This window comes from Erythrolamprus reginae, chromosome 2 (genome assembly GCF_031021105.1).
Source record: "Erythrolamprus reginae isolate rEryReg1 chromosome 2, rEryReg1.hap1, whole genome shotgun sequence".
Lineage (NCBI taxonomy): Eukaryota > Metazoa > Chordata > Lepidosauria > Squamata > Dipsadidae > Erythrolamprus > Erythrolamprus reginae.
The window spans coordinates 104833503-104960301 of NC_091951.1; the positions used below are offsets into that span (position 1 = coordinate 104833503).

At 39.9% G+C, this 126799-nt stretch overlaps 3 protein-coding genes across 8 annotated transcripts; 1 reads left to right on the forward strand and 2 right to left on the reverse strand.

The window, feature by feature from the left end:
• Nucleotides 1–54322: 54322 nt before the first annotated feature.
• On the reverse strand, nucleotides 54323–66410 carry MRPL22 (mitochondrial ribosomal protein L22). The gene is made up of 7 exons (XM_070739012.1): nucleotides 66305–66410; nucleotides 66177–66222; nucleotides 61565–61694; nucleotides 57804–57869; nucleotides 57102–57179; nucleotides 55280–55349; nucleotides 54323–54611 (listed from the first exon to the last, which is right to left on the reverse strand). The coding sequence occupies exons 1-7, from the start codon at nucleotides 66327–66329 to the stop codon at nucleotides 54400–54402; spliced, it is 627 nt and encodes a 208-aa protein (XP_070595113.1). The 5' UTR covers nucleotides 66330–66410; the 3' UTR covers nucleotides 54323–54399.
• Nucleotides 66377–103631, forward strand: GEMIN5 (gem nuclear organelle associated protein 5). 4 transcript variants are annotated; one of them, XM_070739008.1, is made up of 28 exons: nucleotides 66377–66718; nucleotides 68197–68351; nucleotides 69275–69456; nucleotides 69979–70127; nucleotides 70420–70536; nucleotides 72082–72214; nucleotides 72788–72950; nucleotides 74176–74388; nucleotides 75399–75484; nucleotides 76424–76506; nucleotides 77141–77277; nucleotides 79730–79803; nucleotides 80555–80736; nucleotides 81459–81598; nucleotides 82883–83054; nucleotides 84605–84832; nucleotides 85303–85410; nucleotides 85525–85653; nucleotides 88088–88186; nucleotides 89139–89276; nucleotides 89657–89804; nucleotides 90828–90947; nucleotides 92836–93046; nucleotides 96680–96937; nucleotides 97547–97709; nucleotides 99154–99664; nucleotides 102211–102307; nucleotides 103242–103631. In XM_070739008.1, the coding sequence occupies exons 1-28, from the start codon at nucleotides 66547–66549 to the stop codon at nucleotides 103407–103409; spliced, it is 4536 nt and encodes a 1511-aa protein (XP_070595109.1). In that variant the 5' UTR covers nucleotides 66377–66546; the 3' UTR covers nucleotides 103410–103631. The 4 variants fall into 4 exon arrangements, with proteins under 4 accessions (XP_070595109.1, XP_070595110.1, XP_070595111.1 ...); XM_070739009.1 differs by having other exon boundaries at nucleotides 99157–99664; XM_070739010.1 differs by having other exon boundaries at nucleotides 88091–88186.
• Nucleotides 103632–106132: 2501 nt separating this feature from the next.
• Nucleotides 106133–117656, reverse strand: CNOT8 (CCR4-NOT transcription complex subunit 8). Of its 3 annotated transcripts, none has more exons than XM_070739013.1 (7): nucleotides 117374–117656; nucleotides 111374–111548; nucleotides 109606–109799; nucleotides 109022–109183; nucleotides 108161–108305; nucleotides 107471–107581; nucleotides 106133–107265 (listed from the first exon to the last, which is right to left on the reverse strand). In XM_070739013.1, the coding sequence occupies exons 2-7, from the start codon at nucleotides 111488–111490 to the stop codon at nucleotides 107116–107118; spliced, it is 879 nt and encodes a 292-aa protein (XP_070595114.1). In that variant the 5' UTR covers nucleotides 111491–111548; nucleotides 117374–117656; the 3' UTR covers nucleotides 106133–107115. The 3 variants fall into 3 exon arrangements, with proteins under 3 accessions (XP_070595114.1, XP_070595115.1, XP_070595116.1); XM_070739014.1 differs by lacking the exon at nucleotides 117374–117656 and adding an exon at nucleotides 116866–117319; XM_070739015.1 differs by lacking the exon at nucleotides 111374–111548 and having other exon boundaries at nucleotides 117374–117527.
• Between the last annotated feature and the right edge of the window lie 9143 nt (nucleotides 117657–126799).

The window sequence follows — 126799 nt, forward strand, 5'->3', positions numbered from 1 at the left end:
ATACAGTGATCCCTCGATTTTCGCGATCTTGATCTTCACGAAACGCTATATCGCGATTTTTCTCACCCGATGATGTCACTCTCTTCCTTCCTTTCTCATCTTTCTTTCTCTCTCTCTTTCTCTATCTTGCTTCTTCCTCTCTCACACTCTCTTCCTCCCTCTCTCATCTCTTTCTTTCCTTCTCTCTCTTTCTCTATCTCTCCCCCTCTTGCTGGCGGGCGGCGGGCGGCAAGCGGTGGGCGGGCGAGCGGCGGCATCAGCGAGGAGCCGGGGTTTCCCCTTTGCGTGGGCGGCGGGGAAACCCCGATCTTTGTCTGCTCGCTGCTGCTGCGCTGCCGAGCAGATCAGCTGCTGGGCGGCCGCAGCAGCAGCGAGCAGACGAAGATCGGGGTTTCCCCACCGCCCACGCAAAGGGGAAAGCCCGATTCGGCTCCTCGCTGCTGCCGCCGAGCAGATCAGCTGCTGGGCGGCCGCAGCAGCAGCGAGCAGACGAAGATTGGGGTTTCCCCGCCGCCCACGCAAAGGGGAAAGCCCGATTCGGCTCCTCGCTGCTGCCGCCGAGCAGATCAGCTGCTGGGCGGCCGCAGCAGCAGCGAGCAGACGAAGATCGGGGTTTAACCACCGCCCACACAAACTCCACCATCTGCGCATGCGCGGCCATGGAAAAAGGGCGTGCATGCGCAGATGGTGTTTTTTCTTCCGCAACCCTACATCACGAAAAATCGATTATCGCGAGGGGTCTTGGAACGGAACCCTCGCGATAATCGAGGGATCACTGTACTTCAAAAACCACAAGGAAAAGCAGATGTCATCCATAGTCTTACAAGAAGCATTATGTGATTGATCGTGTTTTGCCACCACAAAAGTAGCCAGAGATACCTTCTACCTTTTTAGATTTCCTCAAGGGATAATATTTGACTCCTGAGAATATCAAGGATAGCCAAGAAAACAAGTGCATCTTCAATCAAATTTATCCAGAGTTTTCACTTGAGACACAAATGACCAGGGTAAAATTATCATATTTGAGGCACACTAGGCAAAAATGAGCTCTCATAAGCTCTTGGAAGAAGTTTTAAATGTTGGGAAAGGTGGAAGGAAACATAAGAAAGGGATGACCATTAAGCAAGCTTGATGGTCTCAGTTACAACAGTGATAAGTGCCCCATTGGAAATCCTGCAACTAAACCCTCATTGTGTATTGGACAAAATAAATAAATAAATAAATAAAATAAAATAAATAAAATAAATGTTGATGCAAAGCACGGATAGCAGACCAGGAATATTTGTTGACTTCAGATTGATCATAGCATAAGTCTTTGTTTTACTGAGTCCTTGTCATGGAGTTTACTATTTAAAATGGTTAGGCTGACCTTAATATGTGGAATGTCATAGCTGCTAATAATTATGATAAACTGTCAGAATTGTAGCAATTATGTATCTTTTCCCTGTTCAGCTGTTATTCCTCTGCCTACTCCTTTCACTATTTTTTTTTGTGATGAATCTTAGATTGTAGGCTCCCCAAGGCAAAAAAAGTATTCTTTGTATGTTTTAAATGGCCCGAGTTTACTGTGTTTTTATTCTGTGCACCAGTCAGATTTTCTCTTCTCATATACATTTTTGAATTATTGTAATAGTAATAATATTCCAAAAATTCATGAGCTGAATCATGTATCAACCTGGAACAAAGATAATCCTGATATTTATATAATGTTTTCAACCATACACACGCCAAACCCAAATGTCCAGTTTCCTCACCATGGCAATAGAGGGTTGCTGATTCCAGATGAAACCAATTTTGGAAATTCTTACCACTACCACCACCACCAACACCACCACCAAAAAAGCAGTGAATCCATGTAGTACAGCTATATACAGATAAGTTCAGTTTGTGTGTATATTGGCAGAAGTGGGTGTTAGACCAAGGAGCAGCACACAAATATTAACTGTATTAAACTAATGATTGAATTTATTTGCCTATATAATAGTCCATTTATAAAATTGACCCTCTGTTTCTTTGTTTGTTTGTTTGTTTGTTTGTTTGTTTGTTTATTTGTATGCCCCCCCGTCTCCGCAAACTCGGGGCGGCTAACAACAGCAATAAAACAGCATATAACAAAATCCAATTAAAAAAACAGTTAAAAACCCATTATATAAAAACCAATCATACATACAGACATACCATGCATAAAATTGTAAAGGCCTAGGGGGAAGTGTATCTCAGTTCCCCCATGCCTGGCGGCAGAGGTGGGTTTTAAGTAGCTTTTGAAAGGCAAGGAGGGTGGGGGCAATTCTAATCTATGGAGCGAGTTGGTTCCAGAGGGCCGGGGCTGCCACAGAGAAGGCTCTTCCTCCAGGTCCCGCCAAGCGACATTGTTTGGTTGATGGGACCCGGAGAAGACCCACTCTGTGGGACCTAACTGGTCACTGGGATTTGTGCAGCAGAAGGCGGTCCCTGAGATAATCTGGTCCGGTGCCATGAAGGGCTTTATAGGTCATAACCAACACTTTGAATTGTGACCAGAAACTGATCGGCAACCAGTGCAGACTGCGGAGTGTTGGTGTAACATGGGCATATTTGGGAAAGCCCATGATTGCTCTCGCAGCTGCATTCTGTACGATCTGAAGTTTCCGAACACTTTTCAAAGGTAGCCCCATATAGAGAGCATTACAGTAGTCGAGCCTCGAGGTGATGAGGGCATGAGTGACTGTGAGCAGTGACCCCCGGTCCAAATAGGGTCGCAACTGGTGCACCAGGCGAACCTGGGCAAATGCCCCCCTCGCCACAGCTGAAAGATGGTTCTCTAATGTGAGCTGTGGATCGAGGAGGACGCCCAAGTTGCAGACCCTCTCTGAGGGGTCAATGATTCTCCCCCCAGGGTAATGGACGGACAGATGGAATTGTCCTTGGGAGGCAAGACCCACAGCCACTCCGTCTTGTCTGGGTTGAGTTTGAGTTTGTTTTAGATTTGCCAAACATTTTTCCCAGATGAGCAAACCACTGCCATACATAGAAACACACACAATGTACATATCCCTTGCAGAAAAAATGAATAGAAAGAGAAAGAGGGGAAATATGGATTAAAGGACATAAGTAGCAAGACAAGGAAGGAAAACATAGAGTGGCCATTTTTACTTAGTTGAAAGAATACACCCTAGCAATGAGTATATTCACTTCACTCACCAGCTTCTAGAAATGACTCAAAGCAAGTGCATAAATCAGATGAGCAGTTAATAAATCTTTCCCAAAAGGTAAAAAGCTAAGAAAAAGAATCTGAACACTGAAAGTATGCTCTGTTCTGTTATTTCAAGTCAGACAATACTGCAGGAGTATAGTAATATCTTCTCACTGGCTTCCTTGCTCATTCTTCATCTAATAATCTTTTGTTTGTTCACTGTTTAAAAACATGTCTGCAGTTAAAGATTGGCATGAACCAGCTAAGAAAGAATAACTAGCCAAATCTCATATTCACTTTTAATTTAAAGAAGATTAATCATTCCCTTTAGGAAAAAAATTCTGTTCATTATCTGATTCTAGGAAGAATCAGATCTTTTATGTTTTTTGTTTATTTATTAAATTTCTATACTACCCATCTCACCCAATAATATTCCAGCGTTTCTAAGAATACATAAAATACACATTTATGCTTATGAAGCTTTAAATAGAAATAATACATGTCAAATGATGTGGTCATATACAATCTACATTTTATTCGCTTTATATTGCTGTATTAAACATAGGTTTTAATTACATTATCATCACAACATGTATACCAGTTTATTAGCAAGTACATCAACATATTTCTTCTCATTTCACAATCACTGTAATTTGTAATAGTAAAATACCATGCAATATAATTCAACACAATATAGAACCAGAGGAGTGGAAAGGCTGGTTTTCAGGCTGATACAGAGCCAAACTGCACGCACAAGGAAATCAAATAAAGCCAACTTTCCTTCCCAAGAGCCACCATTTCATTCCAGTTTGGAACTTTTTCCTTTATTTATTTATATGACCCATATAACTGCTTCTTTCATACAAGTGACTTTGGGAGGATTAAAAGGATTTTGAAGAAACAGAAAAAATGCACAAGGACTAACCCCCAGTGCCAAGGATAAAATGTTAATTTCATTCCAAAATCCCATATTGTTTTTCAGTAGAAAATTAAACAGCATAAACAAATTATAATCTCAGATTTCCACAGTGTATAGTTTGGGCCTCACTGCATGAAATATTGGGAAAGGAAAGTTATCCTGGAGTTATTCAGCCCTTCAGATCAGAAAACAGATTCCACAGGAAAATTAGAACTATACTTTATTGAAATTAGTTTTAATAACAGAATCTTGCAAGCCTGATTGTGCTCTATTCGCCTCACTTTTATATCCCAATGTATATAGTATAATGCAATGCAATGCAATGCAATGCAACATAACATAATACAATACAATGGAATAAAATGCAATATGATGCAATACAATACAATGAACCAGGGAGGAGTTTGCCTGATACTTTTTTCCAAAGATATTAGAAATGAATGTTTCATCCCAATTTGCCTATGCAATAGTTCTTGCCTATTTCTTTCAAGGTCATTTGCATGCTTCTGTATAGATACAAATAAAAACACTGTGAATTCAAAATACCTTTGTTCAAATTTAGCGTTCCACTTTCAAGTGAAACCGTACACTCATCCTGTCTTCATAACTCTAATTCTTCTGGTGCTATCCTTAGTGATGCTTGTCCTGTTATATTTTCTCATCATCAACTGACTCCTGTGAGTTATTTTACAGTCTGTAAAGATGTGCAAGGCATTAATCTGAAGGAATTGCATACTGCCTGCTTTCAAAACAACTTGTGAAATGCCAAGCCTTCTCTAGAGTACAGAAATTGGTGGATCTGACTGGCAACCGTATGACATATTTTCTATTCTTCTATGGATATGGCACAAAAACAGTATTATGATCACCTCATAAGGAAAAAAGGTCTTAGTTATGCACTAAGTAATCTCCAATCACTTCAGGTATAAATTTGACATGGAGTGACCCAAATAGAAACTTTACCACGTACAAAATCCAAAGCAGAGTTAGACATTGACTAATTTAATGGATCTTTAAGTGACTATCCTCCTGGTTGTAAGGTCCATTTGTTTGCACAGCACTTGCCTGGTTGACACAACAAAGCCATTTAAGCATGATATGATAAGGGATTTGTTCTTAAGTGAACTCAATGCAGAAACTGATGCTGTATTAGGGTTAACAATATCTGGCTAGCGAAGGACCTCTTAGTGCTTTCCATGTTTTAAGGGATGATCTCCTTAATCCTAGCCTATCCCCTTAATCACTGCACTGAATACTTCCTTATCTATCTATCTATCTATCTATCCATCCATCCATCCATCCATCCATCCATCATCCACCCACCCACCCACCCACCCACCCACCCACCCACCCATCCATCCGGGTCCTCATTTTACCCACCTCGGAACAATGGAAGTCAACCTTGAGCCGGTGATGAGATTTGAACCACTGACCTACAGATCTACAGTCAGCTTCAGTGGCCTGCAGTACAGCACTCTACCTGCTGCACCACCCCAGCTCTCTCGTTCCAAGGGTGGTATCAGGATGGCTAAATGGATCTGAGTTGAGTGTTCACTGACCAGATGCCTTTCCTAATGCTTACATGGTGTTTGCAGTAGGTATTTTCTCATTTCCCCCTGTAGGGATACAACAGTCACTGCCTAGGATTGAACTTTCAACCTTCCGAGTGGGAGGTGAGCATCTTCATTCTAGGCCACTATGCTGCTCTGTACTGGTTCTCAACAGTGATTGCAGCATATTGATTTAAACTAGAAAACTCTTAAGAAAACTCAAAGTGGGTCTTCCTGCAATTTTTGGTAGTGCTTTATTACAATGAAACGGTGGTAAGTACATTTACAAAACATGTATGTTAACTGAATGTCCATTCATCAAAAATATATGATTGTTTCATTGATTAGATTGTATCTAGTGCTATGATTAGTATTTTCATTCCATTCCTTTGTATTCATTTATACCCTTTATATTATTTAATTGTCTGAGGTAAAATGGCCCTTTTGAACTTGATTTCATTTATTCCTAAAACATTTTATTTGAAAACGCTTCATTTCAAGCCAACTCTGAGAATTTTGATTTTTTTCTTAGGTCGTGCTTCTTAGATTCTATAATTAGTGGCTACATTCTAAAAAGAGATCCAAAGTTCTATTTAAATCAAGCTATTATATAACCAACCAATTTTTTAAAAATATCTCCAACTATTGAAAATATTTTTTGCCTTTCTCCAGCCTATCAATATTTTTCCCCCCAAAGCAACTCCTTCATCTGATATTTTTTTCAATAATCAAATCAGAAATTCTGCTGGACAGAATTGTAATTGCTTTGGCACATTTAGAAGAGCTGATTATCTCTTAAAATAATGTGTCTCCTATATAAAAGTAATTCAACTTTCAATTGTTTTTTAAAAAATAATTAATTCTAGTATATGCTTAGAAAATTTCCCTAGCTACTTTACATTTTTGTAATAAGAAATAATTGGAAACTGAAACCATGTCCAAAATACAAAAAACTGCCAATATAACTGTTTTAAGCTGGAAAAGAAATTTAAAACATAAAAATAAAAACTGAGAACAAAAAACAAAAGATTAAAAGAGACATAATAATTTATACTTCTAGATCTATAATTATTAGATTTCTTACAAACTCCTTACCTATTTGAATAAACTTATTAGAATAATTACATGATAAATTAAGGGGAAATTATTAGAAAAAAAGGGGGGGAATTCATGCTATTAATTGACCTTCCAATTGAATTAGTCAGGGTGTATAAAAAAGTGTAGAGTGGTGAAAAAATGAATTGTATGCACTAAACAAGAAAAGCTAATGAAAAAATAAAATTCAATGGTGAAAAAAATTAAGTTCTACCTTTATTCAAGAAAAACAAAAATATACCATATGTGTATGTGGCACTTTGCTCAATAGTAGTAACTGTGAGAGGGACCTTGGAGTCATACTGGACAAACATTTATATATGAGCCAACAATATGTAGCAGCTGCCAAAAAAACCCCAACACAAGAGCTCTAAGGTCCCTTCCAACTCTGTTATTGTATTCTATCATGTTCCTTGTAGGTCCAAATGTTTAATACAATACAAACACTTAATTATTGAAAACCTGGTGGATATGGACACACTAAGAAAACATTGCTAAAATATGGGAAATTATCTTTAGCCACAGATTGTATTGATAATAAATTGCATTCTGAAAGCATTTATGGATGATAGTCACTGATTTACAGAACAAAATGGTATGAATATAATAAAATATTGAAGATTGTTCTCCAAGAGCTTGTCTCTTGTTGACGAAGCTTTTCAATATTCTCAGGTTTTCTTTGTTTAAGGGAAGAATTTGATGCAAGACTTTTCATCCTCCACTAAATTAAAAGGTTAGAGAATAGAATAGAATAGAATTCTTTATTGGCCAAGTGTGATTGGACACACAAGGAATTTGTATTTGGTGCATATGCTCTCACTTGAGAAAGATTTCTCAAGAATCATAAGGTATAACATTTAATGATTGTTATAGGGTACATAAAGTGTGCTTTTGCCACTTTCCACAGCAAATCTCAGAAACTTCACAGTAAATGGCCAAGGCTTATCTGTGGTATGAAAAGTATATGCTAGAGGATAATCACTTTTCCCAATATATAGCAATATAAAGTAGCAAACAAACAAAATGAAAATTAGACAAACATGGTAAAATCAGATATATTTCAATTAGTATAAAATAGTTATAGATGGAAGATTATACAAGGATAAAATATTCTATCCATAACTCAACACACCCTGCCACCTTACCTTATAATAACATACACAATGGATAACCCAGTCTCACTTTCTAAACTCCCATTCATCACATCTGCTCGTAGCTTTCAATCTCTTTTAAATGCATCTAAAGATCTAGTGGAATTAGAATAGAAAAAGTAGAGCATTCCATTAGCAGTGATCTCTGTCCGGTCATGTACATCAACTTATAAAGAGGAAATGGAAAGAAACAGTTGTCTTGTCAATCACGTTGAATAACATGATCATACCAAAACAGGAGCTGAGACACAAAATGAACAGCTAACTTCAGGACCTTAAATACTAATGATATTAAAAACTAATAATCTTTCACCAAATGTAATAATTCATGTTTTAGGTTGCTAAGGGGGAAAAGGCAGGTTGGCCATTTTCCATGGAGGGAAGGAGATAGCAGCCAGATGTGGGTTGACTCATCTGTCAGCCAAAAGCTTTAGTAGCTCCGCACTCTCTTACTAACCTGCCGGGAAATGCAAATGAGCTACTACACCCAGGAGAGAAGAAGTTAGAAATGGAAGCAGCCGCCTCCTGTTTTTCCTTATTCCACATTGATAGTTTTATTTCACAACCTGGTCTGAACAATACTATGCAGTCTGCCTGCTGTATTTCATTTCATTCCATGGTTATTTCACTTTAGGCTGCTGTGGTATGCCTGCCTCCTTCTCGTGGGAGTTCTACAATTTTCCCCTTTTCATGTAAGTGATGTGGGGGGAAGAGGTAAACTACGAGGAGAAAATATATTAAGAACGAGGGGATGTCAAGGAAGAGAGCTCTTGGAAAAGATCTATCAGTAGAAAACCATTGTCCTTAAAGACCAAATTTACATTTAATCATTTTACACCCTTTGCATAATTAGTGTAAATGGTGTCGTTTGCAGTAAATTTAATGGACTAACCTTTGATTTAACATTAGTCTGTTAAATGGGGTGAATTCCAAATGAAAAACTTGTCCATTGTATCTGAAAGCTGACGAGCCATTATCCAATCCTATTTGCAATCATCAGTCATTTTCATGGGGAGTCTCATTTTTTTTCACATCTGCCACAAAACTCCTGCTGACAAACTCATTCAGGTTTGTCATTTTATTCCATTTTTTAAAAACAGCTAGTGCTCTTTGGGTGTAAAGGATAACAAATAATAAAATGCACAAATATTTGTCAATGTAGTTTTTCCATTTATGGAGGGAAAGGAACAAACTGGATACATGGAGAGAAAAATAATAATAAATCTCTCGTAAAAGATACATGCCATAGATATGAATGGTACAGATAATATCTGCCTCTTCCAAATGTTGGATGAAGTTGTTTTCATTAATTCCTATATCCAAATAGCATCCAAAATTAAATCAGAGTCCAAGGCAAAGTATTCCTCAAAGTTTCAATTTATTAGCAGAGCCATGTTGGCACATCTGGGAGAAACCTGAGTCTGAAATCCCTGAGGTTTCTCCATCCAGTTGAAAGTTCAAGCCCTTGTCCCCACACCCCCATGTCCATCATTTTGACCAATCTTCAACTGCCAACTTGATAGCATCTACCCATCTCCTTCAGTGCAAGTGCAGGAGTGCGAAGACAAAGGGTGACCTTGATTATCTAGAAAGAATTTCTTATGGCTACATACATACAGCCCTCATGCAATTCCCCCTCCCAGAAAGACTATAAAGTGGGGCAGGCCAAAGACCCCAAGTAAAATGGATTCAGCCTGACATCCTATTATATATAAATATTTCACATTGCTAATACAAAGCCTGCTCCATCAGTGGTGGGTTTCAAAAAATTTACTACTGTGGGCCTGGCTTGGTGGGCATGGTGTGGCGGGCATGTTTTGGTGGATGTGACAGGGGAAGGATACTGCAAAATAATCTCCATTGCCACCACACTCCAGGGGAAGGATACTGCAAAATCCCCATTTCCTCCTAATCAGCTGGGACTCGGGAGACAGAGAATAGATGGGGGCGAAGCCAGCCAGAGGTCTACGGAGAGGGACAGCATACAAATCTAATAAATAAATATATCCCATTTCTCTGGGATTGTGGAGACTAAATTTCTGTTACTGGTTCTCCAAACTGTTTAGAACCTGCTGAAACCCACCTCTGTTCTCCATGTGTGCCTTTTGCTAAGGGGAAAAATATGGAATTTCCCTTTCTGCTATTCATACAAATAAAAGTGGAAAATAAGAAATCATTCCAAAGACAAATAATGTAAATATAAAATGCAAATATATATTCCTCTCCCTCACTCCCCCTCTCTCTCCTCTTTCCTCCCTCCTTCCTTCCCTCCCTCTCTCCACCCTTTTCTGATTAGAGTGGCAGCATATCTCCCAGCAAAGCTAAAGAGATAAGTGTTCCTCCAGGACTCTAATCTTAATCATCAATAGTATATACTTCACTGCACCAATGGAACTGTGCACCCCAAATCTCCCCTTACCAGCCCTAGCTAGCAATCAGGTCAACTCATGATTGCTAGCTAGGTTGCCAAAACTTAGTTGCCCTTTCCTCCATTTCTTCCACTCCAGGTCTGGTTCCTTCTAGCCAAACAGCAGCCATGCCAGGACATAAAATCCATATGGACATCCCCATCATATGCCACTCTCTGAGAGGGACCTTGGAGAGCCAAAGTCCAACCTAAGTTGTATCACTGCCCATAGTTTCAGAAATATATTCTCCCAGCTCTTTTAATTACAAAAGAGTTATTAGAAACCTGATAAGATCTCATTTTCTTCCTTAAAAGCTACCTGAGCAATGACCAGTTTTAATAAGTCTGAAAGGTACACTAGAAATACACTAGAAATAACAAAACAGAAGAAGAAACTGCACCATTGAATTGGTTGGACTAAAGATAATGCAGGAAAAATGGCAACGTTTATTAACATTAGATTGTTAGAGTGGGAAATCATTATTGTGGTATATCAAACTATGCATGACCTACAGAATATAAATGGAAAAGTTTCCTTTTTTTCTTAAAAACACTACAACTAGAATTGAGAGAAAGAAAATTAGAAGAGACAAATGAAAAAGAATTTTCCTGCAGCACTTAATGAAGCTGTGGCATTTATTACCACAAGACGTAGTGATGGTTACTAGCTTAGATGGTTCTAAAAGGTGATTGTTCAGGAGGGACAGATCAATTAAAGGACTATTCGTCCTAACTGAAATTTGATGTAATTTCCAGCCTGTCCCCAAACAGTAGGAGAACAGTAATAGTATACCCCTCCACAGAGACATCTTATTTTTCACTATGAGAAACAAAATTTCTGAATTAAAATGAGCTGTGAGTTCATCCCAAAGGGCTATTCTTGTGAGATTGTACATTGGATAACAAAAGTATGAGGAATGATTTGGATCAAGCTCATGATTCACCATGCCACGTCTAAGACAATAGTGCATTGTATTGTTTGGGGTGGGGGGGGGGCAATAGGCTATAATTATATTTTTAAGTATACTACAAAGTTCCTCACTCTGTAGAAATATAGAAAAGAGACGTCAGAAAAAGATCTAGCGTTCTATCAAGACTGCCCTTTTGAGTTGTTGAGGAGTTTTTTGTTGTTGGATGATGGGCATATGTTCATAACAAGCATACTTGAACTCAGTTACTGATGACTGACTCACTATCTCCACTGAAAGTTGGTTCCAAGCTTCCACTACTCTTTCTGTGAAGCAGAGGTGGGTTCCTCCTGGTTCACATTGGTTCTATAGAACTGGTAGCAAAATGCTGGTGACATCACAATGATGTCACAGAACTGGTTTCATGGAACTGGCACTGCACATGCACCGCCATCTTGTGTTCAGCTTTTTTTGGGGGGGGAGATTTTTATGAATTTTTGGCACTGGGCATGCAGACATGCATAAAGTTTGCATGCACGCACAAAGTGTACACATGTGCACCCTTGAGCTATAGCCATACGTGCTGGAGGAAACAAACCAGTGGCGAGGTAAATTAGATTACTTATCCCTGTCACTTTGAGATTATGGTCCTTTGTTCTTGATTTTTGCAATGTGGACATGCTTTTATTTCCTTTTTCAAACAGCCAGGAGAACTTTATCTATATTTTTACTTATGCAGTATTTCTCATCATCTGGAGCAACCTGCTTGCCCCTTTCTTCATTGTGTCGCTTTTTATTTCTAACATAGGACTTGACCCCAAACCAAATATACAACACTACTTGAAATTTTACAAATTCATCCTCTTAAATCGTTAACCGTATGTTTAATCAACAATGTCTTTATATACAATAATTTCCTATAAGCACTGAGGGTTCTTAACTGTGAAATTGCTATAATTACCATCAAAAGTATGCATGAATTATATTAATCACTCTCTTTGCTTTTTCATTTGACTAATTTGTATGAAAGTGTTTCCTACCTTCCCACCATATTTGCTTTCTCTGTATAGCTGTAGCCTTAAGTGTGATGTTTCCTGAAGCACAAATTAAAATTAACAGTGCCATTTATAACCTACAGTGGCATTTCCCCAACCTGATGACATCCAGAAAAGTTGGCCTTTATTCACAGCATGCTCCAACATCTGAAAGGTAATATTTGGACATCCATTTAGAATGCTAAAACAAATGGATTAATAATTTACAGGAAAGCAGGTTAGGGCCATGATGGCAAAACTATGGCTTCTATGTTACAGGTGGCAGGTGGAGCCATATCTGATAGCACACAAGATGTTGCCCTATGTCACTTTCAGTACGCATATGCACACTGGCCAGCTTAATTTTGACCTTCTGGAGACCAGGGGCAGGGGAGGGCGTTTTTCCTGAAACCTGGCCCCAACAAGCCTGCCAGAAGTCGGGAGGCTTCAGTGAGGTCTGAGTGCATGCGTGGGGGTTGGCAGTGCAAGGGGGTTATGCGCAGAATGTGAAAGTGGGAGGGGCATTGCATTATGGACAGGGGAAGGCTACCATTCCCGGCCCTACCCCGGAACAGGCCAGGAGCATGCCCACACACCCCCATGTGTGCATGTACTCATGCCGGTTTCCCCTCCTCCCTGCCCACTGTGCCGCAACAACACCCACCACACCACGGTGCAAGCGGCCCTCCCGGCCCTTATCTTGCTCTGGTGACCTTCTGCAGAGGTTCTGAGACCATGCAGGCCATGCCACCCCAAGCTCCAGCCACATGGCCTGCTCTGTGCTCTCCTGCGCCGCAGGCATCTCTCTCCGCATGTGCAGAAGCAAAAAAATTGGTAATTTTTTACCGGAATTGCTCCAGTTGCATGTGCACGGCCCCTGCACGCCCATCGGCTATGGAACGAGGTTACAAGCTCCGTTTCCGCTGGCGGAATGGCATTTCCAACCGTTCTGGCTGCGGCCCATCACTGATTATGGGTGTGAGCACATGTGTGCTATCGTGCACATACCCTTGTGACACCTGAGCAAAAAAAAGATTTACCATCACTGGATTAGGGTATCCTAGCCCAACCCTAACTCTAGAGAAAAGCTTTTTTGAGATAATATAGTGCATATCTCTATCATTCATAAAGTATACATTTCTGAGTTCTAAATACAGGTAGTCCTTGACTTACAACAGTTCATTTAGTGACTGTTCAAAGTTACAATAGCACTGAAAAAAGTTACTTATGACCATTTTTCACAGTTACAATATTTGCAGCATCCCCAAGATCAAAAGGTGGATGCTTATCAACTACTTCATATTTATGACAGTTCCAGTATCCCAAGGTCATGTGATTACTTTTTGCGACCTTTCGACAAGCAAAGTCAATGGGTTCAGTTAAGAACTGAGTTACTAACTTACCAACAGCGGTGATTCACTTAACAACTGAGCCCAGAAAAGTCGTAAAATGGTACAAAGCTCCCTTAACAAATGTCTCATTGAACAACAGAAATGTTGAGCTCAATTGTGGTCATAAGTCAAGGACTACCTGTATATAAATACCATCCTTTACTAAAGAACTATTCTGTGTAAGAAAGTGCAAGAAAGAAGCACAGGGTCATATAAAGCACACTTTATTTAATATTTTAAAAGAATTAAAAATACCTAGCGCCCCTCAGGGGCATGAGTCATACCTAATCTATAATCAAGTGATAATAAATATATTAAAATGAAGACCACTTACCACTAATGTTTGCTTCTATTACTATCTGTCCTTCTACCATGCAGTTAAACAATTTTAATAATAAATATAAAGCAAAGAATGAACTGCCATTACAAAAGAAAAATATTTTTTTGATTTATTTGTAAATTACACTTAATAAACAAGTTTTGAAAAGAGATCACGGAGGAGAGATGAAAACAAATTGCATTTAGGCTTTTGGAAACAAATAGGAAGGTGGTGTTTTATTCGCAGCAAACTATTTACCGATCTATTTTTCAGTTAAAAGAGTATAAATATTTTTATAAGTCAGGTGGGACAGAGAATCAGGCAAACAGGTACTTATGGTTATTATAAAGCTATTCCAGAGAGATACTTTTATTTATTGTGGCCATTAGGGGTCAACGGGTAAAACAAGTGTGATTTTGTATCTGGTTTTATCCAGCTTCCCATTGCAGTATGAATGGGTGGCTGTTTGAGCCAGCCTTTTTCTTAAACAATGTTGTAATACAAGAAGTCCTAACCCAGTGATGACAAACCTTTTTTTCCCTCAGGTGCTGAAAGTGTGTTTTTGTGCACACTATCACACACGTGCGAGTGCCCACACCCATAATTCAATGTTTGAGGTGGGCAAAAATGGCTTCCCCCGCTCCCCAGAGGCCCTCTGGAGGCTGGAAATGGCCCATTTACTGATTTCCAGTGGACCCAGTGGACCCGTTTTTCGTCCTCCCCAGGCTCCAAAGGCTTTCCTAGAGCCTAGAGAGATCAAAAATGCCCTCCCTTGCCCCCAGAGGTCCTCTGGAAGCCAAAAATGCCTTCCCAGATCCTCTGCATGAGCCAAAAAAATCAGCCAGCCTGAGTGCAAATGTGCGATGGATCTAAGCTAGGGCAACAGCTCACATACCAGCAGATATGGCTATGCATGCCACCTATGGCACTTGTGCCATAGGTTCACCATCACTGTCCAAACCTATCCAGTTCTGACTATATTTCAGCCTTGTGGGATGAGAGGAAATTGGCTGAGGTACAATGGTAGGAGGTCTGTTTCATATGCAGAAGGCCCAGTCTTTGGCAAGAGAAGGACCAGGGAAGACATGATAATAATGTTCCAATATTTGAAGAGCACTACAGAGAGGAAGGGGTCAAGCTATTTTCCAAAGCACCTGAAGGACAGACAAGCAATAATGGATGGAAACTGACCAAGGAGAGATTCAACCTAGAAATAAGGAGAAATTTTCCGACAGTGAGAAACATTAACCAATGGAACAGCTTGACTTCAGAAGTTGTGGGAGCTTCATCACTGCAGGCTTTCAGGAAGAGATTAGACTGCCATTTTTTTGGGTTGGATTAGATGATCTACATCTAATCTGTTAAATTTTCAGATCACCCATAATACTATGGTTAAATTGTAAAAGATCTCTATACATGCACTTGGGAAAATATATCCAGATCTTTCTAAATGATCACAAAAGAACTCTAATATTGACCATCTTACTTAAAACACAGAGCCTTTAACCTACTCAGATGTCAGGGCAGATATGTGTGTATCATGACATTATAATTATGATTATTTGTGTACATTAGGCCAGACTCCGCCTGGCCTGCCTTGACGTGAATTCTGCCTTCCCCCGCCGCAAGCTCCTCGCCCCTCACTCGTCTCTCATGCCAGCTCCCCCCACTGCCTGCGCTACCGCCATTCACTCTGCCACCCATGCTTGTGCCGGTTCCCACCTCACCACCTGAACTACTGCCGCCATTCACCCTGCTGTGTGCCCTCGCACCAACTCTGCCCATGCTCGTGCTGGCTTCCCACCACCACCTGCGCTACTGCCATTCACCCTGCCATGTGCACTCTCACTGGCTTCCCCCGCCACCCACACTCATGCCAGCTACCCTCTCCACTGCCCGCACTACTGCCGTTCACCCTGCCATGCGCACTCGCACCAGCTCTGCCCACGCTTGTGCCAGCTCCCCACCACCACTCATGCTACCACCATTCACCCCGAGAGCGAGAGGCAAACCGCAGCAGCAAGGGCGGCCACTTACCTTATTTCTGTATGTTTCCCGTTTTTTTTCGCTTCTGCGCATGCGCAGAAGTGAAAAAACCTGAAATCTCACACGCACATGTCTTCACGCGAGATTCGGCTTCTGCACATGCCCGTTCCAGTAGGGCCGAGAATGGTGGCCCGCCCCTGTTGATAGGATACAAATAATTTGTAGAAATTAATGAATAGGAACCTTATTTACATTCTTTAATTAAAGTCCATTTGAACCTTGGTGCCCATGTCAGCTAATCTATGTTATTTTATATCCTATTTTATGCTTTAACTTCCCCATGTTGACTCCAGTCATGTTACCTTAGAGATTGAAAAGATTTCTGAACTCTCCAAGGGGTTTAACGGTAGTGGCAGCAGAACAAAAGCATTAAAAAGACACTTATATACAATTAAGGGGGAACCTTATAGAAGAAGAAGCATTGCAATCTTTGCAGAAGTATTGTAATGGTCATTATTTCACTTTTTAAAAAAAGAAAGAAAAAAGAAGGATATAGGCTTGTCAAATATTATCTTGGATGTAAAGAGCACACTTCAAATCAGAGTTTGGGGATTGATTGATTGATTGATTGTTATACTGGTTCATAAAGTCACATTCATGTTGTATTAATAGATGTCCTATTGATCTTCTTGTAGTACAGCTTCCCAAAACCGAATGCCCTATGGAAACAGCAAAGAATGAACTCAATTCTTTAACCACTGATCTATTTTGCTTTAGCTTTCCATACACGGCAGCATGCTAACTGTAGCATTACAGATAGAATGGAAGTTTGCCAACTCCATTTTACTGCTGTGATTGTGAACAGTGCAAGAAGAAGAAATGAGTGCTATTTATAATGATGTCATCATTTCTGAAAGAAAGATGTGTTATTGATGAGAGGATGACCTAGATACAATAACTATGATAGCTATCAAAGCTAAGAAGTTGATACACCAGGAACATGCCTGGTTATTATTTGATTACCAGCATTTCTGGCAAGCCAGAATAAATAAATTTCATTTTAAAGATGCATCTTAATGTTAGATTAAAAAATAGAATATTCTTTTTCTTCCCATATTGTTCCAGTAGGAAATTACTTAGGTTTAAATCAGAATACTTTGTGTCAGTATACTGTTTATTTGGCCAAGGCAATTAGTCAATCAAAAGCATCAAGACAATGAAAAATGAGGAATAAATCCTCAGCTTGAAAAAGAAGCCAGGGACAGTTCAACTTTTACGGTAATTTGTATTTGTACCAATGCACAATTTTTATCATTGTTTTCATTGTTAATTATTAGCAGTAGTCTCTTAGGATTATCATATATGCCTTTAGAAATGTAATAGCTATTTTCAATGACACACAGGTATTTATTAAAGATCTAGTTTCGGCTTTATCTTATCTTGGACTGTGTTGAAAGAAAAATTTCAAGTTAAGTTCCAAGCTGGCAATAAAATGGAGGCAGATTGGAAAGAAAGTTGATTTATTGATGAAGCAGAACAACCAACAGGGACAAAATGGAGTTGAAGTGGATGGGTTTTATACCATCTTTGGGCTTTGTATTTGAGCTTCCTCTTCCTGTGCAAGGACATGTACTTTAATATTCTATTTGGCGGTTGTCATGATTCCTTTGGAGTTATGGCTGGCTCTATAGGTAGAAGGAGAAATACAAATCCTAGGTGTTTCTCTGAGTTAATCATGTATTGCCTAATTCTCTTTGAGCCAGTCTATCTGTATGGATCACCAAATCTGCATTATTAAACAGTGGCCTTCTCAGTTTCTGGTTGTGGCAAGGAGACTGGTGCTGATTTCTTCCTCCCTTTCAATTGCTTTTCCCATTTTTCCTTCAGGGGTAATATCCTATCCTGCCTTTTTAATATCCCCCCAAATATTTCATTCTCTAGGACCGAGTAGTGGGTGCTATAACTGTACCTCTGCTAAAAATGACTCTGCAGTTCACTAAGTATTTCTCAAGAGGGCACAGACACCAAATGAAACTTACATATACACATGTTTGTTTGTTTGTTTGTTTTTGTTTGTTTGTTTGTTTGTTTTGTCAAGTACTTATTTGGTAGTATACAAAGATATAACAATGTTTATATACATGATACTAGTAAGAGAGAAACTAGAACAGGACAGTAGGCACGTGGTGCACATGCACGCCCCTTATGCACATCCCTCTTCTTGGGAATCGGGTGAGGTCAACAGTGGACTTTACCCTTTAGTAAGGCTAAAGTTTTGGAGGTTGTGATGATACTACAGAGTCAGGTAGTGAGTTCCATGTACTAACTACTCGGTTACTAAAGTCGTATTTCCTGCAGTAAAGTTTGAAGTGGTTTACTTTAAGTTTGTATCTATTGTGTGCTCGTGTGTTGTTGTGGTGTCAACATTTCAGAATCAGAATCAGAAATGTCAACATTTCAGAATCAGAAATTTGGCCGTGGTTATTCTTGCTTAATGACTGACTCATGCAGTGACTTTCCAAGTTACTCCAATATTGAAAAGATAACATGACGATCAATGCCTGCATTTGTAAGTTTAGTTAATTTACTTTTTTGATTAGGCCATATCAAAGTGCAGAGTTCCAAACACAAATTATTACTAAAATCTGATAAACACAATTTAAAATAGGATTGGAATAAAATGCAATAATTTAATATATGGAGAAACTAGTAGCTGGATACCCATGCTTCACTACAAAACTGAACTCCTTAGCAAGGAGTAGAATGTCTAAACTTCCAGCCTGCAAGCCAGATGAGTCATGTGCTGGCCACACCCACTAGCAGTTTGAACAGAGTTCTTTTCAGGTGGGGAGGGGCAGTACAACATCTAATTCCTTAGCATCGAAGAGTGTTTGTTAATAATAACATAACTAATAATCTGACGGTCATTTTGAAAAATCTTATTGTAGCAAGCCCCTAGAAGCCAAGAGTAACATACATGCCAAGTTTCAAGTTTGTAGGCTTTACCGTTCTGGAGATTTCATGATGATACGTGAGTAGTATTTGGCTTTTCTGTATATAGATAAAATATGATAAAATTATATGGTCACCACTACAATCTGCATGAAGGCACTTTTTTATTAGTCCAGGATTCAGATCAAGAAATGGGGGGAATGTCATCCTTTGCTCAAAATTCTCCAAGTTAGAAGTTTAAATGATTGCAGATCATTTTCCATCTGTTTTTCGATAGTGGGAAATGGGTAATATTGATGGCATTGAAATGCCCTGAACTGCACCTGGTTCCAGAAATGTAAGAGCAGTGTTTGAGCAGTATAAAAAGAAGAAGAAAAAATTCAAGTTTCTCTCTTATTTATAACTGCACATCTTGCTTCTGGTTCTCTTGGCTACTTTGGAAGTTGTTCTGGTTAGCTCTTCATGTGACTGTGCAGGGACACACATGCAAAGATGCCTGGGATCAGCTTTTGAAGCAACTATGTGAGCAGCGGACAGAATCACACCCACTTTAACAAGTCAAAAGAGGTACTCTTTGTTTCAAAATATTTGTTTTGAAAAATTTGCACAGAGCTGAAAAAGAGACCTTAGTGAAACACTGGTATGTTATCTGTAGGAGGTCAGTGTTCGTATATTATCTTTGTGAAGAGGTGTTTTGGTGGGCATTTTGAGGGTTCCTTTTGTGGGGAGCAATTTGTGATCAAATTTTGCTAGCAGAATATGTGTGTTTATATAGCAATGGCCTTGGCCATTCAATTAAGGGAGTAGAATTGTGAATATATCTTTTGCTTATGTCTCTCTTCTGTAAAATGGGTGTCTCTGGCTGCTGAAATGTGATTTATTTTACATTACAGTGATACCTTGTCTTACAAACTTAATTAGTTCCGGGACGAGGTTCTTAAGGTGAAAGGTTTGTAAGATTAAACAATACTTCCCATAGGAATCAATGGAAAAGCAATTAATGCATGCAAGCCCAAAATTGACCCCTTTTGCCAGCCGAAGCACCCGTTTCTGCACTGCTGGGATTCCCCTGAGGCTCCTCTCCATGGGAAACCCTACCTCCGGACTTCTGTGTTTTTGCGATGCTGCAGAGGAATCCCAGCATCGCAAAAACAAGTGCTTCAAAAAAACCACCAAAGTCCTCGAAACCCCACCTCCGGACCTCTGTGTTTTTGTGATGCTGCAATTTCACTGAGGCTCCCCTTGCTGGGAAACCCCACCTCCGGACTTCCGTTGCCAGTGAAGCGCTCATTTTTGCGATGCTGGGGATTCCCCTGTTGGGATTCCCCTGCAGCATCGCAAAAACACAGAAGTCGGGAGGTGGGGTTTCCCATGGAGGGGAGCTTCAGGGGAATCCCAGCAGCGCAAAAATGGGTGCTTCACTGGCAACGGAAGTCCGGAGTGGGTTTGTAAGGTGAAAATAGTTTGTAAGAAGAGGCAAAAAAATCTTAAACCCCAGGTTTGTATCTCAAAAAGTTTGTATGATGAGGCGTTTGTAAGACGAGGTATCACTGTATTTGGAATTTAAGACCCCAAGTTAGACTCTATTTCTCAACTTTTCTAGCATTTCTATCAAAACAGTGGTTGAATCTATTGACTTTCTATCCAATAGACATTTCAGTTACAATAGTAATTTTTCTAAATGGCAACATTCACATAAAAATGGTTTCTACATCCTCCATATAGACATTTTTTTGTTTTGTTTTGTTTTGTTTTTTAAAAAATTCAATTCCTCCAACTTTAGAAAGTTCAGGATCTTTGTCTACTTTGGTTCAGAAATTAGAAGTGCAAAGGGCTGTCCTGACTTTTGTTTACACAGATTTTCCATCTGCTACTATTTAATGCTGATCTCTGGTTCATTCTTCCTGGAATGGAATGATTATGGAAATCAACTATTAAAACGCCCAAATTCCATCAGCATTTAATTAGGTATGCTAATTGCATTAAGTTCAACCGGAGTTCAATATATCACTCTGCTCAAATGCAGTGTACCTCATTTCAGCCGTCTTCTATGCTTTGCTTCATTTTCAATATAAGATGGTTTTGGCTCACAACACCCCTCAAAATCCACACCAGAGTTGAACACAAGCCTTGCAATGCAATCCCATACTCAATTACTTGAACTTATGCCTCGCTGAACTCAGTGAGAATTTCATATGGCTAAACCTGGGGAGATTGCAATCATCTATATTTTCATCAGACGAAGAACCTGGCTTCAAGATTCAAAAGCATACGTTTGGATTTGCTTGATATGTTCAGTGACAAAAATGCAGAGTATCTGAAAAGCGTTGATTATTCAAGTTTTCAAATTTTGATTTCCGTGTCATTTATAAAGTAGACATTTTTATTAGTTGAAGCCTAAGTCAAGTCTAGGAACAAAAACAACTTAGACCATACCCAAGATTCAAAACAGCCAGGGCAGGGTGGGGAGGGAATTGGCAGTCAAGAAACAGGACAAAGTTGAAGAGACCAGATGTGGAAGCTGGGAAAAGGTTCTGAATATATAAATCCCAAGGAAGCTGTAATTAATATTGGTTCTAATAACCCAACCATTCAAGATATTTATGGAAGAGGATTCCATTAACTCCATTAATAAACCATGGTCTACTCAGGAAAAATTCTTGATTCATTAGTGGGCTTTAAATCCCAAGATGCAGAGTCTTGAAGCTTTATATTTCCACAGCCCTCTATTTATTCATTCATTCATTCATTCATTCACTCACTCACTCACTCACTCACTCACTCACTCACTCACTTACTTACTTACTTACTTTTAAGGTTTTTTTATCCACATTTATATCAATTATAACCTTACAACATATATACCATTAGTTCACCATATAGTATAAAAATACAGGGGGTGGACAAAAAAATCATCAAAATATCTTTTAATATGGTGTTGGTCCACCTTTTGCAGCAAATACAGCCTCAGTTCTCCGAGGTATTGATTCATACAAATTGTGAATTGTTTCCAAAGGAATTTTAGCCCATTCTTCGCACCCGCCAGTTCTTTTAGAGACGATGATGGTGAAAATCGACTTCTTTCTTGAATCTCTAAAATCGACCACAAATACTCAATAATGTTGAGATCTGGTGATTGTGGTGGCCAGATGAGATGCTGAACTTCATTAGAATGTTCCTCATGCCATTCTTTAACAATTCTTGCTCTATGGATTGGTGCATTATCATCTTGAAAGATGGCATCCCTCTCTGGAAACAGTTCTTGAACCATAGGATGAATTTGGTCGGCCAAAATTCCTAAATAGCGATGGCTGTTAATTCTTCCATGAAGGGAAATCATTGGCCCGGCGGATTTCCAAGAAATAGCACCCGAGATCATCACTGAATCCCCACCAGGTTTGACGGTTGGGAGAAGGCAGTCTGGATGAAATGATTCTTTTGGCTGTCTCCAAATGTAAACAAGGCTGGAGGTCGGGAAAAGGATAAACAATGATTCGTCAGAGAAAATCACATTTTGCCACTGCTTGAGGGACCATTTCTGGTGGTTTCTACACCACTCTAAACGCTTTGAAACATTTGTCTTTGAGAGCAGAGGTTTTCTAATTGCAGCTCTTCTGAGGAACCCAGATTTGTGAAGCTCCCTTCGAAAAGTTTTTGTGGAAACTGTATTCTGTACATGTCTATTGAGATCTGAAATGATTTTAGGAGCTGCAGTCTTGCGATCCACTCTAACAATTTGCTTTAGAGTCTGATGGTCTCTCTCAGACATCTTTGACTTTTGACCAGACTTGTGCTTGGCTGAGGACATTTTTCCTTCTCTTTCAAAAGCAGTCGTTATTTTGAGACATTACCTCTTGAAACGCCAAACATTCAGGCACTTTCTGTTACACTAGCACCTGCCATTCGAGCACCAACAATTTGGCCTCTTTCAAAGTCTGAGAGGTCTGCCATTTCTAGAAGGTTATAACCAATTTCCTTAAATTTCTATTAAAAAAAAGGGTAATTTAAAAAAACATATCAAATAACAGAATTTTTTTAAAAAATATTAAAATATGTCAAGTTTTGATTGATTTGAACATGTTCAAACATTATAATGCCAAAAAGTCAAGTGTTTCCATAATCGGTCACCACTGGGAGGTATGCGGCAGAAGGCAGTCTCGTAAGTAGTCAGTCTCTAAGCCATGTAGGGCTTTATAAGTGATAACCAACACTTTAAGTTGCATTCAGGGACCGATTGAAAGCCAGTGCAGCTGGCATTATTGGTATACGGAGTCTACGGAGAGGGGCGCATACAAATCTAATAAATAAATTAAATTAAATTAAATTAAAAAATAAATTAATAATAATAATAATAATAATAATAATAATAATAATGAGAAAAAGAAAGTATGGATCATCAACATCGCAATCCCAGGGGACAGCAGAATTGAGGAGAAGCAGCTAGAGAAATTAGTGAAATACGAAGATCTAAAAATCGAGCTGCAACGACTCTGGCATAAGCCAGTGAAAGTGGTCCCAGTGGTACTTGGCACGCTGGGCACAGTGGCAAAGGATCTCAGCGGACATTTGAAAACCATTGGAATTGACAAAATCTCCATCTGTCAATTGCAAAAGGCCGCTTTACTGGGATTGACAAACATAATTCGACGCTACATCACACAGTCCTAGGTGCTTGGTGATCTCGTTTTCTGTGTTGTATTGACATAATAGTAATAATAATAATAATAATAATAATAATAATAATAATAATAATAATGTGGGTATACATAGGCATACTCACAACAGCTTACGCAACTGCATTCTGGATTAATTGTAGTCTCTGAATGCTTTTTAAGGGTAGCCCCATGTAGAGCATGTTACAGTAATCAAGCCGTGAGGTGATAAGAACATGAGCGACTGTAAGAAGAGACTCCTGATCCAAATAGAGGGGCAACTGGTGCATGAGACAAATCTGTGCAAAAGTCCCCCTGGCCACAGCCAAAAGATGATGTTCCAATTTCCCCTGCAGATCTAGGAGGACACCCAGATTGTGGACCTGTTCTGAGGGGGTTAATGTTTCCCCCCCCTTTCTCCTCCTCTCCTCCTCCTCCTTCTCTCTCAATCTACTTCCCCTCTTCCCTTCTATGTTCTCCCCTGAGTGATATAATTGTATTTTATCAAGTATTAACTAGGACAGATTGATAGTTTCTATATTTCTTCTTAACCTCATATTTAAATTTCTACAAATAAATTCTTATTTTAGATATTTCTTTAATACTGCCTCTTAACTAGTTATGTCATCTGAATTAACCAAATTGTTTCCCGTTCTTTCTGTTTCTTTTATCCTTGATTACATAGTCGCTATAATATTCCCCCTCTAACCAAATATAAAATTTCCCACACACTTTATAATAATTTGAATCTTCCTTATCTTTAATTCTCATTGTTAATCTATTCATTTCTGCACAGTCCATTATTTTCTTCAAAACTTCTTCCATCGGTGTCATGTTTAATTTCCATTTTTGGGTATATGCTATCCAAGCATCTGTCACCACATGAACAATTAAATAAATTTCTTCTTTGTTAAGATTCTCTGATAGAACACCAAGTAAGAATACTTCTGCTTTAAACTCAATAATTTGTTCCAAAGTTTCTTTAATACATAATTTAATCATAGTCAGTGCATATTCACCACATATGACAAAAAGAGCCTGATGTCTGTTTACATTTCCATCTATAAAACATCTTATACATATTGTCCTTTTTGTCCTTTTTGAACAAGGTTTTTTTTTACAAACTTGTCCTTGAACATCCAGATGACCCATTGTATCTTGGAATACTGAAGAGCCAGCACTTCAGGTGAGGACTGGGGAATGCTGAGAATTGGTCCTCTGCATTTGGAAGTACATCTAGTACAATATTTTTGTGATGAACGTTTGATACTATGTTTTTAACTCTGTGCTGGTTTAGACCAGCCATTCAGACTCTTCAAGAATTGAGGAGTATATGGCAGATATCATAGCAAATAAAAAGTAAATAATCATGCCTGTCGAGTCACATGACTATGAAGCTACTCCTACCTGGTCACGTGGCCATCAAGCCATTCCCACCCAGGCTCAGAACCATCAAGCTACTCCTACCCAGTCACAGGACCATCAAGCCACTCCCACAAAATAAAGCCACATCCACAAAATAAAGCCATCCTCACAAAGTGGTAGTAAGAAATTTTGGAACCCACCCTTGGTCTCGACCCTTGATTGTAGCTGCATTCGCATTTACCAATCCATATTTATTCCTTGGTTCTCCAAGTCTTGTGCAGATTTTAGTTTACCATCTATTGTCAAATGTTCTTATAGTTTGCTATGTTGTCCCAGTTTTTTCTACTTGGGAGTAGTCAGGGTTTCAGTTATTGATATCCAATATGGAATACGCAGATAATTTTTATTTTTTATTTTTTCCCATACTGAATATAAAGAGTTTCTTATTATATGTCTCTGGAAGTAGCTATGTATTTTATTTCTTCCATACCAAATAAGTGCATGCCATCCAATCTGTAAGTCATGTCCTTCTAATAGTAAAAGTCTCTTATTAGTTAGCAAATCCATTCTCTCATCCATGTCATTGCTGCCGCCTGGTAATACAATTCCCAATTTTTGAGACCACATCTTATTCTCACATCTTGTAATATTTTCATATTTATTCTGGCTTTTTCCCTTTGCCGGATAAATTTTAATAATATTTTATTTAACTCTTTAAAGAAAGTATTTTGTATTTTTATAGGAATTGTCGCAAATAAGAAAAACAGCCTTGGTAGTATGTTCATCTTGATTAGAGCCCTCTGTTTATAGCTATACTACTTGGAGTCAGCTACTCTATTGTCATAGGTTGAGAGAAAAAAAAACCCTTTTACATCAGTTGTCTACTATTCAGATTATGCTGGATAAAATGAGTTCTGCTGTAAGATTCTGATCTGATCTGCACCTGGAGAAGGAAACTGCGTCTGTCCCCAAAGCTCTTCATTCAACTCTTCTTCCTTTGATAAGAACCTATCCAAGAGGATTGCATACTTTACAGGAACACCAATATTTCTTGTGAGCTCATTCATCCTATCTTCAGTTAAAGGCCATATTAAGGGCAATCTGAAATTAAATGCAGATAGGACAGAAAAGAAGGTTGAACTCAGGGTTTGAAATGAAGGTTGTCAAGGATTAGGTTGCCCTCTGCCAGAAAGATTTGCAGTTTGGGCGTCCTTGTAACTGTTACAGAATTTCCAGGTAGAGCATGTGGAGAAGGGCATATTTGCACAAATATACCTAATGCATCATTACCCTTTCCAGAGCCAGACAAAGTTAGTGACACATTTCTATGCCATGGTTCCAAACAGTTGATTATACGATGTATCATGTATTTTATGTGGGTCTGTCTGTCCTTAAAAACTATTTTGAAATTACTGTTAATGCACAATGCAATAGCCAAGGACAAGGTACAAGTTTATTATGAATTTTAAAAAAATCTGCAATAACTATTTGGAAAAGTTTACAGGATGAGGTGTTGATCTTTAAGGCTCTCTATGGATCTGCCCAATTAGACCATCAGGACAGAGCTGAAGATGCTTGAAAAAGACCGAGAACACTGTGGTTAACTTTAAATCTTTATTTCTGCAGGAGACTAACTATACGCGGATACACTTTCACTCAGACGCGAGCTAGAGAGAAGCGCGTAACACCGGTGGCACTTTTCCTTTTATACTGTTTCACCCGGCAACAAGCGACACCTGACAGCTCTACAAGATTGGCGCCAAACTGCAGCAGCCAATGAGAAGCAGGTAAACAACTTCTAATACAAACAGCGTATTCTGCTTAACAACTCTACTTTTAACTTTTACCCAGTTGTTATGTTCTTTTAAAAATATTGTAAGAAATTCAGTGATTGGTTAAGACGCGGCTATTTGGAAAATAGCCGCGAAAGTTAAATGACTGTCTGTTGGGAAAAGCCCGCCGTTTTTAAGAGTATAAATAGGGCAACGGGTTAGCCATTGCCCTCAATTCGGAAGGTACTTGTTGGTGATCGTTTCCTGTCTTACTGGTTACAATAAATGCATACTGTTTAACCAACCTCTGGAGTCGTGATTTAACAATGGCGATGAGGAGGTCGAACTCCCGCAAACGCAGCCATGAACTCGGCCATGGCCCCACCACCGCCTCTCTTCAATTCCGAGTCGGAATCGTGGACTTCTTATATGTCCAAATTCAGACTTTTCCTCAAAGCGAGCAACCTGCACGACGCAGAAGACGAAAGGAAGAAAGCCATATTTTTGAGCTACTGTGGTCCAGAAATCTACAGCTTGGCTTCCACTCTCGTTGACCCAGACACGTTGGAAACTGTCGCATGGTCAACCCTCCAAACAAAACTCGCTGCACATTATCAACCCACGACTCCCGTTCGTGTACACCGTCACCAATTCGCCCAGATGCGGCAAGCGGACGGGGAATCAACCAACGATTTCATCACCCGTCTCCGCACCCTTCTTCCAAAATGCAGGTATAAGGATCCTGAGGAACAACTGGTTGACCGCCTCATCTTCGGGTTAACCAACATCACGCTACAGAAGAAATATCTAGTGGACGAAGACGCTTCACTCCAAGACATTCTTAAAGCTGCAAAAAGTTCCGAGATCTCCGAAACTTCTGTAGCTGAAATTAAACGCACAACGCCGACCGTCCATCACATCCCAGATGACTCCGACTGGCACAACTGCCCAAACGAAGACAAACATCTGGAATCCAGAGCAGCGGACGACACCTGTCTTCAAATCCGCAGACCTTCTGACCGCAACACCAAAGAGCCGCCCCGCCAGGACAAGTGCGCCAGCTGCAATGGAAATCATCCACGCTACCGCTGCCATTTCAAAGATGCCTACTGTCGCCGATGCCAGCATCGTGGCCACATCGCAGAGGTCTGCCGAGCCGTCACCCCCATTCCAGCTAACCCGCAAAACTCAAGATCTTTTTCTGCACCAAGAAATAGACGACCGCCGTTTTCTTGCAACGTTTCCCGTCCAGCTGAAGACTCCCACTCTTTCAGCCAAAGAGGTAATGGCCCCTCTTCCGTAAACTTCAATTCTCCCACCGCGGAAAACAAACTAATTGTCTCTCTTTCCCTAAACGGTTTTCCCTGTGAGATGGAGTTGGACACGGGCTCGAGACATTCCATAATGCCTTGGCAAAAACTTAAATTGTATTTACCCCGTGTGGAAAGAATCGATTTAGAACCTTGGGATGCGGGTTTGAGTGACTTTCAGGGTCGGAAAATTCCAGTGTTAGGAAGCTTAAATGTACCAGTCTCGTTTAAGAAATTTCGAGGTCTTTTACCTCTTATTGTGGTCGATGGCCCTAGACACACATTATTGGGACTTAAATGGTTAAAACCTTTGGGCATCAAAATTTCAGGCGTCAATAATGTATGTGATTCTTTTGACCCAAATGACTTATTGAAAGAATTTCCTGAAGTTTTTTCTAACAAATTAGGTAGATACACCGGCAGCCCTATTTCTTTTAATCTGGATCCAAATGTTTCTCCTATTCGATTAAAGCCCCGCCGAATTCCCATTCCGCTTTTGCCTAAAGTAGACGAATAATTGGACAAATTAATAGCCCAGGGCATTTTGATCCCAACGGATCACGCCAAATGGGAAACACCAATATTAAACACCAATATTAAACCAGACGGCTCGATTAGAATTTGCGCAGTCTATAAAGCCACAATTAATAAAGCATTACAACACAATGCTTATCCAATACCAGTTGTGCAACAACTCCTACACACTTTAGGTAATGGGACAATCTTTGCAAAATTGGACCTTGCTCAGGCATATCAGCAACTCCCCGTTGATCAGGACACCGCAGAAGCCCAAACAATTGTTACCCACAGGGGCGCCTTTAAATGCTCTAGACTCCAGTTCAGAGTTTCTACTGCCCCTGGCATTTTTCAAGGCCTCATGGAACGAATCCTAAATAACATTCCTGGGGTCGTCCCATATTTCGATGACGTATTAATTTCGGCCACATCAAAGCCAGAACTCTGGGACAGAATTAGAAGTGTTTTAATGAAATTTAAAGAGACAGGGCTCCATTTGAAGGCAGACAAATGCTCCTGGGCAGTCCCCAACGTTCAATTTTTAGGTTTTAACATAGACAGATTTGGAATTCACCCCACTAATGATAAAGTCAAGGCCATAAAAAACACCCCAACCCCCTCCAATAAGACGGACTTGCAGGCTTTCCTTGGACTCCTTAACTTTTATTCCGTCTTTCTTAAACAGAAAGCGACGGTGGCAGAACCGCTCCATAATCTTCTAAAGAAGGACTCTGCCTGGACGTGGGGACCGAAAGAACATGCCGCTTTTCTCGCAGTAAAAAATTTACTTTCATCAAACAGTGTCTTAGTTCAATATAATATCGCTCTGCCCTTAACATTAACATGCGATGCGTCACCTTTCGGCATAGGAGCCGTCCTTAGTCATAATTTCCCAGATGGCACTGAAGCCCCAATTGCCTATTATTCTAAAACCCTCTCTTCTGCGGAGAGAAATTATTCCCAACTTGATAAGGAGGCGTTAGCAGCTGTGGCAGGAGTCAAACGGTTCCATTATTATCTCTGTGGTCGCTCTTTTACTTTGGTTACAGACCACAAGCCTCTCCTCGGTATTTTGGCGGGAAATAAACAAACTCCCGCCTTTCTTTCCCCTCGCATGACTAGATGGGCTATTTTCTTAGCCGGTTATAATTATACCTTAATCCACAGGGGGGGGAAGGACACAGGAAATGCCGACGCACTGAGTAGGTGTCCTTTAAAAGATTTAGTTATTGATCCTGCTCCAGCCTCTAGTATTTTATTAATCGAGACAAATAAGCAAGCCTTTTTGACAGCATCAGAGATATCTGAACACACACAAAAAGATCCAATTTTAAAAAACATTAAACAATGGGTATTGAAAGGTTGGCCAACTGAACAACAAACAGAATAATTTCAGCCATATAGAAATAGGCAACTTGAACTCAATGTATGAAAGGATTGTATTTTATGGGGGGACAGAGTTATAATTCCAAAAGCATTGCAGAATCGAGCCTTGCAACTATTACATATAGGTCACCCAGGAATAGTCAAAATGAAAATAATAGCCAGGAGTCATCCCTGGTGGCCTGGATTGGACAAGGACATAGAGTTGTGGGTGGGTGGTTGTGTACCATGCCAAAAATCAAGACCCAACCCACCAAAAGCCACACCATCAGAGTGGCCAACACCAAGAGGGCCCTGGTCCAGGATACATATTGACTTTGCAGGACCAATCAGGGGCCAATCTTTTTTATTAGTCGTAGATATATATTCTAAATGGTTGAAAATTGAACTCATGGCATCTACTACTACCAGTGCAACTATAAAAGCCTTAAGGAAAATGTTTGCCACACATGGCATTCCGGATATTGTGGTTTCTGATAATGGGCCTCAACTGACAGCTCGACAAATGGAGTTATTTTTTGCAGACCAAGGCATAAAACATTTGCTCACTCCTCCTCATTTTCCTCAAGCTAATGGACAAGCAGAATGAATGGTTAGATCCACAAAGGAAGCATTAAGTAAAGCACCACTAGGAGATTGGCAAGCACAAATTGACGAGTTTTTAACCATTCAACACATAACACCATCAGCTTCAACGCACAAGAGCCCAGCAGAACTGTTAATGGGCAGGAACCTTCGTTCCAAACTAGACCGAATTCATCCTAATTACCAAAACGAACAAAAAGAACTTAAAATACAAACCGATAGACAATTTAATAACGGGGATTTAATTTATGCTAAAGACTATGATTCTAATGATAAGTGGAAAGAAGGAACTGTATTAGAAAAAACAGGTTTAAAAATGTATATAATTGTATTAGCAGATGGGCGTAGTTGGCACCGTCATATTGACCAACTACGCAAGCAGATTAAAGTTAACACAGACATTTCACCCACTATAGAAAAATCAACAGAGGACTTACCGGAACCAGTTCAGGACTCCAGCGATGGCTGCCTGTTGCCCCTGGAGGCCGGCAGAGATCCAATTGCAACATTGCAACCAGGCCCGTCAGAAACTAGCCTTAGTGGAGCAACACCAGCGCTGGCCGTCCAGGAAGGCAGCTCCCAAGAAAATGAACTGCGCAGGTCACAGAGAGCGGTGAAGCCACCAATCCGTTTGCAGGACTACGTGACGTGGATTAACACGTAGCCATAGTTTTTTCTAAAAAGGGAGGGGTGTTATGTTCTTTTCAAAATATTGTAAGAAATTCAGTGATTGGTTAAGACGCGGCTATTTGGAAAATAGCCGCGAAAGTTAAATGACTGTCTGTTGGGAAAAGCCCGCCGTTTTTAAGAGTATAAATAGGGCAACGGGTTAGCCGTTGCCCTCAATTCGGAAGGTACTTGTTAGTGATCGTTTCCTGTCTTTCTGGTTACAATAAATGCATACTGTTTAACCAACCTCCGGAGTCGTGATTTAACACCAGTAATAGAATATTGTGGAATCTTCTGGTCATAACACCCCTCCCCCTTCTGGATGGTTTATTACAGGTTTATTCGGACAAGCAAGTAATAAAATCTTCGAGCGAGCAGGCTTCCTAGGGGTGCGTTCTGACTGGCGTGGCTCGTTCAGGACCTGGACATCTACAGAGGACAATAGTTCTTCTGGTCCTGCAGGTGAAGAACTTCCATGGCTGGAGCTTGACAGAGCTGGGGCAGCGCTGGAATGGTCACTAAACCCCGGTAAGTCCCAATCTATTTGTTCTTGGGCATGGCTGGGTCGGGTATAACTCCCTGTGGGGAGTGAAGGATTAGAAACCCCATTACTTGTGTTGGCCATGTTTCCTCTGAGACTGGCTGTTTCCAGCCTCCCCCTTATATGGTTTATGTGCCTCTTCCAGAGGCGTCCATCACTTAGTTTAACCATATACGTTTTAGGACCTGTTTGCTCAGTAACTATCCCAGTCTCCCACTGTTTGCCCCTATCAAAAATTTTTACATACACACTTTGACCCACAAACACTGACCGTTCAGGGACTGTTACAACATCAGGCTTCACTTTAACATAAGATGGGTGCAACCTATCTAAAGGAGATCTCAATCTCCTTCCCATGAGTAGTTCAGCTGGGCTTCTATTGGTAGTTAAGCTTGGTGTGATGTGCTGGGTTAGTAGGAAAGTGTCCAGTCATTCTTGTATGTCCCCTGGAGATGACCTCTTGATGGCCTCCTTGGCCACACGAACATATCTCTCCGCCATACCATTAGCCCAGGCTGCATGGGGTGATACCAGGGCATGCCTTATTCCTAATTGGGCTAAGAACAGCTCCAGCTGTCGAGAGGTGAATTGGGGCCCATTGTCCGACACCAGGACATCTGGACACCCATGGGTGGCAAACAGTCTCCTTAGAGCTTGTATAATTGCGGCAGATGTGGTTGACCCTAGCAATATAATATCCAACCATTTGGAGTATGCGTCCACCACTATTAAAAACATATTTGTGCCCATAGGTCCGGCCAGATCCATATGTAGCCTTGACCATGGCCCTTGGGGTGTGTCCCACTGTACAGGGGTGGTCTTGGGGGGATTTGGCCTAGTTTCCTGACATGGACTACACGTTGCCACCCAATCTTCAATTCCCTTGTAAACAACTTCTAATACAAACAGCGTATTCTACTTAACAACTCTACTTTTAACTTTTACCCAGTAATAGAATATTGTGGAATCTTCTGGTCATAACAATGCTCCTGCAGCCAAAAGCTTGATGTTGGATACTTAGAAAAACCTTCTTCTGTCTGTTTTCTTGGCTATGGAGTATGCTGGCTTCCAGTCTTTAAGGATATGTTTAATATCACAAATCCATTGTTAAATTTTGAACTATTAAGTGTTTTTATCATTGTTTTTAATTTTGCTTTTGATTTTAACTGCAATACATTTTGTTTCTGCACTCAAAACAGAATGCCCTACGAAAGCAGACTATCAATCCTAGGTCTAGAAAGCTTAGAACTATGTCACCTAAAACACAATCTAAGTATTGCCCACAAAATCATATGCTGCAACGTCCTGCCTGTCAACGACTACTTCAGCTTCAACCGCAACAACACAAGAGCACACAACAAATTCAAACTTAATATTAATCACTCCAAGCTTGACTGTAAAAAATATGACTTTAGCAATCGAGTTGTCGAAGCATGGAACTCATTACCGGACTCAGTAGTGTCAACCAGTGTTCCCTCTAATTTTTTTTGGGAGGGGGCGGAAAAGTATAGTGTCTGAGCGGCACAGAAATAATTAATAAATAAATAAATAAATAAATAAACAAACAAACAAACAAACAAACAAATAAACAAATTTGGGGGGGCGTTTGCCCAGGTTCGCCTGGTGCACCAGTTGCGGCCCTATCTGGACCGGGACTCATTGCTCACAGTCACTCATGCCCTCATCACCTCGAGGTTTGACTACTGTAATGCTCTCTACATGGGGCTACCTTTGAAAAGTGTTCGGAAACTTCAGATCGTGCAGAATGCAGCTGCGAGAGCGGTCATGGGCTTACCTAGGTATGCCCATGTTTCACCATCACTCCGCAGCCTGCATTGGCTGCCAATCAATTTCCGGTCACAATTCAAAGTGTTGGTTATGACCTTTAAAGTCCTTCATGGCACTGGACCAGAATATCTCTGAGACCGCCTTCTGCCGCACGAATCCCAGCGACCGATTAGGCCCCACAGAGTGGGCCTTCTCCGGGTCCCATCAACTAAACAATGTCGGTTGGCGGGCCCCAGGGGAAGAGCCTTCTCTGTGGTGGCCCCGACCCTCTGGAACCAACTCCCCCCGGAGATTAGAACTGCCCCTACTCTCCCTGCCTTCCGTAAACTCCTTAAAACCCACCTTTGTCGTCAGGCATGGGGGAACTGAAACACCTCCCCCGGGCATGTACAATTTATGTATGGTATGTTTGAGTGTGTGTCTGTTAGCAAAATGGGGTTCTTTTAAATATTTTAAATTATATTTAGATTTGTTATAAATTGTTGTGCTATGCTGTGAGCCGCCCCGAGTCTGCGGAGAGGGGCGGCATACAAATCTAAGTAATAAAATAAAAATAAAATAAATAAATAAAAAACCCACCCTATTTTGCCTCAGAGAATTTCAAAATAAAATACTGTACTGTGTGTCTATAACAGTGAGCTCATAATAGGGCAACTCTATCAATATCAAAATGCCACTTAAATAGTTGAGCTAGTTTCAAACTAGATTTTGATTTTCTTTCTCTCTTCCTTACTCCCATTCTTTTTCTTTCTCTTTTCCTACCTCTCTTTTTTCTATCTGTTTCTCTCTCTTCCTCTCTTCCTCTCTCTCTCCTTCCCTCTCACTCTTTCCCTCTCGGCTTCTGGGCAGGTTTGGAAAACTCTGAGTTGATTATGATTTTTAAGTGGGCGATTGCTCACTGCTCAGCTTAGAGGGAACTATGGTGTCAACCCCTAACCCCCAACATTTCTCCCTTAGACTACCCACGATTGACCTCTCCAGGTTCCTAAGAGGTCAGTAAGGGGCGTACATAAGGGCACCGGTGTGCCTTTTGTCCCCTGTCCAATTGTCTCTCCTTATCTCATATATCATATATCTTTTCTTCCCTCATATATCGTCTCCTCTATTTTTATATCTTCTCTTTATATATAATACTTCATGTCTATTCTCTTCAATATGTATTGTGTATTGGACAAAATAAATAAATAAAATAAATATATAAAAATGTTTTTATTGTTGGAAGATATTTTCAGTATTGGGAAGGAGTATAGAAGGGAGGTGAGTATACATTCCATATTAAACTCCTTTCTTCTATACATAAGGAGGAAAACATAATGTGGTATATTAATCTTGGCAGATTTACTGGCAGTTTTAATTCATTCCCTAATGATGACCAATTAGTAAAGAAATTAAAAAGCTCTCAACTCAGGATGGGTCCTTGGGAGAATCCCACACTTTTTCCCCCCTGTACTTATCTTTTTTGACAGGGAAGCTTCACCAATGAAGTCCCTGTTTGCAAAAGATCTCACCATTTTTTTAAAGGCTTCCTTTGTGAAGAAAATGATGATTCATCTCAAGTACTCTACCAGCAGTCTCTTCCTGTTTTTCCAATTCTGAGTTTGCAGTGAAGGCTTCCAAGGTGGTAGAGCTGTATAGTGATGGGCTGCCCGTCGCAAGCACTACTGGTGCACTCCTGGCAGTGGGAGGGCGCGTGTCTGGCATGCATGCACTCTCACACTGGTGTGAGATTCGGCTTCTGCACATGTGCAGGAAACAAAATCTTGTGTGCGAATGCTCGCACGCATGGGGTTTTGCCTATTTTTGGTGACACGCTGCACATGCACGGAAGCAAAAAATGCCAAAAATCTGCAAAATGAGCTGGGGTGGCGCAGCAGGTAGAGTGCTGTACTGCAGGCCACTGAAGCTGACTGTAGATCTGTAGGTCAGCAGTTCAAATCTCATCACCGGCTCAAGGTTGACTCAGCCTTCCATCCTTCCGAGGTGGGTAAAATGAGGTCCCGGATTGTGGGGGCAATAGGCTGGCTCTGTTAAAAAGTGCTATTGCTAACATGTTGTAAGCCGCCCTGAGTCTAAGGAGAAGGACGGCATAAAAATTGAATGAATGAATGAATGAATGAAGGAAGGAAGGAAGGAATGAATGAATGAATAAATAAATAAATAAATAAATAAAATCTCATGTGTGCAAATGTCCTTGCATGAGATTTTGCTTCCTGCGAATGTGCAGAAGCTGAATCTTATATGTGCACAGGCGTGCACTCGTCGGGAATGCAGAGATCCATGTGCATCTCTGTTTTTCCAACTGGGACTGTGCACCAAACAGTCCATGCAGCAGCCCACTACTGGAGCTGTAGATCTAGCATCGGAGTTCACCAACCCAGGGCAAATGACATCTGGGACTATGACTTTGCTTTTAACTACTTTGTATGAATGAGAATTACAAATTATTTTCTTGTGGCGCATATTTTAAGTATGCTCATAAATCATACTCAGAAAATATATTCTTTTTATGTTGTATATCTTGGGTGCAAATTGAGGGCGGCCACTAGAAAGCAGCTAAATAATGTCGCTTGCTGCATCTTTTGGATGCCACCAAGTAATCACCTGCATTTTTGCAGCTCACATTCTGTATGCCAAATTAATTTCATATTTTCAGTGATGACTATATGTCTATGGAGATTCAGGAGTCAGGTGGTATGCTAGAAACTAGGAGATATTGTGTTCTAGCTCCACTTTAGGCATGCCAGCCGGCGGTGTGACTTTGGGCCAATCACTCAGTCTCACATAGTTGTTGTTGTGGGACAAATGGAAGGAGAAAGGAGTATTATGCACTGCATGTACATCGCATTGAGTTATTTATACAAATGGTAAAGGTGGAATAAAAATTTTAATAAATAAATAAATAATCAGAATCCTTATCCACAAGATGACAAACAGTCCCTTCCCTTTTCCCCACAGCTGCATGCATAGCAACTGCCCAAATTGTGGGAAGATTATAGCTACCAAGGACATACATTTAGCATGTGACAGACAGAATAAATCCTCCCTGAATGTGAGCCTCCCCTCACTGAAAGAGAAGGGGCAAGGGAGTATTCCCAATCTGCACATAGAAGGCTCCTAAGAAGCAGCCAAACAGATGGGGAGAGACAAAGTAATCTGTTCAAAGTCAGCTACTCCCAAGGAATAAAGAAATGAGGGACTGATGTGGTACTGATATGATCCAAAAGAAAACAATGATAAGAAAAGAAGAAAAACCTTCATCTTTTGTGCTGATAGAAACAGGCAGCAATTGCCCGTTTTAAGTTCAATTCACGGAAAAACAATGTGCTTAGGATGTAAAGTGTTGGTTATGACCTATAAAACCCTTCATGGCATCGGACCAGAATATCTCCGGGACTGCCTTCTGCCGCACGAATCCCAGTGACTGGTTATGTCCCACAGAGTCAGCCTTCTCCGGGTCCCGTCGATGAAACAATGTCGTCTGGCAGGGTCCAGGGGAAGAATGGTGGCCCCAACCCTCTGGAATCAACTCCCCCCGGAGATTAGGATTGCCCCCACCCTCCTTGCCTTTCACAAACTCCTTAAAACCCACCTCTGACGTCACGCATGGGAAAATTAATTCCCCTGGGCCGTTTCCGTTTTATGTATGGTTTGTCTGAGATGTATGACTGTTTTTTATATTAAGGGGTTTTAAATTATTTTTAACTATTGGATTTGTACTGTTTTCTTGTTGTGAACCGCTCCGAGTCTTTGGAGAGGGGCGGCATACAAATCTAATTAATAATAATAATAATAATAATAATAATAATAATAATAATAATTTAGACTGAAATGTTTTGCAACATTTTAAACAGTCTCACAATAACTCAAGATACAATGTGAAGCCCCCGTGCTGGCATAGGCAGAAAAAATGCTACAAAATCACTATCTTTTGTGACGTTGATTGATCAATTTTGTATTTTAGACCAATAGCATCCAATATTTTTTATTTCAATTAGTTGAAATAAATATGAAAAGAAACACAGTGATTCACAAGCTATAGTAACTTGCTTGCTGCTTTTTCTCCTAGGCTGATTCTGAGCCAACATGTCAGGCTGCAGGTTAAAGGGATTCAAAACCTATAAAGTAAGATCTGCATAGAGCACTAATGTGCAGCTGCATTATAATCCCTGGTTTAAGGAATGGTAGAAAACTGTTGAGAAATGTAGCTCTGCCTTTGAGATAAAAAAAAGGCTTTGAGAGGAAAGCCAGTTCCTTTACTTCTACTGGGAAAGTAAAAAGCAAACTCAAAACATCTGCACACCCTGCTTTGAATTCTTTGTCCTCAGAATGGACAGTGAAGGTTTTGATCAGGCCTTCAAGGTTATAACATATCCTACAACAATAAAAGACCATTCCTGGAAACCCTTGTTTCTTAGTCAGGCTCATGTCACAGGGCTGATAAAAAGTGCCTGATTCTGTGGCATATGAGATAAGAATAACTCACAAAAAAGTTTTAGCATTTACAAGTTTGGTTTGGTTGTTGAGGAAGAATTTTTCAAGACTGAGAGTTATGCACTGTAGTTCGTAATCTTCTGAAAGAGGGCCTAAAGGCATCAGAGCACTGAATGAGAGCAAATAACTTGAGACTTCAACCAGAAAAGACAGAGTGCTCCCAGGCAGGAAAACGATGGATTCAGAATTATTATTTCAGCTTGTTTGTGACAATTAGGTTGGGGCAGCAATAAGGGTCTCCTTAGAGACCCTACCAAAATTATGGAATTCCTTTCTTGCCTGGTGGTGCTCTGCAAGTATGTCAATAACTTTAGAAAGACATTCATCCACAGGCAATGTATTGTGACTTCTACTTTAACGAAACTTACAGAAGAAAAAAATTCTATTGTATTTACAATAATAATCACAAATAGAGGTCATCTAAGATAATTGAACAGCAATATTGGATCACAGGTATGCTTAATCAATAATAATAGACTACTAAAGCTCTCGTGTCTGATTGTTTTTATTCTTCATTTGGGTGAAACAGTACATAAAAAGGTAATAGTTTTTGAATCAACATATTTTAAATAGGGCTAACTTAGAAAATCCAAATTTTGAGATTGTGACTCCTATAGGATTGAAATTTTGCAAGTTGTGGCTGTTTTAGTGCTTCCGCCCCACTGTGTCATAGTGGTCAGTCATGGTCATGTGATTGCCAGCATCCTTCAAGGAAAGTCAGTGTGGAAGCCAGTGGGAAGTTGGATCTCCCACTTCTTTTTTGCTTCCACTTCGTTTCTCCATTTAGGTAAAGAAATATCTCTAAAATTATGACCCAAGAAATCATTAGCTCTCTGGTGAATAATAACAATAATATAAAATATTTCCCTCTTTCCTCTCCCCCATCCCTGATCCTGCCTCCCAATCACTAAAGGTAGGCCTTTCTCCGCCCCCCCCCCCCCCAATTCCTGATTCTGCCTTCTGCCACCAACAGGCAATTAGCCTGCTCCCCCCCTCCAATTCTTGATCCCGTAGAGATAGACATCCCAGTTACTGAAGAATTACTACATGTACCACTATAGTAAAATTATTGTGGGAGGAGAAGTTGTTCAAATCCACATGGATGCTTGAAAGACCATTATCTGTTACACCACCATATTGGAGGAGTAATACCTCACCAAAAAGCCTTGGTTCAGCTGGCCCAGCTGGTGGCACCTCATAAATGCCTCTTTCCAGGATCACAGGAGAAGACGGTTAATAGTTTTGAAGGCAGAAGTTGGCTCTACACCCCAATGGCAGATAAAACAGCAAAACCATCTTCTAGGAGAAAGAAAACTCTGACTTCAAACCTCCACTGCCTTGTGGCTATATCCATAATTGGAAAAGGCTTCAGGAGAAAACCTTGAGGCAAAATCTGGAGCTGGAGTCCCCAAAGCAATTCATGACTATGTACAACCACGTTCTGATAACTCCTGAAATGCAGCTCCATTGGATTATTTCAGCGACATGGAAAGAGGGGATCTGCTGCTTGGGTAACAGTCTATCCTCTAAACTAATCTACCCAAGCCTCATGCTCTGGAGAGAACACTCCAGCTTTGCTTACAGCACTGAAACAATATAGAAAGTGGCAGTCACTAGTTGTCTTTGCATGATTGACACAGAGTGTGATGCCAGGGGCGGCTTTTGATGGTGGGAGAGGTCATTATGCCAATGATCTCTTCTACAAGCAGACTGATAACTTTGCACTGTACAATAACCATAAGAAAACTTTAGCCTTAAAGCTGGACACTTGGAATGTTCAGACAATGGCCCCTAGTTTCTCTGACGATCTGCAAGAAATAGATAATATACAGAAGACTTCTGTTTTCAATATTGTGCTGAATAGACTGCAAATGGATGGTGTTGCCCTTCAAGAGAAAAGGACTCAGGCTCTGTTAAGGAGAGAAACTTCTCATTCTTCTGGCAAGGAAAACCATCAAATGAGACTAGGGAATACGGGGTGGGCTTTGCAGTCAAAAACACCCTACTAGGACTCATCACTTCACCTGCCTTAGGGAGCGAGAGGATTCTGTCCTTATAGCTCCTCTCACTAGCAGGAGCAGTCACTCTTGTTAGCACATATACACTGACTTTAACATTGTCAGTGGAATCTAAAGACAAATTTTATGACGATCTGGTTACCACTATCAAGAAAGTGCCTGAGAAAGAATCATTATTTATCCTTGGAGATTTTAATGCCAGAGTCAGAGACAATTATAGTCCTTGGCCTATCTGTTTAGGTCAGTTTGGCATTGGGAAGATGAATGAAAATGGCCAACACCTGCTGGAGTTTTGTTGCTACTAAGGATTATGCATTAGCAATACAGTACATTCTTCAAAACAAAGCCTCAACACAGTCTCTTGGAGGCATCCAAGATTGAGACATTGGCACCAGGGCAGCTTGATTTGATTCTCTTGTATTGGCTTTTTAGCCACACTAGATGCTGTTCTAGGAACTCTTTCCAGAGCACGAAACCATAGTCATTCAAGGCTGAAGATTGCCAATGGCAATAAAATATTATACCATTCCTTGATACCATGCACACCAAATTATATTTATGAAACTAGATGTTGCCTGACTTTTGTATGCAAATAAACATCTATCACAATTAGGTGTCCTTGTGGACAACCACTTAAATATGAACCAGCAGAGCTGGAGCTGCAAAAATAGTCAATGCAATCCTAGGCTGCATCAACAGAGGGATCTGAATTACCATTTTAAGTTGTTGTGGTCAGAAGTTCAGTTTGATACAATTTTACAACTTTTATGGCAGTTGTAAAGCAAATCCAGCTTCCTCAATGGCCTCTTTGGGGGGGGGCAGCAAATAAAGGTGGCAAATTGCAATCACACCGCTATAGGACATTGCAACCAACTGTAAATTCAATCTGGTTGTGATCACGTGTCCAGAGATAAATGATGCTTCAGCTTGATAGTTAGGGAACACTTATTCGGTCTAAATTAGTTCTTATCTCCAGGCCCAGAAGGATCTTGCAGATTTTGGGCCTAAACTTTGATCTATTATTTATGTGATTTGTTTACATAATTTCTCCACCATCTCAGTTCTCCTAGACTCCTAGGCAATTAACAAATCCTTGAAAATGGACAAAGTATCAAGTAAGTTGTATAAAGGAAATGTTCCTACCTTGAAAACAGAGCATTTCAGGGAATAACAAATCAAGAAACTGGCACTGATGAAAAAAGTCTAGAGGAGATCATAAATTGTAATTGCTTATAAAATAACTACAGTGAAATTAAGAAGGCAGAGGCCAGAATGAGATTTCTTTCATCATTACACACATGTTGTCAAACAGCTGGAAGGGTAAGATATGTCCCAACTCTGTATAGCATCTGGAAGCCAGTTAAAGTAGGGTCTGATTGTTTGTTTTTTTCTGGAGGGATTTTTAAATGAGTTAGATCAGTGTTTTTCAACCAGTGTGCCGTGAGACATGGTCAAGTGTGCCGTGAAGCTCAGAGAGGGAGAGAAAGCAAGAGAGAGAGAAAGAAAGAGAAAGCAAGAGAGAGAAAGAGCGAGCGAGACACAAAGAGAACAAGAGAGAGAGAGAAAGCAAGAGAGAGAGAAAGAAAGAAAGGGAAAGCAAGAGAGAGAAAGAGCGAGCAAGAGACAAAGAGAACAAGAGAGAGAAAGAAAGCAAGAGAGACAAAGCGAGAGAGAGAGAGAGAGAAAGAGAAAGAAAGCAAGAGAGAGAGAAAGAGAGGGAGGGAAGGAGAGAGAGAGAAAGGCATAGAGGGAGGGAAGCCTTATTTAACATTAAAGATCATCAAATGAAATATGTTGTGCAATGCATTTAAAGGTGCTCAGAAGGATGTCCCTATGTGATTAAATCTTGGCATAAAAATGAATATTTCCAAGTAATTTTATGGCAGGTTACATCAATATCAAATAGCAATCACTCAGACAAGCAAGCAGCAAAGGCAGCAGCAGTGAAAACTGCTTTTTAATTGAGTTACAGGAAAAGTCAAGGAATGGTAGTTAATAATAGATCTTTCTGTAAAAAAAAATGGTCTCAGTGGACTATAAAAATAGTCTTGCTCTGAATCCCAGCAATTCAAGCAATAGAAAATAGATGGACAGACAGACAGACAGACAGACAGACAGACAAAAAGAAAGATGTTCAGACCTCAGGAAATAAGATCATAGAAGATAGGGTCAATAATAAATTAAAACTTGTGTTAATGTAGAATAGAATAGAATACATTACAATACAATACAATGCAATGCAATGCAATACAATACAATACAGTAGCGGAGTTGGAAGAGACCTTGGAGGTCTTCTAGTCCTATCACCTGCTTAGGCAGAAAACCCTATACCACTTCAGACAAATGGTTATCCAACATCTTCTTAAAAACGTCTATTGTTGGAACATTCACAACTTCTAGACGCAACTTGCTCCACTGATTACCGTAATTGTTCTATCTGTCAGGAAATTTCACCTTAGTTCTAAGTTGCTTCTCTCCTTGATTAGTTTTCACTCATTCCTTCTTTTTCTACCTTCATGTGTTTTGGAGAAGAGCCTGACTCCCTCTTCTTTGTGGAAATTCTTGAGATATTGGGAGTGCTATCATGTCTCCCCTACTCCTTCTTTTTATTAAACTGGACATGACCAGTTCCTGCAACCGTTCTTCATATATTTTAGCCTCTGTGTAAAAGAAGAAAACTGTATTGATTGCTCTATTTAACAGAAAAAAGTGTAGTACTGTAATACCGTTTTTTTTAAAAAACTGACTCAGAATAAATTACTTTTCACCTAGTCTTAAAAGTAACTCATCCAGAAATTTGATGTAGTCAAAGCTTTTATCAGGTGCTGTTTCCTTGTATGCATTTACTATATATGGTCAAAATCCCCTTAAAAACCAAACACTTTCTTCTGAGCAAATACGGGCAGAATTTGGTCACAACAAGAATGGAAATAGGAAACATTCTGCTAAGGCACTCTTTGTATGATTTGTGATGCAGTTTGATAGTAAACATTATAATAATACAGTATATTCAACCTGTATACTACTCAGTTTAACAGTCTTGATAAAAAGCTTGTTCCCCCAGTTTTTTCTGAAGTCTGGTAAGCGGAAATGTTGAAGAAAAAGAGACATCTCAAAATTTTAAAACTGGTACTCTTCCCTCTCCCCAATATATCTAAAATAAGTGAGGTTTCTGTTTATATATCCTTTAAGGGAGTGGAGGAAAGTCTATCTCCTATATAATGTTTTATTTTCCTCCTAAGAACAAGGTATCAATTAAGCATTCATTTACTTTTGTTCTTTGATTTGTTGTAGAAAGGATTTCCAGTAAGATTTTCAGAAGCCTGCACTGTCAAAATTTTCATAGATCAAGCTACCTTAGAAAATATTCATAACTGACTGCATGCCTGAGATTTCTCCATGGAACCCCCAAACTTTATTTGAAATACTGCACTGAATTTTCTGAGCTGGTGGAAGCTCTACATATTGCTGTAATAGAATTATGTTATTCTATTATTTAATTATTATTGCTTTAATAGAATAATAGCTATCAAACTGCAAACTGGTATTGTTTTATCCTTTCTCAGCATTACTTATTACTTACTTACTTATTTGCCTACTTACTTATTATAATTTTGTCTAATGTTAGGCTAAAATAGAATGGATACCAAAAGGATTTCACAAAAAAGATTCTGTTCCCTATCTTACCCAAGTTCAGAAATTCTAAAAACCCATAGAATATGTTGTTGCAGCTAAATCAATTTACCAGTTCGGGGAATGGAGACCATGAGGCGATGGAGTAACATAGATTTATTATGTATGCAGGTTCAGAAGATAGGAAAGCAAAGTCTGAAGCCCAGCTTGTGACCGAGGAAGTAGTCTTATAGTTTTAAAGATAATCAGGATGACCAAGGCATGTCATCATCTCTACCAGTTACAGTCGATACATAATATTATGTCCTTATACAGAAAAAAAGAGAAATTAACAAGTACAAATCACGTAAACAGGAAAATATAGGTTCAATCGTGCAGCTATATTTGTATCTTACCACCTGTTATTTTCACTCTTCGTTGCGTGATAAGAAAAAGGGTTCTTCAAAAGTTAGTGAGGTGTTAAAAGATGGAGTTAGTACCAAAGCGTAGCTTTGGGGAATTAATAATGAGTATGAAAGATGAAATGATATAGTGAGATGATTACATTATATAAAATAATGCTAAGCCTGTGTCTTCCTCAATGTCCGGGTTGGGCAGGTAGGATGATGTGTAATGTTCAGAGAAAATAGCTTATGGACTCTTGCTCTCAGATATGAGGAAATCCCCCGATCTTTTGGCCTTCCACAAAGGGGTGAAAACTTGATTCTGTAGCCTTACATAGGGACATAGTGACCTACAAAATCCTGGGGCTGGCTGGTCCCATGAGAATCTCCCACCCACTTATACTAATAGTTGTTAATTCCCCATTTTAGAATTCTCCACATTCTTGAAATTTTTATGATGTTTTTATAATTTTAAAACTTTTCATCTTAAATTACCCTGATTTAAATGTTTAATTTTGTTGATTATATTGTACACTGCCCATAGCCCTTCTCTGAAATAGACAATATTAAAGTTTGTTGTATAATCAAAACCAGAAGTACTGATAACTGATTCAACTGGATTAATTTTCTTTATAAACATAACAACAGATGAATTTACAGTACAATACCATTAGCAGAGTTCTTCTTCAAGCAGGACAGTTAGCTTCATTTCAGCAAAGAGTACAGAGAAGAGAGTGCAGAGTGAGCAGAATGCAGAGTGGATAGAGCCATGCTCAGTCTTAAGATTTAGTTCCAGTTTCGATTTGCTGCACAGACTCAGAAGTGGTTAGCTCCCATTGGCTGATTTAGTTGCAATGCTATTCATTGGCTGACCTTGTTACCATTGGCTCTTCCAGTTCATGAATATCTTAACACACAAGTCATTAAGAAATGTGTACAGTGGTATCTTTACCTACAAACGCCTCTACTTATGAACTTTTCTAGATAAGAACTGGGTGTTCAAGATTTTTTTGCCTCTTCGCAAGAACCATTTTCCACTTACAAACCCAAGCCTCCGAAACTGTAACCAGAAAAGGCAGGGAGAAGCCTCTGTGGGGCTTCTCTAGGAATCTCCTAGGAGGAAACAGGACTGGAAAAGGTGGGGAGAAGCCTCCGTGGTGCCTCTCTAGGAATCTCCTGGGAGGAAACAGGGCCTTCACCCTCCCTGTGGTTTCCCTAATTGCATGCATTATTTGCTTTTACATTGATTCCTACGGGGGAAATTGCTTCTTCTTACAAACTTTTCTATTTAAGAACCTGGTCGCAGAATGAATTAGAGGTACCACTGTAATACAAATTATTATGACAAGTATGGTGATAAACAAGGAATGTTCAGCATGGATAAACTTGTACTTATTCTTTTTTGATGCTGCAGATATAAGTGCATGAGCAGTTCTCTTGGTGCTCAGAATTGCAGGAAGGGATATATTTAAATTTTCAGGAAGGTGCATAAATTCCACTTTTCCTTAGAGACACATAGATGTTAGTTACATTATGCCCTGCACTCATGTACAGGGTTTTTACATGGCTTCAATCCCTCTTCTTTAAAAGGAAAGATGAGTATTAGCTCATAAAGCTAATGCACTCTCGATAATCCATTTAAATAGGAAGATCCAGGAATCATGAATTTACTTCCAAGTACAGAAGCTTGCATCCATCTATCCATATCTGAAGAGTCACTCACTGTACAACAAAACTGGTTATATGGTGCCTCCTGGTGGCCGGTGTAATTGTAAATATCATCCAACAGGTGCACCATGTAAAAACAGAAATGTTTCCCGCAGTCCAATAGCCCATATAGTTAGTGAACTTCTATGACTAACTATGAACTTTCATATTCCTGGTCTTAATTCAACATTGGCTTTATCTGGATTGTTCTAGAAATAAACTGGAAGTCAGTGCAGATTTTAGTAGTACTAGCAAGATACAATCCATGGAGTGAGTAGCAATTAATAATTTAGCTGCTTCGTTATGAATGTTTTGAGTTCTCAAAAGCAGTTCAACCCAAAGCTACATATATTCCCTACTATTAGCAAAAAGTACATAGGGGATTTGTGCTGTTGGAGTAGTAAGTGAGAGATGCTGAACTAGTAAATCTTCTCCATGGTACTTATTTATAGCTGAGAAATGGGATGGGATGTTCTGGTTTATTTTCTCTATTTTGTGCATCATTAATACATTAAATGAGTTCAAAACAGTTATAACCCAGATATTCTTGCTTTGTTTGTAGATATGAATTGTATTCCATCACTTTTTGATGGTGTTAAGTAATCAATAAGGAGTTTGTGTGGGTGGATGGGTGTGGGGATGTGAAAATCTGACCCTTGGTATGAATATTGAAAGACTAGCATAGGTAACTGCCCCAATGGAAAAATTCTTGCTTTGATAATCCATTCTAGTTTTTATTGCTGTAATGAATTAGGAATGAGGATACATTTGGGAACTCTTCTAAAATAGATAAAATGTAACAGGCTAAATTATTAACTGATATTCACTCCATGGATATCTTGCTGGTATTAAAATCTAGATTGACTTCCAGTTTATTTGTAGCACAATTCAGTTAACAGCCAGTGTTGAATGGAGAGCAAGGATATGCAGAATTAATTCCTCTGTTAACTATAGAAATTTGCTGGGTGTATTTGGGCTCCTCATTAGTTCTCAGTCCAACCTACCTTGCAGTCTTGATGAAGCAATAAACTAGGGAAAGGAAGTTCTGTAGCAACTTGACTTCCAAAGCAGTGACCAACATTTTGAAGAGATGGGGATCACATTACAAGTTTTTGTGACAATGTGATCACAAGGGCTTGCCAGTAATTTTGGAGTGTATAATTTGGCATTTTGGGAATTAAGCATGGATATAGAAATGAAGGCACCCCTACAAACACAGAGAGAGGGAGGGAGGGAGGGAGAGATCTGAATCACACCATTAAAATGTATAGCAGTGTAGTCCCAAGATGCTGGAAGGTTGACCTCTATATTTAGAGGAAAGGTGAATTATAAATCTAAAAAAAGAAATACTTGTTTCAACATATGTATTGTCTTTGAGTAGCTGAAGGTCACTTATTTCAAGAGAACCTGAGAAGTGACCTTCATCAAATGCACTGCTTTAGATGTTGCCATTATTTTTGATAACATTGTTATAGAATGCTCTTCATACTTGCCTAGAGACCCTGGGAGATAACCTTAAGAGAAATAGGCAAAAATCATCATATAAGCAGAGTGAGCTGAAACATTCCCTAAGATCTAGGGAAAAGATAGTATCAAAAGAGACTTAGGTAGGTTCCTCCTTGATTAACTAGGATGTAAGAGGAAGAGAATTATTACCACAATTGTTTTCCAAACAATAGGTTTCTCCATCTTAATAAATCCTTAATTTCATTTTATACTTTAACATAATGACATGAATTCATACAATTCATGTTAGTTATAATACCCAAATATTCATTTTTTTCCCCAATCTGAATGCCACTTTTCCATTTTTTTGGTCTATCTTTAATGTTCTTTGTCAGTATTTTTCCTAGGTTAATTATAAATTCAGACGATTCATCAAATTCTCTTATTTTCCCATCACTACAGCTATCTTTCTTCCTAAAGGGTTTGTAGAAACTTAGCACCTACCCCTCTTCCTAGAGGAATAAAATATTTTAGGAAATATTAAAGACAGAATATTATATTTCCCTGGCTGAGAAATGGAGAAACATGTTTTAGGCAGGAAACACACTCACTCCTAGCAGCCCCCACCTTTGTTAATGGGCTATCAAGGACAGGGCACAGCTCAATCATTCCATCATCCCCTCAATTGGCAGTCTATTCTACATAACAAGCATCTACAGCAGTGGTTCTCAATGTGGGGTTTGGGACCCCTTTTGGGTAGTACAGTGTTCCCTCGATTTCCGCGGGGGATGCGTTCCAAGACCTTCCGCGAAAGTTGAATTTCCACGAAGTAGAGATGCAGAAGTAAATACACAAATTTTGGCTATGGACAGTATCACAAGCCATCCCTTAACACTTTAAACCCCTAAATTACCATTTCCCATTCCCTTAACAACCATTTACTCACCATTATTACTGGTACTCACCATTGAATAAGGCACTTAGTTATCCTGATATTTATAAACATAATTATTTATTAACAATAATTATTTTTTTTGTTATTTATTTGCAAAAATTATTAGTTTGGCGATGACGTATGACGTCATCGGATGGGAAAAACCGTGGTATAGGAAAAAAACCGCAAAGTATTTTTTAATTAATATTTGTTGAAAAACCGTGGTATAGGCTATTCGCGAAGTTCGAACCCGTGAAAATCGAGGGAACACTGTACAACCGTTTCAAAGAGGTCGCCTAAAACCATTGGAAAAGACAAATTTCCCATGGTGTTAGGAACTAAAGCTTCTATTCTGGTGCCTTGGAACCTATTTTTAAAATCAGGTTTACAGTGGGGGTGTCCCTCTGAACTTCCTGCCAATAAGATTAAAGTTCTGTTGGGAGAATTGGTTATTATTATTATTATTATTATTATTATTATTATTATTATTATTATTTATTAGATTTGTATGCCGTCCCTCTCCATAGACTCGGGGCAGCTCACAACAATAACAAAGACAATGTAAGAACAAATCTAATAATTTAAAAAACACTAAAAATCTCATTATTAAAAGCAAGCATACACACAAACATACCATGTATAAACTGTATAGGCCCGGGGGAGATGTCTCAGTTCCTCCATGCCTGACGGCAGAGATGGGTCTTAAGAACTTTACGAAAGGCAGAGGGTGGGGGCAGTTCTGATCTCCGGGGGGAGCTGGTTCCAGAGGGTTGGGGCCACCACAGAGAAGGCTCTTCTCCTGGGTCCCACCAAACGACATTGTTTAGTCGACGGGACCCGGAGAAGGCCAACTCTGTGGGACCTAACCGGTCGCTGGGATTTGTGCGGCAGAAGGCGGTCCCAGAGATATTCTGGTCCGATGCTATGAAGGGCTTTATAGGTCATAACCAACACTTTGAATTGTGACCGGAAATTGATTGGCAGCCAATGCAGGCTGCGGAGTGTTGGTGTAACATGGGCATACCTTGGGAAGCCCATGATTGCTCTCGCAGCTGCATTCTGCATGATCTGAAGTTTCCGAACACTTTTCAAAGGTAGCCCCGTGTAGGGAGCATAGACTAATGCTCTCTACATGGGGCTAGACTAATGGTTGAGGGTCACCACAACATGAAGAACTGTAATAATGGGTCGTGACATTGGAAAGGTTGAGAATCACTGATCTACAGGAAGAACCAAAGCCATCTCATTTGAGATTACATCAGCCAACCTGATGGGACACAAACAAAGGTTACAGTTAGCTAAGACTCCCGCCCCCTGGCAGTCTGACAGCCAATGGGATACATTTCCTGTACAGGAACAGGAAATTCTTAAGGTGGGGCTCAACAGAGAGTATAAAAGTCATGCATTCTAAGCATCTCAGCCCTTCTCCTTTCTTTTCTTCTTGAACACCTTTGAGGCATGATTCCCCTTTTCCAGGACCTCAAACCATGTAATCCTGCTGTCTACCATTAAATCATCTTTCCAAGCAGGCACCATGTTTCCAGTGTCTTTTTCCCCACTTGGAACTGAACCCAGGAGGACATTTCTTCCAACAGGTTCTTCTCCAAAATTAGAACCAAATAATCAACAGATGCCTTTAATTTATAGATTTATTTCATAATTTTTAGACCAGTAAGTCTCTTGTTCTATAGTTCTATTCAAAACTTAAAGAACCAAAATGAATGACAATGGAGAAAGCAGGGGTCCCTGCCTCATTTCTTTCTCTATTTCAAAGCTTGGTCAACCCCCATTCACAATTATTTGTGCCTTTTGTGAAAATGTATTGATTTCACCCATAAAGTTCTTTCCAAAATTGATATCTTTCAAATTAAGCTTTCTCCGCATTAATATTAAGAAATATTAAACTTGTTTTTCACATTGTGTCAAATTAAGAACATTTCTAATATTGCTTTGTCTTGGATTTTTTTTAAAAAATCTACTCTGGTCTTCGTGGATAAAATCTTGAAAAACATTTTCAGCTTTTCAGATAAAATCATTAGTGAATATTTTATAATTATTAGTAAATATTGTGCTACAATTTTTTTTTGGCAAAATCAAATCTTGGCCTTCTTTTGGAATCACTACTACATGTGTTCCTGCCCAATTATCGGGTATCTTTCCATAACCTAAAATGGAGTTTATCATTTTTTTGTAAAGGTAATAAAAACTCATTTGGAAAATATTTGTAATAAGTCAATAATCCATCTGGAACAGGGACTCTATTTTTATTCGTCTACTTTATAGCATCTCAAATTTCCCTTATTATTATTGGTCCATTATCATTTGCCTTTGGGCATTTGATAAGATTTTGTTTCTTTAAGTCCTCATCTGCCCTTAATTGCAATGTATAGTACTAATTTGCTAATAGCCAATTTTAATAAAGGATGCGGCATCACGAAGCTTAGTACCGGGAATAATACATGCATTAATGGGAATAAGGAGATCGCTGACCATTTCAATAGCTACTTCTGTTCAGTTTTCTCAAAAGACACCTTACAAAATAATACTATAGAGGGATATAGCATTGCTTCCAGCTGTATGGATTCAGCTCCAGTGATCTTAGAAGCCGATGTCTTAGAAGAACTTGAACGATTAAAGATAAATAAGGCAATGGGTCCAGATGGCATCCACCCCAGAGTTCTTAAAGAACTCAGATCTGTCATTGCTACCCCCCTGACTGATTTGTTTAACCAATCCTTGTTAACAGGAGAAGTTCCTGAGGATTGGAGAACGGCCAGTGTTGTGCCTATTCACAAGAAGGGCAGTAGAGAAGAAGCTGGTAACTACAGGCCAGTTAGCTTGACATCAGTTGTAGTTAAAATGATGGAGACTCTACTCAAAAAGAGGATAAATCAGCACCTAAAAAACAATAACTTATTAGACCCAAATCAGCATGGCTTTACTGAAGGCAAATCATGTCAGACTAATCTCATTGATTTCTTTGACTATGTCACAAAGGTGTTGGATGAAGGTGGTGCCGTGGATATTGCCTACCTGGACTTCAGCAAAGCCTTTGATACGGTTCCACATAAAGAGCTGATAGATAAATTAGTGAAGATTGGACTTAATCCCTGGATAGTTCAATGGATTTGCAGCTGGCTGAAGCGTAGACATCAGAGAGTTATTGTTAATGGCGAGTATTCGGAGCAGAGACAGGTTACAAGCGGTGTGCCACAAGGGTCCGTTCTGGGTCCTATTCTTTTTAATATGTTTGTGAGTGACATAGGGGAAGGTCTGGTAGGGAAGGTTTGCCTATTTGCCAATGACTCTAAAGTGTGCAATAGGGTTGATATTCCTGGAGGCGTCTGTAATATGGTAAATGATTTAGCTTTACTAGATAAATGGTCTAAGCAATGGAAACTGCAGTTTAATGTTTCCAAATGTAAAATAATGCACTTGGGGAAAAGGAATCCTCAATCTGAGTATTGTATTGGCAGTTCAGTGTTGGCAAATACTTCAAAAGAAAAGGATTTAGGGGTAGTGATTTCTGACAGTCTCAAAATGGGTGAACAGTGCAGTCAGGCGGTAGGGAAAGCAAGTAGGATGCTTGGCTGCATAGCTAGAGGTATAACAAGCAGGAAGAGGGAGATTATGATCCCACTATATAGAATGCTGGTGAGACCACATTTGGAATACTGTGTTCAGTTCTGGAGACCTCACCTACAAAAAGATATTGACAAAATTGAACGGGTCCAAAGACGGGCTACAAGAATGGTGGAAGGTCTTAAGCATAAAACGTATCAGGAAAGACTTAATGAACTCAATCTGTATAGTCTGGAGGACAGAAGGAAAAGGGGGGACATGATCGAAACATTTAAATATATTAAAGGGTTAAATAAGGTCCAGGAGGGAAGTGTTTTTAATAGGAAAGTGAACACAAGAACAAGGGGACACAATCTGAAGTTAGTTGGGGGAAAGATCAAAAGCAACATGAGAAAATATTATTTTACTGAAAGAGTAGTAGATCCTTGGAACAAACTTCCAGCAGATGTGGTAGATAAATCCACAGTAACTGAATTTAAACATGCCTGGGATAAACATATATCCATCCTAAGATAAAATACAGAAAATAGTATAAGGGCAGACTAGATGGACCATGAGGTCTTTTTCTGCCGTCAGACTTCTATGTTTCTATGATAGTCATGGTCTTCCTATGATGTCCATTTTCCCTTCTGATTTTCCTTGAAGGGCTGACAATTGTAGCATTAAAATAACAATGTCCAGGTAATGGAAGAGATTATAAACAAGTTATAAACTAATATATATGAGGGAACGATTTTATTGCCTTTGGATACAAAGGGAATTTGAAAGTCTTAAATCAACATTAGTTCTCTTAAAAGTCTGTGGACACCCCATAGAACTAAGTTAAATTACCTCCTACTTTAATTCACTTTATGTCATTCAAAATTAATTTAGAAATTAAGATACAACACAATAAATCATTTTTTCATATGAAGAATGAACTTTGTCCTGTAATCTACAAATAACAAGAATATGAAAATACATAGAAAGTTCCTTGCCATTAAAACTAAGGGAACTTTTAATTATAACGTGATACTTTTTGAAATCTAAAGTACACATGCTATGCAATTACCATTAAACAATCTACTTTCTGAAGTAGGTTAGTTTATGCATTTCTGAAGAAATCTTATTAATGAACCTGAGTACACAGGAAGATTTTAAGGATTGCAAGTTCTACAGATTTTTCTATGTACTCAGTAAAATAAACGAACAGGCGTGCCATCTGTAATAATGTTTTATTGCACTGAAATTTCATTGCATTTCTCACTGTTCAGAAATACATATTCCCTGTGAAGAATTGGAAGATAATGAAGAAACGTGAAACTAAATTCCAATCAACACACATATTTTTCATATTTTAATGATATATCATGAAATACCAGAGATATTTTTTAAAAGCTAGTTGGAATTTTAGGTACAGTTTCTCTTAGAGTTTTGTTTGTTCAACATTAGGAATTGTCTTATTTGCATCCAATCTTTCTTCTCTGATGAAATTCAATTTTCCACAAGATTCCCAAATAGTTTCCAATGCAGGTACTTATCAGTTCAGGACGTTCTGATTATATTACAAGTATTGGACATATTGCCTTCCACTATCCAATACCAAAAAACCCAGCTTATTTTCTGACCATCATTCCAATTCTAAAAGCTCTCTACTAGCAAAAGCTTTCTTCCTAAATACCAAGGTATGAGGCACAGTGGTACCTCGGTACTCGAACGCTTCCTTCCTCGTACATTTCGGATAACGAACAAAATTTTTGGCAAAAATTTGCTTCGGTATCTGAACAAAAATTCAGATACCAAACAGCCAGAAAAAAATTTGTTTATTATCCGAAATGAGGGGACGGGGTGAGAAGGAATGGGAGTCGGAATCCGACACGCCCATTCTGGCCGCCCACTAAACAGCCTCCCAGTCGTGCTCCAAGCTGAGTATGTGAAATGAGAATGTGAGATGAGAAAGGGAAGCCGCTGATGTTCCCGGCGCTGCTGCTGCTCTAAGGAAAGCCTCTGCTGCCGTCGCTACTCTCGGGAAAGAGAAAGTTGGTGTAACTGCTTAAAGTGAAGACGAACCACTGAGGAAAGGAGCCCCCCCGAAACTGACGGTATTGCAGCCGCCCCCCCACTCCCTACAGCTTGGAGTGGAAGGGTGTAGGAAGGGTGGGGACGGCTCAATACCGTCAGTTTCGGGGGGGGGCTCCTTTCCTCAGTGGTTCGCCTTCCCTTTAAGCAGCTACACCAACTTTCTTCTTCCTGACGGCGGCAGAGGCTTTCCTTAGAGCAGCAGCAGTGCCGGGAACGTCAACGGCTTCCCTTTCTCATCTCACGTTCCCGGCGCTGCTGCTGCTCTAAGGAAAGCCACGGCCGCCGTCGCTACTGCCGGGAAAGAGAAAGTTGGTGTAACTGCTTAAAGGGAAGAAGACGAACCACTGATGAAAGGAGCCCCCCCCCCGAAACTGCCCCCACCCTTACTACAGCTTGGAGTGCTTAGACCTCATATCTTTATCCCATAGGAAATAAAGGAAATAGGGGCTGGAAACCAATTAAACCCATTTCCATTATTTCCTATGGGATAAATTAATTCGGTACTCGACCAAATCGGTTCTCGACCACACTTCTGGAACGAATTGTGGTTGAGAACTGAGGTACCACTGTATGATTGTTTTCAGAAATAGGAAATTGAAAACTTATTTATAAAATGTACTTTATTCACATTTTTTAATCAAAAAGGAAAAACAGATACACTGTTTTATTTTGAGAGCTATCATAGTGTATTAGTTAAAGTACGTTTCCGAAGTTGTTCAACGTACTCCTTAGCTTGATCAAATCCAGTCTTTACAGGTGTTGGAGGTGGAGGTGGTCCTTCAACTAATCTCACAAAGTAATGACATTTGACTTTGTCCATAATCCCAAAACAGCCTTTGCCATGGTAGCGGATTCTTTTTAGATAATGTCCTTTTCCAGAAAATGATTGAGCTAGAAAATATCAAAGGAAAAACCTGGTTACAACAGAGATCCAAAGAAGCACTCAGTAGAACAGTCAGTTCAACAGTTCATAATTATCTGTTTAATGCATCTCAAAGAAAACAGAAAATGTTCAGACTTCTAGAAGGATAATCAAGCCAACTGAATAACAAGAATGGATGAATACAGGTGGCCCTCGACTTATGACCACAATTGAGCCCCAAATGTATGTTGTTAAATGAGACATTTGTTAAGTGAGTGTTGCCCCATTTTACAACCCTTCTTGCTACAGTTGTTGTTAAGTTAGTAACACAATTGTTAAGCTTATCTGACTACCCCATTGACCTTGCTTGTCAGAAGCTTGCAAAATATGATCACGATCCAGGGACATTACAGCGGACATAAATATGAGTCAGTTGCCAAGTGTCTGAGGATGCTGCAATGGTCAAAAGTGTGAAAAACGGTTCTCGGTCACTTTTTTCAATGCTGATGTAACTTCAAACAATCACTAAGTGCACTGTTGTAAGTCAAGGACTACACGTATTCATGTGAAATCTACTAGCCTTCATTCTGAACTAGCAGGGTTTAAATAAATTTATTTATTTATTTATTTATAAATTACATTACATTCTGCTTTTTTTTCTTTTTTAGAAAGTTTCATACAATTATAAAATATTTACCAATGTATAAATTGGATTTAAATTCTACATTGTATTTAGTCACTGCCAGTTCCTGGGCTTCCAGAAGAACCTATTATGAAAAAGGGAAGAAATAATAAAGTCACAGAGATCATGAACATTTTTAATTTAAAAGCTTTAAAGCTCTACAAAGAAAAACAAAGGAATATTTGAGTCTTAGCAAAATGGCCTGCATAATTGAAAATCCTATATTCCTCACAGCAGAAGCTTCTGTAATGAGATTTTTATTCCATGAGCCTTACTGCCAGATCACTGAGCAGAGCATTGCCTTAGTTCATTTTTAGAAGTTCAAATAAGTCCATACCCCAGAGGAGCAGAATCTGGTGGCGTTCTCCAACTTGAGGATATGTAGGTATGTATATTCAGTTAGGTTGGCAGGAGCTGGGGCAAGTAACAAGAGCTCACTCCATCGCATGGCACTCTGGTCTTGAACCCAGACTGTGAGCTTTCCAGCTGATAGGTTCAGCATTTTAACCACTGAGCCTAGCAATTCAAAAGCATGCAAATGCAAGTAGATAAATAGATACCACTGCAGTGGAAATATTACTGCATTCTGTATTTTCTTGCTGGCCACATGATGACAGAAGCATCTTTCCAACAATGCAGGTTCCCTTAGATGAGAATCAGAAATAAACACTGTCCCCTTGAGTTGGTCATGACTGGACAGGGGAAACCTTTAAACCCTTTTTTTCATGTTCACCTACAACTTATATCATCCAGCCCCAACATCCTTAAGATGGTGGGTCCTCCAACAATATTGTGCAGGCCTTCCTGAATGCCTAATATTTCGGGATTATTCTATTCATTATACTAGTTTGTTGACATAATTTGAACTCTTCAAAAGTAAGAAAAATTTAAATATTTTTCAAACAGACTATATTTCTATTTAATTTCACCCTTTTATACGGGCATATCTGCCATACAATTCATGCAGAACTGCATGGTTATCCCAATTCCTTCAGAGATTACCTAAACAGCACAATCATATTTTCTCCTCTTTAATTCCATGTCTTCATGAAACACTTTTGTGTGCATAAAACTGTGGCTATCTAGAATCTTTGTTTATTCAGAGCACTTTGTTTATACAGAGCACTGAGCACTAACCATGCAAACTGAACAAATTGTGGTGTATTCACAATTATGGTGTATTCACTAGCTGTACCTAAGAAAACTAAGTTAATGAATATGCTATAATAGTTCCAAAGCAACACACTATGGCTAAAGTCATTCAAAACTCTATGCCAGAACTAAGCAAAACACACTTTAGCTCCGCATGTTTTATGAATCCACCCTATAGTTGTATTCACTTTTCCTTTCTCCATTCCACTTTTATAAAGTTCGCCATCACTGCTCTATAACATCTCAGATATTACATGAGTCCTCAGAGAGGGGCGGCATATAAATCTAATAAATAAATAATAGTAATTATAATTAAGAATCACAATTTTTTCCCAAGATTCATTTCTATTTTACTTGTTTCCCTTTTCTGTCAAAACATATCAGCCATATTTTTTTTCTAATCCATTACTCTTTAGCAAACTTTCTTTAACTTTCTAGTATCAGCATTTTTAACTATTCTGCTTTCTAATAATTCCCTGCTTTCACCTATCTAAGTATCAAGTTTAAACACAGGCAAATGGTCACATTTTCCAAAGTACAAAACTCTGTTTAGAAATTAGAGATCTTCATAGTATACAGATAAAATACCTGCATATATTGGGTAATAAGTTTCAGAAAATCTCTCAAATAAATGGCTTTAACCAAAATTGGAAAGAAACACACTTTGAAGAAAAATTTAAGATACCTCTTTGATTATTTTTGCACCCTTTTTATCATTGAATTCCATCTGAGCCAGTGCCTCATCAATGGTCATTCCCCGTATCTGAAATGGAAGGAAATAAGATTTTGTACAAAAAGAGTCTCAACGGATTTCAGTGACAAAACATATTTTGACATAAAAGGGCAATGCAAGTAGTCCTCACTTACCAATGGCAAGTGAGAATGGCAATTGTCTCTAAACAGCAGTCATAAAGTCACATGACCATGTCCAACTTTTGACATTAGTTCCAACTAGTTGTTAGGCAAATTATTGCACTTGTTAAGTGTGATGCCACCATGAAGCCTGCTGTGAAAGTCATTAATGGCAATCACATGACTGCAGGACACTGTGATCAAAATAAAATGTGCACTAGTTGCCAAGCACCCGAATCATGATCAGGTGACCATGGGGACACTGACCAGTGCAAGTTCAAGAATCAGTCATAAGTCTTCTTTTTCAGCAGTTGTAACTTCAAATAGTCATTGAATGAACAATCAATCAAAAAGGATTACTTGTATCACATTGGTTTTTATTTACTGCTTTGAAGTTTGAGTAAAACATTGAAGTAGCATAACTATAAACTAACTATAAACCAAAACTGATGAACTAGGAAACATCAGGAACATATAAAAATCTAAGAAATCTGCCAAAAAACACCTTAAGAAATCTACCAAAGAAAGCTCTTACCAATTTGGCCAGGTACCACATCTTATCCTTGTCGTATTTGACATCTCTTCGACTGTGGTACACTTCCTTTAAAAAATAAGTGTTTATTAAAAAAATAAATAGTTGATGTAAAATGGTTATAGCAATTTATCCCTAAATGAATGGGTCCATAGTTGAGCACAGAAGAGACAGAGCCAAGATCCTTCAAGACTCAAAACCCAAATGTGTCTTTTTTTGAATCAAATTGTTTTAAATAGTACATATCAGTAACAAACTACAGCTCTAGAGCACCCTATAACAGTGATGGCGAACCTGTGGCACGGGGAGCCATATCTGCTGGCATGCGAGCCGTTACCCTAGTTCAGCTCCAATGTGCATGTGCATGCTTGCCAGCTGATTTTCGGCTCATCTGGAGGCTCTGGGAAGGCATTTTTGGCTTCTGGAGAGTCTAGGGGGGTGGAGAAGGGCATTTTTGCCCTCCCCAGGCTCCAGAGAAGCCTCTGGAGCCTGGAGAGGGTGAAAAACAGTCCTACTAAGCCCACCAGAGGTTGAGAAATGGGCTGTTTCAGGCCTCCAGAGGGCCTCTGGGGAGTGGGGGAGGCCATTTTTGCCGGCCCCAGGCATTGAATTATGGGTGTGGGCACTCACGCATGCGCGACAGCACACACACACACACTTTCAGCACCCGAGGAAGAAAAGGTTCGCCATCACTGCCCTATAGCGGATACTACAAATGGCTGCTTTTGATTATAGTTTTTTTAAAAAAAACCAAACGCCAGTTGAATCTCATGAGATTTCTAGGCAAGATTGCTGAAATCTCTGAGAAGTGACTAGGCAATCATCTGAGATCACAGGCTGATCAGTTTTATACACTGTTTCTCCTAACTGAATACTAGCTATCTAGAAAAAGTTGTCAGATATCTTAAGAAAATCCTGACATTGTGGCTGATATTATTTTATATAAACTCTTAACATAGTACAGTATACTGAAGCAGTTACATTTTAACACCGTTTTATAGGAGATATGGGAATTAACAGCCCATGACCAGAGTCCATTCAACTATGATATTGACATTCTTCTCTATTACCATTATGTCTTCCATCTGACTTTACTTTTCCCTTCTAGGTATTTTCAGTTGATCGCTAGAAGAGAAAGGCCCAGTTACTAATGAAATAAAATGCATTATCTTAAAGTGTGGACCTTCCCAAAAATGAAGGCTTTTGACCTGCTGCAGCGATGACACAACCAGAATTGTTCTGAAAGAAGACATGGCACCCTATCTCACCCCAGATGCCAAAGAGCTGAAAGGAGCGAATATACACTGAAGGCAAATCATGTCAGACTAATCTCATTGATTTCTTTGACTATGTCACAAAGGTTTTGGATCAAGGTGGTGCCGTGGATATTGCCTATCTGGACTTCAGCAAAGCCTTTGATACGGTTCCACATAAAGAGCTGATAGATAAATTAGTGAAGATTGGACTTAATCCCTGGATAGTTCAGTGGATTTCAAGCTGGCTGAAGCATAGACATCAGAGAGTTATTGTTAATGGCGAGTATTCGGAGCAGAGACAGGTTACAAGCGGTGTGCCACAAGGGTCTGTTCTGGGTCCTATTCTTTTTAATATGTTTGTGAGTGACATAGGGGAAGGTCTGGTAGGGAAGGTTTGCCTATTTGCCAATGACTCTAAAGTGTGCAATAGGGTTGATATTCCTGGAGGGGTCTGTAATATGGTAAATGATTTAGCTTTACTAGATAAATGGTCAAAGCAATGGAAACTGCAGTTTAATGTTTCCAAATGTAAAATAATGCACTTGGGGAAAAGGAATCCTCAATCTGAGTATTGCATTGGCAGTTCTGTGTTAGCAAAAACTTCAGAAGAGAAGGATTTAGGGGTAGTGATTTCTGACAGTCTCAAAATGGGTGAGCAGTGTGGTCAGGCAGCAGGAAAAGCAAGTAGGATGCTTGGCTGCATAGCTAGAGGTATAACAAGCAGGAAGAGGGAGATTGTGATCCCCTTATATAGAGCGCTGGTGAGACCACATTTGGAATACTGTGTTCAGTTCTGGAGACCTCACCTACAAAAAGATATTGACAAAATTGAACGGGTCCAAAGACGGGCTACAAGAATGGTGGAAGGTCTTAAGCATAAAACGTATCAGGAAAGACTTAATGAACTCAATCTGTATAGTCTGGAGGACAGAAGGAAAAGGGGGGACATGATCGAAACATTTAAATATGTTAAAGGGTTAAATAAGGTTCAGGAGGGAAGTGTTTTTAATAGGAAAGTGAACATAAGAACAAGGGGACACAATCTGAAGTTAGTTGGGGGAAAGATCAAAAGCAACGTGAGGAAATATTATTTCACTGAAAGAGTAGTAGATCCTTGGAACAAACTTCCAGCAGACGTGGTTGGTAAATCCACAGTAACTGAATTTAAACATGCCTGGGATAAACATATATCCATTGTAAGATAAAATACAGGAAATAGTATAAGGGCAGACTAGATGGACCATGAGGTCTTTTTCTGCCGTCAGTCTTCTATGTTTCTATGTTTCTACACTGCTCAAAAAAAATAAAGGGAACACTCAAATAACACATCCTAGATATGAATGAATGAAATATTCTCACTGAATACTTTGTTTTGTACAAAGTTGAATGTGTTGACAACAAAATAAAATTGATTGTCAATCAGTGTTGCTTCCTAAGTGGACAGTTTGATTTCACAGAAGTTTGATTTACTTGGAGTTATATTCTGTTGTTTAAGTGTTCCCTTTATTTTTTTGAGCAGTATATTTTAGGCCTATGGATTTAATTCAAATGAGATTGAGATGCTATAAAATGCTAAACATTTATTTCTTTACATTTATTATAACTGATGTATTCCAACAAATATATGGACCACATCCATCATAAATACAGCACCAAGATCATATCATTTAATGCCATTGTCATACCGACCGCCATCTATGCCAGTGAAACCTGGAAATCTACAACAATTATTGATAAGATCAACATCTTCCAACAATATTGCCCCAGAAGGGACCATGTCACAAATGAGATTTTCTTATAAAGAATTCCTGAAGACACTCTGAGATGGTGACAGAATGAAGAATGGGCTTTGAAGAATGTGGAGACTGTAGCTACAGACTGAGAACTGTGGGGTATACATGTAGCCCAGTGTTTCTAAATTATTTTATGTTACACACCCACACACACACACCAGGAAAAAGTAAACATTTCACGTGCCCCCAATTCTCTGCCAGGACGATTGTTTGCAATATTTGGCACATTTTTGCTGAAAAAAAATATCAGCGTGATTGGAGTGTAATGTGTTTAAGTGACATCTTAGATATGACAATGCGTATGTACCCAAAGCGCTACATAAGCTTTGTCATATTTCCTTGTCTTAGCTTACGGGTGATTTATGTTTGCCTTATTATCTCCGTCTCTCTCCTCCTTTCTTTTCATCCCTGTTAACTATTTTTCCATGGTGTCTCTTAAATGTTTGCTATCTGCACTTCATATCTCCTGCTCTGTGGTGCGTGCTATTGTTCAGTGCAAAAAAACCCCTACTCCCTGCGGCAAAAAAAAGCACGTACCCTGGGGTCATGCATCCCCCCTTGGCATCACTCCACACACACCCTCCTCCCCAAAGGAGCCTGCCTCACTATTTGAGAAGCACTGTAGCCCAATGTTTAGCACAGTACATGATGATAATTATAACTGCCAACTCCAACGCAGATCTCAAAAACTACTCCTCATAAAATTAGGACTTACTGCTGGTCTTCGAGGCTCATCTGGCCCTTGTGGAGGATAGGTGATGTTGTTCTTTTCTTCCCACCTTTTACTGTATCCGAAAGATCTGCATATATTTGATAGAAGAGGGATGCTGGAAGATGCCAGGATCCTACAAAACAGTTTTTGTCATTTTACATAAGCTAAATCCTATCACTGGTTGCAATATAAAAGGAGAATATTTGTAGCTCAGGGTTGAAATGAAGGCTCCTTGATGTCTCTGAGCTTGGTTGCTTTCTTGCAGGATTTTCATTAGCCACTGGTGATGTTATCTATTTCAGTGTTTCCCAACCTTGGCAACTTGAAGATATTTGGACTTCAATTCCAAGAATTCCCCAGCCAGCAAATGCTGGCTGGGGAATTCTGGGAGTTGAAGTCCAGATATCTTCAAGTTGCCAAGGTTGGGAAACACTGATCTTCTTAGATAATGAAGCATCTGCAAAAAAACAACCAAACTCAGAGAGCACCAAGAACCCCTCACTGATGGCAACAATAATTATGATACTGAATGCTAAATTCATCCCAAATGAACTATATTTATTCTAATTCTGTAACCTAGTACCCGATAGAATACTTATTTTAGGCCAACATCCTCATCTGCACTGCAAGATAATATATCCACAAATATAGCTATTTATTAATATCTTGCATTTATGTATTATTTAAAGATATGGAATCAACAAACATAATTCATTTGGACAAAGTGAAATAGATATATTGAAGCTTAACTACTGTTAAAATATAGGGTTTTCAGTGACAGCTGTCACTTTCACCATTTAAAAAATAGCTTACTGTAGATCAGAAAGGGATCCATAGAAACCAATGTAGCTTTGGATATTGTATTAAGCAACCTTTTAACTTTTTTTTCAAACAACCAATAACCATTTGACTCATATTTACGTTATACCATAAAACATGGTTTAAAATTGCACTGACTGAATTGATATATAATATCGTGTTTACCCGAAAATAAGATCCTGTCTTATATTTTTTTGAACTCTGAAATAAGTGCTTGGCCTTATTGCCATGCACTCAAAAGCCCAATTGGGCTCATTATCAGGGGATGTCTTATTTCGTGGGGCAACAGGGTAGCAAGCAAAAATCAAAACATTTGACTTACTACAATGAGTGACTCTAACCAATGAGATGATTATTGCTTTTACTTTTATCAGTCATTCTTGGATTCGCTCCTCATTTTATATTATTTTATATCATTTTACATTATATTTCCTCCATACAGTTTTCAGTTTCTTCTTTTCAACTGTGTGGGGTTGGCCACCCAGTTTTTAATCCTTATATTCACTCATACATTTATATCACATACGCACACCTTAGGAATATTTCATCATGCATAAATTTCTTTAGCGAACACTTGATATTTATGTGACAAAAACAGACAAAAATACTAAATGTATTATTTTAAATAAAGGAACTCATCCTTACAATTCTTTAATAATTTGAATGTGAAATTACATTAGGACATATCTAGTGCTCTTGAAATCTCTTTGAAATACTATATGGTAGTACTTGATTCCAATTATTTGAAAAGTAGAGTATCACAGAGCTACTGAATTTTTTTTCACATTCATAAGAAGCATCAGCTGGCTACTGTCTAAGAAAAGTAAATCCTAAACCTCTTAAGTTCTAGAATTTCTGTTATGTATCTTTATATCTTCTCTACTGGCTCTATATCAAATCTTAAATTTCACGGAAAGAAAGTTTTTCTTCATTAACCTATTCTGTAAAGCAAATACTTTATGCTTTAAAGGGTGTTCCAGTGCCATCTAGTGATCATATATATAAGATTTAATACTATCAGAGAATGTGAGATCACTCAAAAGCTAATCAATTTGAATTAACATCTATTCATTCAGCTACTCTTCAAAGTTACCAAAAGCACTGAAAAAATGAGTTTGTGACCAGTTCTTGTACAACTGTTGCGGCACCCCCACAGTCACTAAACATTTGGGGCAGCCTGCATTTACAACTGCCTGTCTGCAGCCATGTCTCTGGTTGACTATGTTGTGCCTTCACCTGCCTTCTTTCTGCTGGGCTCACCATCCTGGCCACAAGCAGGAGAGCAGTTGCTAGTGATTGACAAAAGCAATTGAATTTGGAAGATATATTTGTTGCCTCAGTTAAAACTAATGAGCTGTCTGGCTCCATAAATATTGTTTCCTATTGCTCCATTTCTAAAGATTTGGGGTTATATACTTTGGAATTAAAAAATTGAAAATGGTTTTAATACTGAAATCCGAAAGGTTTTTTTTTTTTAAGGATAAGGATGACAGACAAAAAGGTAGAAAAAATATGGGACTTTGTGTTTGTGACCATGGCAGTGAGGTTGTTACAGGCCCAAAGACAGAAAGAAGAATATACCTACAATGGAAGAATGAATTTGTGAATTAATGGCAAATTAATAAAATGGCAAAATTGACAAAATTGTACTTACAGACTTTAATTTGATTAAATTTCATCTGACCTGGAGGCCACAGATACATTTCTTATAGAATAAAGAGAAGAATCATATTTGATTTTGGAATTAGAAGGTTAGATTGGATTTGACCCTAGGGTTTTTTTAAATATAAGCCTATTTGCATTTGGTAACTTATTATCTTTTTAGATGAAATTAAGAGAACATTTTAGAAATGCTGGTTTTAGTAAGTTAATTATTAGTAATACAATACAGTGTTTACCTTGCTATATTTGTTATATGCATTTTTGGCACCACTAGCGTGTTTGGCCATTTTCTGTTATATTAGTTTATATTTTAATGTCTGATGTTGAAACTTAATAAAGATATTACAAAAAAGAGAAACTTATTATCACTGACACTGGTTCCAAACAGGGATTTTTATTGTAAATGAAATGGATGATGGGAACAAAGAATCATGGTTTTTCTACTACCGTTGCTTCAGGAAGGTAGAATTCAAGAAAAATATTTCTGATTAATAATATAGTGCAATGATGGCGAACCTAAGGCACGGATGCCACTGGTGGCATGCAGGGCCATATCTGCTGGCACAGGAGCCGTTGCCCTAGCTTAGCTCCAGCACACATGCCAGCTGATTTTCCACTCATACGGAGGCTCTAAGAGGGCATTTTCAGCTTCTGGAGGGCCTCCTGGGGAATGGGGGAGAGCATCTTTGCCCTCCCCAGGCTGCAGGGAAGCCTCTGGAGCTCGGAGAGGGTGAAAAATGGGACTACTGGGCCCACCAGAAGTTAGGAAATGAGTTGTTTCTGGCCTACAGAGGGCCTCGGGGGAGCAGGGAGGCAATTTTCGCCCTCCCCCAGGCATTGAATTATGGCTGCGGCCTGTGGGCACTCACACTGGCGCGGTAGTGTGTGCACACACATTTTTGGCACCCAACGAAAAAAAAGTTCATCATCACTGATATAGTGGGTTGTTGCAATTTGAAAACTGTGGTGCAATATGCCATGTTTACAAAATACAGTTCTATTTATGAATTTTTTAGAAATGTATTGTCATTTTTATTAAATTTAATCCACGCTAATCTGAAAGCAAGGACAAACAGGAGATTGAACATAACCTATTTTAATTCATTTGTTCATATGATTTCAATTCGTGATTTGAAAATGCACGGAGTTATGCATCACTCTTCATCATTCTTGGTTACAAGGAGTTTTATAGCTTCTTAAAGGATATGAAATGTATTATAATAACCATTGGAAATACTAGTTCAATATGCTGTGTTGCACTATGACCGCGATGGTGAATCTGTGGCACGCAGAGCCATATCTGCTGGCATGCAAGCTGTTGCCCTAGCTCAGCTTCAGCACTGGCAGCTGATTTTTCAGATGGTGCAGAGGTTTTGAGAGGGTGTTTTCAACCCTCCCCAAGCTCCAGGGAAGCCTCTGGAGCCTAAGGAGGGCAACAAATGGGCCTACTGGGTCCACTGAAAATCAGGAAATGGGGAGTGGGGAGTGTCGTGTGCGATATGCGTAGGGGAGCACATGGGGGGGCACTGTATTATGGATGTGGGCACATATATGCATGCAAAAGTGCACACACACACACACACTTTCAGCACCTGAGGAAAAAAATGATTCACCATCACTGGACTATGATGTCCAATGCAGCTTAAGGGCATGATGTGGGGGCCATTTGTATTATGCATTTGTATTTCATTTGCAAGTTATAATCCCTTTTGAAAACTTCAGTCGAGACAGATATATAAAGACAAAGCAAATGCTTGGAGGAAAAAATGATAAAAATACAAGTAATATTGAACGGGTTAATTTCATCAAAATTGAAATAAATGATAAATCACAGCTACTTTTCTCAAGACAGTATTATTGGGAAAAACACTGAAAAACTCTAGAGGGAGAAACAAATAAGGGGGAAAGGCAAGAATAGATCCTCCTAGCAGTATCTTATTCCCAACAGATTCATCAGATTGCTTTTTTTTGGGGGGGCGGGGAGGTCATCTGGTCAATAACAGATTCATCTCGAAATTAATACAGCACTGCTAAGAGAGAACAAGTCGAACCCTAAACAACTGTTTTCTCATATTGTAATTTTGTCCGTTGATGCATTTCTTAACTTCGGCGAACTTCAGGTAGCAAAGCTCACCTGCCGGCCGGAGGACAACCCCCAAGGCTCCACGCGCGGGCAATCCCTGCAAAAGAGAGAAAGAAGATGTCGGTCGTGGTATCCCCCAGCACCTCCCCTTCGCAAGCCACTCGCCCCGCAAAGCTCACCACGGAGCATCCCCGGCAGCGCCATGTCCCCAGCCCCGCAGTCAAGAGCCGACCGACAGACAGACCACCTTTACGGCAGAAGCCGGAAGATTGACCTAACAGCATCTACCGTGCGGCGCTTTTCTTTGCGACAGCACGTGAGGGAGGTTTAGAGCGGACTTTACGGCAGTGCGTGGTAACAGCTGCCGGGAGCCTCCTGGAAGCGCAACGTGACCGCCAGACGTTTCCTCGGCACTTGAGCTATGGCAGCGGCGGCGTTGGGCGCTGGAGCCGCCGAGCGCGTGCTGCCGGCTTCCCCTAACTGGTACTGCAGCCGGTGCAGCGACGCTTCACAGGACGGGTATCTCTTCGGCTTCGCGGCTCGTCACAGCGTGTGTCTCCTGGAGGTCTGCCCTACCGCTCCCACCTTTTATGGTAGGTGGCCCCGGGTTGGGAGTCAGCGGTAGAGGTCCTCCTCCATCAGCTCCCGCGGTGATGCCTTAAACCACGCTTGCCTTAAACCACGGTGGTGCCTTTAAACCGGGGGTCTGCAACCTTGGCAGCTTTAAGCCTGGCGGACTTCAACTCCCAGAATTCCCCAGCCAGCTTTGCCAAGTTGCCAAGGTTGGAGACACCTTCCTTAAACCGCCAGGTGTCTCGAGGGAAGAACAGCAAGTTCTCGCTTCCCGGCTTAAAAGCCAAAATAAAATAGTCCCTTATGGAGACCCTTATGAAAGCCAGCCTTCTGGGAGTTATAGTTCCGGTGTACTCTTATTTTGGAGTATAAGACGAACCTAGATTTTAGAGGTGGAAAACAAGCAAAAAATTATTCTGAACCAAATGGTGTAGTAATATATTATTTAATAAAATACCAGTGTAGCAGAATACTTTTTACAAACATGTACACTTTGTATAATCTTCACACTTGCCAGCTTTAAGACTAGTGGACTTCAACTCTCAGAATTCCTCCTCCAGTCATGCTAGATGTGGTAATTAGAAGGCAAAACAACCTGGTTAAGGTCTGGGAAGCCTGCAGGGAGCTCCTGGGGGATGGGAAAAATGCCCCAATTTTTGTGAAAAATGGCTCATTTTTTTCAAAAACGGGCAGTTTTGCCATTCCCCAAGAGCTTTCTGCAGGTGGGAGGACAGCAAAAAATGGCTGCATTCAGGACATTTCCACCCTCTTTTTGGGGGGTGGGGGGAGTTGTGTCTTATACTCTGAAAAATATAGTACATCTTACTTCCCATGCTACTAAATTTAGCTATAGGGTTGTTGCCGTTACCTATAAGGTTAGGTATAGAGAGAGGGTATGTAAATTGGTCCATTTTGCAAACTGACTCAGTATAATTAAATACCTGTTAATCACACTTACATGAAGTGTACGAAGGAGCAATGCATTACTTATATTTGGCGAAGGGAGTATATTTTTTAAAATTTGGGAAACACTAAGCAAATGCATGTGAAATACAGTATCCTTATTAATGAGCAGTAGGTTTTGCTCTAACTTCTTGTCTATTTTGATTTGAATCCAGAGTTCTATCTATGTCCAAAGATCCACTTCTTATTTCCCTTACCAAATAGAATGAGTTGGATGGCCATAATAGAAAGAGTTTTTATCATTTGTGCCACTTCACTTGCAGAATGTCTTGCCCCAAAAGGCTGACCCTTGTCAAATTAAGACAGTCTCCCTATCCCATCCATTGTGGACATGTTGCTGTTTACTTTTGTACCTTTAAATGTGTTTACAATATTATGTTGAGCCGATGTCTTAAAATAATTTGAATCCAAATCCTAAAAAGATTCATTGTGAGTGGGCAAAATTGCAACATTGTGAATTACTTTAGATAGGAATTAGGGACATTAATTCGGGTACAATTGTTCAAAATAATAGTTGATCTATTTTTCACTGTAGGGGAATTAATAGGCCACACTGAAAGAGTTTCTGGTTTCACATTCTGCCCCTACCCTGGGCAAAACTACTATTGTGCCAGCAGTTCTGATGATGGAGTTGTGAAAATTTGGAATGCCCAAACATTGACTCTCATGATGGAACATACTCTACATCAGGTAAAATGCATGTGGAAATGGTAGTTCTTGATCATTAGTTGGATTATGGTACATCTTATGTATTAGGGTTTGTTATTATTAGGGTTTGAGTTGGCTAATTGCTACACCTGGCTCTGTTCTGCAGAGTGGGAGGATGAAGATTGCTGATTGGTCAGCCTAGCCAGCAACCCTGTATTTAAAGAGAGATTTGGCGGGCTTGTTTTAAGCTGGTCACATTTTACTGAATAAAGAGCTGTTTTGAGTCACTTCACTGCTTTCAGTCCCAGGACCCAACTGTACACATTTTGCTATATTCTGGAGCAACTTTTCATAAACTGTAGGCTTGAGTTTGCCAAATATCATTCTTTGTTACAAGGAACATGCAATTAAATATTTATCAAGATTTGCACAGTGAATATATTTGTACGGTGAATGACAGGCTGTGAGATAGTATGAAAAAATATTGTCATGCAGTCTGTTTATTTTATTTAATCCTGCTACTTGACATTTTTCTCCTTTCTAATTTTTATATATCTTGGGTGCATGATAATGAAGTTATATATTCCATATGAAAGCTTTTATTTGATATCAGTAACAATGATAATTCTAATATCTTAAGAGTAAATGAAGGGGAAAATATTTTTTAATTTCTTTCAGTAAAGTATTCCTGAATTATTTTGCACTCTAGTCAATAGCTGGTTATTACTTGAAGAAAGAAAGAAACAGAGATCATTGTCTCAGTTTCCACCTTGGAAGAGATATGAGACAGATTCATCTCCGTATGTTATTGGCCTTTGGTTGTTAACAAGTGCACATTAGACTCTGAAAATAACTCAGAGATAGTTGCAAATTCTGGCTTTTAATATTTGAATGTCGTACAAAAGCTCAAAAATGTCAACATTTAATTTTCCTTTTAACTGTGCTATTTTTTTTTTTTAATCTAGAGTACAATTTCTGCATTGCACTGGTCACCTAGAGCAAAAGATCTAATTGTATCAGGTGATGAGAAGGGCATAGTGATTTGTTACTGGCATAATCGAAATGACAGTCAGCATTTTTTTCCGGAACCTAGAACTATATTCTGTCTCACTTGTTCTCCTCACCATGAAAATCTGATAGCTATTGGGTAAGGACCAAATGTTTATACATTTGACATATTTTATAATTCCATATACTTACATGAGTAAGGAACAAAACACCCAGCATTGCCGTACTTGCCCTTTAAGGCTCTCCATATTTTGCAAAGATAAAAATTGGAACAGTCAAATTGTTGCAGGTTTCAGTTGATTCAATTGCACGCATCTTTGTTAATTTGGTTAAACTGAAAAATACTCTTTGCTGTTGAGATTCATTAATTTCATGCAAAAACAATGAACTATTATGAAATAATAGTTATGGGGGGAAAGTTATCATTTTTGAATTGTTTACAATTCATATGGGCTGAAATCTCACTGATTTCTCCCACTTATTATTTCGTGTAAGCACTTCCATCCTAAGATTTATGTTTACCACTCTGTTTTACAAACAACAAAGATTATGTTAAAAGTATGAATGGGCTGCATTTAGTATTGTGATTAATCATTGAACATGACTTATTAGCTAAGAGATTAAATATTTCTGGCTCAATATAAATCTTTTTTATCTCAAGCTATAAGGATGGGATTGTGATTGTTGTGGACATCAGCAAAAAGGGAGAGATTGTTCATCGCCTAAGAGGTCATGATGATGAAATACATTCTTTGGCATGGTGCCCTGTGCTTGGAGAAGATGCTCTATTCAGTAAACAAGATTTCCAAGGTATATATACAAAAAATATGTATTGCAATAAAAAAGCAATGTGAATCTTATAATAATAATACAGTTTATACGTGGAATGTTTGTGTGTGTGTTTGCTTTTAATAATGGGGGTTTTAGTGTTTTTTAAATTATTAGATTTGTTTTTTACATTGTTCTTGTTATTGTTGTGAGCCGCCCCGAGTCTACGGAGAGGGGCGGCATACAAATCTAATAAATAAAATAAAATAAATAGCTTTTATTGTGGAATCCAAAATTACAATATTATTTTTAACTGATTTCTGGACACTTTCAGAAGAAGATGCCATTACAGGAATTATAACAGAAGAAGCAAGTATAGAAAAAGGCTATTATTTGGCCTCAGGAAGCAAAGATCAAAGCATTCGTGTATGGAACTGTAATACAAATAGAGGTAAGTTTGGAGGAATTATATTTTGACAACACAGTATGATATTATTTCCTCTGTTTTCTCTTCGCAACGTTAAATGTTTATCAGTTACATGTTAAAAAAGGAATTATAATAATAATTTGAAAAAGGGAGCTGCCTCCTCAAATGTCATTTAACATAACATCCAATTCTGAATTATGTGATCTTAAATGTGTTGAAAGGACACATAGTCTTTCTTTATAATAAAGCCAACAATGATAATTGCTAAAGCTGTTTAGATTCCCTTGGTTTCTGTACTCTGACTAGGCAAGTCTTGTTGAAATGAGGCTCGGGTTTAGCTGGGTTGAGTTTCAGCATACAGGTATAATTCCTGAGAAATAATAAAGGGTCCTTTAGACTATGACCTTGGCCATTCTGCTTGTAAATGGCCTCTGGCGGAGCCATAATGGGAATGTTGGAATTGTCCTGGTTCTTGATCTCTCAGCGATGCCATTGATCATCATTATGGATTGACTAGAGCAATTGAGGGCACTGTTTTCCTTTCTCTGTGTGTGATTCCAGTCAGTATGATGAGTAAGAGTTTGAAACCTGGGTGCCTTACTTGGGAGATGCCTTAAAGCATGATACTCCTGTTTAACATCTACATGAAACTGCCAAAATAACTATGTTGTCATTTAGCGTCTAGTACTAACAGATAACCAGTTGCCTTCTTATGCATTTCAAGATGCTGATTAGCTATAAAGCTTTTCATGGCCCATGGCCCAGTTACCTGATAGATCCCCTACATCCTATTGCAGTGATGGCAAACCTTTTTTCCTCAGGTACCAAAAGTGTATGTGTGTGTGCTATCATGCATGTGCAAGTGCCCACACCCATAATTCAATGCTTGGGTGAAAATGGCCTCCCCCACAGCCCAGAGGCCCTTTGGAGGCCGGAAATGGCCTGTTTCCCAATGTCTGGTGGGCCTAGTAGGCCCATTTTAAACCCTCCCCAAGCTCCAGAGGCTTCCCTGGAGCCTGGGGAGGGCAAAAATGCCTTCCACTGCCCCCCCCCAGAAGCAGAAAATGGCCTCCCAGAGCCTCCCCGCAAGCCAAAAATCAGCTGGCCAGTGCACACATGCACACTGGAGCTGAACTAGGGCAATGGCCACGTGCCAGCATATATGGATCCACGTGCCATATGTCTTATTGTCTCACATCATGTCTTAGTGTTTTTGCCCATTTCGTGTAAGCAGGTCCAACAGGCACATTCCAGGTCACATAAGTTAAACAATGTAGTCTGCTGCAAGAAGTACACATTTTCTTTCTCTCTTCTCTTGAAGGCCAACACACACACAAGATTTGAAAAATTGACCTTCTGAACATAGTAAATAACTAAATTTCATGTATTCAATCAGAAATAAGACTTATTATGTTCAATAATATTTAGGTATCAGCCTGTATGTTACAGAACATGTGCAAAAGCGATTAAAAAAAATAAATGGAACAATCCCATTTTCATTCTGGAATTTCTCCTTTATTTTGCTGTCAATGTAGGCTTGAAGTCTCTTATTTTTTTTCTTTTTGCTAGTGGTAATGATGTTGAAATTGCCCTTTTTGAAAAGAAGAGGTGGAGGTGTTGAACCAATGGTCAAAGAGCGTATTTGGTTAACACTACACTGGCCCTCAAATCAGCCCACATGCATTCTCTCCAGTTGTTTTGGGTGAGTATTCTCTCAAATGGCTGAGTGAAAGGCAAAAGTATAAGAGAATAAGTTTGGGGGTGATGTTGATTAATTCCTTATCATTATATATTTTCTGTGTTTATTGATACAGATCCAAACTTTTTAAAAATGACCTTTCTTTTTTCTAAGCAATTTGCTTTGTATTTCTAAAAAGCACCCTCTGGATGTGTGAATCCTAGAATCCTGAGGCTTTGGACATATAAGCTCAAATTCTATGAATTGCATCTTCAACATATCTGGAGAGCACTGTTTTGGGGGCATTTGGTATACGTCTCTATACTTGTACACTGCATTTTTTCAAATTCTTTAAACAATGTAGAAAGATTTCCCTGTGAATTATAATGATCATTCTGTAGGTGTGAAATAAAGATTTTTAAATTTCTGTTTTGAAATATAATTTTATTAGACTTCAAAACATTGCAGTTAGTATTTGTTTAAGAATATTTAATATTTTTTGCAATATTAATACTTGGTGTAAAAGATTATGTACTTAAAAACAACCTACTTTATGAATTAACACATTCTTGCTTTCTGCATGTTTACTTTTCATAGTGGTGAACTGCTGAAGTGGGATTTAGCTCAACCTGGGAAGCGGAAATGGGAGCTCCTGGGGACTTCATCTGAAGGACAAAACCATTCTAGAATAGTCTTCAACTTGTGTACTTTGCAAGTAGAAGACAGACAGCTTCTTTTTTCCATTTCAATGGACAGAGATGTAAGAATCATGTGTCGTGCTTGCTTGTTTGTTTTAAAAACTCCTTCAGATGGTTCTGATCTGAAGGTTCCACAAATGTCCCTGCAAAGCTACTATCAATGTTGATCAATCTTTCCTGCTGATTTGGGAATGTGTGAGATTTCTTCCTCTGTTTTTTCCTGATATCATTGCTGATAACTGATCTGCCTAATACAGACAAAATGATCAAATGTTTGTGACGGATTTTTGGTGGCATTTCCATTTGAATTACTATCATTTTTCTTTGTTGCATTACAGTTCACTTTGACTCCTTTTCACAATTTTTGGAAATACACTTCATTTTATTTTGGTCTTCAACATTTAACATCTTAGTTCTCGTGCAGAAGAATACTTTGAATCAAATAGCACATTAGCGTTTTAAATCTTGAATCTAGTCTGGTATCTGTAGAATTTGCAGGATTCTAATGTATTTATCCCCAGAATCTCAGAAGGAATCTACCATATTTTTCGGAGTATAAGATGCACCCCCCCCCCTAAAAGAGGGTGCAAATGTTGGTACATCTTATACACTGAATACAGCCATTTTTGGCCTCCAAAGGCTCTGCCCCTGCATCCTATTTTTTGCAAAAAATGGGGTGGGCAGAGGGTTTGGGAGGCCTGCAGCGTGCTTCTGGGGACTAGTGGAAGGCAAAAACACCCCTGTTTTTGCAAAAAAAAAAGGAGAGGCAAACAAATGGGTCATTTTTTGCAAAAGCAGGAGCGTTTTTTCTTCCCCCCAGCCCCTAGCAGCTCTTTGCAGGCCTCCCAAACCCTCTGCCCATCCCATTTTTTACCAAAAAAGGGTGGAAAATGGGTCTGTTTATGTGAAAAACGCAGTGCACAGAGGGTTTGGGAGGCCTGCAGAGTGCTTTTGGGGGCTGGAGGAAGGCAAAAATGCCCCTGCTTTTGCAAAAAAAAGGGGGCATTTTTGTAAAAAATGGGGCGCACAGAGGATTTGGAAGGCTTGCAGAGTGCTCCCGAGGCCAGGAAGGACAAAACTTTTTTTTCTTACTTACCTCTTTGAAATCTTGGTGTGTATATACACCAGTGCATCTTATGGTCTGAAAAATATGCTGCTAATTTTTAGAGCAGATCAGTGCTTCCCTTCAGAAATTCTTTGGAAAATCTTCATAATTTTCCTACTGAACTTTTCTGTTGCTTTTGATTTGTTTAATTTTTACTGATGTTCCTTTTTTTTTCTTTGTAGGTGAAGTGTTGGGATCTGGCAACTTCAAATTGTTGTTGGACTATGCCTTCTCTTGGAGGGTTTGTTTACAGCCTGGCATTTTCCCCTGTAGATACAGGTTGTCTTGCTATTGGAGTTGGGGACAGCATGGTCCGAGTATGGAATACCATGTCAATTAATAATCATTACGATGTGAAAACTTTCTGGCAGGGCATTAAATCCAAAGTCACAGCTGTAAGTATACTCCTCCTATTTTTCAATATATATATATATATATTATTTTCTCACCAAAAATAATGGTTTCCTATATTGGATATTACTTACGTTTTATGTGCCATGTTTTCCAGAAAATTAAAGACCCCACTTATATTTTTTTTGAACCCTGAAATTAGTGCTTGGCCTTATTGCCATGCACTGAAAAGCCAGATTGGGCTTATTATTAGGGAATGTCTTGTTTTGGGGGAAACAGAGTACTATGAGTGTTAATTTATTACATGTTTATTAAAATGTCAGAAACAATAAATTCACTTAAAATAATTTCATGTCAATTACATTATTTAAACATTAATAATAATAAAGCTTACTGTTTAGATTCTACTAATTAAAATCATTGCTTATGTCATAGCCATTAGATAAGAAAACAATTCTCAGCATAATTGCAGCACAGATGTTAAGATTATGAAAAAACATTAACAAAATCTGCCTTTAAAAGCAACACTAGAAAGTGGTATTTAAAAATGTAATGAACTGCTATAATTAACTTTGATCATGAATCGTTAAGCTTAATAACTTCATTCTATTACTGGCAACTATTACTATGGTACCAGGCTCTAAAAATACTACACCTGCAAATCTGTCTAAAGAGAATGTAGTTCTAATTATTTTAAATTGTTAGGATACATCATGCAAAGCTTTATTAATTTATTTGCTTGTTTGCTTACTTAAAAGTAGCTTCAATCACAGAGAGCATCATGCATTATTAGTTTTCTACTTGTGGTGCTTTCTCCAAGTGGACAAGGCTTATGGAGAATGCTGACAAATGTCCTTTAGTATATATTATATGTTCTGGTGTAGATATACTTTTATATATTTTATATATATTATTTATATTTTTATATTATATATATATTGATACATATAATGTATCAGCTGTGTTAATGTCACAAGTACAACTTGGATACAATTTGCATTGATCCACAATTCTGATTGTAGTGTTGAGATCTTAGTGTGTTTTCTGTTTGCAGCTGGCTTGGCATCCAACTAAGGAAGGCTGCTTAGCTTTTGGAACAGATGATGGAAAAGTTGGGATTTATGATACCTACTCTAACAAGTAAGATATTACTATTTTTGTTCATTAGTAGCTACTTACATATATAATGATGAACTATGATTAACTTTAATTATAGGTTTTTTTAAACAATCAATATATGGCTAGTTCACTATTCAGTAAACCATCACAGATGATAATAGGTAATAAGCCAAAACTGCTGAGATTTTGGCATAGTATGGACTCAACCAAAGGAAGAGTGTTGACCAAAAGAAAGTAACTCTTTGCAAAGATATCAAAATATAACCTTCTATTGTCTTCTAATTAAAAATATATCTTCTAATGGAAGATAACTTTCTATTGCAAGAGTCTTTGACATTATCAGCCTAATTCCATATGTTATTAGGGATAGAGATTTGATAGAACCATAGAATTAACATTTTAGTATTGTTTTTAATGTAATTATTTAAACCAAATCCAAGTTCATTCTAGGAAAATTTTCTGAAATAACTTCTTCAGACCATGTTCCAATTCAAAACCTTTGAGAAATCCAGGTCTTTCTTAGTTCTCTTCATAATTTGGTCTGTTGCTTCACAGAGTTAGTATTACTCCTTAATTATAATGTATTTGTATGTTCATTCTTATCCTTTGAGAAATCAAAGAAGAGGGCAAAATTTATCAAGAGAGGGGATCATTAATATTGTTACTGTTTCTTGTGTTGAGAAAATACAAAGGAAATTGATGCTATTCTTCTCCGTTCAACCAGACATACTTTTAAGGAGTGCAGGAGGATTGTGGAAAATGTTGCTGTTCTAGCTTAAAGGAAATGTTGGACTTTTCCTCATTTCTTTTGATATTTTAAATAATGCCATGGGTGGCTACTTCAGATATTGTCATGTGTTTCTTTAAAGATTATATCATTGTTTTTGGTTTTGTATTTTATCTTTTTATGATAAATAAAAATAAAAAATGATGCCAATTTTGTATATCTTTTCCTGTTAGGCCTCCACAAGTCTCCAGTACATATCATAAGAAAACTGTGTATACATTAGTTTGGGGGCCTCCAGTTCCTCCACTGTCTTTACGTAAGTCATAGAAATTTATTTATGGTTTTTGCATTGACGTTTTACTTAGTCAACATATTGTGATAATGCTCTAGAAATAGCATTATCTTCTGTGGTGGGCATGTTCAAACTACTCTATATTAAGTTTTGAAACTGCTTATAATATATTTTATTTTATTTATTTTTATTTATTTTTTATGCCGCCCTTCTCCTTAGACTCAGTGCAGCTTACAACATGTTAGCAATAGCACTTTTAATAGAGCCAGCATATTGCCCCGACAATCCAGGTCCTCATTTTACCCACCTTGGAAGGATGGAAGGCTGAGTCAACCTTGAACCGGTGATGAGATTTGAACCGCTGACCTGCAGATCTAGCAGTCAGCTTCAGTGGCCTGCAGTACTGCACTCTACCCACTGTGCCACCTCGGCTCATTATAATCATAAAAATCAGGACTACTCAAATTGACCATTGCTCTTTGCAGTAATTTGATTACTTATGTCATCAATCATATGGCATGATAGCGCTTTGATCCAATAAAGGATGAATTATTATATTAAAAGACATATTTAAAATAATTAATTTTAGATTTTTAAAAAATTGGATTGCAGCAAAAGGTGCACATATAAGAAACAATTGTTTTCTTTTTTATTTTAGGGGGAGACGGTGATAGACCTTCCATAACCTTGTATAGCTGCGCAGGAGAAGGAGTTGTTTTCCAACATAATCCTTGGAATCTAAATGGAGAAGCTCATGATATCAACAAACTCATTCGGGAAACAAATTCAATCAAAGTAAGAATTTTGACCTGGGAATGAAAACTGCTTTTTACTTCTCCATCTGCATTATATTTCAAGTAGAAAGAAGTAACATCTGTTTTCAGAATAGTGTTTGGTACATTGACATAGAATGCTTAGTTTTGTGTGAACTGGGCTGTTGGCAATTCATCATCTGTAACAAAATATAAAATCTTAAAACAGGTAGAAACACTGGTATTCAGGCAGTTCACATTGGTTCAGGAGAACCGATACCTAATTTTTTACTGAGTTCAACGAATCAGTTAGACTTATTCTGGAAAATCTGTGTTTTCAAAATGGAGTGTTGGCGGTGGTCTGAAAAATTCAGGTGAAAGGAAACGATGGGATTAAAGTAGAACTGAAGCGAAATAACATAGGCGTTAGTGAGAGAAAGAATTAGTGCAAATAATCAGGATAACAGTGGACATAGGCTATTACTGTACAGCTATGATCTAATAATCATTAGAAGGCAAAAGCAAAACAATTGTGATGAGCAGTTCTGACTTTCATATACTACTCAGAGCCTATAAAAAAGGAGCAGAATAAAAAGTCTAATAAATAAATACCACCTTGAATTTCCCAAGTAATCTTTAAAGCATAAGACACCACTTTGTTTTTTCTGTCATCTTCACTGGAAATCTGTTAGACATTTAAAACTTTTAAACATTTGAAAGTTTCATTCTTCTGTTATAACTTTTAAAGCTTTCCAAGTAGATTGACTAGATCTACTGATTGTGGAACTTTTATTATATTAAATCACTGTTGTAGCAAAATTGTCATCTATTATGCCATTATGTTTCTACCTCTTAATTGTATAAGAAAGTTTAAATGGAACAAATAGCTTTGAGAAAAGCAAGAGATTTGCATTCAGTCACTTCTTTTATTGTATCATACACCATATATCTCTTGTTTAGTTGTCCAGTATTGAAGTGGGAGCAAGGGGTGGAGCCAAAAAGCTATATAGGAAAGTGAACACAAGAACAAGGGGAAACAATCTGAAGTTAATTGGGGGAAAGATCAAAAGCAACATAAGAAAATATTATTTTACTGAAAGAGTAGTAGATCCTTGGAACAAACTTCTAACAGACATGGTTGGTAAATCCACAGTAACTGAATTTAAACATGCCTGGGATAAACATATATCCATTGTAAGATAAAATACAGGAAATAGTATAAGGGCAGACTAGATGGACCATGAGGTCTTTTTCTGCCGTCAGTCTTCTATGTTTCTATATGAAAGCAGTTTCTGATCTCTTGCTGAGATTCCGTTCATCCTCACATTTTTCTATAGATAGCACACTGTCAGTCCTGAATTTTCCTGAATTTTTTCTGGTGGTTTTTGTGATAATTGTATCTATTTTCAGGAAAACATCACAGTTGCCTTATACTGTAAATCTCCTGTATATATGCTAGATTGCCCTTGTTCTTACAATTAATGTATTTGTATTGTTTGATAAAAGATAGATAGATTCTAGATAAATAAGTTGTGATGAGAGATAGATAGATATACTGTACAGTGGTACCTCTACTTAAGAACGCTGGCTCAGAGTCCCTCTTTTTTTTTAAGTCTTAAAGTTTTGGATTTTTTTGATTCCCCTCACCTCACTTTCTTCCTTTGGCAGCGACTGTCCTCCTCCTCTTCTTCCTCCTCCTCCTCCCACCCAAATTCCGAGCTTTTATTTCTTTCCTAATAGGTTTGCACGCATTATTTGCTTTTACATTGATTCCTATGGGAAAAATTGCTTCTACTTAAGAACGTTTCTACTTAAGAACCTGGTCACGGAACGAATTAAGTTCTTCAGTAGAGGTAGCACTGTACTCTAAATAAAGGTTAAAACTCCATAGTCAGATGCTTTTAATTATAATTTTCTGACTGATTTTAGATTTTAGAAAAAAATATGTCTGCCTGTGGACTGAAAAAATACATTTTTTTGCAAAATTTAGGTAAACAGAAATTATATGGTGGGGTTTTTTTTTATTTAGTTATTTTTTAATTATATGCTTTTACTTTGTATAACTTCAGGCAATGTGCATAATGCTTCCACCTCTCAAAACAACAGTCCTATGAAGTATGTTGGGCTAAGAGAGAATGACTGACTCAAAGTCACCAAACCAGTTAGCTAGCCTAAGGAACATTTAAATTGTATGGTCTCCAGGTTTTTAGTCTAATATCTTGACCACTACATATAAAGCTGTTTTTTTTCCTTTGTCTGGTGGCAGCTGCTAGATCAGTTTTTCTCAACTTTGTCAATTTTAATATGTGGGTTGTTGGGGAATTCTGGGAGTTGAAGTTCACATGTCTTAAAGTTGAGAAACGCTGTGTTGGGTTATTGTAAAAATTGATTTCCTCTATTCTCCCTGAAAACCTTCAGCTGACTATTTTTACATTATACATTGAATGGATGACAGTATTATTAAGGCTCTATAAATTTATTTATTTTTTTTGTAGCACAAATTACCAGCCCACACAGAAATCAGCTGGAAACCAGATGGTACTCTCTTGGCTATTGGCAACGAAGATGGGTATGTGTTGAAATTTTAACTTCAATGCTAATTTGCCATTTAGTAGCAGATATAATGGTTGAGAGTCAAGTATATTGATTAGCCTTCCTCGTTTATTTTATTTTATGACAAATAAAATAAAATAACCGTTTATGACCTTTTGAACTCCTTTACTGGGCAACAGAATCAGCATAATTCTTCAGTGATTTTAAAAATATGTAATTACTTAGTACACAGAGACATTTTCCCAATAGATATGAGCAAATAAAGTATGAGCTGAAAAAAATGACATCTCCAGATATTGACTGATTGTGAGGTCATGATGTGTTTTGAGTGCCTAACTATATGCTCTTAACTTATCATTGCTTTAATATATAGTTGACATGGTTAATAATCTATCTGACTTTTTATGTCCTTTTTATGTCTATCTAATACCATTCCATTTTAATATCATGGAATAAATTTTGCCAAATCTTTGAATTCATCAAAATTAATGATTTAAGGCATTCCTACATTCATAAAATTATCATACCATGCATTCATCAAAATTAATGATTTAAGGCATTCCTACATTCATAAAATTATCATACCATGCAAGCAGATATAACACATAAAAAATATGTGCATATATACAAATAGAGATGGCTGTACTATTGTAATGAAGTATTCCAATTTGCAGGATATTCGGAGTGGAATTGTAATGTATGTGAATGAATTGTTTTTGAAGAACAGAGACTGAAGTTCAACTGATACTTCCTTTTTAATCTTGCAGATCAATTGAAATACTTCAAGCTCCTCATTTGAAACTGCTGTGTACCATCCAGCAACATCATAAACTTATCAATGTTATCCGTTGGCATCACGACCATGGGACACAACCAGAACTAAGTTATTTGATAGCTTCTGGCTCAAATAATGCTATTATTTATGTACATAATATCAAGAATGTCATAGGTGACTACATTTCCAATTCTTATTACCAGTCACTATTTAAACTGATGTTTCTCATCTTCTTCTATATTATTTGAATAAGACCACATGTGCAATTGTTCAGGTCTAAAGTAAAATATGTTTAAAGCTTCACCTCCCGTAAGATAGCCAGTCCACAATGGATAGTTTGTTCTCTTGATGACAAGAGTCAGAATATATTCCGAGATTGCAAAGTGGTTATACTGTAGCACTGCAGGCTACTTCAGCTGACTGCTAGCTGCAGTTCGGCAGTTCAAATCTCACCAGGCTCAAGGTTGACTCAGCCTTCCAACCTTCTCAGGTGGATAAAATGAGGACCCAAATTGTTGGAGGCAATATGCTGACTCTGTTAAATTGCTAACATGTTGTAAGCCATCCGGAGTCTAAGGAGAAGGGCGGCATAAAAATCGAATAAATAAACAAATAAATAATAAATCTGTAAAACAATCTTAGAGGGGGCTGTAAAGGCACTATGAAACAGCATAAAAATCTAAGTGCTATTTCTATTGCTGTTCAGGAAGATAATAATTAAGCAGCAATAATACTTAATTATTTTCTTCTATTTCATATTTTTCTTTCTTTATAATTTTCTGTATTATTTGTCATTTGTTTTTTCCCTTTGGCTCCGTGTATTCATTTTAAAAAAATGTATAAAAAGTAAGTTGTAAGATTTGAGAGCTCATTCAAACATTATGTTTTCCCTTAAGAGAGTTCTTCAGAGAAGCCTGTAATAATCACAGAGCCTTTTCGTACTCTGGCTGGACACACAGCCAAGATCACTAGTTTGTCTTGGAGTCCACATCATGATGGAAGACTGGTATCTGTTAGCTATGATGGCACTGCCCAGGTAATGTTTTTGAATTTATTTTAATGAGGTTTTTTTAATCTAATCCAGGGTTCTCCAAAGTGGTCAGTGTCAACCTCACAAGGATCAATGGGACTATCCATTATTGTTGTTACTATTATGCAGTAATATTATATAGTTACAGTACTATTTATTAAATTATTTTAATATAATAAATATTTTGGGGTTGAACAATCTGAAACTTTATGCAAGGATTTATTAGCTGCAGAATCTAATCAAATCAAATTTTTAAAAATTAAGAATGCCTTGATTTTTTTAAAAAATAGTAAAGAAAGCCAAACTTGAAAAAGCAGATTCGCAAACTGCATTTTGTATTTCTTGGGAATTTAGAATACTCATTGCATAAATGGTAATTCTTTCAAATATTTAGAAGCTGTTGCCACCTGAAAAGCAGAGTGTGAAGGATATTTATTTTTTATTGTTGTCATTGTGTATGCTTATCACTATGAAAGATTTAGTGAATGAGTGAATTCCATTCTGTCCGTTGCTCTTGTCTTGCACCTTCCAATGGTTAAATGTGTTCTCTGGCCTCCATAGTACAAATATAAAAACCAGGAGCCACATTTTAAAAACATAATACAAGTTAGAAGCAAGTTTATAGAGATAATATAGATTAGAGCCTTATATGGGCTTTTTCATGTAATTGATTTCTGTGGCCTGAAATAGAACAGAATTGGGGGTTCACCTGATTTAATGAACCTGTAGTGGACACATTGGCTTTTTGATAATACAGTGTTCCCTCGATTTTCGTGGGTGGTGCGTTCCAAGACCGCCCGCGAAAGTCGAATTTCCACAAAGTAGAGATGCGGAAGTAAATACACCATTTTTGGCTATGAACAGTATCACAAGCCTTCCCTTAACACTTTAAACCCCTAAATTATTATTTCCCATTCCCTTAGCAACCATTTAGATTATTACCATATTTATTTATTAAAGTTTATTAAAAAAATATTTATTAAAGGCAGACGAAAGTTTGGTGATGACATGACGTCATCGGGCGGGAAAAACCTTGGTATAGGGGAAAAAAAACATGAAGTATTTTTTAATTAATATTTTTTTAAAACCGTGGTATAGACTTTTCGCGAAGTTTGAACCCGCGAAAATCGAGGGAACACTGTAAGGTAAAAAGCATGTAAAGGCTAAGTCAAAACATTATACAGAAAAATACAGGTAAGTATTATCTAATTTTAATTTAATATCACATCTTTCGAAACCAGATATTTTAATGGGAAAACCATGTGGGACTGATGAGACATTTGTTCACAGGTTTGGGATGCTCTCAAAGAAGAGCCTTTGCACAATTACAGGGGACACCGAGGCCGTCTGCTTTGCACACAGTGGTCACCTGTGGAAACAGAGACCATTTATACAGGAGGTGATGACTTCTCTGTTCATAAATGGGTAGCTTTAAAGCAAGAGCATGTTCGCCCTCCCCAAGGTCAGTAAATTATTAATTCGTACTTTGACATAGCAAGAATTTAAAAAATTCCTAAGATTTATTTAGAATAGGGATGAATAGAATAGAATAGAATAGTTGGAAGGAACCATGGAGGGCTTCTAGTCTAACCACCTGCTCAGCCAGGAAACCCTATCACATTTCCCAGAAATGATTGTTCAACTTCTTCTTTAAGTCCACAGAGAGGGGCGGCATACAAATCCAATTAATAATAATAATAATTTAAAGCTTCCAGGGTTGCAGCATTCACAACCTCTGCAGGCAAGTTGTTCAACTGATTAATTGTTGTAATTGTCAGGAAATTCCTCCTTAGTTCTAAGTTGCTTCTCTCCTTGACTAGTTTTATATCCATTGCTTCTTGCCTTGCCCTCAAGTGCTTTGGAGAATAGCTTTATTCCCTCTTTGTGGCACAAAGAAGAGATGGAGAGCGAAGGGGGAGGAGAGAGAATGGTGCTTGTTCTTTTATTAAGTCAAAGCTTCCTAAAAATGTAATATTCATAGATTGAGTGTTGGACTAAGATCAAGGAAAGAGGCAGGGGGAACAGAGAGCATGTTCCCACTGCAGTGTTTTTGATTAGCAATATATATACAACTTCACAGTGCTTTACAGCCCCCTCTATAAACAGTTTAGAGAGTCAGCATGTTTCCCCCAACAATCTGGCTCCTTATTTTACTGACCTCAGAAGGAAGGAAGGAAGGCTGAGTCAACCTTAATTAAAAGGAAATCACTGTGTCTGCATGTGTACAACCATTTTCTTTCCCCTGACATTTCCTTCATTTTGGGGAACCATAATTTATCTACATTATTTTTGTCCGGGGAGGGGGGGAGCTAAATAAATAAATAAATACATTTCTCTTCAAGCACCCTCTAACCATGATTCCTGAAAATTAGCAGGATAGTTGATAGTAGAGTAGGGTTTGACAAATAGAAAGACTAAAGAAATCTCTGATTCAAGTAACGGAACAGAAAATCTAATTTACTTTCTGTGTGATGCACACTGTCATATTGCATCATTGCCCTGTCTGCTGCCTTTGTCTTGCTCCTTCCCAAGTTAAATGTGCCTTCTGGCCTCCAAAATATTATCTTCCCCCAAACTTTGGAGATAAAATTTTAAAAGCAGAAAATTAGTGTACTATCTCTTGTAATGCATTTCATGTTTTGTAATCCTTTCAAAGGAACCAATTTGCTACAATGGTTAAAGCAGAGGTCTTCAAACGTGGCAACTATAAGACTTGTGGACTTTAATTCCCAGAATTCTCCAGACAGCATAGCAGTTGAAGTCCACAAATCTTAAAAGTTGCCATATTTGGGGACCCCGGGTTAAAGTATCACGCTAGAAACCAAGTGATCATGGGTTCTAGCCCTGTATAGGCATAAAGCCACTTGGGTGATATTGAGCCAGTCAATTTTTCTCAGTCCTAACAAGTGGGCAATGGCAGTTTTAAAATCTTAGAAAACTGCAGGGACCCATCCTTGCAGAAAAAGATTAAGAGTAATCTCTAAAGCCTTTAAAAGCATTTCTGTTTGTTAGGCAAGAAGAGTGTTGAGTTAGAGAAAAAAAGAAGCACTCAGGTTAAACAGAAAGTGAAAAAAAAGAAGAAACCTTTGGGGAAGATGCCTTCTGCACAGAATATAAATGACTGGGTGAATGTCGGTGAAAATATGAAAGCATCTCCCTTGGAAGAAAATGGGGTTTCTGACCCAGAAGGAGAAAAGGAACAGCACGAGCAAGAGGCAGCTGAGAAAATTGTCACAGAAGGTACGTAACAGTTTGCGTCTCTAACCATAGCTAACCAATTGTCTTAATAAGCTGGAGAATAGTGTTTAAGCTATAGAAATTTAACATGATTATGAGAGATGACTGTGTTATTGCTCACTTCTAGAAAGGCTAATACCTGACATTCAACCAGTGGAATCTCTTGGTCTTCTCTTCCTTCAAATAATAATGTTTGTGTTTTAAGTAAACACGGTTTATGTAATGGGGCCATAGATGAAGTAAAGCAAGTGACTTCCCATCACGTTAACATGTTTTCTTAATTCTGAAACATTGCTTGATTAGCTGAGTCACTGGGAGGAAAACCTTTTCTTAGCTCTCATGCAGCTTCCTTGTTTTCAATTACATTTATAGCTAGAGCTAATTAATTTAGGTAGACAAAGATACACCACATATCTGTTTTATCCTCCTATAGTTTCTCCGTGGCATTGCACAACTTTAATTTGTTATTTCAGTTGACAGTGATTCAACAACTTGTCCACCATCTGTCCATGGCCCAGATAACCTGAAACCTTCTGTTTTGGTTAAAACTCTACCCATAAGGAAGGATCCAGTTAAGCCAGGTTTGTACATATTATTTGTAAATATAGAATTATTTACATATAATCCTTTAAGGTCTTGGCATAGGGATCAGCAGTTGTAGTCAGGATATGAGTTTGTAGCAACTCTCTTTTCAGGAGTGGATATTTCTGTGAAGAGAAAAAAGCCTCGGTCGATCCTGCCTCTGAGCACATCTATGGACCACAGATCAAAGGAGGAGCTTCACCAGGACTGTCTGAGATTAGCACATTTCTTACATTCCAAAGGTAAGACAGGAAGTATGTGCCATACAATGATAACTTTTTAGATAACTTCATATCTTAAGTAGTACGTTAGTCTGACTTTATGGCTTTTTCAAACAATATACAGTGATCCCTCGAGTTTCGCGATCTCGATCTTCGCGAAACGCTATATCGCGATTTTAAAAAAAAATTAATAAAAAAACCCCCCACTTCCGCGTTTGGCTTCGGGAGTCAGCTGGGAAGCAGCGCGGCTGTTTTAAAAGGCCGCAGCCAGCCTGGGGGGCTTCCCAGGACCCCCCGAACCCCCAACCCGGGTTCGGGGGGGTGCTGGGAAGCCCCCCAGGCCGGCTGCGACCTTTTAAAACAGCCGCGCCGCTTCCCAGCTGAGTCCTGAAGCCAAACGCCAAAGGCGAACTTCCGCGTTTGGCTTCAGGACTCAGCTAGGAAGCGGCACGGCTGTTTTAAAAGGTCGGTGCTGGGAAGCCCCCCAGGCCGGCTGCAACCTTTTAAAACAGCCGCGCCGCTTCCCAGCTGAGTCCTGAAGCCAAACGCGGAAGTTCGCCTTTGGCGTTCGGCTTCAGGAGTCAGCTGGGAAGCGGCGTGACTGTTTTAAAAGGTCGCAGCCGGCCTGGGGGGCTTCCCAGCACCCCCCCGAACCCCCAACCCGGGTTCGGTGGGGTGCTGGGAAGCCCCCCAGGCCGGCTGCGACCTTTTAAAACAGGTCTGGGGGGGCTTCCCAGCACCCCCCCGAACCCCCAACCCGGGTTCGGGGGGGTGCTGGGAAGCCCCCCAGGCCGGCTGCGACCTTTTAAAACAGCCACGCCGCTTCCCAGCTGACTCCTGAAGCCTAACGCCAAAGGCGAACTTCCGCGTTTGGCTTCAGGACTCAGCTGGGAAGCGGCGCGGCTGTTTTAAAAGGTCGCAGCCAGCCTGGGGGGCTTCCCAGCACCCCCCCGAACCCCCAACCTGGGTCTTCCCGGCCGCCCACGCAAAGGGGAAACCCCGGCTCCTCGCTGATGCCCGCCGCTCGCCCGCCCGCCAGCAAGAGGGGGAAGAGCCAGGGAAGGTTCCTTCGGCCACCCAGCAGCTGATCTGCTCGGTAGCGCAGCAGCAGCAAGGAGCCGAATCGGGGTTTCCCCTTTGCATGGGCGGCGGGAAACGCAAACTCCACCATCTACGCATGCGCGGCCATAGAAAAAAAAGGGCGCGCATGCGCAGATGGTGTTTTTACTTCCGCAACCCTACATTGCGAAAAATCGATTATCGTGAGGGGTCTTGGAACGGAACCCTCGCGATAATAGAGGGATCACTGTATAGCAGAATATATTAACACCATGTCTGTTCCATAGTCCCATATTATTTACGTTAGTAATATGAGAAAAATGTATGTCACAAAAAATAAATGGCATAGTATGTAACTGAGGCTGGAAACCTGTTTTGACCCAGTGGCTGGATTGCCAGCAAGGATTTGAACTTACAAAAAGAAAAAAGGGGGGGCGTCTTGGAGGATGAGTGAAAAAGTCTCTGTGCTTTTTACTAAGTGAAACTTATCAAAACTGCTTTTTGGCTGCAGTTCAGGAGGAAAAAACATAATCTTAATTGGGAAAGCTTTAATGCCACATCCCTAGATACCTCTTGTTCTTTTAAGTCTACTCTGGGAAACTAAACTGAGCATGGTTTCCTCTCCCCAAGTATGATGTATGATTGTTATATGCTGTTTTTAATATTGTTGTTAGCCGCCCCGAGTCTACAGAGAGGGGCGGCATACAAATCTAATAAATAAATGTCACTTTGATTTCATTTCAACTGGAAGAACATATATAGTGTCTCAATTATCTGGGTATGCATGCCTCCTTTTTAGAACAATATAGGATGATCTGTTCATACCATATAGTCAGCATAGGCTGACTCTTGAAGTTTGATACAGCTGCTTTGAAATCATTACAACCTAGTCCAGGAGTCGGCAACCTTAAACACTCAAAAGAGCCACAAAGGTCCTAACTGGAAACCCCCTGTTCAATTCTGAAGCTGGTTGGAAGTCTGGTTCCCCCACCATAGAGTTTCCTCCTAGTGCAGTAACCTTTTTCTTCTACCTGTCCTAACCAAAAACCCTATCAGTTGTGGAGCCAACTGACGACAAGAAACCGCAGCAGAGGGATGAAAGAGCCACATGCCGCTCCAGAGCCACAGATTGCCAACCCCTGCCCTAGTCATATGACCACCTGTACATAGAAAACATTTTGATTTAGTGGCAGTACATACACAGAAGACTGGGAGAGGAACTCTGAAGCAGCCAGGAACAGCAGGTTCAGAACAGGGTATACAATGCTGCTAATTCTTGCAGTAAGAAAAAAATAACATATGTACCAGTATACGTTAATAATTATTTAAGTGATAGGAGGTACTGTTCTTTTATCACAAAATTCATAAATGTGATAAAACTTTGTTACTTTTCTAGTAGAGTTGAATGAAGATGTGACCTCTTCTTCGGAAGATCCTATCCATTTGGGTCTGTTCACAGATAGACCTGCCCTATATAAGATGATGGAAGCAGAAGGTTAGTATTTGAATCACTAATCACTTGGTTTTAGGGTAAGGATGAACAGTAAATAGGATGTAATATTTGCATGTAAAAATGAATTGTTAAACTATGGCTCATAACCATGGGTTGTTGGGACAATCCAGGGTAACTTTCCAGATAAGATAATTGTTTGTGGATTGTTTTCTTTTTGTTTCAGTTGTTCTTGCCTTGAATTGCTGTGGATTGGTTAATGGCTTGGGACAAACATACTAACAATAAACAAGGAAAACATAATCAGACTTTCAATTAGGATACAACATAATAAAGACAAGATACAAGTAATAGGGAGATGAGCAGTTTAGAAATATGAAATATAAAGAAAATAACTCTCAAAATAGTTCAACTGATAGGGTTGTTTCAGTGAAGAAAAAAGGTTGATTTAATTTTATGAGGAAAAGTGAACTGAAATGGCGAAAAGAGTTGAATTAGGGGAGAAATGTAAAACAGTATAGCAAATAAAAACTACATAAATAGTTTATACTTTTTATGTGGATGACTGCATTTCCACTCATGCTAGTAATACTATTACTAAAGTCTACTGCCATTACTACGGTTTTGAGTGTGTTCAGTTCTAGGTTGTTCTGGTTGCACCATGAGGCTGTTGTTCAACCTCCCATCTGTAGGCTGATTCATCATTGTCTCAAATGAGACCGATCGCTGTTGTGTCATCTGCGAACTTCAGTAGTTTAACAGATGGATCATTTTAGGTGCAGTCATTTGTATAGAGAGAAAAGTGGTGAAAGCACAGAGCCTTGCGGTGTGTGTGTGTGTGTGTGTGTGCTAATGGTAAAAGAACAGAATGAAACAGAATAGAACAGAATGAATGGCCAAGTAGAGATGTACAGTATATGGATTTTTTTGTTGCTTTTTGATGTTGCTGCTCTACACATTGTTCAGAGCATATTGAACATAATGCTTACACCCACAGGAAAAAGTCATTTAGGAAATGGACACCCTGAGCTATTTCAACAACTCATGTTGTGGAAAGGAGATCTTAGAGGTGCTCTTCAATCAGCTGCAGAAAGAGGAGAACTGACAGATCAACTAGTGGCCATCTCACCAATGGGTATGCATGACACTGAAAAAAAAATCTGCTATTTTGCGCCTAATATTTGGCAGTATTGTACAAATGGTGCATTGTTCTAAAGTACTTCTCTTAATTTTAAAATCTTACATTGGTTTTGTACTGTAGGGTCAATGTAGCTGCAATGAAAATGGTCAGAAGTATCAGACTTGGATTTGGGAAATTCAGGTTCAAGTGTGGAGTTAGCCCTAGAATTCAGTGGGTGTTAGTCATTCTCTCCCAGTCAAACATAACTCATAGGTTTGGGGAGGGGTGTTTGAACAAAAAGAGAGAGAGTAGAATCTAAATGCAACAAATAACAAATCTTGTGTTTATTTTACCTCATCTTACTTTATTTATTGTTGTTCCCCTCTTCCCTTCAGCTGGCTACCAGGCCTGGGCCACTACAGTAGAAGCCTTTGCGAAGCAGCTGTGTTTTCAAGAGCATTATGTCAAGGCTGCCTCCTATCTCCTTTCTCTTCATAAAGTATATGAAGCTGTGGAACTACTGAAGTCTCATAATTTTTTCAGGTTATTAAGTGCTATTGTTTTAATTAGTTTTGGTACAAAATTGAGAATCTTTCTTTTCGGAGAAAAGCTTTTTAGCTTTTCATGTAAATCAAGAACCAGAACAGCCAAGTTAGCATTATAAAGGGATTATTTTATATCAATTTAAGCTCATGTTTAATGTTATTAATATCTTGGTAGTCTGTTTTGTTGTTGTTAGTTGCGAAGCCGTGTCCAACCCATCGTAACCCCATAGACAATGTTCCTCCAGTCTATTATTTAACATTAAAATATGTGTATCTAGTTGTCTTTATTAACAGCCTAATACTTCTTTATATTATATGGGTGTTTATATGGGAATACTTCAAAGATATATATTTACTGTCTTTTGGTAAAATCATTTTAATGGCAGCTGATAACATGTGATTGTATTCCAGGTGAAGGATGTGAGAAATATTTGCAGTTGTGTTCTATAAAAAGTTGATGCAGTTCCTTTTTTCTCATTTAATAAAATCATTAATTTTCTCAAATCCTCAGTTTTACTAACTAAGAATAAGGATTCTCCCATTTTGCATGGCTCAGGCCAATTCATATATATTTATACTTTTGTTGCCAGACATTAATGGCTGTGTGTTGTGTTATTTTGAGGATACAGCACGTTTACACTGTCATACAAGCTGTATACTACTTTACATTGTAGCCAAGTGTCATTTCTTCAGTGGTTGTCACATAAAAGATATACTTAAATGTTTACAAAATGTGAGGGGGTGTACTCACTTCTGTAATATACTCTGTGTGTGTGTATTATATATATTCATCAAGCAGATATTTCTGTATATGCATGTACTGTATATACATTTGCATACACACACATACACACACATATAAAGCAGATATTTATGTATATGCATAAGCCTTTGTGATTGAATTACCACATATAATTCTTTTGAAGTAATTCATATATTCAGCTTGATTTTCATGTGAGAGATCAGTAGGCTAAAGAGTGTGATTTATTTCAAACTCCTTTTCTCTCTTCTTCTGTTTCAGAGAAGCCACTGTAATTGCCAAAGCTAGATTACATCCTGAAGATCCAGTTCTAAAAGATCTGTACATCTCCTGGGCAGCAGTGCTAGAGAAGGATGGCCATTACTCTATGGCAGCCAAATGGTATGAGTTGCTGGAAAATATTATCTTTTCAATATATTATTACCTTTCTATTAAGCAAGACATTCTTTCTCTCAATTTCTGTCTAAATACAGAGATACAGGTTGTGTGTTTTTCTGTGGAAGTCTTGAAATAGATAACATAAGTTATAGGAAGAAACAAATGATAAAAATTACTGTGTTATGACATTTAGAAGGATAAAGTGAACTACTTGTTTATTACTTCAATCAGGCTATAAATATCCAGATTTTGTCTTTCTAAGGAATTTGGCAATGTCAAATCTAACACCGCTCTTCCTTGAATTAATTGAGAATGATATTCCCAATACATAAATTAGCATTAACTTTTCTTTTGGACTTGACTGTGTTTTGCACCCTCTATCAGCTGAAATTCACTGGAGTCGTGGAAACAATACAATATAATCTTAGTTTTTATGTTTACATTTAAGATTGAATTGCAAAGAATACTTGGTAACCTTTCAGTATACATCAATGAACAAAGCAGATATTTCCAAGAGACAAAATAAAGACATAGAATTTAGATCTATGATCTTTGCCAGAATTTACAAAATATGAACCATTTTGTAAATAAACATAAACTTGAGTGATCTCAGACATGATAGCAGTCTTCCAATACAGGGCACAAGCACTAATTACTGTTAAGTGGGGTGGATTCTAACTTATCTCACTGCCGGTCCGCTTCCTCCACGCTACTTGGCCACGCACTTCATGCTCTCGCACATGCAGCACCAAAAAAAAAATTCTACCCATGCGCAGTGCCAGAAACTTGTTTTCTGCACATGGACAGAAGGAAAAAAAGCTGAATTAATATATATACAGTGGTACCTCTTCTTAAGAACTTAATTCATTCCATGACCAGGTTCTTAAGTAAAAAGGTTTGTAAGTAGAAGCAATATTTCCCATAGGAATCAATGTAAAAGCAAATAATGCGTGCAAACCCATTAGGAAAGAAAAGCTTGGAATTTGGGTGGGAAGAGGAAGAAGAGGAGGAGGACAGTCGCTTTCCAGAGCGAAGGAAGTGTTTCTTTTCTCTGGGCGCTGGCAGAGGTTTATTCCCTTTCCAAGCACCCAGAGAAAGGAAAATGCTTCTTTCACTCTGGACTGCCAAAGCCTCCTTAAGTGCCACCGAAAGGCTCCTCTGGCAGCCCAGAAAAGCCTGAGATGGCCTGGATTAAAGGGGGAATGGCAGGAAACTGCCCGGGCCTTCGTGCCGCTCTCAAATTTCCTGGGAAATTTTTCCAGGCTCGGGTTCTTAAGTAGAAAATGGTTCTTAAGAAGAGGCAAAAAATCTTGAACACCGGTTCTTATCTAGAAAAGTTGTTAAGTAGAGGCGTTCTTAAGTAGAGGTACCACTGTATATATATGACGGCGTCCACAGACCAGCACCAAACAACCGATTCCGTGATGTCATTGTGACATCACCAGCTATTTGCTACCGGTTGTGGAACCTGCGCAAAAAAGGAGGAACTCACCTCTGTTCTTAAGGCACAGGTATGGATAGTTGCCCTTCATTTCCATCTCAACCTGTGTTTCAGCTTTAGTCTACATTGCATTATTAGTCCAAATGGTCAAGAATATGCAAAGTTTTAACAAGACCATTTTATTCTTTCCTTTATTGTCATGCTTGGTATAATTATTGTGCTATTTTATATGGTCTAACGGTTTAATTTGAATCACATTACTAATTTTTTAAGATAGGGATTTTTTTCCAGGTCACTCATATTTACTTTCAAAATTGTTGATATCTTACAGATTTTGTGTGGGGAATGAAACTTGTGAACATACCTATAAATGCATTAAATAAATACGCTTAATGGTTAAATATAATCCAAATTAAAGTTTAATTATTTGTATAAATAATTTCATTTCAGTTACCTTGGGGCTATCTCTCCCTATGATGCTGCAAAAGTACTGGCTAAAAAAGGAGATATTGCTTCGCTTAAAACTGCTGCCGAACTGGCTCTGATAGTTGGAGAGAACGATTTATCTCTGTCCTTCTCCTTGAGATGTGCCCAGGAGCTTCTTTCATCTAAGAATTGGGTTGGTGCACAAGAGGTTCTCCAGCAGCATGAGAGCTTGTTGGTCAGTGAGCATTATTTATATTATGTCACAGCTAACATGAAACAGTCATACATTGGGTAAAGGATAGTACAGATCTTGAAATTGATGCTGTCTGCCAGCCACAAAACAGCGAACACACAATTCTGCAAATAGGGTGGTTTGGATAATGTGGTTGGCTCTGGGCCAGCTCCTGCTCCAAGGACTGTGGGGGTTGATGTGGGAGAATCCTCACATTATCAGAGGACGGTTTTACTGCCAACAGCTTCCGACAGTGAAGCATCTGTGTCAAGGGAAGTTTCTGGGAGTGAAGCAGCATCGGATGAGGAGGAAAGTACAGGCAGCCCATTAGTTAATTACCCCATTAGTGAATCATCATCATCGTCATTAGAATCAGAAGGAGGATTCATAGATGCTCGCAGGCGCAGGTTTGTGAAAAGGAAGGAACAACTGTGCAAGTATTGTAAAAAATAAGTGAGAACACCTGTGGCTGGGGCAATTAGGCTAATGGGGCTGCTGATAAATTCCCAGCGTTGTTGCCTCTCAGCATGGGAAATTATCCCTTTGGAGAGAGAGAGAACTGTATTTTACCAGGACTTTTTGAATTGTTTGAGGATTTTACCAGGACTCTTGGACTAATTTAGTTAAGTTTGGCTTTAGGACTCTTGAAGGGGGGGGAGCTGTGACGTTTTCACAGCTGCCTTTATCTGTTTTGCTTTTGTTTTGGCTTATCACAGCCTTCAAAGTTTATGGTTTGTGGGAGAGCACTTTGGCTGATAAAAATGCCTTTGGACCATATTTTTTCTTTGTGATATACAGTGATCCCCCGCTCGTTGCGAGGGTTCCGTTCCAGGAGCCCCCGCAACGAGCGGGTTTTCGCGAAGTAGCGATGCGGAAGTAAAAACACCGTCTGCGCATGTGCAGATGGTGTTTTTACTCCCACAGCGCTAGCGAGGAGCCGAAGATTGGGGGCGGCGCGGCTGTTTGCCGCCGGCATGGAGGGCTTCCTAGCAGCCCCCCAAACCCGGGTTGGGGGTCCGGGGGGCGCTGTCTCTCGGCGCTTTCGAGCTGAGTCCAGGAGCGAACTCGCTCACGGACTCGGCTCGAAAGCGCCGAGAGAGAGCGTGGACAGGCCCGTTCCTTGCCGCTGTCTCTCGCCGCCTTCGAGCCGAGTCCGGGAGCGAACTCGCTCACGGACTCGGCTCGAAAGCGCCGAGAGAGAGCGTGGACAGGCCCGTTCCTTGCCGCTGTCTCTCGCCGCCTTCGAGCCGAGTCCGGGAGCGAACTCGCTCACGGACTCGGCTCGAAAGCGCCGAGAGAGAGCGTGGACAGGCCCGTTCCTTGCCGCTGTCTCTCGGCGCCTTCGAGCCGAGTCCGGGAGCGAACTCGCTCACGGACTCGGCTCGAAAGCGCCGAGAGACAGCGTGGACAGGCCCGTTCCTTGCCGCTGTCTCTCGCCGCCTTCGAGCCGAGTCCGGGAGCGAACTCGCTCACGGACTCGGCTCGAAAGCGCCGAGAGAGAGCGTGGACAGGCCCGTTCCTTGCCGCTGTCTCTCGCCGCCTTCGAGCCGAGTCCGGGAGCGAACTCGCTCACGGACTCGGCTCGAAAGCGCCGAGAGACAGCGTGGACAGGCCCGTTCCTTGCCGCTGTCTCTCGCCGCCTTCGAGCCGAGTCCGGGAGCGAACTCGCTCACGGACTCGGCTCGAAAGCGCCGAGAGAGAGCGTGGACAGGCCCGTTCCTAGCCGCTGTCTCTCGCCGCCTTCGAGCCGAGTCCGGGAGCGAACTCGCTCACGGACTCGGCTCGAAAGCGCCGAGAGAGAGCGTGGACATCGCCCGTATCTAGAAGAAGTTGCCACCCGAGCGCTCTTGCCCGGCGGGAGGCGAAGCATATGGGTGGGGGGGCTGTCAGGACACCCTCCCACCCCAGCACTTTGCATCCCGCCGGCAAAGAGCAATAAGGCAGCAGCTTCTGCCGGACACGGGCAATGGGCGGGACAGAGAAGCGGGAAGAATCAGGAGGTTCCTTTGGCGGCTGGAGGCTGCCTGGCACCCGCTGCAGCCAAAACAACAAAGCCAGGCAGCCCCCAGCTGCCAAAGGAGCCTCCTGATTCTCCCCGCTTCTCTGTCCCGCCCATTGCCCATGTCCGGCAGAAGCTGCCTCCCGTGCCGATGTTCCCCGCCAAGCCCAGTTCGGCTTCCCTGGCTGCTTGGCCGGAGGGGGGGGCTCGGCCAAAAGTGGCTGGAGACGCAGCGATTTGCCTCCCGCCCCTCGCCCCTGTGCCACCGGCACGTCATCTTCCCTCCCAGACAAAAAGGCCGGCCTTTGGGGATGAAGGGGTGTGTTCAGCTCTGCGTCTCCAGCTCCTTTCGGCCGAGCCCCCCCCCCCCCCGGCCAAGCAGCCAGGGAATCCGAGCCAGGCTTGGCAGGGAACATCGGCACGGGAGGCAGGAGACGATCGGGCGACCGGAGCAGCAGCCAGGGAAGCCGAGCCGCGTATGGCGGTGACGGCGGCCGTCTCCTGCCTCCCGCGCCGATGTTCCCCGCCACGCCCGGCTCGGCTTTCCTGGCTGCTTGGCCGGGAGCTGGATGCTGGTGGTGGCGGAGGAAGGCGAATGCGGCTTGGAAGCTGGGAGGGGGGCAGAATATGGGAGGAGAGAGGCTTGCAATAGAGGGTGGAGGAAGCGGCCATGGGAGGGCGAGCTGCCTCAGGGAGGAGGATCGGGCGGGACCAGGTGGGGGCTGGAATTTCTCCGCCAGGGCGAAGGGCGGGCGAGCGGGTGCTGGGGAGGGCTTCTCGCCCTCCCGACAGCAAGAGGGGGGAGCGAACGGCGTGGGCAGGCGAAGGGCGGGCGAGCGGCAGCGAGGAGTTTGCGTGGGCGGTGGGGAAACTCCTCGCTGACGCCAGCAAGAGGGGGAAGACCCAGGGAAGCCGCTGCCATCTACGCATGCGTGCCCGGCACGCATGCGTAGATGGTATTTTTGACTTCCGGGTTGAAAAATAGCGAAGTACCCTGTTCGCAATGGTTGGGGACGCAATAAACGGGGGATCACTGTACTGCCTTTGTTTACTTTACAAGAGTGTGTGTTTAAATTTCCACCTCAGACTTAATTGGGGCTTGTAACGTGACACCCGGCATAACAGATAATAACCCCATTTGTGTGTAAAAGCTTGAGTTAACATAAGCATTTGTCATATTACTGATTACATATTGTCCAGTATACAAATGATTCTTTGAATCAGACTTGTTTGTATACAAATCAAATTTCTATCACTCCATCTAGTTTCTATTGCAACAAGAGTTTGCTGATCAATTTATTTTGTTGCTTCTAGAGTGATTTATTTTAGTTCTTTTTGCTTACAATCTTATACTTATTTTCAACCATATGAGACAGTTTTGTCTAGTGGTTAAGGCACCAGACTAGAAACCTTTAACCATGAAATCTGCTGAGTAATCTTGGGCCAGCCGCTCACTCTTAGCCCAACTCGCTTTAAAGAGTTATTATTGTGGACAAAATAGGAGGTGTGTTTGCCACTCTGAGTTATTTCTACAAATAATAAAGATGGGATACAAATATACACTTTTTATTTTTATCATGTTTTGAGATAAGTGTTTTCTCAAGTTGATCCCTTAAAACATTTTTTTCCACTGAAAGGGGCAAAGGTTGGTATTCTGTCTTCATGAATTGCTTCACAAGTGCCTCAGTCAACGGAATCCAGTGGGAACTCGATGCCCATCCACACCTTGTTACAACAGCTGGACCATTAATCAAGATCTGCAGTTCATAGAAATGGTTATTAATGTATGGCAGAGTGGGTTGGATGTGAAAACACCTGAACAGTTTCAGAACATATTTGAGCAGCTAAGAACTCTTGAGTACCCTCCTGCTACTAGTAATACGCCTCCCAAACAGGTAATTTGTTTATGACCTTTGTGAGTACAATTGTGAATTGGTACTTTGCAGAATTGTATTGGATTCACAGAGTTCCTGGCAAATTCGAAGTGTGTCTAGAATCATAAAATTGTACATTTGAGCAGAGGACAAGGATTTAATTCTGCCTCCTGCAATGTGCAGAAAAAAAATCAATTAAACCAACTACAGGAGGTGCCTATGTAGTCTCAAGCCTTCAGAAATAGAGAACCCACAAACTTTATAAAGTACAGTAGAGTGTTTCAATTATTTTATAGATCTTACCCTACTGTTTCCATTCCAAGTATACATGGCTATGAAAAATGTTGCAACAATTCCCTATAGGTTTCCCTTAAGACACCTGAACAGAGGTAACATGTATTTTTTTCTTACTAAACCCAAGTTCCTTCTGCACATCCTTTAGGTTTTTCCCTCAAGTTCCTTACACCTATTCATTTACCTTAGTTGTCTCATTTAAGCTCCCTTTGTAAGTAATACATTAAAACTGTTACAAGGGAGGCCAACTGATAATTACCCATAGGTTTTTGCTGCTCCATCCACTCCCATGAATTGAGACCTTTAAAATCTATCTTATTTTCTTCCTTTTTCTAGCTGGTGTTCCACATTTCCCATGAGTTGACACTAGCATTTCTTAGCCTTCAGATGTCTTCCTGGGAGGAAACTGTGAAAGCTACCTTAAGAGCTGTGATGCGCAGTTATGATGCTGGAAACTTCAATCTTATGCAAGAGATATGCAACCTCTGTTTCCCTACAGGTGACGGCTAATTTTTCTTTGGTCTCAGTATTTCCATAGGTCCAAGAGTACAGCCTCCAGTTTTCATAATCTGTTCGGTTTCCTTCAAAATCTTATTGGGTATGAGGCAATAGTACGATAGCTTTTCTTGTTAACTTTTCCTACTACTGAGCTGTGAAAAAAATTATTTGAATTGCTTTGTTAAATGAGTTCAGGAGTTGAGAAGGCCAGGAAGGCAACAAGAAACATAATTTATGATGTCAACATCACTGTGTTGAGGGTTCCAACTACCTAGGATAACATTTTCCTGAAAGGCTACCAGATTCCCTCAACACTGTAGACTTGTATGAGAACAGAGATTCCGAGGATTACTTAATAGCACTCCTGTTATGGCAGAGCTATTTTTCCACCCTGGTAAGAATTCTGACCAATTCCTGATCCTGCTAGAACATTTTTTTCACTTTTTAATAGTTCATTTTGAAATAAAACCGTCACTCTGCTTTTTGAGAAGTGAAGATTCAATTCACATGGTTGTCATTCTTTAAACAAGTCTAATACGACATTCTTGATCTCATTTTCTACCTGTAGGCAAGATTGCATAAAACACGACTAATATGGCTAAATTCTTCTTGGGTCACAAGTTAGAAAACAAAGATGCACACATACTCCACTGCTGTTCTCTTGCCACCGGCATTCAGCATGCTGCTCCCAACCCAAAAGAAACATTTGAAACAGGAACCTTTCCTCCATGAATGTACCCAGACCCTTTCTAAAGTAATTCCAGTTATGCCTGCCATAGTTCCCTCTAAGCTGAGCAGTGAGCAATCGCTCACTTAAAAATCGTCACCAACTCAGAGTTTTCCAAACCCACCCAGAAGCCGAGAGGGAAAGAGTGAGAGGGAAGGAGAGAGAGAGGAAGAGAATAAGAGAGAGAAACAGATAGAAAAAAGAGAGGAAGGAAAAGAGAAAGAAAAAGAATGGGAGTAAGGAAGAGAGAAAGAAAATCAAAATCTAGTTTGAAACTAGCTCAACTATTTAAGTGGCATTTTGATATTGATAGAGTTGCCCTATTATGAGCTCACTGTTATAGACACACAGTACAGTATTTTATTTTGAAATTCTCTGAGGCAAAACAGGGTGGGTTTTTTATTTGTTTGTTTGTTTATTTATTTATTTATTTATTTATTATTTCTGTGCTGCCCAGTCCCAAAGGGACTGCCGCTCAGACACTATACTTTTCCGCCCACCCACCCCCAAAAAATTAGAGGGAACACTGATGCCTGCCATTTCGTGTAATAATGAATTTGATACGAAATTGTATGTTTAATATTGAATCTATTCTATAAGTTAAAACTGACCTATTTTCCTTATAATGGCAAAAATTCATAACAATGCAATTCTAAACATTGGGTTTTGGAAAAACATTGAAAAGCACACTATTCCCAATTATGTCTGTCTTGTTCAGTAGGCTGCAGTCATCTGAGAGACCACCTGGACAGCAGAAATCCTGAGAGCATGGCAGCTTTCAGAAGTTTAGAAGCGTTTGTGGCTTATGGACAGCTATACAACCTGTGGTGGAATTCCCCTGAGAATGCTGGCTTAGAATCCCTGAAACAAACCTCTGAAGCTCATTCTCCTGCTATTGAACAGGACAGCATTAATACAATTTGTTTGACTGAAGAAACTGTAATCAAGCCCACCAAGACTGAATATCCTTTTTACGTGGATTCCAATGGAGTTGCCTCAGCAACTGATTTAGCAGACCATTTAAGTTTAGAAGACAGACAGATGAAACTGAGGGGTTGTAGAGTGCTCCTTTCAGAAGAGCATGCTGAAGTCCAGAGTTTACAGAGGGATATTTCTGGAATTCAACAAATTTTTGCAGAAATGATTCATGAGCATCAGAAAACCAGCTTCCATCAAAGTGCTGAGGGGCAGGAATTAGAGGTTAAGTCTGCAATAAACCAGGATCTGAAGTAAGATTTTCTAAATAATTTCTGTAGAAAGCATCACGTTCAAAAGCAGAAACCCACTGTGTTGTATTTGACTCATACTTTATAACTTAGAGTACATTAGCTTTGGCATGGTTGAGACTCCTTATTTATTTGTTATTTAGCCGCCTGTTCAGATTCTTATTCCTATTCTAGTCTATTCGCTTATTTCACCCATAGATCTGAGGAATATGCATTAATGAGCGGCATGATAGCCTAGTGGTGAAGCCACTCACCTCCCATTCGGAAGGTTGAGAGTTCAATCAAATGGTAGATGTTTCTTTCCTAGTGTGCAAAGAAAAAAATATCTGCTGCAAACTCCACATGGTGTCAAGAAGGACTAAATTAAGGGATACAGGGTCGTAAAATTGAAGGTTTTTTTAAGCAGACCTTGCATAGCACAGGAATGCTAAGAAGTAGGGAATACAGTAATACCTCATGATACGAACTTAATTGGTGCAAGGAGGAGATTCGTAAGACAAAAGGTTCGTAAGACGAAACATTGTTTCCCATAGGAAACAATGTAAAGTCAATTAATCCGTGCAACAACAAAAAAAACCCGCAAAAAACCGCTGCCGCCCGGCTGTCACCTTTTAAAACAGCCTGGGGGCTTCGGCATTGGGAGGCTGCTGAGAAGCCCCCCGGCTGTTTTAAAAGGTGACAGCCGGGCGGCGGGGATTCTCAACGAAAGTTCGGGTTTGGGAGGCTGCTTTGAGGAGGCGGGGAAGCCTCTTGCAGCAGCTGCCACAGCCGCCGGCTTCCCCGCCGCTCGCCCGCCGAGGATGCTGACCTGCCTCGCGGGGAAGCCGGGCAAGAGTGATCTTCTGCCGGCCATGGGCGAGCGGCGGGGAGTCGCCCATGGCCGGCAGAAGATCGCTCTTGCCCGGCTTCCCCGCGAGGCAGCAGGTCAGCAAGAGCAATCTTCTGCCGGCCATGGGCGACTCCCCGCCGCTCGCCCATGGCCGGCAGAAGATCACTCTTGCCCGGCTTCCCCGCAAGGCTTCCCCCATCCTCGCCCGCCGCCCGCCCGTCCAGAATGCTGACCTGATGCCTTACGGGGAAGCCGGGCAAGAGCGATCTTCTGCCGGCCATGGGCGAGCGGCGGGGAGTCGCCCATGGCCGGCAGAAGATCGCTCTTGCCCGGCTTCACCGCGAGGCATCAGGTCAGCAAGAGCGATCTTCTGCCGGCCATGGGTGACTCCCCGCCGCTCGCATTGGGGTGGGGGGGCTGTCAGGACACCCCCCCACCCCAGCACTTTGCATCCCGCCGGCTAAGAGCAATCGGGCAGCAGCTTCTGCCAGACACGGGTAATGAGCGGGACAGAGAAGCGGGGAGAATCAGGAGGCTCCTTTGGCGGCTGGAGGCTGCCTGGCTTTGTGTTTTTGGCTGGGGGAGGAAGCAGTAGGACCTCCTTAACTCCCTCCCCCCCAGCCAAAACCCCAAAGCCTGTTTGCTGCCACACGATTTAGGCAGGACAGGAGCGAAGTGACGTGGAGGAATGGGGAGCTGAAACCGGGCGGTTTCAGCTTTCCATCCCTTCACGTCACTTCGCCGCTAAATCGTGTGGCAGCAAACATGCTTTGGGGATTTGGCTGGGGGGGAGTGAGTTAGGAAGGTCCTACTTCTCCCCCCCAGCCAAATCCCCAGCAGCCTCCGAACGCGGAAGTTCGGGTTTGTTCGGCTTCGGGAGGCTGCTGGAAAGCCGCCCGGCTGTTTTAAAAGGTGACCGCCGGGCTGGGGGGCTTCCCAGCAACCTCCCAAACCCCGAACCCGGGTTTGGGGGGGTGCTGGGGAGCCCCCCAGGCCGGCTGCGACCTTTTAAAAGAGCCGCGCCGCTTCCCATCTGTCTCCTGAAGCCGAACGCGGAAGTTCGGCTTTGCCGTTCGGCTCCAGGAGACAGATGGGAAGCGGCGCGGCTCTTTTAAAAGGTCGCAGCCGGCCTGGGGGGCTCCCCAGCACCCCCCCGAACCCCAAACTTGTGCCGAACTTCCGGGTTCGGGATTCGGGGGGGTGCTGGGAAGCCCCGCCGCCCGGCTGTCACCTTTTAAAACAGCCGCGCGGCTTCCCAGCAGTCTCCGAACACTGGTTCGTAACTCGAAAAAAGTTCCTAAGAAGAGGCAAAAATTTTCTGAACCCCGGGTTCGTATCACGAGTTGTTCGTAAGACGAGGGGTTCGTATCTTGAGGTATCACTGTATACATTAATGGCTGATACCCAAACTGCTGTGGTCCTGAACTCATACATACCCAATGGGAGCTTTGGCTTTAAATATGTACTATTCTAACTCCAAAAAAGCTCTTAAAATTCATAATAAGTTATCAAAAAGCTTTAAAGAACATGTAAATGCCCTATTTCAAACATATCCTTTAGATTGCTTTTGTAAGATTTGTTATATAAAAATTTTGAAATAACTTCTATATATGACAGAACCATTTAATTTCTTCCAGTTTCACTGCCCAAATATATATTGTAAATAATTCAATGACTATATTATTGTAAATGAGATCTTTTAAATTTAATCTTTTTACAGTAAGGAACAAAGGAAGGAACCTGCTTCTCTGCTAGATCTGACAAAACAACTTACAGAAGCAAATCAGAAACTTGCAGAATTTCCAGAAAATATGAAGGTAAAACTCAAGATTCTTTTTCAGCAGTGTTTTCTCTACTTGCCATGTATGTTGCTTATTGACTGACAATCTGACTAGGAAAAAGCCTAAAAGTTACATGATCTGAAGAATTTAAGAGAGGTCAAAATCTGAAATGATTAAACTGAATGATTAAAATCTTTTTTTTTTTGCAAATTGATAATTCTAGTTCTTTTTCACATTCAGAGAAAAAACATAAATTATGTTTATTATGTTCTTCCAAACTCTTCCTCCAAGGAGTAACTCAATGGTTGTTCTGCAATTAGCAAAGATCTAGCTTGTAGGAAGCAATGTGTTTGCACCAGGGGCTGGTTCCTCTTACCCTTTCTTACTGGTGCACTGTGTACGCATCATGTTTCATGCGCGCGTGTCCCCTAGCGTGATTTTGCTTCCGTGTATGCGCAGAGGGACGATTGTCCTTTGACACATCCTCAGAGAGCCCAAAAAATTGCAGAAAATTAGAAATAAAATATGGCGGTGCACACAGACTGGCAGACAGCAGTGGAGCCATCGCACCAAAATTTTGCAGTCAGCGGGCAACTACCAGAGCGGCGTACTGGCCCGCACCAATAGGAACCCACCTCTGGCTTGCACTCTAAGCTGTAAAATGAAAAATAATTTCCAACTCAATTGAATTGAGCATTTTTAGAATAGATAGGTGTGATAACTTTCCAATTTTAAATAGCTGATGGGGATAGTATGTTTCTCTAACTCTAATTTGATCATTAACAGTTTAAACTATTTTTAAATTGTTAAAACTGATGCTATTTGAATGGCATATGGCTAATTTTAATTTATTTTTACTCGCATGAGTGCTATATATGTTAAAGCATTGCTAATTTAAATATTATAAACTGAAGGATAATATACCTATTTGAAGGTTCTAGTTTTTTTCATTTATTTACTTACTTTATAGGTTTCCCCTTTCCCTGATGTATTAGAATGCTGCCTCATTGTGCTTTACATGGGTGCACAGTGCCAAGTGGATCTGATACCAGAATTACAAGAGCAGTCATTAAGTCTACTTGGGAAATATGGAAGAAATCACATATATAAAGAAGCTTCCAAGAAATTCTTTATATGAAATCCTTATTGTTTTCTACTGGGTGTTAAGGATGATTATGAGATATGTTTCATTCTACAATGAATGATTAGAAGACTACTGTTATACAGTCATATTGAACAATTATTGAGTGTAATAAAATAATGTGGAAAAAACATTATTTTTTGGCAAGCACTGCTTAAAATATTTTCTACTTCAAATGGAAACTTCAAAAGCACCCGTCTAATAAACATGTTATATGAACTATCTGGTCATCTCTCCTTTTAAAAGATAGGTGCTCTGTGAATATTTTCTAAATATATACATATACATTCTAAACCCATTGAAATATTCTTCCTGGTCGAAAATTTTTCCAGTATTTGAAGATATTCACATTTTAGAAAATTTTAGATCTGAGGAAATACTAGTAGCATATCCAATACAGTGGTACCTCAAGATACGAACCTAATTGGTTCCAGGGGGAGGTTCATAAGACGAAAGGTTCGTAAGACGAAACATTGTTTCCCATAGGAAACAATGTAAAGTCAATTAATCCGTGCAACAAGAAAAAAAACCCGCAAAAAACCGCTGCCGCCTGGCTGTCACCTTTTAAAATAGCGGGGGGGGGGGGGGGGCTTTCCCAGCAGCTTCCGGAACTGGGAAGTTTGGCAAAATTTCGGGGTTCAGGAGGCTGCTGGGAAGCCCCGCAGCCCGGCTGTCACAACAACCGGGAGGCTTCCGCCTTTGGGTTTTCCGCTCGGGGGGAGCAGGAGGACCTTCCTAACTCCCTCCTCCCCGAGCCGAAAACACAAAGGCGGTCTGATGCCGCCAGCTTGAGCCAGGAGGCATTCAGGGCGTGGAGGGTTTCTTAGCTTTCCTCTTCCTCATTCTCCGTGAAAGCTGGAGGACAAATAGAGAAGAAACGGTGAAGAGAAGAGCCTCCTTGAAAGGTTGAGGACACATGGAGAGCAAACTGGGAAGAGGAGAGGTGAAAAACCCTCCGTGAAAGGTTGGGGACACATGGAGATCAAACTGGGAAGAGGAGAGGTGAAAAACCCTCCGTGAAAGGTTGGGGACACATGGAGATCAAACTGGGAAGAGGAGAGGTGAAAAACCCTCCGTGAAAGGTTGAGGAAACATGGAGATCAAACTGGGAAGAGGAGAGGTGAAAAACCCTCCGTGAAAGGTTGAGGACACATGGAGATCAAACTGGGAAGAGGAGAGGTGAAAAACCCTCCGTGAAAGGTTGAGGACACATGGAGATCAAACTGGGAAGAGGAGAGGTGAAAAACCCTCCGTGAAAGGTTGAGGACACATGGAGATCAAACTGGGAAGAGGAGAGGTGAAAAACCCTCCGTGAATGGTTGGGGACACATGGAGATCAAACTGGGAAGAGGAGAGGTGAAAAACCCTCCGTGAAAGGTTGGGGACACATGGAGATCAAACTGGGAAGAGGAGAGGTGAAAAACCCTCCGTGAAAGGTTGAGGACACATGGAGATCAAACTGGGAAGAGGAGAGGTGAAAAACCCTCCGTGAAAGGTTGAGGACACATGGAGATCAAACTGGGAAGAGGAGAGGTGAAAAACCCTCCGTGAAAGGTTGAGGACACATGGAGATCAAACTGGGAAGAGGAGAGGTGAAAAACCCTCCGTGAAAGGTTGAGGACACATGGAGAGCAAACTGGGAAGAGGAGAGGTGAAAAACCCTCCTTGAAAGGTTGATCTCCCAGTAAGTTCGGGTTTGGCGTTCGTAACATGAAAAAACTTCGTAAGAAGAGGCAAATTTTTTCTGAACCCCGGGTTCGTATCTCGAGTTGTTCGTAAGACGAGGGGTTCGTATCTTGAGGTACCACTGTATATAGAAGTCTCCAGATTAAGTACATCTGATTTAGGGACAACTATACTTATGAATAGGCTGCCTATTACTAAAAATGGTACACAGCATTGCTCTTAATTCAACTGATGAACTGATGAAGCCACACGATGTTTTGATGGACCATTGAAGCTGCAAAATTTTAACTTAATGCAGCCTATTTTAAAAGGTTCATAAAAATATTGCATGGTTTCTTCCCAACTCGAAGAACAATGCCATCCAGTATTTTTAACAGTAGGCATCATATTTATAAATACAATACAGGTAGTCCTTGACTTACAACACTATACAAAAATTGCTGTTGCTAAGTGAGACAGTTAAATGACTTTTGTCTGGAAATAGAAAATGGTCTCTCTTTCAGTGCTGTTGTAACTTTGGTCCCTAAGCAAACTCTTGTAATTCGAAGACTATCTGAGTTCTGACTTGTAATTAAAAAGTTTTAATTATAAAGTTAAAGTTTTTAAGTTAAGACAGGAATCAAATGGAACTTCCTGTATATTGCTTCTCATGCTTGCAACATTATTTAAAATATTTTGTACATAAAAGAGAAGGGGGAGAGGAATACTCATGTTGAGATGAAAATGTTTTTACAGAGTAGAATTGCCGTAACTAGAAATTGTTATTTCTAATTGCTAAAACCCTCTTTTTTCAAGTCTGGATTATACACGCGCACACACACAAACAGGATTTTTACTACACAAAAAGTAAAAGAATCAGGAACCTTAATGAAAATTTGTATAAGCAGGAGGATTAGATCTAGCCCCCATAAAACTTAAGTGTTGCATCTGAGAGGTTTTATCTCTATCTAGTGACAAAGTTCCTTTTGCTGACAGTTCTTTTGACACGAAAACAATTACCAAACTTTTTTTAAAAAAAAACAGAACTCCAAGTCTAATGCCTTAAGAAAAGTCTTTATTTTACAAAATTAAGAACCAATTATATACAGAGATGCATTTAACAGCAGCTTGTAATACTTTACATAACGGGGAGTTTATTAAAATTTCACATTAAGATCCCCTCTGCCCCCAAACAGGATTTTTGTTTCAGGATGATGACACTTGCAAAACTATTAAAAGAACTTTTAGCCTACATCTATTGAACAATCTAGGGTTCCTCTTGAAAGTAGTATAAAATGGTAATCTAAAAGTTTTAATAGCCCATTATTACTAGATAGTTGTGATTTTACTCAATTGCTGTCCTATTCATAAAAGGGTTAAAGTATTTCTCTCAACATAAAACTATTTTTGGTCCCAATTATTACTGCAGTCTCAAGCATGCTGACAGTTTTATTCTATTCTAAAGTTATTAAGATGAAAATTGCAAATATGATATGGCCCAGCAAGCTAAAGGAAGGAAGAACTACTGATAATACCATCCAGGACCACCATTATGGTGACTTCTAGCTTATAGTTACATTATGTTCATGCAGTCTCCACCACCAGGGCTGAATGGATCACTTTCACAGACTGACACAAAAGATAAAAACTAGCAGAGGGCTTAGAAACACATCACCCTCACAGAGAGCAAAAGAAATTTTAAAATAAGCAATCAAACTAAATCTGCAAGTGGGTAAAAGAACTTCAGCTCTGCTGAAAATTCTAAAAGAATTACTTGCAAATTCAGTAAAGTTTAAAATAAAAAGGAGTTATATACATAGTATGTAGATCAAGTCTGATTTTTTTTTACATACAAGACAAACTCTCCAGCCATTATGAAATCACTTAATTGGAATCTACCAAGATTCAAAGTAAAGATGCTTTTTCCCTCTTTAAAAAAACACTCGTGCTTTTGCCACATTTTGGAAAAATGTGAAACAGTTTCAAGAAGGAAGTTTACCTCTATGGACCCATCTTAATATCCTAAAGTAGCAATCTGTCACTGGGGCATATTGTTGATAATAGCCAAAATACTCATTTTCTCTTGAGCTGTTTCTACATCTTCAGTCTGTTTCTGAGCCACTCCTGTGCCAAGGCCATATAATCTCCCACAATACTTTGCATCATCAATTGTATCTTCAAAGAACAACTAGGAAAAAAATATAAATGGTTATATCGAACATTTTGAGGAATATTTTTAAGATTTAAAACAGTCCTTTCAACAACAGCTGACACTTGCAGAACCCAAAGAAAGAAAGAATAGTGCTATAGCACATTGCAAAAGGCATTGAAGAAAGCATCAAGAACATTGGACTACAAGCCAAAGATTTGAAGGGGAAAGTGAATGAACGTACCTCTTTCATTCTGAAGAATGCCATCCCCGTAAGTAAAGAATCTGACCCTGCTTGATGCTGCCGTCCAATACGCTGCAAATCTAGCTGGTCAGCAACTTCCTGAAGCCCTCCCTGCAATAAAGAAAGAGGTCTGAAACACAAAAGTCAATGCTCCATCTGACCTCTCTTGACTGCTTAATGGAGGCTATTGAAGTAAGCAGTAGAGACCAGAATTTTAAAAGAATTTTGAAACTCAAAGCTATACTTCGAACTTACAAATAATCTCCAGCAATAATTTGGTGATTACAAATGACTGTTTGAATAAGCAATGCTCCTGAAAGTATATGATTTTTATATTTTTATAATTGGGACTTTTGTGTGCATTTGAATGTATTTGATGTTTGGAGTGTTGTACACTGCCCAGAGTTGCTTTTTGTGGGATAGGTGGTCACATAAATATGATTGATAAATCCTTGCTAAGCAATCATAGAGTGCCATGATACGAAAGTTGGATCCTGCTTTCCCAAATGGCATTTAATTTTCAAAGAAATTGTAACTAATAAAATTAAAAGTAACTGTTTAATAAAGTCCTCATGTACTTAATAAATATGTAACTTATGTTAAATATACTATATTTTAAATGATATCTACTAAAGTTCCTCGCTTTCTTTTACACTTCATGATTTGCAATTAACAATGATAAAAATGTACCTTCAGGTTTTTGCAGCTCTTCATTAAATACTTAACATCATATATAGATGGAAAGAAAAGATTCAAGATATGAAAGAATTCATGTTCTTCTTCTGGAAGCCTAGAATCTGTCAGCAGTTTCACCATATAACCAAAGTCATAGCCACTGATGAAGTAATAGTAAAATGGCACATTTTAGTTAACATAACTACATATAGCAGAATTTACTATTATGATCTATTTTAAGTCAATCTTTTCCAATTCAGCTTACAGTATAACTATTGACGGTGGAAATTGAATGGGAGATAGGTCCTCAACAAGTAGAATTAAATGGAATATACATATAAATGCTGAAAACAAAAAGTGGTAACAAAATGTAACAAAAACGGGGGGGGGGGGGAGCTGTGTCATATAATCTGAGCCATATGTTCAATTCCAGCAACATATAAGTAGCTGAAAGTTGATGCTTGCAAAAAGTAAAATAAGTTAAACCAGTAAACTATGAATTGCATTCATCATTTGCTATTTACTAGATTTGGTGATAGGGGAGGTTAATTATGGAACAGTTTAAAATGTTGATAAAACAACTTTTGCAAAAGCACCATTCACAATGAGACAATCCAAAAAGGCTAAAAACTTTATGAAAAGTTGGATACAAAGCACTGATAATAATCTACAAGCCATTACCTATTTAGGATTCCAATGTTTATGCTACTGAGGATCATTCTCAGATTCATATATACCAATTGTACACCAAGGCCATTCACCCAGTCATTCAAAAAAATTTTCAAGCAATTCCAACATACAAACTATACCTGTCTTCTGCTAGATTAAATAAAAAAGGCAAATAAAGTTTACCGACATATTGAAAAACAGACTAACCTATGAAACGAAAGCCATTTGACATTGTCACTGAGCACCACACCAGAGGTCATTAGAAGTTCCGCAAAATGTAAAGTATCAATCCCTTCCTCTTCATGTTTCTGGAATTGTAATCCCGAGCTTGCAAGGAGGTCTATTGAATCCTGAGAATACATATCTTCCCTAATGAGTAAGACAAATAAACTTTAAAACTAGTTTGATTTTTCCTAACCAAACACTGGGTATCATTTAATTATGTTACTATTTCCAATTCATTATTTACCATGACATGCTTTAGGTACATTTGTGGGACCTTTCTATCCAACGCAAAAAACACTCCAGTTTATATTATCCTTTTATTACAGTAAAGTGTGGGGACACAGCTTATCTTATCTGAAAATTACCTGTTGTATTTGAAATCAACAGGTTATTTTCAAAAATCTTCTATTCCAAAGTAACACATCTTTTAAAGAAATTAACAGCTTCTACTGTGCAGACTTTGAAACACACAATAATTCTTTTACAAAGAATGGAAAACTGACAAAAATATCTTGGTCCTCTGTGGCCACAACTAAAGTTAGATAAATTATTCTGGTTAGACTTACGTAAGATTGAATTTGAAATTAAACTGCCAGGTGTTGATTCCTACAGGATATTCTCCTTTTTCATTTGTGAAGGTCAGACCTAACTGGATAATTTTAAGCAGGTCAACATTACATCGGAGCAGTTGATACTGATAATCTATAGAACTGCGAAATTCACCAATTGGTCGAACAACAACCCCAGGAAACTCTGTGTCCTACAAAGGAACATAAAAAAACATTAAACCCAAGCAACAATAAAATCTGGATATTATCTCTATTCAAATATTGTGGTTTTTCAAATGTATTATTATTCATAATTGACACATCATGTATTAAATATTATGAATATTTTTGTAGAATCTTGATTTTAGTAATTTAAGGAATTTTAAATACTGGTATTATTTAAACCTAGTTAAGAGGTTCCTGTATAAGGGCAGACTACTTGGACCATGAGGTCTTTTTCTGCCATCAATCTTCTATGTTTCTATTTTATTATTATCTCTGTACTATAAAAAGTCAGACATATTTTTTGTTATACTGTATATTCATTTGACACATGTTTTGACATTTTATAATTTACCTTATTTCATTACCCCTTTTCTTTTATGTTACTTTGAATTTTGATCTCCCAAAAGGATGGGAAGTATATGCATGGGTCCCTTATTTGCCACAATGCATTCAATTTATTTTACTGAGATTATGCAACTGCTTTTAAGCCATCAGGAACAGTTTATTCATGCATTAAAATATTTCTGATGAATTTGGAAAAAGGTGTTTTAAGGTTTAGGTTTACAATATTTTGTATATATTTAAATGTGTTTCAGGAAAGCATCTATACAGCAACAGAATAAAAACAAATAGAATAATTAATCTAAAATTAATTTATCGAAATATATATCAGAACCCATTTTGATACAGTGGTACCCTGGTACTCAATTGCTTTGAAACTCAATGAATTTGAATTTTGACATGAAAATTTTGTCTGGGTACTTGTTTGGTATTTTGCACAAGCTAAAACCTGCAATGTTGGCTTACTACATTACTCCTTATGGGGAAATTTGCTTGGTACTGATCATTTTTAGTACTCATCACACCACCTAGAATCAATTAAGGATGAATACCAAGATACCACTGTAGAACTAAAATTGATTTGCCTGAGAATTGCAAATCTACAAAATCCAGCAAACAGGAAAAACATCCAGGCAAATGGGCCAAAATTTTGCAAATAAGCTTTATATAATAAACCCTGAATGTTCCTACAGAAATGGCAAATGCATCAATGTTTATACAAAATTTACTTTTAAATTAAATAGGAATTATATGGGAATATTATTAGGAACTAATGCAAAATTTGAAGATTTGAACTCTATAACCCACTTAAGTGAAACTTAATAGAACTACAAATGCTGAAAGAAGGTTCTTTAAAATATCAAGTGGATTCCAGTCTGAACACAATGATTTAAACATGAGCCCAGGTGGCGCAGTGAGTAGAACACAGTACTGCAGGCCACTAAAGCTGACTGTTAGATCTGCAGGTCAGAAGTTCAAATCACATCACGGACTCAAGGCTGACTCAGCCTTCCACAAGGTAGGTAAAATGAGGACCCAGATTGTGGGGGCAATATGCTGGCTCTGTTAAAAAGTGCTATTGTTAACAAGTTGTAAGCCACCCTGAGTCTAAGGAGAAGGGCGTCATAAAAAATCGAATGAATGAATGAATGAACTAGAATAATTGACTTATCTTAAAAAATGTATCAAAATAAAAGCTGTACAGAAAGCATAAATTTACCATTGCAATGTAGCTGTAGCTGAGAACAATTTCTCGAATTTTTCTCATCTCTTCCTCTAGATTGTTTGCCCATACTTCACAGATCACTTGACTGTTTTCAGCAAGTGCTGCTGGCATCTTGAAGGATTTGTATACAATTACAATGGAAAACCGGTGTTCCAATATCTCAAAATATCTAACAATTGTTGATAAAGAAGAAAAAAGACAATATGATATCCAATATTGACAAGAATATCACATTCCTCAACACTGTACAAATCAATCCTAAGCAATGCCATTATTAAATTGCTCTAAGCAATGTTGGAAGAAAATCCCTGGATTCTTTCCCCATCTGGGGGAAAACACAGATATTGACAAGAAATGGATTCAGAAGCCAGCTGCCAGAAAGTGGAATTCCTTTAAAAATAGGAAGGCAAGAAGCAGATGTGACACAGCTCAAGCTTCCTGGCAAGGAAGCACCTTGGGAGTGTGAATCTTGAGCCTTTTATGCTTAATTCTCCTTTGAAGCTCTTCCAATTTGATGATTTAATGTGTTTATGATTGCCCTGAGTTTTATTTTCTTGTTTTACAGGGCTAATCTTGGTCCCAGGTCTTTCGTTTTTCCTGTCTTTAGGGTTCAATCCTGTAAGGGGCAGGGAAAAGGGAGTTTTGGTTTACCTTGGAGAGTTTATTTTTAGCCTAATTCCCCTATCTTTGATGGCTCTACTTAAGTGTTTCTATAGTCAGCTTTGTTACTTTTGTAACAGCAGGCTGCTCTGAGTTCTCCTTTCAGCTGGTCTTCCTGGTTTTCTTAAAGGGGAAGGGCTGGTTTAAGTTTTTTGGCACTGCTTTAGTAGTTCCTGGGACTGTCCTTTGGGGTGCACTTCCCAAGTAGTATATAAATATGAAAAGGAATAATGAATTATGATGAAAACATATAAATTACCAAAAATGCAAAACAAAGATATAAAGAAAGTATTTGAGGGAAAGTATATCATTATTACACTCTAACTGAACTGTAACTATAACCTTCCTTTCATTTTCAGAGGTAAGCTATAAGTGTGGTGAAATATAGCAGGTTCTAGAACAGACTTAAGCAAAATGCGGCCCGCCCGCTGTCTGTGAGCAGCCCATGGAGGTTAGTCCAACCTGTGCGTGTGTGTATGCGTGCGCAGACAAAAACCAAAAGCCGCACGGTAGAGTTGGATGGCCTCGCCACCTGCACGCAGAAGGAAAAAGTGAAGAAGCAGCAGTCGCGTTGTGCCTGTTCCTCGGCTGACAGCGCTGCCTACACAGCTCTCACCTCGCCCTCTCCACCTTTCCCGTAAGTTTGCTTAACCTTCTTTGGGAATTCGCGGCAGAGCCTCTCCCACCCCCAGTGGGGGGAAATCAGGTTGAGGAGCAGGGAGAGAATTGGAAGACTGAGAATGGAGGGAAGAAAGGAGGGAGGGAAGAAGGAAGGAAGGAAGGAAGGAGAAATGGAGGGAGGAGAAATGGTATTACTCTGGAAATATAAAACTATTAAATATGAATCTCTCCCCTTTTATGGAAAGCAAACAAGTTCCTTGATAGATAATTATATATAATAGATAATTATATTTATAATTATAATATAATTAACTCAGTTCTACCCAATAATATACAGTATTGGGTAGAACTGAGTTAATTATATTAGTCCGGCACTCTAAAATTATCCCAATTTCTCATGCGGCCCTATGGCAAAATTAATTGCCCACCCCTGTTCTAGAGAATCGGTATCAGAAATTTTGAGTAGTTCAGAGAACTGACAAATACCACTTCTGGCTGGTCCCAGAGCGGGGTAGGAATTGAGATTTTGCAGTATCCTTCCCCCTGGAGTGGGGAGGGAATGGGATTTTTCAGTATTTTCCCCCTGTAGTGGGAAGGGAATGGAGATTTTGCAGTATCCTTCCCCTGCCATGTCCATAGAACTGGTAGGGAAGTGTTTTGAATTTTACACACACCCCACCCCTTATAAGGTTTTAACCTTTAGATTTAAGAGCATGTTTGAAAACTTTTCTCCACAACATTTAAATTCCTCAAGCCAGCTATCACTTCAAATTAGATATGAAAATAGTCTTGCAACAGGAGGAGTTAATGGTGTCTACCAATATCAAAGTGAGGAATAAAGTAGTAACAATCATATTATAAAGTAAAGGAATTAGGCAACAAGGGCAATAAATCATTTGTTAACAAAACTCAACAAAAATAATTGAGTTAATCTAAGCTGATCCAAGGAATGGCTGTATAAATGGAGCAAGGCAAAAATTGTTAAAAGCCCTCAACTGCCTGAACCAGAATCACTTTCACAACTAAGGCATCGAAGAGGGTCTACATGGCAAAGATCAGCTGGGAGGCAAAAGTCTGTTTTAATAACAGAAAAGCTGATGAGAATTACCCTTGAAAAAGACTCACTTCTCAGAGTCCTTAATATTCTTCTGCAAGCTGCAAAATCAGATACTAACTGCTGATAAAAGTTAAACATTACTCAAAGCTTTGCCAGCACAAGTGAACTCTCTCTGACAGGCCCTCAGAAAGCTGCGGGATCCAAAAACAGATAAACTAAAATTCATTTCTCATCTAAAGCTTAAGTTGTGCTGGCAAAGCTGTTAACCATCTGGAAATGTTCACTATGGTAAGTTGAATCTAAATAAATAATGAAATTAGGCTCCAAACTATTACAAAAAAATTCTCCTTTAAAATCTAATAAAGTTTGAAGCATTTACCAAACCATATGGCATGATTATGGACTCAAAATACTCCATAGTACATGACGAAAACAATGTATTCATGTTCAAGTTCCCCTGAGATCCATCTTGGTAAAAATATTGGGGGGGGGGGGGACCGCAGAAATAACAACAAATTAGAAAATGGAAGCTCCCTAAACAGTTAAAGTTCAAAATCTGTCAATTATCATAAACATTTTAAATCTTGACAAGAATGTTACTGAATCAACATGGAAAAAATATTTATTAAGAATTTTCTCTATTTATACATTCATTTTAAAAGGCCAATTCTTCTGAAGATATCAAATATTGGTTTTGAGCATAAATTAATGCTTTGGAAAGGTTAATCTTTGTTCATAAGATGTTTGCATTTGCTTGTCTACTCAGGTTTACAAATTCAAGTATTCCAAAGAGAACCAAACACTCCAGGGAACTTCCAGAAGCCTGCCACTCTGACAAATTAGCTATCAATAGACACACAGACATTAACAATATCTATGCAAAAGAGTCATTCAACTAGCCAAAAAGGAACAAAAAGAGCCAAGCACCTCTTCACCAGCAATCAGCACTCAGATCAGACCAACAATCAAATAAGAATGCCCCAATCAAGAAACTGCCAAAGAAGCCCCACAGTAAACAGCCCAACCAAGAATCTTTAAGAATCTCCACCTACACCAACACTGACAGGGCAAGCCACTAGAAAATAGAGAGAGCAGACAGAAGACAGCAAAGTTCTTCAAGAAAACAAGCAAGCTCAGAAAGCATCTAGGATCCACACTCCTCAAAGAGCTATTTAGCTGTTAGCTGGCTTTTCCAATAGACCAGTCACAGCCACAATACAATAAACACAATGCAATAACTAATTAATGTAAGATATACAGACCACATGATGCCTGCACTGAAGCACCTGTACCAGAATGATAAGCATTTAAGTGGTAGAAACTAAGTTGATGGCATTTTACATTTTAAATAACATGGAGTCTGAATATCAGAGAAATAGGTTATGACCTATAAAGCCCTTCATGGCATCGGGCCAGAATATCTCCAAGTCCGCCTTCTGCCGCACGAATCCCAGCGACCGGTTAGGTCCCACAGAGTTGGCCTTCTCCGAGTCCCGTCGACTAAACAATGTCGTCTGGCGGGACCCAGAGGAAGAGCCTTTCCTGTGGCGGCCCCGACCTTCTGGAACCAGCTCCCCCCCCCCGGAGATTAGAATTGCCCCCACCCTCCTCACCTTTCATAAACTTCTTAAAATCCACTCTGCGGTCAGGCATGGGGAAATTGAGACATCTCCCCCGGGCCCATACAATTTATGCATGGTATGTTTGTGTGTATGTTTTTGTTTTTTAATAAGGGGTTTTTAGTGATTTTTAAATTATTAGATTTGTTGCATTTTGTTTCATTGTTGTTGTGAGCCGCCCCGAGTCTACAGAGAGGGGCGGCATACAAATCAAATCAAATCAAACAAACAAACAAACAAACAAATAAATAAAACACTCATTCTGAAGACGACTTCTCTATAAGAATGTCATGTGTCTGACAGGATAGGGCTTTTCCTGTATTGCTCCCAGGCACTTCTTTAGAGGTACATTTGATTCCAGCCTTCCAACATTAATTTACTATATATACAGGTAGTCCTCAACTTGTAACAGTTCCTTTAGTTACCAAGTGAAGTTATTGCAGCAAAATGTGACTTATTTACATTTTTCATACTTATGACCATTGCAGCATCCTAGTTATGCAATTTACATTTGGATAGTTAATATCTGGTTCATGTTTATAATGGTCGCCCTGTCCAGGGATCATGTGATCATCTTTTGTGACCTTCTTGACAAGCAAAATCAACCTTTTGACTCAACCTTTTGAGGTCGGTAAAACGAGGACCCAGATTGTTGGGGGGCAATGTGCTGACCCTGTAAACCACTTATAGAGGGTTGTAAAAGCATCATGAAGCGGTACATAAGTCTAAATGCTATTACTATAAATGTTATTTCTCCCTGCACCTCCCAAGCATTTCATCTCTTATTTCTGGGTGGTGACCACAATGTTTTGAGGTTCTGCTCTGTATCCACCTTCCCTTGGCAATCAGCCACAACCTCAACAACAAAGCTTGCTTCTTCTTTTTTAAACCTATCCTGCTCAAAAAAATAAAGGGAACACTCAAATAACATATCCTACATTTGAATGAATGAAACATTCTCACTTAGTACTTTGTTCTGTACAAAGTTGAATGGGCACAACAGCAGGTGAAATTGATTGTCAATCAGCGTTGTTTCCTAAGTGGACAGTTTGATTTCACAGAAGTTTGATTGACTTGGAGTTGTATTCTGCATTCCCTTTATTTTTTTGAGCAGTGTATTTCAAGGTGCCTTTATTTAAATGCACAAAAAGATCCATTGTCAAGGAAGAAATTCCAGAAGAATTTACGAAGAAGTGTATCTGATCTCTCCAACTACAATTCTCCAGTTTACAGGATGTCAATATATCCTCTGAAGCTGACTGAAAGGTTCAAGTTCAGAGACACAAACAGTTTCCTCAGGAACACTTTACAAAGCTTGCTTCTTTCTATCTCAGATATGATAAGGGCCAAGGAAACTCCGCCTGTCCAAATATCTCTCTCACACACACACGTACACAAACACACCAGTTCCCCTGCCCTGCCTGTCTCCTTCCAGCCTTTCTCTTAGCTGGAGTCACCCAAGGTGAATTTAACCCGGGGCCACACTGAGGGAATCGGTGTTAACAGCTGTACGGCGATTCCTCCGTCACCTCAGCCAGCGATCTCTGCCCGATGGAACACGGCCCCGTGAGGCACTCTTGGTTTCTCCTCACGCAAGAAGCAGCTGCCAGGCCGGTTCTATCTCCTCTGACGAAAACGGAGCTTTCCATTTTAAGGCTTCCCAGCGTTTTAACTCAAAAGGGGGATCTGGCTTCTTGAATGTCTTCCCTGGTTCGCTGAGGGGCTCAGTAGGAAGTGGAGGCAGCCGAATCAACGGGGGAACCGGCTCCCGGGGATGCTTGGCTTGCTCCCCACCCCCGCAGCAATCTCCCCACCACCACCACCGCGCGCAGGTCTCCGGGAAGTCGAACTCTACGAGAGCGAGCGAAACCGAAACGCCTTTCCCGAAGACCCAGGACATCCGGTCTGCAAAACCAAAAGGTCTGCTCCGCCCTGGACTCTCGGGCCCTCCCGCCCTGCCTTGAGCCGCCACACTCCGGGCCTGCGCTCGAAAAGGAAGTCCCCACCCCTTGCGCGCGCGCGCGCGCGCCGCCTCACCGGGAGAATCGAGCGCCGGACCGTTATCGCCCCTTTCTCCGCCGCCTTCGCCGGTCTCGGTTAGAAGCCGCTCTAGCCTGGCCCTTTTTTACATCGCTCGATGGTTTGAGGGATACTTTTTTTTCCCGCTTTTCACCTTCCCTGCCACGCATGCGCTTTGCAAATAGAACCGAGTGACCCTTTTCAGGCAGAAAGCTTCCGGGCGCCTCGGAAGATTCCCGGAAAGACGAAAAGGCTGCAGCATTGCTCATGCGCGTGGCCAGCGTGGCCACCCAGTGACTACTGCGCATCCTGTTCTGACTTGCGTTTATTAGCCAGTGAAAAGCGCCTATTATGGTCACGTTTGCGTGTTGCGTCGATCTGGTCTACGGCTAATGCAAGGCTGGTTGGGATTTACACTTTGTTGCCCTCGGGTTTTGCTAGGGCGTTCCTGGTAATGTTAAAATAATTGCGCCGCAGCAATGAAGGCAATGTACTTCGGATCCATAGAAGTGGGCAGTGTCCTAGTATATTGCGGCAGCAGATAAAGCTGTCTTTACCCAGTTTGCGCGGTTAAAGATCCATTTTCAATAATTTTTTTTGGTCAAGTATCCAGATTTATCCATATTCCTAAGAGGTAGAGTGCCTTCTGTCCCCTGTCCTATTGCTGTCCTATATCTCCTATACCTTTCTTCTATTCCTATATCTCTTCTATTCTTTCATTGATATGTTCTATTCCTATATCTTCTCTTCTATTCTTTCTTAGATATATTTTACTATGAGTATCTCCTCTATAACAGTGTTTCCCAACTTTGGCAACTTGAAGAGATCTGGACTTCCTGGGAGTTGAAGTCCAGATCTCTTCAAGTTGCCAAGGTTGGGAAACACTGCTCTATAACCTTCATTATTTATTTTACTATGTATGCCCACTAAAACCCTCATTGTGTATTGGACAAAATCAATCAATAAATACGTGGTGGTATACAAAGATATAACAATGTTTTTATACATGATACTAGTAAGAGAGAAACATTAGGACGGGATGGAAGGCACACTTATGCACCTAACTTACTGACCTTTTAGGAATCGGGAGAAGTCAACAGTGAATAGTCCAAGGGAAAAGTTGATCCTTAAGGCAGTGTTTCCCAACCTTGGCAACTTGAAGATATTTGGACTACAACTCCCAGAATTTCCCAACCAGCAAATGCTGGCTGGGGAATTCTGGGACTTGAAGTCCAAATATCTTCAAGTTGCCAAGGTTGGAAAACACTGCCTTAAGGGATCCATTGAATTGTGTGGGGCCATATCCTGGAGGAGAGAAGATTGTGCTCTTCTCACAACTGGATTCCTTATATATCTGTCAATCCATAAGTGTAAATCCTAGTAAATTAAAGTATTTAAAACTCTTTGATTTAGGAGCTAATCCTATCTAGGGTAGAAGTAATTGCATAGGGTTAGGTCAGTCCTGAAAGCCAGTTTGGGGTGGGGGTTAAGGCATCAAGTGAAAAAATGGGTGACTAAGTTTCAGCCCCACCCCACGCATGAAACCAACTGGGCAATTTTGGGGCAGTCACTCTCTTACCTCTACAAAACAGGCAGTGTCAATCCACTTCCTAAAAATCTGACTTGAAGACATGCAAAAAAGTTATCAACCCTATTATTATTTATTATTATTATTAATTAGATTTGTATGCCACCCCTTCCGAGGACTCGGAGCAGATTATGAAACAAGCCCTGTAGAACCTGATGGATTTTATTTCAGGTTCCTAGAAATTCTACCCACTAATAGAGGAATGAGTAGATGTAGATTAAATGGAGAAGCTACTTAAATTGTTAGGTATTTATTCCTTTTTGGAATAGGAATAGGAAAGAATAGAATAGAACAGAATAGAATTATATTGGCCAAGTGTGATTAGACACGAGGAATTTGTCTTGGTGCATATTCGGTACATAAAAGAAAAGATACATTTGTCAAGAATCATAAGGTACAAAACTTAATGATTCCGGATACAAATAAGCAATCAAATCATATTAGTAACCAATCAATATAAATTGTAAGGATACAAGCAACAAAGTTAGAGTCACTGAACATTTTCTGAACCTTTGTTGGTTAATAAGGAGAGTTGGAGATTTAAGTGATTGATTTATAGCAAATGTGATACTGCATGGAATGAAGATGTATTTGTATTTTTTCTCTTAAAGGAGACCATGATAAGTTAATGTTAAATATACTTGCAGTGAATGAAGGAGAATGTTTATTTTTCTTAGTATCTCCTTTTGGAAGGTTCTTCCACATTTAATGTTTATTTTGTATTGGGTTTCTGTATTAGTTTTACCTGTTTTAATATAATTTTTAATAAAGTTATTGAGAAAAATAGAAATTTTATCCATAACCCTCAGATTTTGGGGACTGGTGATCAGCAATTTTGATGTTGTCATGTTCACAAAACGGTGTTTGGGTGGTGTGTCTTGTTGGTCATAAAGCAGGTTCACCAATTTGAAGAAAGCAACCTGCTGTCCCCTGTATTCCCATGCCTTAGTTGCTCTATCTTCCAATTTATTTTTTAACCATGTATAGCTGTGGACTACTAGCAAGGACGCTAAATTGCGCTCACCGCCACGGCTTGTAAATGCTTGCGGGGCCAGCACGATTTTGCTTCTGCACCTGTGGAGGTAGCAAAATCGCACATGGAGCCGCAGGTGCATCCGTGTTTCAGCATGCGTGGAAGCAAAAAAAAATTCACCGAAATACGGGTGCACCTGCAGCTTCGTGTGCAATTATGCTGCCTCCACAGGTGCAAAAGCAAAATTGCGCTGGCCCCGCAAGCACTTACGAGCCGCAGCGGCGAAATGAATATTAGCATTCCGGCTAGTAGCCCACCGCTGACCATGGTTAAAAAAAAAAGTGTACCATACATATTGACCCATACAGTGCTTTGCAGTGCTCAGAGGTGAAAAGGTTTCAGAATGTAGCATGTAAACAAATCTTCCCAGGGAGAAAAAGAAATGTATATATAGAAAATAATTGAGAAATTCCTTGAGCAAGTGCATTCTTCCCAAAACAACTGCCAGTAACAGATACTATTTTTATAAACTGCAATTAACATAGCTCTCAACCTATTATATATGCTTATAATTAATGTATAATGTAACAATTTAAAGTAACCTTTTCAACTTGATCCCTGATCTGCAAGTGGAATAATCCAGATAGACTTCCAGATGGTTGAGAAGAACAAATATTATTTTTAAAAGGGAAGGAGGAATTGGGTAACTAAGTACCAATCAGCTCATTACCCACAGCACATCAGCAGAATATCTTATTATACATTTGGTTTATAAATTTTTAGAAAATAGTAGATTGCTTGCAACAGCCAGCATGGATTTGTCAACAGTAAATCTTGCCAGAAGAGTTTGATACAGATTAAGCAATTTAGTTGACCACAGGAATGCAGTGAACAATGCACTTTGACATTAATGGATCGTCTTATGAGTGTCCATAGAGAAAATGGTTCTTAAATAGAAGATGGTTCTTAAGAAGAGGCAAAAAAATCTTGAACATCCGGTTCTTATCTAGAAAAGTTCTTAAGTGGAGGCGTTCTTAGATAGAGGTACCACTGTATACAATGACATAATTGGACGGGAGACCCTGCAGTTGAAGTTGATCTCTAGGGCCAGTTAATTGCACTGGCTTCCCTGCTGCTCAAGAACATCTCTGTCCAAGTTGCTTGATTCCATTGCTCCAAGGCTGTTAGATTTTAGAGATGTAAATGTGGAATGACTCGGTTCATGGCAACCTTGCATATATACTGTATTACAGGTAGCCCAAGCAAGAATTTTGTCCCATTTTATGAACTTTCTTGTCAGTTAAGTGAATCACTGCAGTTAAATTAATAATAATAATAATAATAATAATAATAATAATAATAATAATAATAATAATAATTTATATTTGTATGCCGCCCCTCTCCAAGGACTCGGAGCGGAGTGATACATTTGTTAATCTGACTTTCCCATTGATGTTGCTTGTCAGAAGAGTGCAAAAGGTGATTGCTTGACCCCAGAACATTGCTGTTAAACATATGCCAGTTGTGGTCTGAATTTAGATCATGTGACCATTGGGATGCTGCAAATCCTCTGAAAAACTAGAAATTTTGTAATTTCTATTGGTCACTAAAGAAATGGCTGTAAATCGAGGACTACCTGGATTGAGGACCTGCCGCCTAACCCATACTTAGGGTTGGAGATCAGTTTTTTGTCTCTCGGCAGATGACCTGAAAATGACAATCAGTCCTTTCTTATGGTCAGATTCTTATGGTTAGTGCTGTCAATTTTTTTCAAAGAATTTGGCCCTATTGGATTAGCACACTCTAGGCAACTAATGGACCTTGGTCAAATTTATTCTTGCTTGCTTGTGCACAGAATCAAACCTGGAGTGCTGTGTGAGTGCTACTAGGATTTGTCATCTTCATAAAGAACCTGATATACTGAAATTTCTTTTATTCTGAATTATCTTAATAAATACTCTTTCTTGTTAGTAGTTTTTACCAACATTTCTAAAGAATTTTTGAGTCTCTGGCTTGCTACAAGTTTTGGCCATTTTGAAAACAATTGAAGTAACTTCTGGCAGTCAAGATTCATTCTGCAGCAAGAGTAATGGGGACATTCAATCCAGAACTATTAAAATAGAGTTCATATCAAGTGTAATTTCTTATTTGACAACACCATATCAAGTGGTCCTTTCCTATGGAAAATATGATCAGGATAGGATGGGGATCTGCAACCTTAAACACTCAAAGAGCCATTTGGACCCATTTCTCACAGAAAACAGGCGCCACAAAAGCTGGGTGGGCGTGGCCAACTCGATATCACTCCCATCCAGTCACATGACCCCCTAACTATGCCCACCATGCTTGCTAAAACACACCAGGAGGCACCAAAGCCTTTGACTCCCGTCTCTCCCTCTGTATCTGTGTATATCTCCCCACTCTCCCTATCTCCCGCCTCTGTATCTGTCTCCTCCCCCACCCCTATTCTGATATGAGGCGTTAAGCAGGCCATGAAGCACTCTTGCAGTGCTTTGCACAGCAGTGAACTTTAGCGTACTTCACATTAAGGGAGATGGTGTTCCCTCCTCCTCCTGGAGCCCATTATGACATTGAGCCACAATGTGACCTAACCCACTTACCTCTAGCAACAGGATGTTGCTTACAGCTCTGAGCTCAAAGCAGTGAAGGACAAGAGCTACCTTGAGCCCAATGTGGCCTGAAGGCAAACATAGGGCTGCTTCACTCCTGCACTAAAGCTCTAGCCATTGCCTTGCCATGTCCCTTCCCACCCAGCAGCTCTCTGACCAAGTGTAGTGGGTGCGAGCTCCAGCCCCAAACCACAGGAGGCAAAGCCTGCCTTGAGCATAAATGTTGAACAAAGGCATTTACAGAACCACTTTGCTCCTGCATTAAGGCTCTGGTGACCCGCCTCTCATGACCACCTTGCCAGCTGTGGTGAGGCTGGGAGGGGGCATACGAGTGGGAAGACCCTCCTCAGGCAAACAGCAAAAACACAGATAAGGTGTATACAGGGTGGGTGGACACTCACTTGAGGAGAGTCCCATTTGTGTGGACTCTCCGGGCCCCATCACAGCTGGCCAGATCGCAGGAAGAGACTCGCTTTCACCGGATTTCCAAGACAGAAGACAGAGATACACACACACATGGATTTAATTGAAAAGCATCTTCGAGGTGGCAAAAGTTCCCCATTCAAGTTTTAAAGCTGCAGCTCGGTGCTGCAGTCCCATTCCCCTTTCAATCATCCCCTCCTCCGGGATCCCATTCCCACCCCACAGCCCTTGCGATGAGGCCAGCATCGATCGCAGCTGGATGGTGCGGAGAGCAGATTGCGCATCTCCCCAAGCGACCAAGGAACACCCAGCACCAACAAGGGCTGGAAAAAGCTCCACCAAGAATGAGGTACCGGCGAATCAGCCCCAGTCTCTTCTCCGTACTGAAGGAGCGGGTCCAGCAGTCACGTGGGTTGCTCACTGTCCAATCCGCAGAGGACCAAGCCTAGTCTTAAAAAGCCTGCTGGATCCACCCTTCCCCAGAACTCGCTCGGTCCTGCGATCCAGCAGGACATGTGGTGGCTCGCTCCTCTCTAAAACACCTTCCCTTCGTTCCTTCTTCAATCATATAAGTAAAATTTCCAATTGCCTTTTTACTTCAAGCTTGCCTTGTTTACGTGCCAGTCTTACTAGGCTTGTGCCAAGGGAGAAGCTGTGGCATGGCTATTCTTGCTTTTTGCAAAGCGCCCTGCTCGCTCTGCTGCCGGATTGTATTTTTTTAACAAAATCTAATTGGCCAGGAGGTTTACCGGCAAGCTAAGGAACTGTTAAAAAAGGGCGTTTTCCTCCTGCGGTGTGGGACTGTTTAGCAAGTTTCTCTTGATTGTCCCCCGGACTTTAGCCTTCCCTCCATTTGCAAAAAACGTCGGACGGTTTATTTTGGCGCAAAGGCCCTCAGTGCCCAGTAATTCCAGCACTTGCGGATCGCCTACGCGTGTCCCGTCTGCCGCCATTAAGTCCGCCGTTTGGCCCTGGAGTAAGCTGTGAGACCCTCAGGCTTTTTCTCCCTGGCTAGGCCTCCAAACCAGTGTGCCTTGGTTTACTTTGTTAAGGTTAGCGAGGCCTGCCCCTCTGTACTCACTGACATGAACAATGAAATTTTACCTTAATTCTTCTTTTCTTTTTGTATCCTCTTTCCGCTCTGTTAAGCTTCCAAATCTTAAATTTCTTCTCCTCGCTTTTCTGCTTCCCACTGGTGTGGACGGATCGCAATGGCTGAATCCTCTGGGACTCCGAGGATCGGTTCTCCCTTTTCCAGAGCTGCGGGGCAGACCCTTGCCTCCGGAGCTTCGGTGATGGCTCCTTGGACAGGGTCTCTGGGCAGAGAGACATCTACAGTCCCTGTGGGTCGACCACATATCGGGAGTTCTCAATGTGCAGGCAGATTGGCTCTCCCGGTCAACTCTGGATCCAGGAGAGTGGAGCCTTCATCTGGCTCTGTTCCGGCAAACCTGCCTCAAATTCGGTCACCCGTCGCTAGGCCTCTTTGCGACCGCAACCAACACTCAACTCCCTCAATTCTACTTCAGGTTTCCATCCCTGGGAGCGGAGGCAATAAATGCACTCAGAGTCCCCTGGCCTCGAGGGCTGCTTTATGCTTTCCCTCCAATTCCAATTCTCCCAGACGTGATCCACAAGATCATCCTCGAGAAGGCCCAGGTGATACTGATAGCTATAGAAATAATTCTGAAAGCCAGGAGAGTCTCCACCAATAGAATTTACAACCACACCTGGTTCAGGTTTCACCAATGGTACTCACAGGAAGACCTATCCCCCCTGTGCATTCCCATTCACAGAATCATAGCCTTCCTCTTGAAAAGTTTCCATCAAGGCCTCTCAACTAGCACCATTCACCATCATCTAGCCGCTCTATCTTCGGTCCTAGCAGGACCTTGCAGACAACCACTCTGCTCTTTCCCGGAAATTCAAGAATTTTAAAGAGGTATTTTGAAACTCAGGCCTTCCAAGGTTCACAGATACCCGTCCTGGGACTTACCACAGGTTCTCCATTCCCTCACTCAGGCACCATACGAACCCCTAAGGTCAGTATCCTTCAGGTACCTATCTTACAAGGTAGCATTCCTGGTGGCGATAACATCGGCCCGACACATCTCAGAATTGGCAGCCCTATCCATTCGGCAGGATCTATGCCAGTTCCCTACGGACAAAGTAGTCCTGCGCCTGGACCCCACCTTTCTACCCAAGGTCAGTTCCATGTGCCAAAGATCCCAGGACATTGTGTTGCCTTCATTTTGTTCCAATCAGAACCATCAGCTTGCGGTCAGATGGCACATCTTGGATCTCACCAGAGCGCTGAGAATCTATATCCAACGGACAAGACCCATCCAGAGGTTGGAAGCCCTATTCGTGGCCTACCATCCCAGATCCCTGGGTTCCAAGGTATCCTCAACTGTAATAGGCGGTTGGATCCGAGGGACTATCTCAAAGGCTTATGAGTCAGCTTCCCTCAGCATACCCAGAGGTATTACAGCACACTCCACAAGAAGTGCAGCCATATCTGCCGCATGGGCAACTCAAGCTCCATTGGAAGAAGTCTGCAAAGCAGCCACTTGGGCTTCTCCACACTCTTTCATAAGGCATTACAAAATTGACTCTTACGCTTCAGTGGATGCTGCCTTCGGCAGAAGAGTCCTCCAATCCTTTCTCTCACGATAGCGAACTAATCCCTCCCTAGGGACTCATCTATTGGGTATGTCCCACGTGACTGCTGGACCCAATCCTTCAGTACAGAGAATAGGCATTGATTGCTTACCTGAACTCGTCTCGTATGCTGAGCGGGTACAGCAGTCACTTCCCTCCCTTTTTGTATTCTAACTCTGGTTATATCCTTTAACCTGTATTTTTTCCTATCATGAGAGTTGAGCACTATTTGAGCCACCACACTTGAACTGAAGTCTACAGATTCGTGAATTCTGGGGAAGGGGCGGATCCAGCAGGCTTTTTAAAGACGGCTCAGTCCTCTGCGGATTGGACAGCGAGCAACCCACGTGACTGCTGTACCTGCTCAGCGTACGAGAAGGTGTTCAGGTAAGCAATCAACACCTATTCTCCATTCCCAGCTGTTACCCTTATCTTCTCAGGCTAGGCAAGGAGTGACTGGGAAGCAAGAGGCAGGGCCAGTCAGTGATGAGATCACCCAACAGGGAGCCACAGCAGAGGGCCCAAAGAGTCACAGGCAGCTCCGGAGCCACAGGTTGCAGACCTCTGGAATAGGTTGGATTTCACAATGGGCACAGAGCAGTGAATGCAGTCAAAGCAATGAAAATGAAACTACATGGTCTTTTGAGCTTTTTATTTTTATACATTTTTGTATTAAAAAGGAAAAAGCATAATTACCACAAATTACAAAGGACTAAAAGCACTACTAGAATAATGAGTCACATCAGCCTATAAAGCAGATACTCTGAATAATATTACTGTTTATAATACAGGCTCTCATTCAAGTATTTTACAATTTTTCCTCTTCCTTTCCCCCCTCCCCAATGTGATGATCCTAGCACATGGGACAAGAATTATATACTATTAACAGGAGATGGGATTGTGCATGGTAGGCTATATTAAGATCTTTTCCTCCCAGGTGATATATGGTAACAGTTGTTTTTAAAGATTTTTTTCCCTAATAAATATAGCTGAAAAGTGAATACAAACTCTTATTTGGTTTGTCTTTAGCAGCAAGCACACACACTTATGCATCCTGCTTGTGGAAAGCAGGTATATCAGTTTTTTTTTCTACTGTGACAGAGTTTCACCTGTGTACAAAACAATCATGGTGCATTTTCAAGATTGTTAATCCAACATTTTAAGCAGCT

Bases quoted from the DNA above. Each gene is read 5' to 3' on its own strand.
- MRPL22 (XM_070739012.1), bottom strand. From the start codon at position 66,329: ATGGCGCTGCCGGGGATGCTCCGTG. The intron at 57,180-57,803 runs GTAAGAGCTTTC...CTTCCATTTCAG, and splicing joins TGTGGTACCTGGCCAAATTG to ATACGGGGAATGACCATTGA. The intron at 55,350-57,101 runs GTATCTTAAATT...TTTTCATAATAG, and splicing joins GTGCAAAAATAATCAAAGAG to GTTCTTCTGGAAGCCCAGGA.
- GEMIN5 (XM_070739008.1), top strand. From the start codon at position 66,547: ATGGCAGCGGCGGCGTTGGGCGCTGGAGCCGCCGAGCGCGTGCTGCCG. The intron at 76,507-77,140 runs GTAAGTCATAGA...TTTTTATTTTAG, and splicing joins AGTTCCTCCACTGTCTTTAC to GGGGAGACGGTGATAGACCT. The intron at 97,710-99,153 runs GTGACGGCTAAT...TGTCTTGTTCAG, and splicing joins CAACCTCTGTTTCCCTACAG to TAGGCTGCAGTCATCTGAGA.
- CNOT8 (XM_070739013.1), bottom strand. From the start codon at position 111,490: ATGCCAGCAGCACTTGCTGAAAACAGTCAAGTGATCTGTGAAGTATGG. The intron at 109,800-111,373 runs GTAAATTTATGC...GTTCCTTTGTAG, and splicing joins GCTACAGCTACATTGCAATG to GACACAGAGTTTCCTGGGGT. The intron at 107,582-108,160 runs GTACATTTTTAT...TCTTTATTGCAG, and splicing joins AGAGCTGCAAAAACCTGAAG to GGAGGGCTTCAGGAAGTTGC.